The sequence below is a fragment of the Perognathus longimembris genome, chromosome 7, assembly GCF_023159225.1.
Source record: "Perognathus longimembris pacificus isolate PPM17 chromosome 7, ASM2315922v1, whole genome shotgun sequence".
Taxonomy (NCBI): Eukaryota; Metazoa; Chordata; class Mammalia; order Rodentia; family Heteromyidae; genus Perognathus; species Perognathus longimembris.
Window position 1 is genome coordinate 47,389,180 of NC_063167.1, and position 144,179 is coordinate 47,533,358.

The 144,179-nt window shown below is 40.7% G+C and overlaps 1 protein-coding gene across 1 annotated transcript; it reads right to left on the reverse strand.

Moving 5' to 3' along the window:
• Window positions 1-5,355: 5,355 nt before the first annotated feature.
• Window positions 5,356-108,610, reverse strand: Wls (Wnt ligand secretion mediator). Its single transcript, XM_048351557.1, has 12 exons — window positions 108,224-108,610; window positions 66,243-66,515; window positions 36,814-36,938; window positions 32,843-33,004; window positions 31,455-31,591; window positions 27,503-27,671; window positions 25,550-25,647; window positions 25,131-25,194; window positions 23,143-23,286; window positions 21,679-21,762; window positions 14,608-14,761; window positions 5,356-6,304 (listed from the first exon to the last, which is right to left on the reverse strand). The coding sequence occupies exons 1-12, from the start codon at window positions 108,327-108,329 to the stop codon at window positions 6,195-6,197; spliced, it is 1,626 nt and encodes a 541-aa protein (XP_048207514.1). The 5' UTR covers window positions 108,330-108,610; the 3' UTR covers window positions 5,356-6,194.
• Window positions 108,611-144,179: the final 35,569 nt, after the last annotated feature.

A 144,179-nucleotide genomic window follows, 5' to 3' on the forward strand; every position in this document is an offset into this window, starting at 1 on the left:
GGGCTTGAACTCAGGGCCTGGGTGCCGTTTCTGGGCTTTTACACTCAAGGCTAGCACTCTACTACTTTGAACCACAGCTCTGCTTCAGGTTTTCTGTTGGTTAATTGGACATAAGAGTCTCATGGGCTTTGCTACCCAGACTGGCTTCCAACCACGATCCTCAGATCTCAGCCTCCTGGATAGCTAAGATTTTAGGCATGAGCCACAGGTGCCCAGCTCAATGTATTTTCATACAACAGTATTCCCAAATGATTAGCACTGTTAACTGTGGTATAATCACACAAACATCTGATTTAATAAAACTGGACACACAGAGCCATCAGTACGAAGCACACTAGCCATGCCTTTGGCTCCATCCATCCTACCAGGTCATTTCACCTTCTCTTTCACCTTCAGGGAACAGCCACAGGCTCCTGCTTACCATCCAAACAGTGAAGACATCAGGTTTTGGCCACAGGTGCTTTCCTGAGTTCTGACGGAGGAGCTGCATGGTTTTGTGGGGCAGACCCAGGGAGGGACAGGAACAGTGGACAAATAAGTAGTCACGGCTCACTCCACCCCTGTTCCCAGTGCTCATGTTTCCATCATCTCTGACCGTGTTTTCTCTTGGCACAACTGTGTGTTCTGGGTGGCAGCACTCAATGCTTGGCTGCTTGGTAGCAGCTTCTGGAACCTTCAGCATCTCTAGCACCAGCTGAGCCTGGAATAGCTCCCGCAGTTCAACCTTTACAGTTAGCCCAGAGGTCACCTATTGCTATGACCTCCCCATTTGCTTATCATGTCTTCTCTAATGATTAAAAAAAGCTTGCTGTATTGGGTGCTGATGGCTCATACCTGTAATTCTAGCTGCTCAGGAGGCTGAGAGCTAAGGATCATGGTTGGAAGCCAGCCTGGGCAGGAAAGTCCATGAGACTCTTATCTCCAATTAACCCCCAAGAAGCTAGAAGTGTAACTGTGTGTTTGAACACAGAGAGAGGGGAGAGAGAGAGAGAGAGAGAGAGAGAGAGAGAGAGAGAGAGAGAGAGAGAGAGAGAGAGAGAGAGAGAGAAACCAGAGAAACCATAACAAACATATTGGGGAAACTATTTAGAAAAGTGACTTGAGATTCCTGAAAGACAAATTATATAAATACCAGTGAATTAACAGAAAACTTGAAAATTAGAAAATATGGAGCTATTCTTAGATGGGATTGATTTCCTTCATCATTAAAGCAAATATAGGAATGTTTCCATGACTACAAAGAAATTCCCCCAAGAAATATCAAAAAGAGCATAAAAAAGAAAATTGGAGATGTTTGGTTCCACATGTAACCAAGATAAAATTAAAGGATGATTCTCATCCTAATACAAAATATCAGAGAAACCTGTCTGATTCCCTCATGCTCCTTATGGCCAATCATTCCAAGCAGCCCAAGCTTTGGGGATCTCCCTCCCCCCATCTCTTCATGCCAGGGCAACAGTGTCTCAGAGGCTCTCCCAGGCGTATGCATTGGTGGCTTTCCTTCACTCTTCCCTTTGCAATTTCTGTTCTCCATTCTTGTTTCCTGGATCACCTCCCAACTATCTTAGATCCTCACAAGTCCTTGTCTCAGAGTCCTTGAGGGAGAACATAGGCTAGCAAAACCCCTGCCTCCTGCTTAGGAATGATTTCCTTTGTTAGGTCTTCCATAAACAAAGGAATGTTCTTCATAATATCAGTTAGGCCTAGGAGCTCCCAGCACTCTGGGCGTTGCCAGCTCACCTCCACCCCTTGTGTCTGTAGTTCACTGTCAATATCTTGGCTTCATAAACCGAAGAGCTATCTTGCTTTCCTGGAAGGGTAGCTCATCGTAAACTTGGCTCATCCAAATAGAAGGAATTGCCAGGAGTCATTTTGCATCAGAAGTAAGGGTTAGGAGTTGCAGGAGGGATCTGTAAATCTGTGGAATCCGCAAGTGAACGATCTGTTACACTACCCTGCAGACTGTGATGCTAGCAAATCTCCATCAAGGGCCCAATGCTGGCATAGGGCAACACCAAGCATATGGCCTCTTTATGACTCATAGAATCAAGGCAGATCAGGACTTTAGAAATCACCTAGTTCAAGAAAAGAGATATAAAGCAGATAGATAGAAGCCCTAGAGAAAGGGTTGAAGACAGAGCCAGGATCAGAACTCACTAAAAGAACAGGAATGATCACAAATGCCCTAATTTCCAAGGTTTTACTTTTGTGCTCAGGATTTTCTCTGTGGTAGCTGTCATTCTCCCTTTGGCCAGAAGAGGGCAGACACTTGCCACCCATGGAGGTCAAGAGCTGGCAGATATTTTACTAAGCTAGAATAACATCTCCCAGTAAGGTCATTTGTTTTTAATGAGAGTTGAAGCTCAAAACAGAATTCTTGATTTGTGCTGTGAATATATTACTGAAATGGTGGTGATTCTTGGACACTGAGGCGCTCCCTGTAGTTCTAGTTCTGCCCCTTTAATGTATGTATCACGTTAGGCAATGCACTTCACCTCCCTGGGCCTCATATCTGATACAGTCTGATCTCCACTCAGTGAAGAGGTATTTAGAGGAGAAATATGTGAATTATAAATTACATATTGCAACACACATACACCATATATACACACACATATACACACACCACTGCTGTTACATTTCTCTTTGTGTGTGATGTGTATGTGAAGGAGAAAGCTAAACACTGGACAGGACCAGGATAAGGTATGGCTTTGATGATCATGAGTGAAACAATACACATACACATATATACACACATATACATATATACATATACTCTTACATATATACATATATATTCTCCAGTAATTGAAACCATCTTGTATTCAGAAATGACTTAACTACTCTGAGAATAAAGTGTGACTTATTTTAGAAGCTGAATCGGTGATGTTCTTCACCTAAGGAATCTGTGTGAGAAAAGTAAAACTTAACAGCGGCACACAAGCTTTGCTATAATTAAGCTGAAAAAATATGCTAACCACAGAAGAGAGGGTTGATAATATTTATGTTTAAACCTCCAAGTGTATCAGTGGTCATAAACAACAAAAAATTAAGATATGAATATTTTCAAGAATCCTCAGTTGTTCATTTTCTTAAGATATTGGGCCTAATTATAGGCAGGAAGTCATATTTTCATACTAACCTATATTAGCTAGAGCAATATTACATCCTAAGTATCACGATTTGGAACAGTGAGAAACAGGGATGCAGCTAAAAGATAAGCAGTAATGAGGGAACTTTCTGGAAACCTGTTTGGAAGACAGATTGAAGAACAGCTATCATCTGGAAGAGAAGGTCCAGTGGGGACAGGATCTATGGGAAAAGGGGATTTGAACTTGTGATCTCAAGACTGGATACCAATCTTAACCTCAAGAGCTGAACTCACTGCTTTGTCACGTTAGGAAGCTTCTACTAGGTAGCTCAAAACATGCCAGGAAGAGCACTTTGCTACTATTAGAAACAGGGCTGCCATCTCCATGAGTACTCCCCATATGACCAAATCAATCATGTCTCGGAAGTGACAAGGGCAGCATGCTTGCAGAAGTCACCATGGTTCTCACAGCATGGCAGGATGAAAGGGATGGAGATAAGGGGCCAAAGGCAGCAGTTACAGGGCAGCTATCCCTCGTTGACTGCACTGAACCCTGATGGTGAACACTACTGGCCAAGGGAGGCACATCAACCTGAGCTGAGAAGAAGGTGCCAGAGCACACAGGCCTGTGCAGTGCTGAGAGCTAGCCTGGTATCAGCACATTGTGCTCACTCACTCCCTCGCTAACCTTCCCCGACTGAAGTCCCCACACTGTGCTAGGCACTTGTGGGGAAGCTGGGCATGAAATCTCTTTCAAAGTCTCCCCAATTCTCTGCCTTGAATCTTTGTTGACCAAAAGCCTCTAACTTCCCTTAGCTTCATGGTTACCTGGCAGACAGTGGCAGGGACAGTGGGTGCTACACGCGTGTTCCTCTGTAAAGATTGCACAGCAATCTTATTTACCAGCCAGCCTTGTAGAAATCCATCCAATGTGAAAGAACTGAAAAAAAAAAATGTTTCCAGTAATGATAAAATCAGGATGCTACAGAGACTGTGGCAAGGCCACCACCATGCTCACACAGGTGAGGCACCCCGCTTCTGTCCTCCCCACTGGTATTTCCCTGCCAGAAAGAACCCCAAGGGTGTCACTTCCAAGAGCTCCATGCCTGAACTCAGGTATCACAATTAAGAGCTTGATCATCTCAACTCTAAGGAACCCATACAGTGGTTACCCATGAAAACACATGTTCCATTTTTAATAGGTATTTACTTAAATGTGACGTGTGTGTGTGTGTAAGTGTGTGTGTGTGTGAGAGTGATGATTTGATGGCTTGAACTCAGTCTCTCACCTTTGCTTGGGTTTTTTCACTCAGGCTGGTAACTCTACCCCTTGAACCACATTTACACTCCTGGCTTTTTGATGGTTAATTGGAGATACATGTCTCACAGACTTTGTTGCCACTCAAACCATGGGGCCTCAGATCTCAGCCTCCTGAGTAACCAAGGATTACAGGTGTGAGTCCCTGGCACTAGACTCCAGAAAATCTTTTTAACTTAACTTCTTCATTTGAAAATACGTTGACGTGAGATACTCCAGGAAAAGTTCTCCACATGGTCCCTATTTTGAGCTAAGCTTGCTAGAGTTCACTTTATCTCCTCCTGACCCCACTGACTTTGCTCATTCAGGAATCATGGCTTCCCTTTCCTACCCAACCGGATATGGCATTGTGCTTTCTGTAAAGCCCACATTCAGAACACTTTCAGCTTCAAAGGCATCTTCCTCCTTTCCACACTGTTTACTATTGCCTGGCTATGGTCTTTGTGATCTCTGCTGGGCTTACTTAGCCTTTCCTATCTCCTGTGCTAACTTGGCCAGTCATTTCTTTGCTTAAAAAGCCAGGTGCCAGGGGCTCATGTCTGTAACCTAAGCTACTCAGGAGGCTGAGATATGAGGGTTGATGTTCAAAGCCAGCCCAGGGAGGAAAGTCTGTGAGACTCTTCTCTCTAATGCATCACCAAAAAAGCTGAAAATACAGCTATTGCTCAAGTGATAGAGCACTAGTGTTGATCATAAAAGGTTCAGAGACAGTGTCCAGGCCCTGCGCTCAAGCCCAGAAACCTGCACAAAACAAAACAAACAAAAAGAAATTAAACCTGAGGTGGTCATCACATTAAAATCCCCATTCATTTGCACACAGGGACCATCTGATGTTATTGCACTTCTTGAGTAAAACAAAGCAATTTCCCCACCAACTAACCACCCGTGGACTCCAATCTGCATGCAAGAGCATTGGTTTGGGCAGGAAATGTGCATATAACATATATGCATATACATACAGATTTATTTAAATGATTGAAGCTACACTTTTAGAGGCTGTTTGAAGCATCTTATCAAAAGAAAACACATTTTAAGCAAGAGGTTAAAAAAAGCTTTTAGGACCCAAAGGCCATTTAATACCATACATCCTACTTGGGGAGTTTAGCAAACAGTTTTCAAAACCTACATCCAATAGACTGCTTCGTACTGGATACACAGATTTGGTTTCAAAGCTGAAATGCCTCTGGGTATAATAGAACTTCTTATGAAATTCAGTTATTTTTATATTAAGCCATAAAAAACCAGGACACATTATCTATTGACAACTTAAATATTAACTCAGTAGGCTACTTGGTGATATAAATAGGGGAAAAAATAAGTGGTCATGGATGAAGTGAGGAGACTCTGACACCAGCAAAGTTTGGACTACAAAGAATATTAAAAACCTATCTCAGAATCTAAAATAGAAAAAAAAAAAGGCATATTCCACACAATATAGACCCCATCCAGCCCAAACCATCCCCTAAGAAGTACATGCCCCAATACATGAGGGTTTCTAACTGCCTGCTACAGATGTTACTATGTCACTAATTAACAATGATGACAGAAAATGTGTCATACCAGAGGTTTCATTATCATACAAACACCAACACACCAGGTGGCTGCAGGAGTCCTCTTCCACAAGCTACCATCAGAAGGCCACCTGACAAATGTCCACACCATTGGTTCAGGAAATCACAGCTAGGAGACACGAGGCACCCGCACAATGCACTCTCCGTGGTGGCAGCCTGCTCCAGTGAGAGGGGTTAGCGTGGAGAGCTAGTCCCAGCCTGGTGGCGTAGCTTCTTACTCCTGGGCTTCCTTGCGGGTCAACTTGTAGATCTCGGTGGGTCCATCCACATGGGTGATGGTTGTGGTGAGCTGCAATTCTTCCCCACTGTGAACACCCAGGTCACCTGAAAAAAAGAGTATGGACGAAGAAGATGCTTTCAACACTTAGTAGCCAACTGCCAGCCTTTTCAAAAATTGGCTCTCAGGGCCTTAATGAATGATCCATGAGTGAGCTTCCTGTTGATATTGTTTGTTGTAGTTATTAACATTTCACGAGAGCTTACTTTGTGCTTGATGCTCTTCTCATTGTTTTATATGTGATCTTTCTTAATCCTCACATGGAGCTCTTCTGAAGTATGGGCATTATGATCCTGTCAGTTTTACAGACAAGGAAACCTGGGGGTGAGCACTGGCATGGTAGTGCCAGCAACTGGGGTCATGAAGGCACATTGCCTCAAAGGTCCATAGGGCAGGCTATGCCAGCACAATCCATGTCACAGCTGATGCCCAGGGTGGGTATGCATGCATTTGTGGAGGGTAATGGGGCTATGTGGCATGCAGAGTAAGACCTGCCTTTATCTACCCAGAGACTGGACAGAACTATATCATCGGACATCTTCCGGAACATTGGGGCTTCCTTGGACAGGCAGCAGTGCACGTGTGACACCTATTTGTAGCTAGGGGTGCTGGAGAGACAAAAGCTAAACTTGTACCTGTTATTTTTTTATATTAAACTCATATGGTAATTTTCTGGAATTGAAGTTTTTCTTAATTCAAATCATGGAGTTAAGTAAATGCTTTTCTCATCTGGGATTCCACTCCATACCTTAGAAATAGCCCTGACTCTTCCCTTAGGACTCTTTTCCTGGGGCAACAATCCAGTGCCCCTCCCCTTTTCCCCTCACCCCCACCCCCTTGCTTGGCTGGTTCCTCTGTAAGGTGTGTCATGGTATTAGTGTTTCATTTAGATTCATTGGTTGGTGCAGCAAGCTTTCAGGACCTGGGTGGAGGGTACTAAATAAAGAGGAATCTGCTCAGCCTCCAGCTCATCCCCCCTCCTCTGTTTTCCAGAGCACTGGTGGAGAGGAACTCTGCTGAGAGGCCCAAACTAGAGGCTGCCTCCAGCCAAGGAGGATCAAAAATCACACAAAGAGCAAATTATCTCTGGTCAGTAACTAGCAGCCTGGCCTCAGCCACTCCAGCCCTGACCTCAGCAAGCTGGTGAAGTAGAAGCATCTCTCTTCCAAGTCAAAGAAACAGGTTCTGGATTCACATATCTGGGCAGTCCTAAAAACTTCAAAGCCTTGATCTGCAAGTCCATGTGAGTTATTAGAATTTCAAAGACAGTCCTCATCTTCGTATCAGAGTTAACCTAAGAAATCCCCATCCTCGAAGACTTCTTAGAACACTAGAATGTAGGTCATGAGGCTTGAGCTCAGGGCCTAAGCTCTGTCCCTGAGCATTTGTGTTTAGGGCTAGCATTCTACCACCTTGACCCACAGCTCCACTTCTGGTTTTTTTGTTTTTTGTTTTTTGTTTTTGGCCAGTCCTGGGCCTTGGACTCAGGGCCTGAGCACTGTCCCTGGCTTCCTTTTGCTCAAGGCTAGCACTCTGCCACTTGAGCCACAGCGCCACTTCTGGCCGTTTTCTGTATATGTGGTGCTGGGGAATCGAACCCAGGGTGCCTCATGTATAGGAGGCAAGCTCTCTTGCCACTAGGTCATATCCCCAGCCCCTGTTTTTTTTTTTTTTTTTTTTTTTTTTTTTTTTGGCCAGTCCTGGGTCTTGCACTCAGGGACTGAGCACTGTCCCTGGCTTCTTCCTGCTCAAGGCTTAGCACTCTGCCACCTAAGCCACAGCGCCCCTTCTGGCCGTTTTCCATATACGTGGTGCTGGGGAATCGAACCTAGGGCTTCATGTATGGGAGGCAAGCTCTCTTGCCACTAGGCCATATCCCCAGCCCCTCCATTTCTGGTTTTTGAGTAGTTAATTGGAGATAAGAATTTCACAGACTTTCCTGTCCTGGCTGGCTTTAAGCCTTGATCATCATATCTCAGCATCCTGAATAGGTAGGATTATAGGCATGAGCCACCAGCACTTGGCTCTATTTGGGTTTCGATGTGAAGATTATTCAAACCTCAACTATGACACCAATGAACAAATCCTAAAACATGTGTATGATCCTGAAGGTTATTTGAAGACAGTCAAAATTGCTCATATTTTTTAATATAGTTTACTACTTACCACATATCTGGTATAACCTGCTACCTCCCTCCTCTCTTTCCCTTCCTCCCTCCCTCCCTCCCTTTCTCCCAAGGAGGCAACTGACGTGCCCTCAATATGGCAGACTGACAGGAAGTCTAAGACTCAGGAAAGACAATTAACAGGCAATGAAAGGGCAGATGACCATCAGGACAAGAGCCCTGGTAGAGGTAGGAAGCAGAAAATGGCCAAATACCAAGAGCAAAGTAGAGCAGATGCTGGTGATAGCTTGTTACCTGATTCCTAACTTTGCTGGGCATTGGAGAAAGGTTGTGAAGATTTTCTTTAGAGTCTGGATCCAGGCTGGTGATAAGACCAATTATATAGTCCTAACAAACATCAAGAAAGAGCCAGGCTGGCTCAGGGCAGATCAGACATATAACCCAAGAATGACCTCAATAAATAAAGTCCTCATGACTCAACTCAAACATTTATTGAGGCAGCAAGCCACCTTTCCTGTGAAACAAGTAGCAGTAAGACCGAGAGGCTTCCAGAAATAAAGCTGATAGTATACCCAGATGGCCACTGAGCCCTGGAACCTAGGGACATGGTATTGCTTCTAGAAGAGTAAGTTCAGAGAAACAGAAAGTCACAAGTGGCAGTTAAGGCGTCTCTCATTCCCTCTGCCAGCCGTTCAGTCAGGAACTTCAATGCTCACTTTTTAAGAAAACATTCTATGAATTTTATAAGCCAAAGGAAACAAAAATCCAAGATACTATCAAGTTACCAAAGTATATTATATGCCAGAATAAAACATCACAACCAAACTCCTCTGTATAATTAATATATGCTGATAAAAAGAAAAAAAGAATTGTCTGACTTCATAAGCTGCTCCAACACTATTTTCCCCCCACCATGGATTGGTGATGTGGTGGGTTTGGACAGTGTTTCCTGAGTGCCTGGCATTGCTGTTCACCCCAGGAAGATAAGGCACGTGCTAGGCTTCTCATCAGCCTGCTGGAATCCATTCTTGCCTGGGAAGATACCCAGAATGATTGTCAGATGGTTATTTGCTATAGAAGCAGGTTTAAAAAAAAATCAAACGGGCTGGGGATATAGCCTAGTGGCAGGAGTGCCTGCCTCGGATACACGAGGCCCTAGGTTCAATTCCCCAGCACCACATATACAGAAAACGGCCAGAAGCAGCGCTGTGGCTCAGGTGGCAGAGTGCTAGCCTTGAGCGGGAAGAAGCCAGGGACAGTGCTCAGGCCCTGAGTCCAAGGCCCAGGACTGGCCAAAAAAAAAAAAAAAAAAATCAAACAGAAACAAAACAAAAAATAAAAAAAAGAGTGTGTGTGTGTGTGTGTGTGTGTGTGTGTGTGTGTGTGCATGCGCGCACGTGCACACACACGGCTGTACTGGGGTTTGATCTCAGGGCTTCTCACTCTCACATGGCTTTTATGTCCAAGGCTGGAACTCTACCACTTGAGCCACACCTCCACTTATGCTGTACTCATGCTGGCTAATTGGGGTAAAAGTCTCATAGACTATTCTTCCTGGGTTAGCTTTGAACTGCAATCCTCAGATCTCAGCTTCCTAAGTAATTAGCATTACAGGTATGAGCCTCTAGTGCCCAACTTGAAAACAAAGTAAAGCCAAAAGCAACAAGACAAACCTCAGCTTTAATCAAAAGTCAGCAATAAAGCTGAAAAAAGTAATTGAAGAAAAGATCACAAAGTCTTTGCTAGCTAAAGAAAACAGTATCTCTGTGTGTGCATCACAGATAATCCTACCAAAGAGATACACACTGAAGGTGATGGCACATGCACCGGCATCCGTGGTATCCATAGAGGATAGATTCTGCCCCTCAGAGGACACCAAACTTCGTATGCTTAAGTTCCTAATATAGAATGCTGTAGCATTTGCATAGAACTAGAGTCCTGTCTGCTTTACAGTTGGTCTAGATGACTCACAACTCCCTAATGCCATGCCCATACTATGCAAATAGCTGTTATACTGTAACCTCTGGGGAGTAAGGACAAGATGAACGGGGCTTTTCATATCCAGTACTGACCAGTACTGACTCCTTTTCTCATATATATACACATACATACATACATACATACATGCATATGTATATATATTTAATTTCTGCTGGTTGAATCTGGGGATGTGAAACTGAAGGATACAGACAGTAGACTCTGTGTGTGTATGTGTATACACAGAAAGATATACATACTTTAAGCAAATATGTATGTGCAGTATATAGGTACATGCATATTTGGATGTGTGTGTGTGTGTGTGTGTGTGTGTGTGTGTGTGTGTGTGTGTGTGTGATGATTGATGCAGCTGTATTCATACCATCACTGCAGCTTGGTAAGCCAAGCAGCAGGAAGGACCCCAGGACATCCTGTTTTCACCTGCAGTGAACAAGTGAACGCATTCCATTTGGGATATATCCTGCTGAGTCCATGGTTCAGTAAGCAGGTGAGAAAATCTTGTCCCAGAATAAGCGAATGGCTCCCTTAGAGCAAAGGCTGGTGCGGCCATTTCCTTGAGCCTCAGCTCACTCCTCAATTAATTTGGCATGGTGCTATGTACTGAGGTGCTCAGTGGCTCGTTCCCTAGAAATCACTTTCTGACCCATGCCAGGAGACAAAAGTACTCAGAAGAAATGCTCTTTGGAAAGTGACCCTCTACTGAGCCTGCTGCCCTCTGTTCCTCTCTATCCATTTTGTATCCCAAAGGGACAGACGGTTATAAATATTGGACACTTTCTTTCTTTCCAACCCACATCTACTGCACACCATCTTGCATCTTTCTCTACCTCCTAAACAAATGCATACTTTCAATGATTCTTTCTCTGTTGTATCTTTTTTGGCATCAGAATCTTATTTGTCAAGTTTCTGGAAACAGGCTTTTCCCAGCAATGCAACCATGAACCATCTCATCAAGGCAAGAAATGCTCCATACACGAGATTTATTCCATAGCAAGAAATCTGGATTCACAGGCCCAGACCTTAGAAGCACATGAGTCAAAAAAGTACTAGCCAACCTAAAAACAAAAATGACATGAGCTGGGTGCCAGTGACTCACACCTTTAATCCTGGCTTCTTTTTTTTTTTTTTTTTTTTTTTTTTTTTTTTTTTTTTGGCCAGTCCTGGGCCTTGGACTCAGGGCCTGAGTACTGTCCCTGGCTTCTTCCCGCTCAAGGCTAGCACTCTGCCACTTGAGCCACAGCGCCGCTTCTGGCCGTTTTCTGTATATGTGGTGCTGGGGAATCGAACCTAGGGCCTCATGTATCCGAGGCAGGCACTCTTGCCACTAGGCTATATCCCCAGCCCCTAATCCTTAAGAGAGTAAGATAGGAGGATCATAATTCAAACTCAGCCCAGGCAGGAAAGTCTGTGAAACACTCATCTCCAATCAACCACCAAAAAGCTGAAAGTAGAATTGATGCTTAAGTGCTAGAGTGCTGGCTTTGTGCACAAAAGCTCAGAGATAGTGCCCAGGCCCTGATTTCAAGTCCCAAGAGTGAGGGGAGGGGAGTAGGGAGAAGAGTATCTGTTAGAGAATGTAGCATTTCTAGCACCTAGACATAAAGTACCAGTGGCATATCCCTATTAGTGAAAATACAAATCAACCATGACTATTTTCAAATGCCCCTTAAGAAAGAAATCAGGAAATGAAGCTTTGAAATCATGCATCAAACAAATGGTCTGTCTGTCACCAAAAATTCTGATGAGGAAAACATCAGTTCTTAACTGTCGGGTAGAGGCTGGCTATTGTGCAGGGTCAAAAGCCTGAACAAAACTGCCTGGCACCTGACTGCAGATCTGGTCAAAGCTCATCCTGTCCTTGTCTAGTGGTGCTAAAGATGAGCACAATGGTACTGTGACAGAGGTCACCCTGTGGTCCACCACTCAGTAATAAGTGGTGCTCTCCTACCTATTCCTTCCTAGCATGAATGAAGCAAAGCACAGAATGTTACAGTTCAGAAGGACTTAGAGCAATCCCAGGCAGTTGGGAAAAACCATGCACAGGGACTCAACAGGCCTGCCAGCAAGTTCATTGTAAAAAACAACTAGAAGGAGTCATGGAGCGAAAGTGTGCAGTGTGGAGTCAGTGCTCAAAATCTATGCTGTTTATGGTAACAACACTAGCAGAACAGAGATTGCTTTAGGTAGTGCTTGCCTAGAACACAAGACCTCCCCTTAATAAACTCAAGGATAGGGCGGGCCATGTGGTTTCTGTCCATCTATCAGGCTGACCATGAACTGAAGTAAAGGCTCTTGCCCATCAGCCATCCTGCTGGCTGTTGGCGGTTCACTATCTGGTGCCTTCCTGCCCACAGCTCATGCATATAGCTTATGTATGAGTACTAGCAGTGAAAGGGAGGCTGGGGCTTCTGCCTCTTCTAGAAAAGCAATCAGTCAAATTAAGAGCTGAGCAGGAAGTAGGTGAGCCAAGTCTTTATTCTTACCCAAGACAGCGATAGACCTAAAACTGAACATGACAAGAAGTTCTTACTCCAAAGAGTGTTAGTATAGGAAGGAATGTATTGTGTTCAGTTTGCTCTTTGCATAGAAATTGTCCATATGGTATGAAGAAAGACAGTAGTGAGGCCACTCCATTGCCCTTGACCCCAGCATAGAGCCCAACTCTCCCAGATCCCTTAGTCCCTATTTCCATGTGACCATCTGGCTTCCTCGTTCCTTGTTGCAACATCACTGCCCTGCCTGTGGTAGAGGAAGAATGATGTAGAGCTCTAATTTCAAAGCATCATTAAAAAATCAGTCTTGCCCTTAGGGAGTAAACATTCAGCAGGTGAGGGAAGGCATGAGCTGCTCTTCTACCATATCTACCCAATGGATAACAGGAGTCACGTGATTCCCAAGAGGAATCCGGTTCCCTAAGCCTGCTCTGGATACCAAGAGTTCCCAAAGACATATTGCCTGGGCAAAGGGCTCCAGGGACAAGTGATTTAATAACTTGGAAATTACTGTTTCACATTCCCCTCCCTCCACCTTCTTCTAAGAGACTGTGAATACAAATTAATTTAGTAAAGGCATTAAGATGACTTACAGAAAAAAAACAACCTCATTAACATTGATCAACCTAATTCAAACTTATCTGACTATTAAACCCTCCAACATGCCATGAAAATGTCATTTACTGGGTTTTAATATGGGTGATTGGGCATAGTCTTTAAGGAGGAGGCAGCATATTTACTATGTTGAAAAAAATGGATAAAGTTTTATCAAGCCAGATATCAAGCCCAAGGCACAATATACAATCTATTCCTTCAACACATACTCAGTACATCCTGCTTTTAAGAGCCAGGTAAGTCCTTGGTACTGAGGAGCTGCCACCACATTGTTCTCTGTCCATAGACTGTGAAATGCACCTTATCTTTGGGGAAGAGCTAGGATATACCTAGGGTAAAGCAGGTGTGCATGGAGGCAATCTTAATAATTGTGAGAGGAGATGGTTGTTTACCAGGCCATGTACATGTGAACAGCACTGACCTGGTCAGCACTAACCATTTCTCTCTGCCGTGATTAGAAGAAACCCCAACAAAGCTCTTCTAATCTTTCCCTATCTCTAAAATGACCCCATTATCTAAATTCTCTAGTTCCTTGCAGCATCAACATCTCAGAGTTCTGTGATTGTAGGGTAGGAAAAGAAAGGCTTGGAACAGAAGAAGAGTTATTGGTTTGGATAATTGTCAAAACAACACTCTTCAAGGGCTGGGAATGTAGGTCAGTGGAACAGCACTTACCTATCTAGTATGGGCAAGACTCTAGCGTTTATCCCTAGCATTGCAAAACCAACACCAAACCAAACATTGAAGAAAAATGAACCAGAATCCATCTGATAGCTTAGTCACTTCTTTCTGAAACTGGAAATACATGTGACATAGTTTACAAGTACTGGTTTTGTTGAAAAAAACACAAAACTGATGAAAGAAAATTTGGGATATGTTATACAATAGAATGAAATACCCACAATTAAGTTTAGAGATTAAAAAGTGAGGGCTTTAAGAGCTATGTGGCTTATGGTGGCCTTTTATTAGTAGTTCCAGAGTTCCCTTCTCTGTCTTCCAGAATTAGGACAAAACCTGGAGGGAAGATTAGTTGGTTACCCCAGAGCTTAGTCATTTAAATCTTAAAAAGGCCCAAGCCTATTTTTGCATAGTGAACCTATGTCTAAGACTAAGATTTACCATTGGACTGGTCTTCCCCATAGTTTTTATGGGATGGAGCATACAAGAACATCAAAGCAAAGACATAGAGGTTCCACATTCCGTAGATGCCTGTGAAGAAAGCGCTGTTCACTTGCACTGTGACACCACCCCATTTCCAATGGCCTTCTGTCACCTGAAGAAAAAGAAGAGAAACACTCAAGTGAGACAGCAAAGAAATGTAACACCAGGCTAGAAAACTAATCAACATGAAAACCAGGGCTCTTCCATAAATGGAGAAGTTCCATGTAAAACACCATCTATTAATTTCAATCATATCAGTATAAATTGAGGTCAACTGAGGAAGAGGTATGCATGATATCAAGCACATAGTCTGTGACATTTTTAATCTTTATTTTTGATGTGTGTGTGTTGGTACCAGGGCTTAAACTAAGGACCTCACACTCTCATAAGGGAAGTTTATTCACAGCTGGAGCTTTACCACTTGAGCCATGGCTCCAGTCTAGCATTTTACATGTTAATTGGAAATGGAATCTCAAGAACGTTCATTTCCAGGATGGTTTTGTAGTTTGATCCTCTATATCTTAGTTTCTTGAGTAGCTAGGATTACATACATGAACCACTAGGAGCCTGGGATTACTGGTTTTTATCTTGGCTCTTCTTTAATATCACCTAGAAAATGTTTCCCCTAGAAGCAAATCTATTGTTATCCTCAAGAAAGAGATTGTGTCTGAACTTCTATCCACAATTGTAAATCCTTCTCTACCATCTTCCAAGCCAGGTATAAACTGCCCACAGGTGGAGACTAACTCTGCCAGGTTAGCATCACACTATTTTTAAAATGTCATTCTAGATAAGTCATGCACAAAGGTAATTATGAAGCTTTCTATACTCTGTAATTCTGCAAGAGATGTTTGAGGCTGTTTCGCCTGTGATAATCACTTGGTAATTGTTTTAAGGATTGTCTGAAGACATATGGATTACAGTAAGCATTGTCAACAGGGCTGTTGAGCTGAGTGACTAGTGATTTGTACCAGCTTTGAGACCCTTGACATGATTTTAACCACTTCTGCTTGCTACAAGAAATTTTACTTGGGGATAACAGAAAGTATGGGATAAATGCTTCTGTGACAGCTTAATGAGACTGAGTTATACAAACTTTCTTCTAAATTTTAAGACAGGAAGTTAGATCTAAATGTCAGATGTAAACAAGTAAGTTATCAAACCTGCTACTTAGAATAGGCATCTGCATCCTTCATACATTTCTCTCTATTCCCCTGGGCCCATTGGGAAACTGAACTTAGTAAAGTATGAAGTCCAAGGTTTTCTTTTGGAAAGACCTGCTGTGTCAGTGAGCCAGGTAACACAAGTATAGATTTACTAGTTTTAGTTTGTCCTTGGTGGCACATAATTGTTCATTTTTGTGACTCACAACCACAACCACCAACTTATTTACTTTGGAAAATAATTGATGCCATGTGAAATGGCTAAGAGTATTCATTTGGCAAAGAAGGATTTTGTAACCACTCGTGACTGTAAGCCATTCAAGATACAGCTTCTTAGGAATGTCTCCAAATACTACTCTTCTCTACTCTAAGTATAGAATATCCTAACTTTATAAAAATTATAGGGACTCGAACATCTTATGATGATCTGAATGTACACAGTGGAAGGGGACAAGGAAGCTTTAGGAGTTCTAGGAATCTATTTGTTCACTGTGATAATACAGGAACTCTTATTCATGTGGTCAGTCAAGGCTAGGGTCCATGAGCTACAAGATGAAATATGGCAGCTCTTTTACTGTTAGGGTGGCGGCGGGCCCTTAAGCTAGAAGGGTCTAGAAGAAACTGTACATCTTGTAATGTGAGTTGGAAAAACACATTTTTTTTTTGGTCATGGGGCTTGACCTCTGGGACTGGGCACTATCTCTGAGCTCTTTAGCTCAAGGCTAGTGCTCTACCACTTGAGCCACAGTGTCACATCTGGTTTTCTGGTGGCTAATTAGAGATGAGTCTCACAGACTTTCCTGCCCGGGTTGGCTTTGAACAGCTATCCCAGATCTCAACCTCCTGAGTAGCTAGGATTACAGACATGAGCCACCAGCACCTAGTTAACACATATTGTTTTTGTTGTACTTAGATTTTGAACTCAGGACCTAGACATACTAGACAGGTGCTATGTCGCTATGTGTTCGTTTTGTGTCTCATTTTAGGATAGGATCTCAGTTTCTGCTTGGACACATTCCTCAACCATGATCCTCCTGTTTTTCACTTTCTTCCACAGCTGGGATGACAGGCACATGTCACCCCACACAACTACTTGTGGAGAGGAATCTCAAAAATGTCTCTTCCTAAGGGTGGCTTTGAATTGTGATCCTCCTGATTTCAGCCTACCAAATATATTATTAACACAAAGATCATGAGTGGACTGTATGCTTGTTGTTCAATGGTGCACAACAGACATTTGTAAAACAAAATGCAGGGATGTTGCAAAGATGCATGTGTCAAACATATGGAAAATAGAAAATAAAGAGATAAATACTCTTCAGAAATATCTACTGGAGGCAGAAACTTTATGAAGATGGAGGAGGGACCTTGGAGCAATCTATGTGAGGAGGAACTTCAGCAGGTGGGGGGGGGGGGGCGCTTGCAGTGGGTGTGTGAAGAGAGGCCATGCCATCCATTCTCAGGAGTTGGTCTAGAGAAGGGAAACTAGGGCTCTGAGTGACAAGACAATTAGATTCTGAGCTACTATTTGGGCTCTGAAGATTAGATTCTGTTAGCTTTGTAGGAGGTTGGGAGGGGGGAAGGACAAATATCTTTGAGACACAATCAGTTGATGATGATAATGTTGGGCTTGGAAGGAAGGAGATCGTGTGGGCAAAACCTGTTTGTGGGGAAAGGCTATGAGAGGACAATACCATTAGTCAGTAGAAGGCAACAAACAGGTTTGTAGGAGTTACTATTATGTTGGACTTCAGGAGAAGTCCCTGGATGTGTTCCTAAGAGGTAGAGATTTTGTGTCTGTGGGAGTAGAGGATCCTACTGTGTTGTTTTGTTCTTTTTAAAGAAAAAAGGGAGAGAAGGAAGAAAAGAAGGGAAGGAGAAAATGAGGAAGGAAAGGAAGGAAAATGGGGAGAATCTGACAGAAACATTGTAGTCCATAGTAAATCACAATAATTGTGCTTAAAAGAGATGTCAATGAGACAAGTGTTAGTTCATTTAAACACTGCTCTCCATTGGAATCCTTCATTATTACTTAGAATGAGTGGTTAACCCAGATGTCACAGCAAAGATACCCATAGTTAACAGTTATTCCATGCTCATAATGTTCAGGAACTATGCTAAGCATTTTACATAAAAGATATTATGCAGCCTTGTAATAACTATGTAGAGAGAAATAGCATAACTTGCCCAAGATTGCTTAGCTAGGAAAGTCATGGCCATAAGTTTGACTATTTGACTACAGAAGAAGGTGGGTTGTTTTTTTTTGTTTGTTTGTTTGTTTTTTGGCCAGTCCTGGGCCTTGGACTCAGGGCCTGAGCACTGTCCCTGGCTTCCTTTTGCTCAAGGCTGGCACTCTGCCACTTGAGCCACAGTGCCACTTCTGGCCGTTTTCTGTATATGTGGTGCTGGGGAATTGAACCCAGGGCCTCATGTATACGAGGCAAGCTCTCTTGCCACTAGGCCATATCCCCAGCCCAGAAGAAGGTGTTTTTAACTATTAAACAATACAAGGGTAAGCATCAGAAGCCAGGGTCAGCCTCTAAAGGCAGCATATGAGTCAGCCTGGGCAGGAAAGTCCATAAGACTCTTACCTCCAAATAACCAGCAGAAACCCAGAAATGGAGCTGTGGCTCAAGTGGGAAAGTCTCAGCCTTGAGTAAAAAAGCTAATGGCAGTGCTCAGGCCCTCAGTTCAAGGCCCAGTACTGGGACAATAATAATAATGATGATGATTATATGAATAATAACCATGATAATAATTTTACAGAAGAAGCATTGAAATAAGATGCTACTACAATAAAAGGCTGTGCAGGAGCTGAACCTGACTGAGGAAATAGAAGACCATCCCCTTTTTTTATGTTTGCTCTGGAATATGCACATTGTTCAGAACACAGCTGTACAATTTTCAATCCACTGAATTTGAAATATATACAGACGTTACTTCCTACTGAGGGCAAAGAGTTGAACTGCATACATGAACTGCACAGACATTCTAGCCCCACTGGAGACTGGATCGTGTTTTCCCCTCTCTTCTGTCACTTACTCATGCCTGAGACATCCTCTGAGATCTGAACACATTCCCATTAATATGAGCCACAACTAGCAGCCTCCACAGAGCAGGCCTTGGAGATCCTACGTCTTATTAATGGCAAGGCAGAGTGGTGAAAGGCTCCCCTTTCAAAGAAACAAATCTAGTAGTCCCAACCAAAGAGAAGAGGGGAAAAAATCATCTCACCCTCTACCTAAGTCTTAGTTCTAAAACACACTGCTTTATCTGATTTAACATGGCAACAATTTACTTTTGTGTGAAACCACCCAATTATACCCCTGGAGCCAAGTGAAGGTCAAATCCCTTTACACCCAGTAGTCTTGACAACCAGCATTCCACATACCAACAAGATATTTCCAAACCCGAGACAGACATAGGCTCTCTTACCCAAAATACTTGCTCTGTAAATCACAGAACGAAGTAATCACTCACACACACACACACACACACACACACACACACACACACACACACACACACACACACACACACAGAGCTGGGGACAGGCTCTCTGGGAGTTTGCTGCATGTGGTCTGACCTGAAGGTCAGGCACCTGAAGGTCCCCTCACTGAAGGACAGTGACCTTCTCCACAGCCACTGCATTTATGTTCCCTGCTGGCCACCACCTCTAAGTGGAATGTCTCTTTCTCCTCCAGAGGAACGGGGCTGAAAGACCAGACTGCAATGTACCATCTCTTGGTTGCTATGACCGAGGCCATTAAAATAGCAGGCATTAAAAAACTGTACCTCAGCCCCCAGCTACAAAGCCTGAAGGTCACCGCAGTGCCAGCTTCCTGTGGGCCTTTCATTACTGCCCTCACAGCCTCAGTATCCTGGAGAGATCCTCTTGCATTATATTTCATGGGGCTTAAATGCAAGCTCTCCCAGCAAGCTGAGAGTATAATGGGGGTTTTAAAACATTCCTTTTACCTCGAGCTGGGATCCATTTCAAAAAGTTATCCAATGGGTTCCCTTTCAGGTGAGCTCATTGCTTTGACATTCCAAAATGACATTAGAAAATAAATCCTCTGATGACTATATTAATACAGTACCTGGGACACCAAGAGCTATGCTGGAAAACGTCTTAGATGTCTATAAATAAACCTTAAAAAAAAAACCCAGCAGGAGGAATGTGAGGAGCTAATGGAATTCAAAAGGCCTCATTGCTACCCCTTAAGAGTTGAAATCCACTCTAGTGGCCCACTATGGAAGCAGAAATAAAAGGGCAGCCACAGGCTGGAGCCGGATACTGGGGCAATGGAGTATTAATACTTTTCTCCAAAGAAAAGCCACAACCTATGTTTCTTGGAAGATGTCTTCCTCTGCTTTCAAAAGTGCACTAATTGAACACATACAAAGTTAAGTTCTAACAACATGCAGCCATGTTAGGGAACAGGACCTTGGCTTCAAGGAAATGAGCCCTGTAGAAGTGAGAAATGGGGATGGAGATGGGGAGGAGTCTTCCACACGAAAGCAGTGAAAGCATGTTACTGATACTCTTATTTGAATATGAGTGTTTGTAGAGAGGAAAGTTTGCAAGGTTTACTAAATGAACAGACTGATACAAACACAGCACTGCCAAAGATGTAGCTATGGTGAACAGAACTTATAAAGAAGTGCAAGGGTTGTTTGAGTTGGTTTGTCCCCCACCACCACCACTTGCACTTTAGCCTTCAACAGAGCTGGCAGCAACACTAGCACTCTCTGACTCTAAATTTGAGGTTGCCTCGAATGGAATTCAAGGGAACCTTGAACTGGAATAGGAAAAAAAAAATTCACAACTATCTAATTACTTTGACAACAACAACAAAAAATATGTATCAATAGAAACCATGATGTTTTCAGATCTAGTACATTCGATAACATATAAAATAACTAGCTAACTAATTAACTACACACACATATTATTGCCACCTACATGCATGTATTATTTTCATTTGGGCAAGGCATCCACCTTCTTACTGATAACAGAAACCCAGTTATTCCTGCCAAGAGTGTTAACCCCTTTGTAACATCACTTCCTATAGTCCTTACCGCAACCTTCCCTGGGGGAACCATATTACTTAGTAGGAAAGATTAGACCTTAGAACTGCAAAGTCACCCATCCACATCCCCACCCAGCCAGAAAACTACATACATGGGAAGTGCTAAAGCCATTAGATTATTTCATATTCTAGCAAATTGGGATAACAGTGCCAACCCTACTTAGAAGGTTTTTGTGAAACTCAAATGAATGATTGATAGATGCATAATACATCAGATTTAAACACTTTGCAATTTCCATAGCAAGTTATCAGTTTTAAGTCATTATCATGATAAAGACTGAGATTTCCAATCTCAAATTTTGAGTTTGAGAAATAACCAGTAGAAAGATAAGCTTTCATTGAATTACATTTCTTGTTTAAGTGGCCAAATAATTGCTACAAGATATGGATGATGGACTACAAAAGGATCTATGTTAACGCTAGATAAAGATCCAACCAAATTAATGCTTGCTTGTTAATGTTGTGCTACAGGGCTTTAAGCATTTATTCTCCTAAGTAAATGAAACATGTGCCCTTCAATCTGGCTGCAGGCTTTTCATTTATTCTTAGACTTTCACCTCTACAAGGCTTCACTAAAAGGGAACAGCCAAGTCCATGTGGCAAGGGGACTAAGAAGGTCCTGACTAGAGTAATCTAAAATAAATAAGGGTTGACCAGCTATTCAGAATGAGTGCTTCTCTGCTTCTTTTACCTAGCTCCTCTCTAAAATTTCCTGTGCATTGTAGAGAGACCTCTCTAGGGATATTCTCCTTGGACATGGCAGGATCACTTACCTGACTGACAATAAAGAAGATAACAGTCATGGCAGCACAGGCCAAGGTGATAAGCATGAGGAACTTGAACCTGAAAATTAGTCCCTATTAGGAAAAGACAAGAAGAATCATTTAGTATTCCTCCTGTTCTCTATGTGTAAATCTATGAACAGTTTATTTTAAAGAAATCTGTAACACCAAATAATGACAGTAAGATAATGTCAGGTACTAATATTTCTGCACATTCAAAGGTAAATACGCCTGAGAAAATTCTTAGGCCAAATATTGCCTATGTTCTGATCTTTCATGAAACATGGATACCAGAGCCTGGGAAATTATATTCACAACACATTATGAGGCTGTTAATTTCCCTTCCAGGGCTCAAAGTTACTAAATTCAAGTTTTCTTCAGTTGTAATAGAAGTCTGCTCCAGTGAACAAAAAAGAAATACGCATATTAATCCAGACAAAGTAGATTTGGTTGCATTTTCTCATGTGTCACTCCAGCTCTGGAGCCAGGCAAAACTCATAAAGTACTCAGGATTTTCTGAGAGCAGGATTTAAGGGAATGCGTGTTTCAGGGTGTAATGCCTATTAATCAGGGGCCCTGGTGTGTACATCCACAGCATACAAATTCACTGGGGTTCTGCAGTGTGCCCATCTCTTTCTACAGAGGAAGCAGGCTCCAGTCTCTAGCATAGCCACTTAGTCACAAGCCCAAGGGATCCTCGAAACATAAAGAGTATGTTGCCTATATTAAGAATTTGGAGGTATTAAATGTGTCTCTAAAATAAAAAAAAATCTAACTTAGCTGGCTTCTGATGGCTCATGCCTGTAATCTAAGCTATTTAGGAGGCTAGGCTGTTCAAAGCCATCCTGGGCAGGAAAGTCCATGAGACTCAGGTCTCCAAATAATCACAAAAAAGTTGGAAGTGGTGCTGTGGCTCAAGTGGTACTGCACTAACATTGAGCAAAAGGAGTTCAGGGACAGCACCCAGACCTAGAGTTCAAGCCTCAGAACTGGCAAAAAAAAAAAAAAAATCTAATCTATGAAACAGATGACCAAACAGCAACTGAGAAAAACTTCCAGATATTTTAGTAGAACGTGGGCCATTTGTTAAAGTCTGGAAAACTGGATTTTAGAGCCCATTTTAGGGTTGATTCTGGGCAAGGGAAATCTACTGAAGGCCATCCCAATCCTATCTAGTATATACCATCCAAAGTTTTTCTTGAAGAATCTGCTGAACAACTTTCCATCTCACTAAGGCAGAAAGAAACCCATCTATACAACAGAAAACTGAGATTTCAATAGCTGACAAGGTGCTTCTTGCAGTAGGACTTAGCCTCTACATCAGTCCAGTGATCCTATAGAGAAGCTCTCCATGTGTATTTGAAAGTAAAGCCTTTCAAGCTCCAGGGCTGTGTTTACACATCAGGGTGGAGATGATGAGTACCGGCTCTAGAATGGGCTCAGACAGCTGCTCACCTCATAGTGTAGCCGCCGGACTTTGCTCATGGCTGGCAGGCTGGACTGCTTCCCACTGATGTTCCGAAACACCTGAAATACCATGAAGCACAGAAACAAAAAGTAGAGGCAGAGGCAGATCCCTGCCACAATGATGAAGGCCATCTGAGCATCCAGTAAAGGAAATGGTGGATTCACCAAGGACATAGATGAGTGGGTGGCAGGTGCGACACTTTTTGGTCCCCCACGTATTTAGGAAAAACTTGGAGGCAAATACCAAGACCTAGCATTCTAAGGGCAGTGATCAGAGATGGGGGAGTTCTGATCCAACAGTCCCATGAGAAAAACTGAACTCTGCTTATTAGAAATGCACAGGCCACTGGCGGGGGGGGGGGGGGCGGTGAGGGAGGAGGTAACAAGTTGGATAAGAAATGTACTCACTGCCTTATGTATGAAACTGTAACCCCTCTGTACATCATGTTGACAATAAAGAAATGGAAAAAAAAATGCACAGGCCGGGTCTACCTGAGACCTAATGGGTCAGACTCACCTTTCAACTAGGTGACTCAGGGAGATTCAAATGCAGTATAAGTTTGAAAGGCACTAATATAGTGGGTAATTGTTGCTATACACTGATGAGGGGAAGGAAAAGCTGCTGTCAAGTCATTGGAAGAGCTCAAATAAAGATGTCCAATTCCCATATTACACAGATGGAATCAGAGCTCCAAGGGCCAGAAAACAGTGCGTAAATCTGTTTGGAAACCACTGGCCTGTCCCTGGGCTTTTCTAAGAGTAAGACTGGGATGTCCTGGAATGATGGAGAGGGGATGGATGGAGGGTAGGTCAGCAGCAGCTGCCAGGGGCGCTGGTGGGGAGCAGAAAGGTACAGGTGAATGGTGGGGCACAGGATGTGGCCATATACTTTGAGACCCACATTTACAGCCCAACCTAAGCGTGAGTGTGAGCAGGTGAGGAAGGTGGGTGACAATCTCAAGCTCCTTGCTGCTGGAGCAGCTTCATCCCAAATTGCCTATTTTAACCACTTAAGGAATGTGAACTTGGTAGGGATATTTGTATAAGCAGTATATTTAATGCAATTTCTCCTCCATGCCTATTGATAGTGCCCTGGAATGGAGGGAATGTGGTTTCTTGCTGCAGGGCTTGAAAAAACTTTTTTTTTTTTTTTTTCCGCCTAGACCTCTATCCTATTGGTGAAAGGACAGAGTGGAATGAGACATGACACTGCAACTGTGCCCCTTGTGCAACTGATATTTGGGAATGGGAGGGTAGAGTTCTGCTCTCATCTTTATGGCACTAAAAAACAGATATCAATGTCAGGGCTGAACATGAAAAGATAGTAGCCATCAAGAAAGAGCACAACCCCAGCTTTCCTCCCCATGCTAGAGGAAAGGGTTTTTCCTCTCAGAGCACTAAACATATTAGTCTGGAAATGCTAAAATATTTAAATCCAGCATCCTTAAAGGGATAAGCTAAGACTGTCACTTCTGCTTTTTGCAGATGACACGGACATAGTTCATGTGACCAACCAGAAGCTTCAGCACTTCTGTGGAACTAATTACCTTAGCTTTATCTCCACTCAGTCTTAGAAATGAAGTCTCACACAGGCATCTTCAGAAACTGGCTTTCCCATAGGGACCCACAGACGAGCCCCTACCCCACCAGCCTGAGGGAAAAGATTGTCACACTCCAGTCTGCAGTAAACAGTGTGAATAGATCATTTAGACAGGCAGTGGGTTAAGACCAGCAATTCTGAGTCCTCTGCCTTAGAGACAGCCTTTAACATCCTTCTTTGACCTCCTATTACCAGGGCTTGAAAGAAAGAGGTAATTCTTCTCATTATTTGCCTTAATTGCGCTTTTATCTTTGGTAGGAAGATCAAAGCTCTGGCTGAGCACACATGGAGAATATCATCTCAGCGTTGGAAATGACCATGGAGAGAAGGCAGCTTTGAGAAGAACTAAAACCCTGCACCCACCAAAGAAGGATACAGCCAGCTCTGTTCCAACATCTGTAGTCCAGATACTATAGAAGGGGTTTGTGAGTTGTACTCCTCTATGAAAACAAAAAAGAAAAAAGCGTGAGATGGAAAGACAGGACACAAATACAACAAAGGCAAAGAATAGGACACAACTTATTGTTGCAGCTGGAGGGGGTGGGGTCTGTATTTAGAGAAAGCCTTCCAAAGAAAAGAAGTTGGTAGAATATCATCAGCCCAAGTGCTCTCTAACTTTAAAAGGCTCAATCTGTGACCTAACCTCCATCTTTAGCTGTCAACGTGAGCATGTCCGTTGACTTCATCCCTGAAAGCTCCAATCACTATTTTCCTTCCCCAAACTCTTCCCAAATCATAGAAGAGTAGACAGGGCAATGTACATTTCAGCTCTGAGTCCCACAGGCATCTGCTCACCTCTCACACATGTCAAATATGAAGAGGCAGAAAGAGCCGATAGCAATTGGTCCGACTTGCTTCCAATACCCTGCAATGTGATTCCGCTCATGCTGATCCTGAGGAAAAGCAAATTGGAAAACGAGATAAAGCCAGGAGAAAAGCAAAGCGATTCTCTAGATAATCTAGTCATCTAGACAAGCACCTGTGGTGCATCAGCACTGAGAGCTACACTCCAGCACTAGAGAAGGAAAAGAAACCTGTGTCTCAGGCACTCAGTTCTACTGGGGATGCTGGCTCATGAACAGATGATCAATCACAAGGGCCATCCCTGGGGTCTTTGACAGAATAATGAAGAACAGGATACTGTGGGCTTCTGAGTCAGGCAGGTTGGGGGAGCCCTTGTGGTACACAAAATAAAGCTTAAGAATTAAATTGCTATGTGACTAAGAACCTGTGTTTGTAAAGGTGGCATGGTCCATACAGGAAAAAGACATTAAGGTATTTAATTATGTCCAGTGCAAGAGATCACTTCTAGGTAGAAAAATAGCCATATTTTTCTCCCAGTTGTCATTAAAGCCAAAAATTATTTCCCTTTTTCTTCCTTCCATCCTTCCTGTTTGTTTTGTTTTGTTTTAAATAGGGTTTCACTATGCAGCCCAGGCTGGCCTTAAACTGGGTTCTGCTTGAGCTACCTAGTACAGGGATGACCGGCATTTGCCTCCATGTCATGCATGGGTGATTCCTCTTGAAAGAAATGCAAATGCACTCACGGAAATAACATGGAAGAATGGGAGGAAGAAAGTGGGAAAGGCACAGGACTACCTGAGCCTAGTCTGGAATGTAAAACAGCCCATTCTACTGGGAACTCTATACATTCGCCTTGAGGATACCAGGTTCCAACTGGTATAGCTATATCTTAGCCCGTCTAAGGATGGTCCCCATTATTATTTTTACTCACAGTCCCTCGATCTATCTTGAAATAGAATTTGATATGTATATAAAGAGGTCAGTGTTCCAGGGTAAGGCGTCACTAGGTCATTTGGACAAACTGCCAGCTAGAAGGAGCCAGGCCCACATTCTCTGGTGGTGATCATGTTCCTAGAAATAGGACACACACAGCTGAAGCCAAAGGGTGAAGAATAACAATTATCATTAGAATTGTGTATGTAATCCAGGCACCAGTGTCTCATGACTGTAATCCCAGCTCCTGATGAGGCTGAGACCTGAGAATCATGGCTTGAAGCAGGCTGGACAGAAAAGTCCATGAGACTCTGATCTCCTATTAATCAAAGGAAAAGCTAGAAGTGGTGCTGTGGCTTATGGGATAGAGTGCTGGCCTGAGCAAAAGGAACCCAGACAATGCCCAGAGTTCAATGCCTAGAGTTCAAGTGCCAGGACCAGCAAAAAAGAATTGTGCATGTGTTGATTGTCTCCAAACCCACTCACATTATCTCATTTAATTTTTATAAAAATCCTATACTGAACTGGGTGCAGTGACTCATGCCTATCATCTCAGTCAGTTAGGAGGCATATACAAGAAGACCCACAAACAAGGCTAGCCTGGTCAAAAGTTAGGGAGATCTCTCAAAAACAAGCCAGGTGTGGTGGAATACATGTGCAATTTCAGTTATGTGGGAAGCATAATTAGGAAGATCACGGACTAAGGCCAGTACAGGGCAAAAGCTCAGGAACTTATATGAAAAATAAGTAACTTATCTGAAAAATAAGCTGAAGGCATGTCTCAAGTAGTGAAGTATTTAATAAGGATGAAATCTGGAGTTCCCAGGGCTTCACGTTTTATGAGGAACCCAACATTGTATCACTTGCTAGGTTCATCTAGCTAGTTACTAGATCTGTAAGCCCTAGTTTCTCCTGGCCTCAACCACAGCTGGCGGGGGTAGAGACAGGTGGGCTTGCCCACACAGAGCAGTCATGGAACAAATGTGTGTCATCTCCCCAGGGAGCCCTCACCATCATGTGCTCGCCACAGAAGATGATCCAGAAGGAGAGAAGCATTGCGTAGAAGATGCCCTGGCGAATGTCCCCGAACAACAGCATCCAGGTCCAGTCAAACCCAATGGAAAACCATTCCACTGGGATATTGATAAAGGTCATCGAGATCCCAAGGGCAAAGATGACTCTAAGATGGAAAGAGGCCAAGAAAGCCAAGGTGAGGCAGGGTTCCCAAAATCTGAAACACCTATGGAGGACTGAGAGCTACTTATTGAGACGAAGCCATTTCGTGGGGAGTTGCCACCTGAGGTGACACCATGACTGAAAGGAGGTGACATCAACTTTTCTAATGGAACCTAAGCCCCTGGAAGAGCCTTTGTGTTATTCTGATACCGACTCTAGTGATACCAAACTTTTATTGGCATCCTAGTCTCTTCAAGATTAATTAAAAATTCTCCTCGTGAGACATGGAAGTTTTTTTTTGTTTGTTTGTTTGTTTTAAATGACCTCAGCCCTCTAGTTCTCTGATCTCTACCATTTCAGCCTACTGTGTTTTGGCTACCTCCCCTCCTCCACCACTGGTTTCTTTTTTTGTTTAATTGTTGCTGGTTTTTTAATTTATTTTTTTTATTGTCAAAGTGAAGTACAGAGGGGGTTACAGTTTCATATGTAAGGCAGTAAATACATTTCTTATCCAACTTGTTACCTCTTCCTTCATTTTTCCCCAGCCTCCCCCTCTTTTCCCTCCCCCACTCCCCAGCATCCATGAGTTGTACAGATGTTTATACCAAATGGTTTTTATAAGTGTTGCTTTTGGAATGGTTTGTCTTTTTATCCTTTGTCTCTCAATTTTGGTATTCCCTTTCCCTTCCCTACTTCTAATGCATGTATATACAGTATCCAGGGTACTAAGATCAGATACTGTGATAGCAGGGGTAAAACCACAGGAAGGAAGTATGAAAGAAAAGAAAAAAGGAAAAAAAAAAAGGGTACTGTTTCACATGGCTTGTTGAAAATAATTACAACAATGATAGACCACTTGTTTCCATAATGTAGAGTTCATTTCACTTAACATCATCTTATGTGTTCATATGGGCATATCTATTGGGCTATTGTGATCTTCTGCTATGACTAACCTAAACATGTACTAATTATTCCTTATGAGGGAAACCACAGCGTCCATGTTTCTTTGGGTCTGGCTCACTTCGCTTAGTATGATTTTTTTCCATGTCCTTCCATTTTCTTATGAATGGGGCTATGTCATTCTTTCTGATAGAGGCATAGAATTCCATTGTGTATAATGGGCTAATGACCTAAAAAGAGACTTCTCCGAAGAGGAAATGGGAATGGCTGAGAGACAAATGAAGAAGTGTTCAACATCACTGGCCATAAAAGAAATGCAAATCAAAACAACACTGAGATTTCACCTCACCCCAGTAAGAGTGTCCATTATCAGGAAAACTAATAATAACAAATGCTGTAGGGGATGTGGCCAAAAGGGAACCCTACTACATTGTTGGTGGGAATGTAAACTTGTTCAACCACCCTGGAAAGTGATATGGAAGTTCCTCAGAAGGCTAAACATAGAGCTCCCCTACAACCCAGCAGCTCCAGTTTTTGGGCATCTACCCAAAAGATTACAAGCAAGACCACATTAAAGCCACCAGTACAACTATGTTCATCACAGCACAATTTGTCATTGCTAAAATATGGAACCAACCCAGATGCCCCTCAGTAGACAAGTAGATCGGGAAAATGTGGTACATATACACCACCAGTTTCTTAACCAGATAGGATTGAAAATATTTGTCCTCTCTTACCTCCTCGGAGTATCATTCACCTAATCATTAAAAATACTCATTATTACTAGGAATTATGAAAGCATGTTTGTTTCAATAATAAATGGTTCCAAACACTTTCATGACCCTAAAAGCTTTCAATTTGCTTTTCTGCTGTACAGACTATGAGCTACCCCTCTCTATTAAAATATCAATATTATGCCATTGAATTGTTCACACACCTTAGCACCCCACAAGATGCTTATGTTCATTTAGCTAAAATCACTTTTCAGACAGGATTAGATACTTAAATGAACAGGACTAGTTGTTTGTTTGTTTTTAACTCCTAAAGATGCATCTAGTGGGAGAGCCAAATAAGAGGAAGTGGAAACCCAGGAGGATAAGGAACATGAAAGACACACACAAAAAAATCACATATTCAAAATATTTAACCAAGAATAACTATGTGAACTTGGCTGCCCTTTATTTTGTTTTTACTTTAGCTAGTAATACTAAATTTAAAATATTCCTCTGATGCAGCGGCTTACAAATAAATGATGATGCAAAATGATAGTTAATACACTTTAGTATTTAAAAATACTTTAGTTAGCAGATGGGATTTTGTTGAATCTACACTTAGATTATTTGAGTTTAGAGTGCCTTATAGTTATCATATAGAAGTCAATTCTTCTTTGTTACACATGGAATTATAAAGTCACTTGGACTTAGACTACTTTGGTCTAGGCAGTACAAAGAGGTCTCGAGTAGAGGGGCATGCTACTTGTTTGCTGTCTCAGTCTAGGGCTGTAAATTTTCTTTTTGCATTAAACTTAGAAGCTATTATTTAAAACACTGTTGTCGAATCTGGACTTGGTTGACTTCCAACTTTTATACTAATTAAAGTCAGTTTACTTACACCGAAATGATTCATTGTTCAATTGAAATACTTGTTGTTGTTATTTCTTAATAAAGTACAAATGTCGTTTTGGAAAAGTTAATGAACTAAAAGAGAAACATATCTTCAGAGCATATTTTGGTCACAGACTCCATTTGGGGCTTTTCAAACTCCATTTTCTCCCATTTGTAGTGAGGAGAGGGAGTGGTAGGAGACTGTAATTTGAGAATTTGACTAAGATAAAACATTCAAATATTAAAGTAGTAAGCAAGCTCTGAAAAAGAAAAACCTTCTACTTTGTGCTCATGACCACTGAGCCTCCGAAATATTGATTAACCTCCTACATTCCAGTCTAGTCCAGATGTTGGGGATCTAGTAGTAAAAAATTAAGTAAAGATCCTGTTGCTTGCATTCAGGTAGGGATGAAGGATTGTAAAGAATGAGTAAATGGGGCTGGGAATATGGCCTAGTGGCAAGAGTGCTTGCCTCGTATACATGAGGCCCTGGGTTCAATTCCCCAGCACCACATATACAGAAAACGGCCAGAAGTGGCGCTATGGCTCAAGTGGTAGAGTGCTAGCCTTGAGCAAAAAGAAGCCAGGGACAGTGCTCAGGCCCTGAGTCCAAGCTCCAGGACTGGCCAAAAAAAAAAAAACAATGAGTAAATGAAAGAAAATAAAGCTAGTTCAGTTCAGAGAGTAGAAAGTGATGAAGGTTAGATTTCATACAAGGTAAGCAAGATCAAGCCTTTATGACAAGACACATCATAACAAGGCTTTAAGAAAATGAGGACTTCAGACACTAGGATAAGATGTATTGGTTCTTGTTGTAAAGAGGAACAGAAAAATGGTATGGTGCATTGGAAAAAAAAAATGAGAGGAGAGTTTTGTCTAACAATTAAGAGCTGGTAGGACAGGTTCATACATGAGTAGAAATATGCCAGCAGAAAGAAGTCACAATGAAAGAAAAAGATGTAACTGTAGAAGCTTCTTTGACAGGTGAAAAGGCTGGGTTCAGCTGGGGGCAGCATAGTTCATTCACAGAACAGAAAGAGGCACTGGATTCTAAATGTGGAATGAACAGCAAGACCGAAGTGTGAGAGAGGACAAACCTCTAGGATTTTCAGAATAATTTGGATGTGGAATCTGGATGGGAAAAAGGAGTCTAAGGTGACTCCTAGTGAAATCCATAGCCCAATATACACACTGGCTGCTTGAACCAAACTACAACAAGAACAGGCCTGAGTGGTATATCCTGGAAAGCCAGCATTTCTTGACTGCTCAGAAACAGCTCTTACTTTTCCAAAAGCACAGGGGGTCGGGACATCATGGTGATCCTCCTCCAGTACCACACCATGATGATGAAGATGCTGGGGGTGAGGAAGGTCTTCATGGCAAACCAAACTTTGGTGAAGCCTCCATTTTGGTGGATTCCCTAGAGAGAGACCAATCACAGTTTCAAAGGTAAATAGATCTTTGCATTATTATTAATATTATTGAACTATCAAATGCATTTTGGGGACAAAGGATTAGGAAACCTGTCTGTTGAACTTTCAAGATAAAAAAAAAGTGTTTTTATTCACAGAATGCACTGCCCTGACTCCTCTGCAAGAGTTGTCTTATAGAAATATACACTAAAATGCACAAATGTGGGTCCATTTTCTAGTCAGAGAATTATTAAGAATATGATCAAAAGCTTTTTCTATGGGTTTTGAAATAATGAAGATATTCCATGTATCTAGTAAGTGTGTGTGTATACACATATGAACATATATACACACACACATATATATACATGTACACATACATATACAGGAGGGGTTTGTGAATGTGTGTATGCCTGCTTGTGCATATATATTGACGCACCCTTTAAGGAAATGCAAGAAAACTTCAAGTGTTTCTTTTTGTAGATGGTAGGCTATTACAGACAATTCCTATGCTTTTCTGTGCCTTTACCTAGACTTTCTAATTTTCTATAGTAAATGTGTATTTCTTGTATGACTATTTTTAGATATTTTAAGATGTCCTCCTAACTCCATGTTCTACTTTTACCCCAGTTAAGCAAGTCAATTAGAAAGGACTTAAAACAACATTGTTCCTTTTAATATTTCTGCTTTGAAAAGTTTAATGTGGATTTTTTTTCACCTTTACCTTGGTGGTGTTTATTAAACAATCACAATCATATTATGATCATATTATCATTATAATGAACTTAAGATATGGGCATAGCCATGCGCTGGTGGCTCACACCTATAATCCTATCTACTCAGGAGGCTGAGCATTTTGGTTCAAAGCCAGCCTGGGCAGGAAAGTCTGTGAGACTCTTATCTCCAATTAACCACCAGAAAACCAGAAGTGGCACTGTGGCTCAAGTGGTAGAGTACTACCCTTGAGCTGAAGAGCTCAAAAGAGAGCTCACAGGCCCAGAGTTCAAACCCCATGACCAACCAAAAAAATAATAATAAAAAGATATGGGCACAATAATTGTGTGATTTTCCCTTTTAATAACCTCTCACACAAATGAATTCAGCTACCATGGGTGTGCTGTTATTCCTATTTCTCAGAGGAGACAACTGAGGTAGATGTAGCATATAGATGCTAAAGAGATGGAGTTCTTTTCCAATACACATGTCTAGGAAACAGTGTTTCAGAGCCTCCACCTAGTGGATATATTTCATTCACTTACCACCAACCGGATATCTTTTATCTCTCCGATCCCAACATTGATTTTCTTCTTCTCATTAACAGGCAGCCGGATGTTTAGAAGGTAATACTTATGAGCTACGGACCCAATTTCCATGAACGGAAGGACGTCACATTCATAGTAGCGGCCCTCATGCTCTGGGGTCTGGAAGAAAAGCAGAGGGCCTGTTCTGGTCATAACTTCCAAAAGCCTGCTTGAATTCTCTCACATCGGCCTCATATCACCAATGTTAAAAAGCTAATGTTTAAAGGTCCCCATTAGATTGGCAGGCCATTACAAGAATATTGGTTGCACAGTGTCCACTCAGCTACTTCACTGATATTTGAGGTAGAACTCTTGGGTTAGAAGCAGCAGTCAATTCTAACCCTGAACACCTTTCTCCACTCACTACAGCTCCACAGCAAGGGCTCTGGTCTACCAGGCTTCAGGGAGCTTTACACATACAGTGTCACTGGTGAATCCCAAGGCTCTGTGGGGCAGCCAATTTCTTTAATGTTCTGGAAGTTGCCCTTAATGAATGCCACTATACTGTTAGATATTGGGTAATTTTTCTTTTTAATTTTCTTTTCGTAGTCATGAGGTTTGAACTCAGGGGCTAGGTGCTATTCCCAAGCTCTTCTGCTCAAGGCTAACCCTTTGCCACTTTGAGCTACAGCTCCATTTCCTCCTCCTCCTCCTCCTCCTCCTCCTCCTCCTCCTCCTCCTCCTCCTCCTCCTCCTCCTCCTCCTCCTCCTCCTCCTCCTCTTCCCTCCCTCCCTCCCCCCTCCTCCTCCCTTCCCCTCTTCTTTGTCTGAGACTGGGACTGGAACTGGGTACCTTGATGCTTTTGTGCTCATTGGCTAATGCTCTACCAACCGAGCCATGTCTCCAACCCCATGGGTAATTATTTTCACGGTGAGGCACAAGAAGCTGAAAATATCATCTCTTTATTGATTAGACAGGAAAGGAAGCAACCCAAAGAGCCCCTGAGATATGGGAATGACAGAAAGGGAAGAAAGGTAATAATGAAATTAAGTGTACTACAGATGACTGCCAAACTTCCTAATAGCCCGAGAGATGAGGTGACAAAAAGGTACTAAAATGTTAATGAAAGTGGGCTAAACTGACCAATAACCAAGAGAGACTGCCCAGTGCATGATGTAGGTATTGAAGAACATGGGCATAACTTGCTGTGAAAACTGAATATGACTACCTTTCTAGACCTCTTGGCTATGTGTCTACTGAGGGCCTGAGTATGCATGAACTTAGCATAGGGAGGTCTGTCGTCAATGTTGGCTTTATATGCCAGCTGACATATTTGACTGACACAGCCAGACTGAGTGATAGCAGAAACCAAATGTGTTGTTCATAAATCTGAATTAATTCATAGAATCTTAATAATTCATCATAAATTTCAGAGCAAGAGGTCCAGTGGAGAAGTCAAAAGAACTATGAGAAGGAGGCTACAATTACCATGTGAAAGGCTTCTTTCTATGAGGATTACTTCCTGTATAGTCAGAGCTTGAAAGTGTAATCAAATGCCTTTGTGCAGCGACAGAAGCCATTCTTGGCTAGATGGAGGAAGAATAGGCAAACACCTGGCTTATGTGTTTCAGAATTCATTTTCCATTCCCTGTCCATGCAGACATCACTAATCAGTGATGATCATTTATCCTCTCAAATGTGAGGGCTCTTGCCAGATACTACTAGTTGACTAGTGTTGGCAGATGAGATTTAAAAACTAAAACTTCTGTGGAGAGAATTCTGTTCATGTCTGGTACAGATTGGTTGATTCTTCTTATACAGATGATTTCTTTTCTCCCACTCTTCTCCTTTCTCTCCTGTACTTACAAATCAGGGCTAGAATTAAGGTTCTATAGGAACTATGAAAAGATGTTAAAGGCTCAGATTCAGCTTAGATTAAAGTGATCTATTGGGGGCTGGGAATATGGCCTAGTGGCAAGAGTGCTTGCCTCATATACATGAGGCCCTGGGTTCGATTCCTCAGCACCACATATACAGAAAATGGCCAGAAGTGGCGCTGTGGCTCAAGTGGCAGAGTGCTAGCCTTGAGCAAAAAAGAAGCCAGGGACAGTGCTCAGGCCCTGAGTTCACGGCCTAGAAGTGGCCAAAAAAAAAAAAAAAAAAAAAAAAAAGTGATCTATTGGGCCTAATTAGCCTCTGTTGTAACACCAGGAAGACTTTTTCTTTTTTAAATGTATTTCCAGTCACGGTCTGATTTTTGCTTACAGAATCAAGAACCTGAAGGTAAAACAAAAGATATTTAGTCTGATGCCATTTGAAGTATATACTATCCAAGATGTCTAGTGCCGCAGAATGGGAACTTGAACCTAGCCTTCTAAGTCCAGCCACTTCACACTGATGTTTCTGGTTCTTCATGTGAAAAGAAGCAATGGCTGCCCCAGATGTGCCCCAAAGTAGGCAATGGCTGTCATGAAGACATGCTGAATGATAAACCATGAGAACCCCTTTCTTGTTCTATTTATTTCATTGGGGGGGCATCCCAGGTTACTTCCCCTCATTGGCCTTGCTTTCCTACAGGTAAAGCATGATGGTTAAATAAGATGATTTCTGGGGCTCACAGATTCTCCACTGTGGGTCTCTGGGTGTCTTACATTTCCTGGTTTCTATAGGGAACATTAACATCCAGGAGATAGATGTAGCTAAGGTTACTATTTAGAGAAACACACTGACTTCTATGACATTAAGCTGCCTGTATCAAGATAAAAGTCATTGCATCTTGTTTAAGGCTTTTCTTTCTGCACCAAAGTTCTGCCTCTGTCAATATTTAGGGCATTTAAGAAGAAAGAACTCCCCCCACCACTTCTCTCTCTTCTTCCTTCCCCCACCTCCTCAGTGCTCCCCTAGCTCTGGCACGAGACTGGCTAATTAGGACAAATTACAGCAGGTGGTAACTTGACTCCCCCCCATCCACCAGAGACTAAAAAGCTTTAAAGCAATTTCTCATTTAATCTTCAGACTCAAGACTAAATTTCACTGCAATCAAAAAGCATAGATTTGATGATTCATTTCCTTCACACCTTTCAAGGTTTAATATCTTTCTTGAAAGGATCAACATATCCTAAAGATAATTAAGCAACTTTAAGCAACTGTCATTAAGAAACAGTTGCAGGCAAGCACCTCCCTTCTCCTTCCCTTTCTCCTGCTCCCTCAGGGTAGAAGGAAGGTGAGAAATTGCTTTGCCTTTTCTGAGGATGAAATTCCATATCCAAAGCCCTCATCTGGAAAGATATAATCAACTTGCAACAGAGCTAGGGAGGTTTTAATTATTTCTCTCACTGCATACAAAGACCCGAAAATGTCAGATATTCCTTTCTCCCACTTCATTTTTAGTCGGTCGGTCGGTCTGCCTGTCTATCTATCTATCTATCTATCTATCTATCTATCTATCTATCTATCTATCTATCTATCTACTGATCTATCGATCTATCTATCTGTGTGTATCTGCCAGGACTGGGGCTTGAACTCAAAACCTCAGGATCTTGCTTATAGGTGTGAATCACCCATGCTTAGCTCTGTTTTTGTTTGTGGTATTTATTCACCATGGTTGTCAGTCTTCATACCTGAACATTAGCTGTGGCAGTACACAATGCCTAGGAAGCTGAGAAGCAGATCCAATAATGGATGAAAGGATTCTTACCCCAGGAAATAACTCAGAGTAGTTTCATGAAAGTACTTAAGAAACAACTATAGCATTTCAAACAGACATTCCTTCCATTTTTCTGTCCTTAGCAAAGACATATGTGTTGCTCTTCTCTTTACAAAGACAAAGGATAATGAGCAACCCTTGTGGGTCATGCATGCTAAGAAATAAAGGACATGTCTGCAACCTGTGACCAAATCTTTCCACATATGGGGCCGGGGGGGGGGGGCAGGGGTGTGGGGGGCATCAAATGCAAACTCCATCAACTTCTATATTGAGGTATCCTACCTTGGGGGATGTGAAAGTACATTTGAGCTTCCGGGGTACTCTCTCATGGGCCATTTCAGTCCATTCAGCAAATATATCATCGCGGTAAGCCAGAGAAACATCCATAGAAACTTCTGCGTTTTCTCCTGCCAGGAGAGAGTGCATGATTCAGAAATGGCTTCTGGATAGATACTGTGGAAACACTTTTAAAACTCTTACCAGCTTTGCTGTGGAAACTAAAAAGACAAAACAGATTTATTGGTTCCTATAACGCCCCAAACTTGAAGGTGAAAAGTCAGAATTAAAGTCTCACTCAGATGTTGGGTCACCTTCATAACTACTGTGCCAGAACCAAGAACCTCCGCCTAAGTTCCTCCAGGGACAGATGTCTCTCTCCTATGAAGCAGCTCAAATGGTCAGGTATTCTGAATCATGGTCAGAAATTAGCCTTCTGTAACTGTGCTACTGGTCCAGATTCTGCTCCGAGGATCTACATGGAATCGGAGCTCTACACAGAGTGTCACAGGTACTTGAACACCATAATTCATTGGCTTGTGTTCTTTCTCCTCTCTGCTAAAAATGACCGAGTTTTCCAAGTACCCTGCTTTGGTTTACATATGACTTGAGTGTGTCCTCCCAGTGGTTCATGTGGAGAAGTATGGTCCCCACACAGTGCTGAGATGGTGGATCCTTTAAGAGGTGGGCCTAAGAGGAGGTGATTAGGTCATTGGGGCTCTACCAATGAATGGGTAATTCTGGTCATGAGCTTTCAGCCTCTCAAACTGCAACTTAAATAAACTTTTGTTTTATCTATTACAGCAACAGAAAGTAGACCAAAACATGCCTCTTGAACCCAATTTTAAGTCCTTTTGGTACTCTCCTCTGGGCTCATCTGGCCTGAAAATTTCCTTTCTTAAAACTGTGTCTAAATGACCTCAAGTATTGAATCTACTATGTTTCTAAGTCTCACAACATCTACTTTTTGGATAGGTGCTGATGCCTCATAATTTATATAATCTATAGATTATCTGTCTATAATCCTAGCTACTCAGAAGACTCAGATCTGAAGAACGCAGTTTAGAGCCAGCCCTTGTAGAAAAATTTGTGAGATCTTCCAATAAACTAGCAACATACCCAACTAGAAGTGAGGCTCAGGGGCTGGGGATATGGCCTAGTGGCAAGAGTGCTTGCCTCGTATACATGAGGCCCTGGGTTCAATTCCCCAGCACCACATATACAGAAAACGGCCAGATGTGGCGCTGTGGCTCAAGTGGCAGAGTGCTAGCCTTGAGCAAAAAAGAAGCCAGGGACAGTGCTCAGACCCTGAGTCCAAGCCCCAGGACTGGCAAAAAAAAAAAAAAGAAGTGAGGCTCAAGTGGTACAGCACAAGACACACACACACACACACACACACACACACACACACACACTTTTTCATTGTTATATTTTAAACAAAGTAATGTAAAAGGCAAATGGCTTCTCCAAAAAGATTTGTGCACAGATAGGACTATAGTAATAAGTGCACGATTTTACAGATAAATGTTCACATATACTTCTATGTTTATCAAGATCATGAATAGATTCAATTCACCATTCCTCATTAAGGAGATTAGATTAATAAAAATTCTATCTACATTACAAATTTTTGCCTGTTTTATGCTATGCTGGCCAAGTTTAAGAACAGATGGATCCTAATGAGGGGAATAAGGGCACAAACTACCTTTCCAAAGAGAATGGAATGGAATGGAATGACTTGGGTTCTGAAACTTATTCAATTATAGTCTCAGAGTATTCAGCCCTGAGTAAGTATATAGTTTATTTATGGACAAATTAAAACCGACCTCAGGGTTGTGATAAGTGCGAAATAAGGAAGGTCAGATTAGAAGCACTACATGCTGTGTGGTGTACAATAGGTGTTTACTTAACAAATGTTTGTTACCTTGAACACATGTAAGTCACAGGAGAAAAGACAAGAACATCTGGCAAGTGAGCATCCACAAAATGTGCTTTTGGTAGGTGAATACCACCATTGTTGACCTGTTTCTTTTCTCTCCTCCCTGATAAAAGTGAACCAAGTTTCTCAACCATCTTGCTTTGATTTGGGTGTGATCTGAGTGTGTGCATTAGTCTTGTGTGGCTTGGAGCCAACTTTTTTCAACACTTTTTCTTATAGATGAGCAATGGATGGCATAGCGCTTCGTGACAGCCACAGTGTAAACCCCCCATAGATGGAATGTTCTGGAAAAGTAAATCCATGCGTGCAACAGAGGCCCAAATCACTCAGGATCTGGAAGCACCTGGGTTTCTGGTAGGGGAGTGGAGCTGACAAAAGAGCAACTGGGTAGGGGCCTGCATACATAATGGACCCTGGGCCTCCAGCATCTTCCTAGCTCCACATAGCCTGAGCAGACACTTGACTTGAGGACACCAACAATGCACAGACCCAGGGCTGAACATGGGGAAGGACAAAAAAAAGTGAGATCCCCAATGTGGCATAAGCAATAGTCAGTGTTTGGATGTCTCCTTGACCAGGAACCAGGCTGGATTCAACTCTTAATCGCCGAAAAAAAAGAAAAGGTGGGAGAAGTCCTGGCAGGATTGAAGCTGCTCCTTTGAATTTGCAATTCAATGTGAAAATTCACCTCAGGACTATGATAGCCTCAGTGGCAAATCAAAAGAATGGGTCAGAATTTCCATCTGTGAAGATTACTGGACACCAGGGTAGCCCTTTTCATTTGTCACCCAGGGTTAGAAAGTGAGACTTTCAATGGTGTTGGAAAGGAAATTGGGAGAACCATGGGAACCATGGCCCTTTTAAAGGGCCCCTCTCTGTTAGGCATTCTTCATCTGTTTCCTCCCTTACAAGATCAGAAGGCCCTACAAAGGTCTTCTAGCTCCCCACTCCCCACTTATAGTCTATATTCCAGGAACCAGGGGGCCCAAATACTCTACCCAGACAGCTCTAACCCTACCTCAAATGGCCCTCAAAAGGAAACAAACAACCACATGTGCACCCTTGGGTGGTCAGGAATGGACAAAAAGCCGAAGTTCATAGAAGACTTGAACAAAGTGATAGAGCTTGAGCTTAGAGGTTGAGTTGTCTGTGTGCAAGTGACAAGGCTCCTCTCTGTATGGAATGGAATGGAATTGGGGTGGGAAGAAGTGGTCCAGGGGCTCCACACTTCCTATGCAACCATATTTTGACACAGAATTTTAAGCAATCCAAGAACCCTAAGTTCAAATCCAGCCTTCCAGTTAATTATGAATGCAAATTTGGCATAATGAAATAATTGAACATATTTGGTGTAGCAGTTTATTGGTCTGATTTATCCCATTTCTTTCTCTTTCCTTCCCTCCCTCCTTCCCTCCCTTCCTCCGTCCCACCCTCCTCCTCCTCCACCTTCCCTTCCCTTCCCTTCCCTTCCCCCTTCCCTTCCCTTCCCTTCCCTTCCCCCTTCCCTTCCATTCTCCCTTCCCTTCCCTTCCCTTCCCTTCCCTTCCCTTCCCTTCCCTTCCCTTCCCTTCCCTTCCCTTCCCTTCCCTTCCCTTCCCTTCTCTTCCTCTCTCCCTGTGCTAGTTGTGGAGCTTGAAATCAGAGCCTGAGTACTGTCCCTTTAACTTTTGCCAGTCAAGGCTGGCACTCTACCACACCTTTACTTCTTGACTTACCACTTTTAAGTATTTAGACATATACCGTCATGAATATTCATGTCCTGGGTCTCACAATGCCTGGTTGGAGCCTGTTCCCCCAGGAGGGAGAAGGCCAGATAGTCTCTGCTCCTGGCTTGCTACTACTTCCTAACCTGCTGAAAAACCTCATAGGAAAAAAATAAAACATTCAAACACTATTTTAATGTGCATTTTTCCCATCCTATGCTCTCGTGGATTCTGATATTCTCTTTAAATTATCTTATTTAGTTTTCTAAACAACTGTATGAAGTAGACATGGATATGTCCTTGAGATTAATAAATAAACCAGGATTCTCAAGCATTGAATACCTAGGATAAAATCATCTTGTGGCATGGAAGCATGAGTGAGATGACTACTCTGAAACTACTGGAGAAAACTGTCATCTTTTGGCTTCATGGCAAGAGTAGGTACAAGAATTAATTTGCTGCACTGTAGTAGTTTTCTACGCTTTGTATGTATCCTATTACATCATATATACATGATTAGTTATACACAAGACTGTTAAGAGGACAATTATCTTTTTGTATCTTCTTTTTATAAAAATCCAGTGAACTTTCACAAAAGAAGCCTCTCACACTACTCACAAAATATAGATATCTTTGTCTTCAATAAGAACAGCATTTTCCAGTGAGACCACAGGACAATATCCTTAGGGGAGGAGCACAAAGGTGCAATGCCTATGTGCCTCTGATTGTGTAAATTAATATTTATTGAGAGGGAAACAAGGTTTTCTCTTTGTTGTCTTTGTCTTCTTTTCTTTTTTGTCTTGTTTGTTCATTTTATCTGTCTTTGGGAGGGTAAGGAAGGGCACAGAAATGATGGGACAAAGAGTGAAAAATGCAGCAGTGGTACTTACTAGATATTATGTTGAAAATGAACTACACAACTTGTGAGTGGGGATGGGAGGGAAAAACTGGGAGAGAGCAATGGAAGGGATGACATTGTCCAAAAAGAAATGTATTCCTTACCAGACTTATATAATTGCAACCCCTTTGAACATTATCTTTATAATAACAGCAATTTTTTTAAAAAAATTAAAAGAACAGTGTTTTTCATTGTCAGGTGCCATATGTGTTTGTGTTCTCTTCTTCAGTCCTCACATCCTCCTTTGAGGATGAACTTGTATAAATTGCCCAAGAGTTGCCCAATTCCACATGGCAGCAGTGGAACTTACATTTCCATCTGGATCCCCCCAAAACCATATGACCCTCAATTATCTTGTTGATTGGAAACAGAAAAATTCAAATGAACTCAAGGGGCTGGGGATATGGACTAGTGGCAAGAGTGCTTGCCTCATATACATTGAAACCCTGGGTTCAATTCCTCAGCACCACATATATAGAAAAGGCCAGAAGTGGCGCTGTGGCTCAAGTGGCAGAGGGCTAGCCTTGAGCAAAAGGAAGCCAGGGACAGTGCTCAGGCCCTGAGTTCAAGCCCCAGGACTGGCAAAAAAAAAATAATAATAAAATAAAATAAGTAAACAGCTGGGAAAAAAAAGATGTACCACCAAATTTTTTTTTTAAAAACCTCAAATAGCTGAATCAAGTATACTTTGTGAAAGAGTCACTCAACTTCAAGCAAACTCCCTTCATAGCCTTCTACAGGGGAGAGATACACTGTGTTCCTGGGAGCTGAAAGGATGGCTCAAAATCATGTGTGGAACCTTCTGACATGAGCTTCCAGGGGAGGAGCAGCTGCTACCTGCACAGCCCCTTTCCAGGAAGGGCAAGAAGTGTAGGATGATCTAATGAGCACCATACTGGAGGCCTGAGAATACAGGATTCATGCTGTGCTCTGCCCCCTAAGTGCATGTATGTTCATAGGCAGGTTGGGTTCTAGCCAGGGCACGGACTAAAACATAGGAGAGCAGATGCTTTTAGTTTCAGCCAAAAGCAGCCTAGAGGTAGAGCAGATGAGTTTGACCGGATCTTTTTCATTTTAAAAGAGAAGCTAGAAATCCCCATGTTTATAAACTATCTCCCAATTTTAAAATATCAGTAATTAATTCACTAAAGGCAAAAGAAATGAAAATATCCATGCAAGGTAGTTAGTGAAACATCAAGTAACTTCCAAGTCACTCAGAGGAGGGGACAACAATTTCTTCACATTTGTCACTGCATCATCAACTTCATCTTCTCCCGTCATCCCCAGGTCAAGTTCCCTCTAAAGCTGTCTCTGAGTGTTTATTGGATTTATAACTTTTTCCACCCAATCTTGCTCATCATTGATTTACTTTATGTGTAGCCTGGCAGACATGATATCACTCCTGTATTTGAGGAACAGAAGCCAGAATTGAGAAAATCCAGCCCCAAAACATATACCTCTGGCTGCTCAAGCAGCCTAACCTGTGGATGCTTTCTCAGAGCACTTGTGTTTTTCATGCAGGAAGGAAAAGAAGAAAAATAAATAGAAATTGGGAAGAACAGCCTATCCTGGTCACCCTCCTACCTCTCTCATTGAACCAGAAGGATGCTAGGACTTACTTCCTGAAATTTTGTGATCATTACATTAGTTACTGCATGAAAAATGCTTATGATAGGGTGGAAAACTTCAAAGATTAGCAATGGCTGTTGTCATCATCTTACTAGGGCACTGAAATTTTCATCTCTATTTTTCATTCAAAGTCATTGCCAGGTGTCAGGAATGGCCAGCTTCTCACTCTCAGCCCCTAATCCAAGCCTAGGGCACAAAACTCAGTGAAGGAAATGCACTGACTGAGGAGAGGAAGCCAGCAAAACTGTGCAGCTGGCTGCTCAGATCATTTTCTCTTCGTCTGCTGACGGACTCGGAAATACAGTTCAGCTTTAATGACTATGTTGCATGTAATAAAACACCAGTTTCATGCTCTCATGATACCTCATGGGTAATCTTCCCCTTGCCCTCCCTTCCGACATAATGAAGGCCAAGAATCCAATGGAAACTCTCAGGGAGAACAGCAGGAAGGGTAGAGCTACATCTGGCACCTGGAGAATCTTTCCGATAAAATAGGCATACTGGTTCTCTCAGTTCCAGAGAATCAGGCTACTGTAAGCTATCAGCATAAGGCATTCACAGATTTCAAATCCATGGGTTTTCCCTCCCCACATTTATTCCAGACCAGCTGCTTTGGTATGGAAGCCAGAGAACCCGTGGTCTGGGAGAAAGTTCACACTTCTCAGATGACTTTAAAGATATAATTTGTCTAGTGGTAAAGTCATCCAGGATACAGGGAAGGAGGTATGAAAAGGCACTATGGCTTCTGCACAATTACAATTTCCATCCTATTATGGTGACAGGGCTCTAACAGGAGAAAACCTGAACTGCAAGATGTGTAGGAGCAGACCCACCCTGCAGGGTCATTCCAAGAGGAAAAACGCCCGGGTCTTTCTGAGTCAGGAAGTGCATATGCCTTTATATACTTTATATACTTGCTCTGTTGTCCTGCCCTGTCTGAGCAAATGGAAAGTTAGAGAGGACAGCAAGATTATCATGTAACTGGAAAGGAGCTAGAGTGTCCCCAAGAAATCTAGGGCGGCTGCTTAAAGTAAGCAAGGCCCGTGGGGTGCAGTAAGAAAAGATACCTGGCAGCTTCACAGAGGAAGTCACCAGAAGGCCCTCTGTGTGTTTGAAACCCTCTCTGTGTTAAATAGGCATGCCAGGACAGTACCAAGGGCAAGAACACAAATTTGGGGGCAAAGAGAGCCTTATTTGCATCTTATGTTTTCCTGTTGAATAGCCTTGAATAAGTCTCGCTTTCCTCCTTTGCAAGATGGAAATAATGGAACCCATTTCCTACAGCTCTTGACCATTTGGCTTACAGCTGGCCCTGAAAAAACACAAGTTCCCCTTTTATTCATCCAGTCCTAGGATGCGTAGGTTATATTGTTGGAAGGAAAAGAGTGATTCCTGTTAGGGGAGAGAAAGGATAATTCCATGGTATCAAAAAGTTTTAGATTTTAAAGAAACCTTAATTTTCCTGGGACTTTGCCCTGAGGGGGTGGGGGAGATGTTTCAAAGCACTTGTGTATTCCTACATTACACAGAGGCTGACAGTCACAGAAGTCTGTTTGGGTAACCTCAGAAGGAGGCCACGCAGACCTAGACTGATCCCAGCCTCCTGGCAGACGTATAATCTGAGGTTATTTATGCCAGCATTCCTTCCTCAATCAAAAACTCTCTGACCTCGCTTGTATGTTCTTGATGTTTTCAATTAAGGGCATAACAAAACCAACCCTGTTTTATCCATGGTTAAGCCTTGCAAAAATGGACTCCGCTAATTATAAATTTGGCTTTGGCTGTTTTCATAAGATGCCCTGCAGGCTTGGGGGTGAGTGGTTATACATAAGAGTGAGTACAAGTATTTCACAAACAAGGATAGCAGTTTAATTCCCACTACCTCTCATCTTTGCCCAGCCTCTCAAGTGTTTACATTGTGGATAAATATTCTGCATATAAGATGTACATCTAAGCATCACTAGAATGGTCCCTTGCTATATTCTGGTGCATTATCTCCTAGCTGAAGTCAGATGTGCGTCAAGGGAACATGCTAAGACAAGGGAAATATTGCTCACCTCTGATCCTTTACAAAAATAAATCTCAGATAGAAAGCTTCTACTTATTTCTGCTGTAGGCAAGGCCATTACCACATAAAACCTGTACAATGGTGTGATGGGAATATCATATGTATTGTAAATAGATAGATCTGAAGTACACTGAATAGAGAAAAACTCCATCCTTAGTATTAGGTTGTAGGTCAGTGCTTTTCCCTTCAATATACTTGCCTGAAAGATTTTACCTACTTCTGGGATGCAAGTCTCTCTCTCCAAGTCAAGATTTTCCTCCTGAGGTTGAAATATTACATGCTCGCTTCCCACTGATGGCTCATTTCCCATGGTGTGCAGAGCCAAATCACCCAGCATGGTCAAGAATGTCTACTGGATTTCAGACTTATCCCCTCTACTCTGTAATACTGTTCAGGCTTCTACTACCTCTGGCTTCAATGACTGAAAGAAATATTTGCCCATTTCACCCTGAAGTCAGTTTGTTTACATTGTCCTCTGTCTAAAGAGGAAGCTCCTTAAATGTCATGGCAGGCGATGCCATTTGAATACAGACCTCTGCACACACACCCTTGTCTCAGCAGCAGGCCAGAACAGACAGCCTGAGATCATAGTCCACCTTGGTATTTCTACTCATTCCAGATCAACACCTATTCATCTTCTAGCATCCCATCCAATTCAGTCCTGCTTTCCTGTTCTTGTTCTGAAACACAGTGTACTGCCCCTGCTCAAGTTCCCATAGTGCCCTCTTAGTCCAGCACTGTACACTTACCCTAGGGCAATGCATCTACATGCCTGCTTATCTGTGGCTCTCTCCATTTACACTGGACCTGGATGTCTACATCTAACTCAATCCTGGTGGAAGCAATGGCACCATCTTTCCACAAGTAATATTCATTAAATATTTACCAAATTGAAGGAAGTCGGGCACTGGTGGCTCACACCTGTAATCCTAGCTACTCAGGAGCCTGAGATCTGAGGGTTGCAGTGTGAAGCCTGCCCAGGCAAGAAAGTCTATGAGACTCTTATCTCTAGTTAACAATCAAAAAGCCATAAGTGGAGGTGTAACTTAAATGGTACAGTGCCAGTCTTGAGCAAAAGAGCGAACAGACTAGACCCCTAAGTTCAAGCCCCAGTGCCAGCAAAAATAAAATTAACAACAACTTTAAAAAATGATGGACATCATTTTTCTTCAAATCTTCTTTTTAAAAAATATTTTATTGTTATTATAAAGGTGATGCACAGAGGGGGTCACAATTTCATAAATCAGGTAAAGAGTACATTTCTTTTGGGACAATGTCACCCCTTCCCTCACACTCTCCCAGTTTCTCCCTGTTCTCCTCACCCAGAAGTTGTTTTTTTGTTTTTTTGTTTGTTTTGTTTTACCAGTCCTGGGCCTTGGACTCAGGGCCTGAGCACTGTCCCTGGCTTCTTTTTGTTCAAGGCTAGCACTCTGCCACTTGAGCCACAGCACAACTTCTGGCCATTTTCTGTATATGTGGTGCTGGGGAATTGAACCCAGGGCTTCATGTATATGAGGCAAGCACTCTTATTACCACTAGGCCATATCCCCAGCCCCTCATCCATAAGTTGTATAGTTGATTTTCATTGTAGTGTGAGTACCATTGCTGCATTTTTCAAACACTTACACTCCCAAATTTCCTGTCACTTCATCACCTTTACACCAATCGTGGTTTGTTCTATTTTGATGACATTTGTGCCTTCTTTTTCCTTTTTCTTTTTCTCTTTTTTTTATTATGTGATACTAAGGAATTGAACCCAGGGCCTCATGCATGCTAGGCAAGCCCTCTGCCACTAAGCCACATTCCCAGCCTGTGCCTTCTTTTTTCTACTACCTGCTGTCGTAGTCTTACACTTACACACACATGTTCACACACATTCATGTACACACAGAGAAATAACACCACATGCACGCACGCACGCACTCTCATGAAAACAATGATCCTCAAACTGGACCGTGAGTGACCCACAGTCCTACCAAGCCTGGATGAAAGGGGAACTTTTGAGAGAAGTGATCCAGAGGGAGGTGCTACCTCGGCTCCTCCTATTCTTCCTCTTCTTTCTGCATTATAATGTGAGGATGCACTGATAGAGAGAGCCAGTGCGGTTGGGGGAGGAGACAAGGCATGTTCTTGAGGCTACATATCAATGAATTCTCAGACCTGAAGTTGTTCTAGGGTTTAAGGTTTAAGCAAAACAATAAACGGGTCTGTATTATGTCTTTCCAGCTGATAGGGATAAGATGGACTTTCATGTAAGAGATTCCACTGTGTAAGAAAAACTGTGCAGCAGTTTATATAATCCCAGGGTAATGTACTTTGGTAACCTATTCTAGCCTACCTTTCTAGGGCTGGAAAGGAATCCCATTAGGAACCAAGAAGTCATAACAATCAGCACTGCCACCAAGGTGAATCGTTAGTTCTTAGAAACTAACAAGAGGTGGACATCCAGCCTAATTCTTCCCCTGCTGAATATTTTTATACACCTCCTGGTTTCCAATGGGGATGAAACCACATTGTATAAGATGTAGGTATTACCTGCAAATTTTCTCAGTCAAGTGGGAAAGGCAAGCATATACACATATGAGGACAAGTCTCTGTGTGAATAGTGTGTTAGAAGCACATATAAACAAACCATTGGCAGGAAGAAGTTGAGAATTCTGGGTAGGAGGGCCAAGGAATGCATCACAGAAAACATGATCTGGATCACCTCATTCTGAACAGATGATGTGTTATCTGTGAACCATAAAGTAAGGAAGATTTCACTAGGCAGTGAAATAGGAAGAGGAAATATGGACCGAAGAAAATGTGTGTATAAGCAGTCATTACAAGCATAAAATGGCATAGAGAAAGCAGTTCAGCAGAACACAAGAGGGACTAGAGAGGACGGAAACCTGAGGAGTGGGAAGGATCTTATGGCCAAGGGACAGAGCTGGAACCAAACATGCACTTGCCTGTTTAGAAGCATGTTTCATCAAGATTCTGGCATCTGTGTAAAAGGCAGAGCTGGATTGTGTGTGTGTGTGTGTGTGTGTGTGTGTGTGTGTGTGTGTGTGTGTGTGTATGTGTGTGTGTGTGTGTGTTGTGTCTCATGAGAGAGCCATGAGGAGAAAATTGAGGCCTCTTGTGCTCCTGGGCTCACATGATTTAATGCCATAGAAACTATCACCAGAAGGATATTTTCTAATGAATTTGTTTTCCTAGATATTTGAACTCAACCATGAATCAATCATTAATTCCTAACCAAGCAAGAGAAATGGGAACCAGCAAGTGTTAAAACACTGGTGCTTTCCATTTGACCATAATCAACATAAATGCAGAGAGAAAGCAAACCTGACAGCTAAGGGAGAGAAAGACACAGTGGGTGTCTTTGCTTGCTCCTCAGGATACCTTCCCTCCACAGAGCATTTAGCATAGCTGATCTGATGCCTGTGAAAAATCTACCTGCCTCCCTCTCCTGCCCTGCCCCCCTCTCTCTGAATGCAATTAGAGAAGAGAGCTTCATTCACACTGAATCTAAAAATAGCCTGATGGCAGAGTTCACAGAGTGACAGCTGCATTCTGAACTGTAACCAGGAAAGGAAAGGGATGGCTAATTTAACTTAACAACTTCCCAAACAAACAGGGCAGGATGAGCCCAAGAGAAGGAGAAAACATAAAACTCTGCTCTTCAAAAGGGAAAGGGAGGAATGAGATCACTCTGTGGCAAGTTATTAGTCCTCTTGAATTTGGATGAGACCTAATTCAACTAAATATTTACCCCAATCTGCCTAGCGTCCTTCAGGGAAGTGGTCCAGCAAATTCAGTTACTATCGGAATACAGGCAAGACCAGACAGAAGGGCCAGGGTTCCCCTCTTTTTTCTTCTATCACCTGGACACTCAACACTCAGAAGAGCCACTCCATTTTTCTAGGCAAGATAAATAAATGAAAATTGGGATTTTTTTTGTTTCCCCTTCACCATATCTAAATTGCCCTCGGACTAGCCTGGGGTATTAAAAACATCCAGGAAATAAACATGTGGGTCATTAAGAAGGAGAAACTAAAGTGCCTAAAAAAGAGTAAATGTTTTCTGGTTTCCTCCTCAAGTCTACCAGTTTGCCTTGTACAGAGAGAGATTATGGTTGGACTTCAAAAGAAACAAGAGAATGCTTGGGGATGGAAAACAGATTCTCTCTGCAGCTCTCCACAGATCTGTGCTGGCAGTCAGGATGCAGGCAGCCAGCTAAATGTCAGTCACAGCACCCCAGCATTCTCTCACCACACTGCCTCCATTGCCCTGGTGACTCAGTTGTTTCACAGCTGTGTCATTGCTGAAGTCCATCCAGTAAATTATTACACTTAGGATGTGGGGTTCTAAAGCAGGGATGGTCCTCCCCTTGATCAATGAGCCACAGCACTCTCTTAAGTTGAGATAGGGGTGGGGGGAGGTGGCGCGTGGGATGCGACCATATTCTGCTGCTACCCAGACTTCCAAGACATGGACAAGATTGGTAACTTTACAGAGAGGGTGGAGGAGGCCTATATCCCTGCATGAAGGACAAGACTCAACAGAAAACCCTGCCCTTGGCTGAGCCCCTGAAGATGTTCACTGCCTCCCTCTCAAGAAGCCACTCACTGCAAGAGGGAGGAGAGGGAATGAGTGGTTAGAGGGACTCCCTTCTGCTTGGTGTTTCCCTGGACACCAACACCAGTGCCTATGCCTCTGTTAGAGGCATCTCTGAGCATCTTTCTCCACTCCTGCCCCTCAACAGTGTTTGGGGCAGCGTGTCTCCTGTGTCCTACCCCAGCCCAGGCCTTTTCCTGTCTCATTCACCCCCTGTTCACAATCTTCTGTGTTCATGTTACTTCTTAAGTAAGTGGACACTGATGACTTGCTCACTTTCTCCACTATCCCATATCCTCAGTCTCTTGCTCAGTGTTGAGAGAAGGAGGTAGGGACTCAGCTGAATAGTCCGAACTCCAGTATGCTAAGAGGTAGTGGGAGAAAGGAAAAGGCATTTCCAGTGGACTGATCCAATTTCTATTTCTAGTCTAGGATAATTCTCCTTTTAGAAGCCCCAGTAAGTCAGTCAGGGTGGTATACATTTGTTAATACAGTAGCAGGAGCCTGAAGCTGAAGAATCAAGAAGTTTGTGAGGCCAGCCTGGGCTATATAGTAGGAGCTTAAAAAACAAATAACATTTTACAATTTTTTAAATTTTCTTTAAGTAGCTTTGTACAAAGGAATTGCCATTTAGCAAAGCAGCTTATGAATACAATGTATCTTAATCAATTGGTTAAAACAACAAAGAAATGCTCCGTGAACTTTCCCTTCTGAGTTCTCACCAACAGCAATCAGGCACGATTTCTTTAAAATGTGTATCCTTATGAAGGCAGAATGGTATTTGAAAAAGCAATAACATTTTGGCTAGGAAAAGCTCACAGTTCTGAGTTCCTACTTTGTGCAGACATTTTCACCCACACAGATAGAATCATTGGAAATCTCTAAATGATGGAACTGAGGCCTAGGGTCGTGCTGGTAGTGTGGAAGAAGGAAGAAACCCACATTTGCCAGGATGCACAGTGCCAGGCTTTTCCTCATCATGTCCCTGAGTCATGTGCTGAGAGAGTGAGAGAACCTCTTTCTTGAAGTAGGAATTCCACTGTTTCCACTTACTTGAATAAATCCTTTTTACATAGTGTATTTTCTCATTTAATACATAAGATCATTAAGATTCCTTCTTGATCCAATAGTTCCTGATCTAAATATTCTTTGACCTAATATTTCCTAATGTAGAAATGCAAAACACCACCAGGTGTTTAACTACACCGCCCCCCCCCCCCTACATTTAAGGCTCTGGGACAAAATCAAAGAATGAGAAAACCATTCTTGCCCTCAGGTCATTTGAAGATGGCACTGACAAGGTTTAAAAACCTGAGTGTGACCAGTGTAAAAGTTTCATGGTTAACAAATGCAAAATGACCAGAGCACCAGATGCATGGCAATACTTGAGAAATGCAGTCAGAACTATAAAAAGAGAAAAATGAATCTCCACAGTTACCTCAATCTCTAGAATATATTTGTTCTGCTGGCAAAAGAGGAGAGTTGCAATGGAAAGTCCATGCAGGCAAAGCCACCTACTAGAAGGGATCCTGTCTGTTTCACAGAAGAGCTTTGTTTCTGACAAGTTTCCTAAAGGAAAAAGTGGGCTAGAACAAGCTTTTTATTTCCAACCCACCTTTTTTCTTCATTCCCATGAATGAAGAGGGGATACAAATGAGAACAGGCAGTCAGAGAGAAAAATAATATGGCTGGTAGTTCCTGACCTTTTGGATTCCTGCCAACAGAGAAGCCCGAGAGGCAACATTTAATTGTGGAAAAACCAGCCTGGCTCTCCTCTTATCTTTTTCCTCTGTGACTTAAACCCACAATTACTGGCAACCTCTGCATTCCACAGCACTCAGCTGGTGGTGGCAATGATGGCTGTGTCTGCAGCTAAAAAGTAAAAGGGAGTGGGATTGTACCTGCCTCTGGAGCCAGCCCAGCGCGAACACAGCCCCAGCTTTATAACTTCTCCCATTAAAAAGTTCACAGATGCCTTCCCATCAGGAAGACCACCAAGTGAGAAGTCCAGACGGCAAAAGAAGAAATAGGATTTCCAGCTGCTGTATCATTCAAAGGAGTCTCAAATTCTGAATTCCACATTTCAACAGTAGATATGTGATTCTCCCTCCCCCTCCCCCAATTCTTTTTCTTAAGAACCATCAAGGCAAATTATTGCCAAGCTCTTCTGCCTCAGTTTATCTTTACTCTTTAATATGGATACTTGTTTTTGGTAGCCTAACAAATGAGCTCACTGTATCTTGCAGATTTTAGTATTTTATTTTGCAGCATTTCCTGATGGGAATATTTGAGCCTTAGATCTGACTTTTTCACTTGCAAATCAGATGACACTGGATATGTCACTTCCCATAATTCAATTTGCAGACCTTTAGAATTAGTTTTCTGGTGATGGTATCCACAGAACAGAGCAGAGATTTAGCCTTGAACATCAAATGTTGAGCACACAAGAATTTTGCAAGAATTCCTAAGCCAGGTGCCAGTGGCTCATGTCTAAAATCCTAGTCAGGAGGCTGAGATCTGAGGATTGAAATTTGACACCACTCTGGGCAGAATAGTGCTTGAAATTTTTATTTCTAATTTACTACCAAAAAGCTGTAAGTGAAGCTGTGGCCCAACTGGTAGAGCTACAGTCTTGAGCAGAAAAAGTTAAAGGACAGTGCCCAAGCACCGAGTTCAAGACCCAGTACCAAAAATAATGTTTTTGTTCCCTCAATTTGAATATCTCTGCTTCAGTTTTAATCTTCATCCATTGTTCCCATTTGGACATCATGTTCCATCTTTCATAACACTCTTCCAATTTAAGAAATTTTCTCTCATACATCCCTTCTCTCACTTGAATTTTTACTCCATTTCAAAACATCTTCATTTACATGTTAATGTTTACAGTCAAAAGTAATTAAGTCATGGCCTGTAGGCACATTCTCCGAGGGGTGCTGAAAATTTCCCATATCTTCCATTTCCATATTCTCCAATGGTTTAATTGATAATGGATGCAATTTGGTAATCACACAGCATACCTATATTAGGAATTTGGACCTTCTGCCTTGATATTTATAAACTTCTGGCTTCTGGGAATACATTTGTAGTCTAAACCTGAAATATAAATATTAGATGTGTGAATAAGGCCTGTGCATATTTTTCTTCCAAAGTTAAAGTGTTTGATCGGAAATTAGTAATGATTGTCTTGAAGTAAGTTCTGTGGTTGGCATCTGTCTGTCCTGGCTTTGTGCATGTGGTCCTGCTGCTGTGTGGGTGTCTATGCTTCCTCCAGAACTCACATTGTTCCTCTTAAGTCCCCAAATCATCACTACTCTTTGTTGGGCATTTGCTATGAGATAGGCACTTACTAGGTAAAAGCTTCACATGTATTTTTCTAGTGTAATTACTTTTATGTTATAGGTGAAGACAATGAACTACAAGGAAGTTTTAAAAAAACAAACCTTATTAAAACTAGTCACATCATTGTTGTAAGTAGCAGGCCAGAGAGTCAGACCGTATCCGTTGGCCTGGAAATATTAACCTAGTGGGGCAGTTGACTCTTGAAGTTCTTTCCGTTCCCAGAACAAAACCAGGCTATCCTTGGACTGATACTTTCCATGACAACACAACTTTGAACATCTCCTTGAAAACTCCAACACTCAACTAAGTTACCCCTACAGTGAATTTATCATTTCTTTTTTTGTGTTCATATAATACTTTGGGCACTTAAGCTACTAAACTCACACTGGTGGTTTTTTTGTTCCTTTCTCCCTGAACTAGACTGTGCACTCCTCAGTATTTTGAGTATATCTCAGTATTTACTATTCCTATCCAGTATTTACTATCCAGTATTTACTATTGCTAAGTGGGGGTAGATGGAGAAGAACACACAATCCTTACATTCAAAGAATTCAGTCTCAACTCGGCACTGGTAGCTCATGCCTGTAATCTTAGCTACTCAGGAGGCTGAGATCTAAGATCATAGTTCAAAGCCAGTCCAGGCAGAAAGGCCATGAGACTGTGATCTCCAATTAACCACCAGAAAATGGGAAATGGAGCTGTGGCTCAAAATGGTAGAGGATACTCTTGAGCAAAAAGAGCTATGGGACAGCACCCAGGCCTTGAGTTCAAGCCAAATGAATGACCTCTCCCCTACCCCCCAAAAAAACACATTCAGTCTCATGGGATAGAGAGAACTAAACAAAAATGGATAGTGACCTTTCTTAACATTGTACTAGGAAGAATAAAGGCTTATCATTTTCTTTTTAGGCTTATCATTTTTTTCTTACACCAGAAGTAAAATGCCAGTCCATAGAAGTGCAATAAGTAACTACTAGATGAATGAATGAATGAAGTGAATTTGGAAAGGGGGTCAGAGGCTGGACTGTCAAATTAAAGGGCTACTATCCTATTATAAACCTCTTTGAGATTATTTATACACTGACTCACCTAAAAGCAGCTTCCTGTGTTGGTGTCTATGATACATTTTTTTAATGTCAGACTAAAAATACACTTCCAGTACACCAGCCCTGTCTGCCTACCCATGGACTAGAAATGAACACAAGGTAACATGTGACAAAATAAAAATACAAAAAAAGTCTCTTTTCAACACTAAGTTCATCCAACAAAAAAGCATCTGTTCCTACTGAACAGTGTATTCTAAACTGGCTCCCATCTGAGGATCTCTAAAGTCACCTATTTATAAAACCAAAGGATATTCATGAGGTTTTTTTTTTTTAAATAAAGTCAAAGAATCCTGAGCAAGTCCTGGACTCTTGTCATCAGTTAGAGCAGATAGGACCTTATAGTTAGGACCTACTACCATTTCCCATTCTAACAAGAAGTCAATCCATCAATCCAGACACTATCAGTGGACCACTATTGTGGGGCAGTGGGGGAAGATGGGGTACTAGAGTTCTAATACCATGTACACTTATAACACTGACTTTCTTTGCTTCTCTATGCATTGGGCAAATGATAGTTTCCCAGGAGGCTTTCAGGATTTTTCCATTTCAGTGCTAGAAATTCTGGGTAATTTTTGAGGCTAGAAGTATGGAATCCCAATTTCCAGTTTCTTTCTCTTGTCATTCATTCTTTCTTTCTTTTTCTTTTCTCTTCTCCTTTCTTTCTCTCTTTTTTCCTCCCTCTCTCCCTTCTTCCCTTCTTCCATTTTTGCCAGTCCTGAGACTTGAACTCAGGGCCTGGGTGCTATCCCTGAGCATTTTTGCTCAAGGCTAGAGCTATAATACTGAGCTACTCTTCCACCTGGCTATTCAATTGGAGATAAGAAGACATCCTCCAGTGACTCTGGCAACAAAGTATTTTGCAAAGAAAAGACTAAAAGTCTGTGCCTGTAGGCATTGTTGAGCACAGAGCAGCACAATGCATGCATTGTGAATTATGTGTGTGGTGCATGGGAGTGAGGAGGGGTGGTGAGTGCAGCCAGGAAATTGTGACATAGCAAAAATGCCTGGGCCTTTCTGCCATATCCCCAGTCTGAGACGATAGTGGTGGCAGCAGACATCCACCTCTATGCACAGACTGCTTGGTGCAGAGGAAGAGTGTAAGAGATGCAAACACAGACTGAGGATGAACGTAGTTGCGCACATGTGTCCTTGCATGCAGACGTCATCATGCATCATGCATGAGTCATGCTTGCATCATCCAGGCATCTCCAATCCTACTGAAAACTCCAAGGGATTTTGGAACAGCATTCCTCCCATGACTGTGTTTCTGAATCCTCTGAGCTCACCAGCCAAAGTGAATGGAACATGTGCTGTGGTAAGATTGCATTGAAATATATAAGAAGATGGATTTCCACTGTCTCAAATTCCTTTCAGTCTAGGAAACATTTGCTGTGCATGGCTTAGGTGTGCTGCATGCAGCATGGCCAATATTCATGGAAAGGTGCTTTGGATCTGTGATGTCCCTGAACCCTCCAGTCCCAGATGACTGGCAGAGCAGGCTACATCAAGGCCATTATGAACCTCAGTAGCTCCCTAATGGGAATACAAAGTGTCAGCAAACATGGTCAGAATAGTAGACCTAATTCTGCATGGAGTGAAGACCTGAAGACATTGGATATGGCAGATAGTTGTGCTTTTTTGTACCACTTCCCAGTCGGAAGCTTCTATCCAGCAAGAGCAGGTCTCACCTCCCCCCAACCAAATTGGTCAGAAACTCACCTCCCCCCATTAGGCCTAGACCACAAGGCTCAGGCATGCACCCTATTTTTTCATGTTTTTCTCTGACCAATGGGATACACGAATTGGGGTCATACCTACATTGTACCTGCTGCCTCATAGCACTGTTATTCCCTCTGTTGGCTTACACCACTACCAGAAGTTGAAGGGGGTAGAGGTATTGAGTGGCAAATAAGAAAATAAAGGTGACTTTGGAGATATAGTTGAAAGTAGACATAGTTGTTTTTTTCCCAGAACAGAAGTGATTTTAAAGGGCCTAGGAATGTGGTCCCCCCAACTTCCGTCATCCCAGTGTCGTGATGTCTGAGCAAACAAGAGGAAAATATTAGCTGCAGGAAAGGAACTACTGCAAGTATACCAGCAGATGATTTGTCCTGATGGACCTGCAGAAGCCAAGAAAACTTCAGAGAGAGGTAACCTCAAGACAAACACTATTGAGGACTGTGAGTCCATTGAGGGTGCAGCCAAAGATCAGACAGACCCTGAGCCTCCCCAGCCTTTGGGCCCAGTCAGAGCTGTGAGGGTCAAAGTGTCACAGGTCCCAATAACACAGAAGACCTAGAAAGGTGCTACGAGGACCTGGGAAGGTACTACAAACACCTGGTGCTTGCCCTGGATGCCAGCCGAATACAAAACCAGCAGCTCTGCAATGAGATAGAACAACTGAAGCAGGGAAAGAAAGACTTGCAGGATCAATAGGGGACAGATAATGAGAAGATGGCTTGTGTCCAGGAAGCACTGAAAACAGAGCTAGAGCTCCATAAGCTGTCAATACAGATGTTGGTTTCAGAGAAATTTGATTTACAATCTGTTCTGGCCCACATGCAGCAGGTAGCCAATGAAATAGAACTGAAGCATGAAGGTTTTACCAGCTGCTTGCTGGTTTCACAACAGTGTGCCGCAGAGCTAGAGATGACACTGCAGTCTCTACCATGCAGAACGAGACCAAAAAGAACAACCTAGAACTCATGAAAGCCCTGAATAATGTGAAGCTGCAGCTCCGGGAAAAGGCCAGAAGCTATGACGAGTTGGAGGAAGAGAACACCAAGCTACAGGAGAGGCTGGAAGTGCTCCTGACACAGAAGGCCGACATAAAGGTCAAAATTCACAGGTTTCAACAAGCACTAGTGGAGTAGGCAGAGATGGAAAGACAACTAGACAACAGGAAGGAGTTGGTGACAACATTAAAGTTGGCGAGAGACAAGTCTGTGGAGGACCTGAGGGTGGAAAGCTCCAGGTAGCAGGAGAAGGTCCAGCAGCTCTTGAAGCAGATGAGCCAACTGAGAGAGGAGAGAGAGCAAGGATGGAACTGAGAAGGCAGCTGGTAGTGCTGCCACCCCTGCAGCTTGCTGCAGGACTATTTCAGGCGGAGCAGCAAATGCAGACCCAGGCCCTCCAGTTGCAGAAGGAGCTCAAGAACCTAGAGGAGCAACTTCACATCCAGGTAGAGGAAAAACCGAGCCTCAGTCTCCAGAACCTGGAGCAGCAGCAGTGGCTGTGGATAGTGGAGAAGGATGAGGGAGGGGATCAGCATGGAGAGGATCGGCACAAGATCCTTAAGACAATGGAAAAGGAACATGAGACCATGAGATGCACACTGATGCAAAATTGAGAGCTGAAAGATCAGCTGGCCTAGCTGCAGGATGCCTTCCACAGGCTGAGCAGTGAGGAGGATCTCGCCAGCATCCTGCACTCAGAGCAGCAGGTGAAGAAGAATGGAAAGAATTAAAGAACCAAGCAGCTCGGAATCTGCAGGAGCTGCATGATCAGTACCTGGCCAAGCTGCAGGAGTTCAGAGCCACCACCTATGAACAGCATATGGGCTCTAATCAGCAGCTGACCTCAGAGAAGGCTGACGTGGAGGTAGATCTACCTAGCTGCCCTAGCAGCTGAAGCAGAAGCAGGTACAGAGCAAGTTGGGGGACCGTACTATGCCTCAAAAGTTACAGGACACACACTGAAATGAATGGAAGCAACAAGACAGGAGAATGAGCATCTGCAGGCCCAGAAGAGCTTCCTAGATCTCTCTAGGGAAGGTAAAGGCCTGAGAAAAGAAGAAAAGGGCAAGGAGGCAACTCCATCTGATGTGAATATCCCAGAGAATGTAGACAACCCACAAACCATGTGGGATTTTTTTTTTTTTTACCTTGGAGCATTATCAGTGGCAGAATCCAAGAAAGTGAAACTCTGATAGCAGCTACAGGAGCAGCAGGCCCCCTGAGTGTGCCAGGCTAACCTGGCAGCCCAGTGTCGAAGAAAGCTGGAGCACCAGGCCCTCCTCCCACAGGAGCTGGAACTACAGCATGGCTCTGGATAGGAAGGACACACAGGTGTCCAAGAAAAAGCTGAAAATCTGCTTCATGCACAACCTGCTTGACAAGGTGGGCTGCCAGAATCAAGGGGGTGACCTCCAACATCAATGTAGCTAACTATCAGAACACATCAGTGCCATTGAAGAGTCCCTATTTTTCTACAAAGAACAGAAGGGAGTCCTGAATGAGCTATATCAGGAGAAAGATGAGTGTGTCAGCTGGTTCTCCCATGAGAAGAGGGACAAGAAAAAGGACTGGCAGGAGCTGCTGTTACACCTTGCAGGTGAAGGCACTGAGTAACAGGACAAGATGCTGGCAGCCACCCAGACACCTGCTGCTGAGGCCCCCTCAGAACTGCCAGGCCCCACAAAAATGGAACTTAAAGAGGAGCTGCAAGGTTTTGAACTAGTGCAACTTGAAGATAATGAATAAACTGTCCAAGGAGAGGCTGTGGTACCTTGCCCCCTGGACAGTCCCACCATAGAGCAGATTGTGCTGCCACTGCCTGATATCCAGCACCACCAAGAGCTTGCAGGCTTGGCACCAAGCCCTCCTTCCCTTTCTTCTCCAGACTAAAGCAAATGATGAGTTTGAGATAATTACTATCTAAAGATCCTCATCCAGAGAAGTGGACTCCTATCCTCTTGCATTACTTTGGGACATGGCAGCTGGGTTACATTCTTTCAGGCCTTATTATCATGGGGGATGGGAAGAGGTCATTGCAGGCCAGATAGGGTAGAGGCTGCTAGGAGGTGGCCCAAATTCTAGGGACATCTAATAGTCCATTGGTTTCCAAGGAAGGGGCCATAACAACCTGGTGGTTATTACAATGAGCAAATTCTTTACAAAGAAAGATGAGACATGATGGCATAGCTTTTTCTGAGCATATTGTATTTATTAGTGATGTTATTTTATAAATTCCATATTAGTATCCTCATATTTTCTGATATATTCCTATGCTGATTTATAAAGTCATTTCTTAATTCTTTAGACTTTTTTAAGGGAAAAATTATATTATTTTCTCAAATGAGTTATTTCATTATTTAACATAGGTTGGTGCATTTATGCATTTTTAATATTCTTCACTAGCAACACTGATTTTTTTTGTTTATATTTTAATATACTATGATGGTAGTACACTGAGGTGGCAAAATAGTACAAACTGTGAAAAAGAAGAAACAGTTATTAAACCTGACAGTTTGGAAAGAAAACAATATTAATAAAACAAATGGATGTGTCCTGTAGTGGAAAAACATTCCACAAAGAAGTGCAGAAATGTAATGCAGAATAACAATAATGCATAACAATAATGCATATAGAACATCTATAATGAGAAATGTCAACCATCTCAATTTTTCACTTATGAATTGTTCAAGTGATAAATGTGGCATATTGTTCATTGAATTAAATAACATTTTTTAAAAACCCTAAACAATGCAAGCTATCATTGTGGTCATGTGATCCTCACCCTTAATGAGAGGTTGCTCATTACTTGCAGAAACCACATATTCATTGTTCAACAACTTGTACTACTTTCCATGTGACAGCAACTTTATCAAGCCTATGTTTTCTTTTGAAATCATAATATGAATAACAGGCAAAGTACCAAGTGTGATTATGTACAACCATAGCACTCACACTCAAGGGAGTGAGGTAGGAAGATTACAAGTTCAAGGCCAACCCAAAGATTACTGAACAACTCATGGGGATAGAGGGAAAGAGGGAGGGGAGAGGGGTGGAATGAGAGAGGAGGTAACAAATTGTATAAGAAATGTACCCACTGCCTTACGTATGAAACTTAACCCCTCTGCACATCACTTTGACAATAAATAATTATTCAGAAAAAATAAAGATTAGGTGATAGGCTGATTCTGCTTATAGTGCCAAAGCTACAGGTTTTTGTTTTTGTTTTTGTTTGTTTTACTGGTCTTGAGGCTTGAACTCTGGACCGGAGCACTGTCCCTGAGCCAATTTGTGCTCAAGGCTAGTGCTCTACTACTTGAGCCACAGAGCTACTTCCAGATCTTTTGAGTAGTTTATTGGAAATAAGAATCTCACGGAGACTTTTCTGCCTGGTCTGGCTTTGAATGGCGGTCCTTGATCCTCGATCCTCTGATCTCTGACTCCTGAGTAGCTAGGATTACAGGCGTGCGCCATTGGCCCCCAGCCTAGAATTTCTTCTTAAAAAATTACTAGTACCCCTCCTACTACCACCATTCCTACTAACGTACCAAAGCAAAGGAGACTGGAACCATTTCTAGCCTCAGTGTGCAGGCAGGGAGTAGATGTTAGAGAAATGCAAGTAAATTCTCCCTTGTTCTTTAAGGATTTTCCTACCCCTGTGTAACTTTTGCTTAGAAAAGCATAACCCAGAAAACAGTTTTACTTCATTTTTCCCCTGGTTAACCAAATTAATGATGCTATTTCTTCATGAAAGAACCTTTCATTAGCCATGTTACAAAAATGATTTAGAAGGCCCAAAGTTAGAAGACAGAAACACAATCTCCAAGCTTCATTGGACCATTATTATTCAACCTGTTGTTGTCAGCTGCTCTATTGTTCACATTATTCAACAGTGTCACTCCGCTTGTTTCAGTAACCAGGATATAGTACTTACGGATGAAAGAGTCTCCTTTATATTCTAAACTCAGAGCAGGAAATGAAACACGTGAGTGATCTGCAGCTGTGGTGCTAAAAACAGAACCAGCCTACCACCTAATCTAGGTTCTAGACTATACTTTGTCTCCTGAACTACAGAATGGGAGATTTTCAGACATTGAAAATACACCATTTTATAAAGACCAGTGTAACCTCTGCCCATCATCTGCACACCAGATAATAGAAGACACTCTGACCTATAGAGTCTCTATTCCCAGCTATCTGCCCTGTTGATGCTCCTTTAGGAGGAACAACTAACTCCAGGCCCAGCCAGCTGTGCCTTGCTGAGCAGATATCACTGAGTTAAAGGCTCCTTTCTGGGAAAAGTTGTATAAAACATGCATCTGCAAAACTGACAAAAGCCATAAATTCTCTTGTTCTCAAAATTATATATAAGAAAAGTTGATTAAAATTTTGTGTAGGGCTGGGGATATAGCCTAGCGGCAAGAGTGCCTGCCTCGGATACACGAGGCCCTAGGTTCGATTCCCCAGCACCACGTATACAGAAAACGGCCAGAAGCGGCGCTGTGGCTCAAGTGGCAGAGTGCTAGCCTTGAGCGGGAAGAAGCCAGGGACAGTGCTCAGGCCCTGAGTCCAAGGCCCAGGACTGGCAAAAAAAAAAAATTGTGTAGATGATTATCTACTTAGCTCTTGAACCCTGCTCACAAAGTCCACAGGTAAAGATTTTTAAGCCAATAGACCTATAATATTCCTGCCTGTCCTCAAAGTCTACAAGTATATGGTTGATATTAAATAGGTATTTTTGCATATCACTCAATCATAAGATTAGAGATCAAGCTAAAACAATCTAGTTCCTGATAGAAAATTGACAAGGAAGCTAGTGGGTGATGAGAAGCAAGTGAAAGACTGGATATACAAAACTATAAGAATTACAAGTTGAGTATTACCCAAAAGTCTTGAGATCAAAAGTGTTTGGGAGGTTATTTTTTTCATATGTGTGAATATTTGCATATATTCAGTGAGAGGCTTTTGAGATGGGAGCCAAGTCTAAACGTTCACTTATTTTCATATTTATTTACTTAATTTTTGTGTGTGTTGGTCCTGAGGCTTGTATTCAGGACTAGGGAATTGTTCTGAGCTGCTTTTGCTCAAGGTTAATACTTTATCATTTGAGCCACAGCTCTACTTCCAGCTTTTGGGGGATAGTTAACTGGAGATAAGAGTCTCACAAACCTTTCTGCCCATCCTGATTTCAAACCACGACCCTCAGACTTCAGCATTCTGAGTAGCTAGGATTATAGGCTTAAGCCACCAGGACCAACTTCATATACACAGCATAAAGGTAATTTTACACAATGAGTTAGTACCCCAAAATTTTGACTGTGTTCTGTCACATGAGGCATCTTGTTGATAAAAATGTTTTTGGATTTTTGAGTATTTAGGATTTCAGATTTTTAGAGAGATGCTTGATCTGTACAAAATCTTTGAAGATTTTGAATGGGCTCTACACTGTTTAGGACTTAATTTCTTCATTCATAAATACATAATAGTAAACTATTGAGCCAGATAAGAGTTGACAATGGTGCTATCACACAACAGGGTGCTTTCTGGCCATACTGTCTAATAATGTGCTAACCAAAAATCACACTCAACTAAAACAAAGCCCAATGTTTGTGAGTCCTTGCCAAAATAAACATGCTCACAATAGTTAGTTGCAAAGGAAAACATGTAAAAATGTGTCTGAAGACCCCTCAATGAAAAAATAATCCATGAATGAAAGTGAACGGAACCTTAATTCCCTAATCTTCTCTATTGTAGGTTAAACACCAAAATGCATGGTTTTCTCCCATAGTTTTAGTTTCTTTCCATCCCAAAGCAGTAAGGTGGATTCACATATGTGAACTGTAACTGCTAGTCCTGCTTTGGAGGGGGAATTACAATTAATTCTATACTCAAGAAGACTGGACATGTAAGCTCATAGTTCTGACAATCTCCCTACCTTTTACCCATTACTGCCAACACAATCCACTGAAGTCTCTGAGATCTCTCTCCTGCATTTTGAACCTTTTCCAGCTTATTTGGGGTTAGAGTAGGAGAACAACTTGAACGTTTTTACTCCTGCTTACATTATCTCTATATATGGGAAAAAATTTTAAGCATTACCCTAAAAATTTTGGTGATACCAATATTTGGATAGTTAAATCTACTATTGAAGTGGAAATGTTTCTTATAAATGGAGACCATTACAAGGTTCCAAGTCAAAGGGGATCTCTTTGCCAGGGAGCAAAAGTGAAGGTTGGGAGAGTTCCTTACTCATTGTAATCCAGTATGTAATCCAGTCATGGGGAATACAAACCTAACAATGGCCTGTCCCTCCGAGAAGTTACAGTTTTTATGGCCTATGAAATTCTCTGCTTCATTGAGATGCCCTTATGGATCCCTCCCAGAAGCATCAGAAAACAGAATTAAGAACCACTAAACTAGGGGGGGCGGGGTGGTACATGTCTGTAGTCTCAGCTACTCAGAAGGCAGAGGCAGGGTAATCCTAAATTTAAGACAAGTTTAAGATTTTATTTCAGAAACAAAATTGAAATAATAAGGCTTTGGATATGGCTTAGTAGTAAAACACTTGCCTAGCAAGCTCAAGTCCTGGCACTAGGTACAGATTCCTAGTAGTGCAAAAACAATAGCAACAGAGAACTCTCTCTCTCTCTCTCTCTCTCTCTCTCTCTCTCTCTCTCTCTCTCTCTCTCTCTCTCTCTCTGCCAGTCCTGGGGCTTGGATTCAGGGCTTAAGCACTGTCCCCTGGCTTCTTTTTGCTCAAGGCTAGTACTCTATCTCTTGAGCCACAGCACCACTTCCAGCTTTTTCTGTTTATGTGGTGCTGAGGAATCGAACCCAGGGCTTTGTGCATGCTACACAAGCATTCTACTGCTAAGCCACATTCCCAACCCAGAACCACTTCTCCCTCTCTCTCTCTTTTTTTTTTACTTTCAGGTTTTTCTTTAAATGAGCAGCTTTGTGCTTTTTTTTAAAAAAATAATAATTATTTATTGTCAAAGTGATGTACAGAGGGGTTACAGTTACATATGTTAGGACATGGGTACATTTATTGTACTATTTGTTACCTCCTCCCTCATTCCCCCACCTCCTCCCCCTTTCCCTCTCCCCCCATGAGCTGTTCTGTTGGTTTATACCAAATGGTTTTGCAAGTATTGCTTTTGGAGTCGTTTGTCTTTTTATCCTTTGTCTCTCGATTTTGATATTCCCTTTCACTTCCCTAGTTCTAATACCAGTATATACATTATCCAGGGTACTCAGATAAGATACAGTGATAGTGCAGGGAAAACCACAGGAAGGGGATACAAGAGGATCATCAACAAAAGAAGGTACGGTTTCACATGGCATGTTGAAAGTCTTATTGGTGGCTTCTTTGACTTTTTTCTTTGGACAAATTCACCCTTGATCATTCTTGATAACATATGAGTTTATTAGCAAGTCAACAGATTATTCTTTTCACTTGATGGGTAGTGGACATTCCATTAAAGATGCACAATCACTTCATTAAAAAGTTAGGCAACTTTCTCACAGAAGTAACTCACAGTATGTAACTTGAAAACTTGGTGATGACACTAATGCAACTACTTTTTGTTTTCATTAGAAATGCTTTCAGTTTGAGGAAAGAAAAATCACTCACCACTTACAAAAATAATTCTACCTCACCAACTTCTCCATTTAATCATTCAACAATAATAAAGTAGGGAACTATGACTTAACACTAGATTGTAATACACAGCCCACGGCTCTGGGCAAACAGAATGCTTTCATTGCAGAGTGCTCCTCACCCAATGGAGCCGCTAAGCTTTCTAGGGTGATAGCTGACCAGGCCAATAGCTTGACTGCAACCTCAATTTATGCCACATTCAAATTATGTTATAAGCTCAGATTGCTGATCCACAGAAATATAGCAATAATTCTTAACTAATTATGTGTGGCTATGTGCAAGTGCTCATGTGTGTATGTGTGTGTGCACATGCACCAGTGTCGGGGCTTGAATTTGTAATCCCAGCTAGTTAGGAGGCTGAGATCTAAGGATTGTGGTTTGAAGCCAGCCCAGGTAGGAAAGTCTGTGAAACTTTTATCTTCAATTAACTGTCAAAAATGCTGGAATTGGAGCTGTAGCTCAAGTGGTAAAACTATAGATAGCCTTGAGTAAAAGAAGCTCAAGGCCAGTGCCCAGATTCTGAGTTCAAGCCCCAGGACCAGCAAATAAATAAATAAATAAACAAAACACAAAGTGCTTCAGTATACGGGTAGACCCAAGAAGAGCCGTCTTCAATACTCCTTTCTCTTTTCCCACATCTCTGATCCTGTTTCAGTAAAACAAATGTTCTTCTTGTCAAGTGTTGGTGGCTCTTTCTGTAATCCTAGCTATTCAAGAGGCTGAGATCTGAGTAGTACTGCTTAAAGGGAGCCCAGGCAGGAAAGTCTGTGAGGCTCTTATCTCCAATTAACCACTAGAAAACTGGAAGTGGTGCTGTGCTCAAAGTGGTTGAGCATTAGGCTTGAGCTGAAGAGCTCCAGGACAGATCCCAGGCCCAGAGTTTGAGCCCCACAACCAACAGAAAAAAAAATAAGTTCTTCCTTTTCAACCTAAGATTCTCTCTTCTATCCTCAAATGGTTTTCATGGCCCTGCCTCCTAGAAATTCACTTAATAATACTCTTCTCCAAAAATGCTTTTATGTCCCATGTGTTTAGAGTTTTGAACTGCAACCTATAAGTTAGGGTCTAATGGAATGTATGCTCACAGTCTGGCATTCATATTTTGATAGGGATTCTTTTTTTAAGACCACAGCTTTATTGGAAGCCTGAAGGGAGGGAAAAAAAGAAAATTTTAAAACAAAAGGCCCTAGATGCTTGTGGCTTACAGCAGTAATCCTAGCTACTCAGGAAGCTGAGATCCAAGGACTGCAGTTCAAGGCCAGCTTGGGAAGGCTTTCATTTCAGGTTAACCAAGAACAACAACAAAAGCACCAAGAGTAGAAGTTTAGTTTAAGTGGTAAGAATGTGAGCCTTGAGAAAAAAGCTACACTAGAGCAAAAGTTCCTGATTTCAAGTCTTGGAACATGCACAAAGTGCTCATACCACCCTTAATAAGTCTTCCAGTCACTTTGTAGGGTGAGCCCCATGCTGGCATTAGAGAGGCAAGAAATCTTGGTGGTTAGAGAAACTTTCTGAATTAAGACTCCAGCTCTTCTACTTTGATCTTCTGATCTTGACCAATGTTACCAGGGCCCAAGTGACCTATCTGTATACTAATGCAATAATCTTAAGATCCTACTTCAACGATGCTGGAAAGATAGAAGGGTTGAGATATGAAAAATACTCAGAAATTGCCTTAAAATAGCAAGTACTCAATAATTACCTATTATCATCATTATCACATTTACTGTTGTGAGAGAAATCCCTGTCAGTAACTTACTGATTTGGTTGTTCAGCTTGAAGGCGATGTCCAACTGCAGGATAAACAGCATAAACTGGAACCAAGGACTCATCTCCATGGCGGGGAGGGGAATGTGGACAGAAAACACAATGTCATTGGCTTCGATTTCCCTTGGAATTGCTTCCTCGATGTCTCGGATCTTGTCACACTGATTGGGTCCCCAAGGCATTAGCCATTTCATCTTGTGATGGTTTTTCCGGACATCCACACATTTCACGGACATGTAGGACACTGCAGTTGTGGGCCCTGGAGCTGAAAAGAGAATAGGTTTCTGTTTTAGCAAAAGAAACCATTGAAACAATCATTTCTAGTCAGTGTTCTTTCTGCCACTGTCTCCTCTCCAGTTTGTGTTCTGCCTGCTAGAGCTTCTGTGTACCTTATGGAGGGATCAAAAAAGTGTTATCAAGTCTTCCCATTGGGTTTTTACCACTTTTTAAAAAGATACATCTGTATACAATGTAGCCCTTTACCTCCTCTTTCCAAACCTTCCTGACAAAAGACTATTGTGCTCCAGATCCCACCTGGGATTTTGGCACATCTTGGCATTAGGAATCAGGATCTTAAGCTGGGCGAAACAACTGTCAGTAAATCCTGATTAACTCAGTTACATCTATATCAGTTTCAGGTCCCTCACTTGAGAAACAAGATGGCTTCTTCCTAGCTCTAAGATTCTACAGCAAAGCTTTGGATGGAGGAGAAGCAGTCTATTGACCTCAGGATTCTACTTAGCTTGAAACTTGTCAGAAGGCTGAAAGGTACTTTTATCAGAATGGATGCAAACACTGACACCTGAATGGTAGTATGTACTAAAACAGCAAGACAGCAGATCAAATTGAAAAGGCACACTAGTGGGCTGGGAATATGGCCTAGTGGCAACAGTGCTTGCCTCATATACATGAAGCCTTGGGTTCCATTCCCCAGCACCACATATATAGAAAATGGCCAGAAGTGGCGCTGTGGCTCAAGTGGCAGAGTGCTAGCCTTGAGCAAAAGAGAAGCCAGGGACAGTGCTCAGGCCCTGAGTCCAAGGCCCAGGAATGGCAGAAAAAAAAAAAAAAGAAACAAGAAAAAAAAAAGAAAATATATACTAGTAAAAACACTATTTTATGACTGTGAAGTGGTTACAAGATTATAACAGAAAATTGTCAATAGTTTACAACGTGTGCCCAAAATTCCACTAAAGAGAAGTTAACTATTATTAGAAAAATACATTTACACATATTAAATTGTATAACCTTAATGGAAGTAGAAATATATTAGCCTGTTTTTTTTTTTCCAAAATAGTCATATTGTACCTAATTTTGGAGCATTATCTTTTATAGATTTTTTTTTTTCCCCAGAGCTGAGGACCGAACTTGGGGCCTTCTGCTCACCAGGCAGGCACTCTTCCCCTGAGCTAAATCCCCAGCCCCTGGAGCACTATTATCTTTTGATTTACTCATGGAGAAGATGGCTGGCCAACATGTGGTCAATAACCTCCTGCCCCGCAGCCAAACTGTCTGAGGTCAAGTCCCAACTCTTATTTCTAGTTCAGCCACCACTAATCTACATAGGAAAGTTTTGAGCAAAGTAATAAACCTATCTGTGTATTTGACTTGTTATGGTGGTTTTGTTTTGTTCTATTTGAATAGGGTCTCATTTTTGTGATCCAGACTGGCCTTAAATTCTGATCTTCCTGCCTCAGCTTCCCAATTGCTTGTACCACAAGCATGAAGTATCATTATCATTCTTAAGTCACGATATTTTACATAGACAGGGTATCACTATGTTGCCCAGGCTAGCCTTCAACTTGTAGGTTCAAGCAATCTTGCTTCAGTCTCCTGAGTAACTGGGACTACAGGTTTGTCACACCACACCAAACATCTCTAAAACAGCAACAACCATAATAGCACCTACTTCCCTGCATCACTGTGTACTTTAAACAAGAACAATGTTTAAGCCCATAAAAAAAGCAAAAAGTAAATATTTGTTGTTACAAATATTTTCCATTTAACCAAAAAGTTTCACTTAGTGATTGCAAAATAGTTGACCATGTATTATACCAAAGTTTACTTGTAAAAGCTATTATAAATAAAAAGTAATCCTGGGGCTAGAGATCTGGCTCAGTGGCAGAGCATTTTCTTACCATGTACAAGACAGTAAATTTTATAAAAAGAATTGCAGTGTCTTTGTTAATGTCCTTTTACTTTTCATTTGCAATCTAAATTTGCTCATGGCTTACTTTAATAAAGACATCCAGATTTTATATAGAATCCTTCTTTTTCTTTCCTTCATCTTTTGTGTTTAGAAAGCTTGCCCTTCTTTATTTCTAAATTCAATAAGCATTTACTTATATCAACTTCTAGTTACTTTTTACATTTAGAGTTTTGAACATATTTAAAGAGTTGATCATATAGGAATGCAACATTCAGCTTTTTTGGCTTTAGATAGACAGTGAGGTATTCTCTCTTCCACATATTAGACTATTAGTTCATGCCAGTCCAGTATTGTCTGTTTGTTATTTGTTTGGATGTGTGTATGTGTATGTCCTGGGGTTTGAACTCAGAGCCTGGGTGCTGTTATTGAGACTTTTTGCTCAAATGTAGAGCTCTACCACTTGGTCCACAGCTCCACTTCTGGCTTTTCAGTGGTTAATTGTAGAGAAGAGTCTCATGGACTTTCCTGCTCCAGCTGGGTTCAAACTATGATCCTCAGATCTCAGATGCATGAGTAGCTAGGATTACAGGTGTGAGTCGCCAGCTCAAAGATCCCAGGCATGTATCAAGCATGTACTACCACACTTGATACAATATTGTTTTGAATCCTGTCAATTGTCAGTTACTAATATCAGATAAAGTAGCTCCTTTCACCAATCCATTTGAACTTTACATCTTTTTGCTAGTTTTTAATTGTAATTACCTTAAATCTATAAATTAGTATCAGCATCATTTCCCCACACTTAGTTTTTCCCAAACATCCTTTGATTATTCACTATCTATAGTTTATTTTCAAATTTATTTAAAAACTTTCCGTTTTCATCAAGTGGGTCCTACTGGTACAATAACATAATAAGATATGTCCATAATACTTTTCTCTGAAAATTAATCGTGAAAAGAAAAAAATAATGGTTTATGCATGCAGTTTAAATATGCTTAATTATGTACATCTTACAGTAGCCATACTATATTTATGGTCCTTTTCTTAGCAAACGTTCCCTCTTATTTAATAAAAATCAGAAAACAATTTGCTGGACATGGCGGTGCATACCTGCACCCTAGCACACAGGAAGTTGAGCCCACACGACTCCTAGTTTTGAGGCTACAATGGGACATGTAGCAAAACTCTATCTCAAAAATAATTTATAAATTTTGTTTAAAGATTAAAAAGAGAGAGAAAGAATAGAGCAGAGGAGGGAGGGGAGAGGAAAAGATGGGAGGAAAGAAGGGGAAATCATGCAGGAGTACCTAAAGCAAAAGAAAAGTCACCTACGAGATTATGTTTGCAGAAATGTAGGCTACTAACAATGAAAATATACATCAAATTACACTATTAAATTACAGTTTGGTCTTCTGTGTGCTATGCTGATGGTTGTGACAGAGTCACCACTAACACTTGCTAGGGAAATGTTTTCTTAAAACTCTAAATTCTACCACAAAGACTTTATATACCTAATCCATGTAAACTCAGCCTTCTGGCTTATTATTAGAAATATGAGTCAACCAAACTTTGGCTCTTGACTCAGCCACAGAGCCCCCTGACACTGAAAAGACCAAATGGCACATTTAACTGGACTCTTTTAATGTGGTTGGAGAAACCAACAATGAAATAAAAGTCATGAATTCTATTTTGGGAGAGTGTACTAAAACCAACTATTGCAGAAAATACTACATTTTAAAATGTCTATTCTTCCAAAATTTCTTCCTTTTTCTTCTTTTCTTTTTTATAACTAGTTTTTCTCATTCCTCCTCAGACCAAAATGAAAAATAGCCGTCCCAGTTCCTCAGCTAAATTCACAAACCACATTCCACACTCAGCAAACAGAGAGGCCGAACACTTGTGGGGCACAGAGGCTGCATTTTTAATGGGCTCCAAGGAACGTTTGCCTGTATAACAGCCTGCATTATTTTCATTCTCTCATTAGTCTAGTGTTTCACCCATAAAGAAAAATGAAATCCCAGAAATACTAATATTTTCATAGTGCTCACGACAAGGAACTTGGAGAAGCCTCAAGTGCATCTTAAGATAGGCTATGAGAAGGAAAACTCACTTTATTTACTTGAATATTTTAGTCTTGTAATCTCAAAAACTTGGAAATTTTTAAACCTTGTAAATTCATTCAACATTTTCAACTGTTCTAGAAGTGCCCAAAACAGACCCTGAAAATGCATATATTATTTGAGAAAGTAAGCAGGCATCAAGATATTCACACAGGGACAGTGAATGTTTCCCCAATAACATCTTTACAACTTAGGACCACTTCCCACTGAAGCGCAAAGTGAATTCCCATGTGTTTCTTGAAACTGAAAACATAGCAAGTGAACTATAGGCCAAACATATCTAGTAAGGTGGCTGCCTGTCATTCAAGGGGTTTTCATTAGCTGCAGCCAAAATTGTGGCTACATGAATCATAAAACAGTATCTAGAATCAAAAGGACTTTGATCTTTAATATTTTTTAAGCAAGTGATTTTATATGAAGAGAATGGAGCTAAATAAGGCAGTTAAAATTATCTGTATATAGCCTTTGAACAACACACAATTTACTAACAGATACTGGTTATGATGGCTTTACTTGGTTACTCGTGTGGTTGTGGGGATTAATGGCATTTGTATACTTAAGAGAGGGCTAGATGGATTCAAGTCAACAAAGTGAGTCATGTTTGCTCAGGTGAAAGCCAAAAATAACCAGTGCTCAGGATGGTAACTACAATATCACCCAGCGGCCTCAGCTCACATTTAAATGGCTCTTCCACCCATCCCTAACTCACAATTTAATTGGAACTATGTTAGACCAGAGCTACTTTTACCCCAGTACAATTTAGTAAAACAGAATAATGTGGCCCCAAATGGTTATGACCAGTACTGTGAATCGGTTTATTAATGTTACTAGTATATTCTGAAACACACTGGTTATTCTCAGCTCAATTCTCATGACTCCATCAAACTCAGATTAGCTTTTCTTTCCTGATATAACACAATATGTTTGGCCTCCATACGTCTCCACTCCTGTATGCAATTTGCAAAATGGAACACCAAACAACATTTAACTTTAAAGGAATATGAAATTGGCAAGGTCTCTAACAAATTCAAAATTGTGGGGATAACAGTGGATATCTTTGTATTGTTGGTCATGAGACTTGAACTCAGAGCCTAGGTGCTGTCCCGGAGCTTTTCTACTCAAGTCTAACACTGTACCACTTAGAGCCACAGTGCCACTTCTGGTTTTCTGCTGGTTAATTGGATATAAGAATCTCATGCTCTTTCATGCCTGGGCTGGCTTTGAGCTGTGATCCTCAGATCTCAGCCTCCTGGGTGGCTAGGATTACAGGCATGAACCACTGGAACCTGGCTTCAGTGGTCTCCTAATTAAACCTTATAATAACTGGCTATGTCTTAAGTTTCTTCTCTGTAGTAAGCAATTTTGGGTGCTGCAGTGAGACTAAAAGACAATTAGTAATCATGTAAAATATACAGAGAAGAGAGACAATTACAGGGAAAATTATTTATAATTGTGGTCAATACTATATTTAACCTGACATTACCTGAGAAAGGGGAATAGTTTTTTGGGACATAGGGAAGAATAATACACTACAAAGAGAGAAACATTCCAGCTATCATCACAGTGTTACTCTGAATAAAAATGCAAGAGAACAGTGACTAAACCTGTCCTTCTTTTGGAAGACTGTTCATCAACCCCAGTCAGCTTCCTGTTATCTCATCTCAAATGGCTATTTAGTTGACAAATTACTATGCAGCCAACCACTACCATTTTTCATGCTCAAGTTGAGTCAACATTAAATCATTAGCCCTACTCCCTCTAGAACTTAGAAATTTTAAAGTTGGGAAGAGAGCTACAAGACTTGGTTGCCTCCCTAGAAAAATTAAACTAAACCTAAAACAACATATTGACATGATACAGGGTCTCCATTTAAGCCAACCCAGACTATTTATTTCTCTGCTTTATTACAAATAACAAGATTCTTTTAGAGGTTACCTAGAAGTATTACTCTCCTGTTGCCACTGTGCTAACTAAAGATAGAGACAAATGATAGTCCCAGTCTAGTGTGGGAGGGTGAGGAGTCTGAGAGAATCATGTTCGGATTGAGAATTGCTCTGACAAGGTTTGCACTGAAGGCTTTGGTGGTGAAAGGAGTGGAGGACAGGTGCTAGTCTTGAATGAGACTAAGTGTCAGACAAAGGAGATGGGGATGGAGGAGGGAAGACTGGAGAAGAGCATGTGCCTCAGCACAGGAATCACAGCTTTGAAAAGCATCCAGGTCTGAATACAGAAAACTAAAGAGAGACTATTTAACAAAATGGCAAAAGGCACTAGCACTCACATTTGTCCATTTCAATGCCTGGCTTCCTCTAGCTAGTAGGCATCCTTGTAACTAGAGAGTCTTACTTTCTACTTCCTTAATAGTTATTGCTCAGTTCTACAGAGTGATAAACAGGAGGAATAATAAACAAAGACCTACACATATCCAATAATTCTTATTTGGAAGGATATTGTTTTTCAAGATCCCCCTTTCCCCTTCTTTATGTTTCTCTTACACTGTCTCTTTAACTCTCTGTCTCTCTCTCTCTGTTTCTCTTTTATTCTTTCTCTTTCTCTCATCTACAGCTACCTGCAAAACTAGACAGGAGCTCTTTGGAGAGAAGGGGGTGCTCTTGAGAGGGGGGTCTGGGTGGAAATGGAGACACTCCACCCCTTGTTCCTGCAACAGGGCCAGAAACAGTCTTTGAAGTCTCCATCATCAGGTAATAATAGCCTTCCCCTAAATTACAGCAGGAATGTCTGCCTCCTAACAAAGATGATATTTAAAGATTAATCTGCTTTGGGCTACAAGGAGAAGGAATGTGGAGGACAAGTTTGTAAAGGTAATTCATGTTTACAAGCTTTAATAAGCAGAACATTGGAATCTAGAAACAAAAAAAAAAAAACCCAGCCTTTTTCAACTTGGTCAAAGATTTCAGAAATATTTTCAAAAACTTTATTTTTGCAGTTGCATTTAGCTAACAAAAAACCCCAGCAAAACAAAAAAGTGCATAGCTTTTAAAAACATGCAAGTACTAATAGATACTTTTTTATTTAAGAGGGAAGTAGATTTAGCTCTTGAATCTTGTCTCAGTTAGAAATCTACTGTCACTATCTATATGTTAAAAATATGAATATTCCCCAAAGAAACATGGACTCTATGGTTTCACTCACTGGGAATAATTAGTCCACATCTAGGATAGCCCGAGCAGAAGATCACAATAGCTCAATAGCTATGCCCATATGAACAAATAAGATGATGCTAAGTAAAATGAACTTCAAGTTATGGAAACAAGTGGTATATCATTATTGTTGTTATTTTCAACATGCCATGTGAAACCATGCCCCCCCGCTTTTTTGTGTATTTCTTTCCCATGGTTTTACCCCTGATACCACTGTAATTGATTTTATTATCCTGGATATTGTATATACATGTATTGGAACTAGGGAAAGGAAAGGGAATTCCAAAATGGAGAGACAAAAGATAAAAGACAAACCAATGCAACAGAAATACTTACAAAACTATATGGTATAAACCAACTGTACAACTCATGGGGGGGAGAGGGAATGGGGAGGAGGAAAAATGAGGGGGGAGGCAACAAGTTGGATAAGAAATGTACTCACTGCCTTACTTATGAAACTGAAACTGTAACCCGTCTGTACTTCACTCTGACAATATATGAACATTCTGTTTATTTATCTATTCTTCATAATTATATTTGACTTTTTCCCTACATTGTTCCACAAAAAGAGCCAGTTGGGGCTCGGGGCTGCCTAGAAGTATTATTAGCTCTTATGAAGAAATTATTAGTTGGGGCTGATTCTAAAAGACTAGAAATAATGGTATTACTAAGACTAACTAAACCTATGCCTGCCTCTTCAAAGTATAAGACCAAAACAATAGCTGGATAAGCCAAATCCCAAGAACTACTTTCTCCTGAAGCTAAGTAGCTCAATAACTACTTTACGTTGAAATGTAGAGACACCCTGCATAGAGAGTATTTATAAAAACTTCATTTTTAAAAAACTATCTGCTCAGAGTTACTTCTAAGCTTTGCTTATCTGAATATCTATGACTCCCTGAAGAAAGAGCAAAGGGCAGAATCAAAGGAAACTAACTGGAAACATATTATTTAACCAACTACAATTTTTACTCTAACATCTACAACAACAAGTATGTGTTGTTGTAGGTCATGGGGCTTGAACTTGAGGCCTGAGCTCTGTTCCTGAGCTTTTCACTCAAGGCTACCACTGTGTCACTTTGAGCCACAGCACCACTCCCAGTTTTCTGGTGGTGAACTGGAATCTCACAAACATTCCTTCCTGCCCAGGCTGGGTTTGAACCTTGATCCTCAGATCTCAGCCTCCTGAGTAGCTAGGATTACAGGGATGAGCCACCAGTGCATGTGTTCTGTTGAGATCTGCTAGACATTCTGTGTGCCCATCTCTAGCTCAAAAGCCTTAGTTCTAGTTAAGAGGAAACCCATGGAGTAGAGTGCACAAGGTCACATTAAGGTTACATTATCTGGTTGAGTTGAGAGGTCTTAGACAACCTTTCCTTGAGCTGACCCTGTGCACTGTTTACCCAAGATCAATTCCTGAAAAGATTTCTAACTACCCTCTATGGCAGATAGACATCTAACTTTCCAATTTCTCATTAGAATGACAGCTCTAAAATTAAAGCTAAAGAAAGTTCCAATACTTATGTTAAACTGACTTAGCAATTAGGAATTAACTGTTTTCCTTCAAGGAAATTACTAGGAAGTTATCATGGTCAGTCACGTACTCACCCCTTCCATTTAACTTAGAGTATAAAATTCTCCTATTCTTTTACCATACCAATTAGATCTTACCATAAAATTAAACAAAAAAGATTATTTCACCATTCAATCATAGTTACTACTGAGTTTGAAGTATGTCTGCAAGGAATGGAGTTATCAGATCCATGTCCTTGAGCATAAAATGGGGTACAGCAAGATGCAACCCATTCCTGCCAGACATTTGCAGTAATTAGTTATGTTCACATCTGTTCTAGGAAAGCTACATTTTTAAATAAAGCCTAACATTTCTCTACATTCAACTCCTGTCATCAAGATGCAGAAACCCACCCGCACCCAATATGGCCGAATTAAATGCAAAGTAATTCATACTGTACATACACAAGTCAAACACCAGCGGTTCTCTGTCACATAAATGGCATAGACGTTTTGACAGCAAAGTTTCTGGAATTACAGCTAACACTTGTGTAATTCATTCTGACTCCAAAAAAAATATGGAAAAAGATGATATGTTTACAGCTTCAGTGGATGAAGGTTTTAAAATAGTCGGCCTGCAACCTCAGTTGTTGGGGAGCCAAAGATCTAACAGCTTTGAAGAATAGAAGAATTACTCTATATTGGTCAGGAATCTATGTGGCAATCAGTGCCACTTGGCTTCCATTACTTGTCTGGCTTGGATCCCATGGAACTAAGGAGTATTACAACCTGGGTCCGGCAAGGAAGTTGCGGGGTGGGGGGATGACACACCAAGAGTGCTGTGGGTTACTGAGCCAAACTCTTACATAGTATTTGAAATGCTGTGGTAAACATGAAATAATTTTGAGGCTAAAAATGGATGCCAGGGGCTGGGAATGTGGCCTAGTGGCAAGAATGCTTGCCTCATATACATGAAGCCCTAGGTTCGATTCCCCAGCACCACATATATAGAAAACAGCCAGAAGTGATGCTGTGGCTCAAGTGGCAGAGTGCTAGCCTTGATCAAAAAGAAGCCAGGGACGGGGCTGTGAATATGGCCTAGTGGCAAGAGTGCTGGCCTCATATACATGAAGCCTTGGGTTCCATTCCCCAGCACCACATATATAGAAAACGGCCAGAAGTGGCGCTGTGGCTCAAGTGGCAGCGTTGAGCAAAAGAAGCTAGGCACAGTGCTCAGGCCCTGAGTTCAAGGCCCAGGACTAGCAAAAAAAAAAAAATCCAGGGACAGTGCTCAGGCCCTGAGTTCAAGGCCCAGGACTGGCAAAAAAATAATTTTTTTAATTAAAAAAACGGATGCCAGTTCTATTTTTTTACCTTTGGGGAAAAAAAATTGCAAATCAAAGACCCTACCAGATATATTAATTAGAGGTATTCATTAGAATACCAATTCTGTGGTCCAAATTTGGATTAAAAACCTAAGCATCATCTTTGGTGTGCAACACAAAGAAAAACTGAAGCAAAAAGACTGACAGAAGGACATGCTATTACTAATTCTGACCTCTATCCCCGAATAAATGTCTGCAATTATTGTTTCCCCTTCACTCTTGAAATACTCAAAACAGCAAAAATTAAACACACAGGAAATGAACACAAAAGTCCTCCAGAAAAAGACCAAATGGCTCATCTGCTGACGCTATTGCTCATTGCTAGGCAAACCAGTCATCTGGCCTAAAATTTTTGACCTTGTGCCAGTGCTTCAAAAATCAGCTACTCTTCAGCCAAAAGACTGCGTGGAACAAAGCCAAGACTACCTATGGAAAGGGAATTAGAGTGTCTCATAATTCACTGGCGTGGGCCATGATCTCATAAAGCTAGCATGAGAGGGACACTAGCCTTGAAGTGAGAATCTCTTGAGAGCCTTTGTAAAGGCCCTCTAGCAGCACTGTGGTATGGGGTTGAGAAGAAGGAGGAAGACTAGCTTGACTTCTTCAAGATCATCATGAGCACATTTTTCTACTGAAATTTTAGGGATAGGGACACTCCAAATTAAACTTCTCAGAGAAGCAGTCAGCTGCTTTCTTCTGAAGTTCAAATTTCCAACATCTGTTATTTATAATTTATTGACATTAACAGACATCTATTATTTCTAAATTATAAATAAAAATATTACCAATGTGAATGAAAGTACCAGGCACATTATCATGCATTGATCATGTAATCCTCCTAGTAAATATTGCCAAGTGCATTCTGATTAGAGTCGTACATTCCATCACTGAATAGTAGAGCTAACATTGGAACCCAGGTGCTCCTCTCAATACATCATGTGGCCTTTCAATTATCCATTTTTTAAAAATTAGCTCTCATTATTTATTAGCTCTTTCATCTTCCCCCAGAGGGACACAAGAAGACTGCAGTCATTGCAGCTTGCCAGAGCACAAACTAGCACTGGCTAACACCATACTTAGCAACCCACCATGCACCATGTAGCTTATCTGGGAGATGTACAGTAGGGGTAGAGTCGGATGCCAGGGGCTCATGCCTAAAATGTTAGCTATTTAGGAGGCTGAGACCTGGAGGACCACAGCTAGAAGTATGCTTAGATAGAAAAGTCCACAAGACTCTATCTTCATCTAGGAATAAAAATGCTGGACTGGAAATGTAGCCCACATAGAAGAGTGCTAAATGTGAGCAGGCAAGCTAAGTGAGAGTGTGACGCCTTGAGTTTAAGTCCCAACAGACACACACACACACACACACACACACACACACACACACACACACACACGCCTGTGAAGGCATAGCAGAATAACAGGCTCATCTGTATCTAGCAGATACTCATCTGTGTGTTATTGTGGTCCAAGCATTGTAGTTTCACATTCTAGGTAGTCAGGCAGTTTTTGAGATCTTTGTTAGCCTAAAGAATATCTGACTCAGGAACCCAGAGCTGCCATGGAAAAAAGTCTCTTACACCGTGTCTAGGCAGAATAAGGGACAGTTTGACTTTAGATCAATATAAGGAAGAACTTACTGATAATTTAGGTGGGTACAAATAATGGTACAATTTGACTCAGGAAAGGGCCAGTTTGCCAACCATGGAAACATTTCAGGAAGTAACTGTAGAGATTAGAGCCCAAATCAAATGTTTCCCGAAGTCACACCAAAGTGATAAAGTCTGTCTGCAATGTACTCCACGGTATTCCGTATTCTAGGGAGTGGAGAATTTAAGGCCCAGTAAAGAACTGCACAGTTTACTGATTTGCTTTCCTCCCTTTCTGGCCTGCTTCAGATAAACAGATAAAAGCCATCAATGATGCAAAAAGTACAAAGCATTCTGAAGAGTCAAAAAATTACTGTTGTAAAACCTAAAGCAGGGTTCTCAAGGGATGGGTAGAGAGGGGAACAATTTTCCCCCCAGGGCACCTCTGGTGGTATCTAGAAACATTTTCAGTGGATGTTCCTGGATAGCTTCTAAGGCACAAAACACTCCCCTGTCCCACTACAGTGATTTGTCCAGCCCCAAATGTTAAAAAATGTTGAGGAGCCTTGACACGGTGAGAAAGAAAAATTGCCTAATTCCATATAAATCATTGAAAATTTTTTTTAAATTAAACAACAAAAAAGTCATTTTATATTGGACTGTGTAAGCAGAGGTCACACAGGCAAACTGAGCTCATGAGGAATTTTACAAATCATCCCTTCCCTAAGTAATCAAATAAAATACTGGCCCTTATAATTTGTGAATTCCCTAGAATTGTGGGAAGAGGCAAGATTTAAGAGTCATCTGCAGTTTTAACATTCACAATCTTAGGAATTGTAGTTTTCTTAAGGAAAGAACAAAACTAAGAGAAATAACTACTCACATGTTAAGGGCTTTTACATTTTATTATTTCTAGGTTTTAACTCAAAAGCCTTCTTCCTTCAATTTGCTCAATGCCTGTAACTAGCTAGCCACTGAGACATTCTCTGATTCCCTACAGTAATAATCACTCACTCTTCTGGAGCCAATATCACCTAGTCTGTTTTTACGAGATTATTTTATTCTACTTGCAAACATAACTTCCAAACCTAGTGAAATTCTAACTTCATTTTATTTTTGCCAGTCCTGGGGCTTGAGCCCAGGGCCTGGGCACTATCCCCAAGCTTTTGCTCAAGGCTAGCACTCTACCACTTGAGCCATAGCACCACTTCTGGCTTTTTCTGTTTATGTGGTACTGAGGAATCAAATCCAAGGCTTCATGCATGCTAGGCTAGCACTCTACCACTAATTCACATTCCCAGCCACAAGTTCTAACTTCTTCAAGGGAGAAGTCACATCTTTCCTTAGTAAGCATGTCCTACAAGCTTGAACTATTTCTATTATAGTCTTTATGACACAATAAACATACTAAGTTATGTTTAATTTATCTAATAAACTTGTATCTTTTCAAAGATACCATGATGGGTTGAGCCATGGCCTGCCTATATCAATGTACATTTAGGACTGATTCTCTCTCTCTCACACAGGCAGTTTGAGAGAAGCCATTGCTGCCTCTCATGTTCCAACATCCCAGGAATACACATGGGCCCCAATTGACACACATTTTTTGAAACCCTATGCCAATCCATGTATAAATGCTGAAATTTGAGTTTGAAAATAACCTTTTTCTCAACAACCACCCCCCGTACACATCAAAAGAATGAAAGAGGCATCAGAAAAATACAGATATATAATATGTATATTATGTAAAACATAATAAATAATAATAATAATAATAATAATAATGGTCATTTTTAGAAAACTGCTCCCAAAAGATTTGTAGCCAAAATTTATATTATTGGAGCATGCTAAGATGACTCCTCGTTAGCATAGTTTCTGGAAAATGAAGTTGTCAAAGGCAAGATGCACAGCTATTTACTTTATTTCAACAGTGCCTCAAGGGCTAGAAGGCCTGCATAGTTGGAAAGCAAACTGATGAGACAAAAATTAGATAAAATGTCCACATCTCAGTCTCAATTATATAATAAATGACGAAATTGAGTTAAAGTGTTATGACAAAACTTGCATTTTTAAGAACACATATATCATTTCTTTAGTATTCTACAGAAAAGAGTGAACATCTTCCTGTAAAAGCACCACGATTGGGCTCCAACAAAAGCTAGGGCAACACCTTAGCTACCTTTGTGGGCTACACTAGCTGCAAATTAGTTTTTCTCTCTGTCCCAATGAATTACACAGGAAAGTTCTCAAAGAATTAATTAATCAAAGCCACACCACAGCTATACGTGGAAGAACTATGGGGTGTGTAGGAAGGGTCTGGGGAGTCTTACGATAACCTAGAGCTTCAGAATGGGAACAGCCACATTCTTCCCTATGACTGCCAAGCCATCCCCATCTAAGCACCTCCTCCATTTCCCCTCACTGTCTTTATTTCACATCTGTTAGAGGAACAAATCTTAATGATCTTGTCCCTGTTCTGGCTTGTCGGTTTGGTATCTGAATATGTTCTGAGTGTTTTCTGTCTTCCAACAACTAGTGAGACCAAAGAAATGTTCCAAAGAGCAAGGGTAAGCTAAAGCCAACAAAAGCTTTGTATTGATTTATTTTCTGCAGTGAAATCATTCCTATATTATTTACTATGAGAAAGTGGGCCTAATCCAATCACAAAGAAAACCTTTACAGAGAAATAACAGCAACAAAAAACTCCAGTCCAGCTTCCAGCCAATAGCCCTCACACTCACAGATTAATACAACACAAAGACATTCCAATACAATGAAATAATTTGGATCATGTCCAACTTCTACTTTTTCGGATGACAGAAATACGCTTAGTATAGCTAAGCCTGTTATTCAGAAGAAACGAAAGTCATGGCATTCACTGTCCTAAACCAAGTCACCAAAAAAAATTGCTAGTGCAACATCAATTTGTACATTTGTTAGGATTTTCATTTGCACTGCTGGCCTTATGATGTGAATTATATTTGTAATTTATTTCAAAGCTTACCCAGTCTACTACCACCTATTAAAAAAAGTTACAGTACATAAGGGAATTACTTTCCTGGGATTTGTTCTTGTTATTGAAGACATCTATAGAAAGAATAAGAAAAACTAAAAGCAAGAACTATAGAGACAGAAACACTTGGATTCAAATCCCAACTCTTGTAATTTACTAACAATTCAGTTAAGCAACTTATGTAGTCAGATTCCCTTTTGCAAAATTGTGCTAAAACATCCAATTCATACATTTATTATGATGCTTTGAAGGTCTATTATAGTATCATTGTCTATTAGTGTAGGCAGGTAGAGTGTAGTCATCTAATAGGAAATGAAGACATAATCCCAGTTCTTTGTTCTATCTTCTTCCCCTGAAAGGATCTCTTATAAATATCTAACAAACTAGAAAATGTGGATCTTGGGTCTTAAAAACAGCAGTTCTACCAGGCACCAGTGGCTCATGCCTGTAATCCTAGTTACTCATGAGGCTGAGATTTTAGGATTGCAGTTTGAAGCCAGCCAGGGCAGGAAAATGAAACTCCATGAGATTTTTAGCTCTAATTTACCACCAAAAACCTCAAAGTAGAGCTATTGCTCAAGTGTTAAAGTGCTCAGAGACAGCACCAAGGCCTTGAGTTCAAGCCCCAGGACCTGCACGCGCACACACACACACACACACACACACACACACACACACACACACACACACCAGACTTCTGCAGAGCACCTACTTATGGCTCACTCCTGTAATCCTAGCTATTAATAAGGCTGAGATCTGATTGTCAAGGTTCAAAGCCAGTCCTGGTAGACAAATCAGAGAGACTCATTGCCAATTCACCAGCAAAGAGCAAGAAGTGGAGGTATAGTGCATGTGCAGAGTACCTGCTAAGAGTAAAAGTCAAGCAAGAGTGTGAGGCCCAAGTTCACTTACTGGCACAAAACAAAACAAAAGAGATTTGCCATACTTTTCAGTAAACAACACCAAAAGTCAAGATAGTTTTGTAAAAAAAATTAACTTAAAGATCCAAGAGGATTTTCTAAGAAATACACCAGGATATATCAGGAAGCTGGTAATTTGGGAAAACACTGAATTACTCTTGGTTTCCTCCTCAATAAAATGAGATTCTAATATGTATTTCACAGACCTATTCATAATTATAAAGTAATTAGAAGAGAATATAGATTTTTTTTTATTTTTACTAACTTGGGTTAGCTACTAATACGCGTCTTACCTATTCTGTTACAGTCCTTCACCTATCCTCAGAGAGAATTCAACTATTGCTAGATGGATTCTTTGGACTATTTTTCTTTTTCAAGCACTGGGAACATGACCAAGGACCTCATGAATGGTAGGCAAGCATTCTATCATGGAGTCTCACCCTCCACTCAAGATGGATTCATGAGTTTTTATTATATACAGTCAAAAGAAAGGGCAGGTAAAAAACATGGGCTCAAGCTGTGAGTTTTATCAGAGGATGTATTGGAGATATTTTTTTGGAAGAAACACAGCTTGAAACACCAAAATATATGGAAACAAAAAAGAACAGCTTTTAAGAGTACTGCTATGACATGTCCCTTTCACTGTTTTTTGACAAAGCAAATAAAGAACAGGCATTTGCCCACTTAATATTCACCTTTGGTTAATTGCCATTGTTTTAGGATCTCTACTCAAAGCCCAGACCAAGTAGGTCATGTCTTCAAAAGAAAGAAGAAGAAAATAAGATAAAAGGTGGAAAAATGAAATGTAAACTTCATATGGGATTTCTTTCCACGTGGCATGGGGAACAATAAAAGAGACATGTGAGATTGGGGCTATGGCTACAGTTAGAGCTTATTGAACATGTTGTCTAGAGTCTAAGCTCATCACAATCAGAGGGCTATTCCAGCTAGGTCCCTCTTCATTCTCTTGGTTGCCCTTCTCAAATTCCTCTACCCACTTTTTGACACTGTTGAGATTTGGGTCTGGGTTACTATTGTGTAGGTTGCAGTATCGGAATGCCTGGCTTCTAAACACTAGTAGCCAGTAGCATCTTCTTCTATTCCCTGGCACGTTCTGAAAATAAAGAGTGTCTCCATTGCCAAAAATCAATTGAGGACTAAAAGAAATCACTCCTGCTTTTCCCCAACCATTAAGTCTTAAAAGAGAAATTCACACTTCCATTCAGCCATTCTGTAACATTCTTTCTTTTGTGGAGCAACTCAAGGATTCCAAGTTCTCAACAATTTATCCCCTTAATTCACCTACATGCTGGTTATCAGGTTATCTTCTACAACTCAACTTATAAATGATAGCAACAGATATCACTTGATGTTTTTGTTTTCCTTCTTTTTTGGTTGGGGGGCATTGACACTGGGGTATTTTCTCATTGAACTACATCTCAATCCCTTTTTGCTTTACTTATTTTCGGACAGGGACCATGAATTTGTCCAGCCCAGCCTTAACCATAAACTCATATTTAGATTGTTCACGTAAGGTGAGATGATTCTGCCCAGCTTGGTGATTTCTTATGTGCTATATAATTTACTAGGATTGATTTTCATTCTCATACAAAAGTAACCAGTAGTTAATATTTTATCTATTTAGAGATGTGTGAAATGAGGCTTGAAAAATGGACACAATTTATCCAAAGTCACAACCAGTAAGTGACTGACCTAAATTCATCTGGGTTTACATCTTTTCTTTTTCTTAGCCATACCATTTCTCCTAATCAGAAAAATGAATGCAGAAGTGCACAAGCAATTCGTTGAAGTTCCATGAGTTAAAGTGGTAAGTTTCACATACAAACTGTTCTCAGCATAAGCTGGGTATCTTTGTTCTAAGGAAATCAACACACTGTTTTTTTAACTATGGATTCTAATGAAAACAGGAAAATGGTTTTCTCTAAGTAGAAACAACAATCAGTAGCTAGTTGCCATGGTAGCAGAGGTAAACTTAACCTTGACTGGAAATGCAATCACTACAAAGAGATAGTATGATTAGGAATCTAAATCCACCCCCACCCCAAAAAGGGGTGGGGGTGGGGAGTGGACATAACACTCAGAAAGAGAAAGGAAGTGGTAGTTATCTAAAAGGCAATTATTTCAAAAGGCAAATTCAGATTTTAGGAGTGGAAATCAGACTGACAATGACATCAGTTTTCCACTGAATAACTGAATGATAAGAAAGCATATTTAGTCATCCCAGTTTTTCTACAGGGCTGAACAATGAAAGAAGTGGTTTAGACAATGACATAGTTCTGGGGCAGAAAGCTCTGGCAGAGAAGTGGTGTCTGTTGGGAGACTCCAATGTAGGTGAGACGGGATTCAATAAATTACCAGGTCCTCTCCAAAGCAAAAAAATCTCTGATGCTGCAACAAATTAATAAAATGTGGATTCCCTGTTGAAAACAAGTGAATGGAAGGTGGTGGTGGTAGGCAGGGCCTTTACTGGGCATCAAGTACCAGCATATCGCATTGCTATAACAAGAAAGGTAAATTCCAGTCTTACTTAGAAAGAAAATGTCACTAGGTAAGAACAGGCCTAAAAGGGAAAGAAACTTGTAGAAGATGTTTTCCCCTCTGTTCTGAATATACACCAAGGGATAGAGCAGTAAGTGTTTAAAAAGAGAGACGGGGGCAGGGGGATGGCGGCACTGGACATATGGCTTAGCTGTAGAGTGCTCACCTTGCATACATGAAGCTGTGGGGGTTCTATTCCTCAGTAGCACATAAACAAAAGGCCGGAGGTGGAGCTGTGGCTCAAATGGTAGAGTGCTAGCCTTGAGTAAAAAGGGAAGCCAGGGACAGTGCTCAGGCCCTGATTCCAAGCCCCAGGACTGGCAAAAAAATAAATAAATAAAGAGACAGAAAAAAATAAGGAGAAGAAGGAGAAGGAGAAGGGCAGAGGGGGAGGAGAAAAGAAAGAAGAATCAAGCAGCTCTGTCTGCTGTCATTCAATGGGGGGGGGGGGGGGCGCGCAGGTGTGTGCCAGTACTGGGGCTTGAGCTCAGGGCCCAGGCGCTGTCCCTGAGCTTTTGAAGTCAAGGCTAGCCTCTACCATTTGAGCCACAGTTCACTTCTGGCTTTTTGGTGCTTAGAGATAAGAGTCTCGTGGACTTTACTACCTAGACTGGCTTCAAACCATGATCCTCAGATCCCAGGACCTGAGTAGCTATGATTACCAGTCTTAAGACACTCTAATATCCTTTCTTATTTTTACAGCTATCTCTAGGTATTTTGGCTTTCACTTCATGTTTTAAAGAAAACAACCAGCCAGACACCGGTGGCTCATGCTTGTAATCCTAGCAACTCAGGAGGATAAGATCTGAGGATCATGAGGCAAAGCCAGCTCAAGGAGAAAAATATGGGTTTCTTATCTCCAATAAACTACTCAGGAAAAACCAGAAGTGGCACTGTGGCTCCAGTGGTAGAGAGCTAGCCTTGAGCACAAAGAGCCCCAGGGACAGTGCCCAGACCCCGAGTTCAAGCCCCAGTACTGGCAAAAACAAAAAATAAAAACACCCAGCTAATAGATAGCTGGGTTAACAGTTGCCTTTTGTTTCATTATTCTTTAATCAGCTTATCTTAATAACTGATTATAAAAGTTCCCACCATTAGATTCAGTGAATGCGTAGGACAAGACAAAACTCAAAATTTATTCTTAAAAACCAACTACAAACAAGCTACTTGTGGCTCAAGCCTATAATCCTACTCAGGAGGCTGAGACCTAAGGATTGTCATTTGAAGCTAGCCAGGGAAGGAAAGGTCTGAGAGACTCTTATCTCTACTTAACCACAAAAAGTCAGAGTAGAGCTGTGGCTCAAATAGTAGAATGATAACCTTGAGCCAAAAAGCTCAGGGATAGTGCCCGGAGTTCAAGCCCCAGTACCAGCACAGAAAAAAAGAAAAGAAAAGAAAACCATGAATAACAAAACACATGCACACACAAAACAGGAAACCAACCACATTGTAAATTTGCAGGCCTGAAACAGAAATTTAAATTGTTACATCTTACAAGGCACAAAAACACCTTTGGAAAAGAGAGTTGTTGGAAGAGTTACAAACCTTTCTTAAAAACAACAACAAAAACATATACTGATCTATGTTGCCATATTAAATATGAATAATACTTAAGAGAATTCTATCTCTGCATCTCCAGAGCATTCAAAGCATTTACAGTCTCATTAATTTATACAACACCCATTAAGTGGGCACCAAAGGTCATTATCTTCCTTTGATTTCTAAGAAAGTAACTACAGAAAGATGAAGCAGGTTGCCCAAGGTTACCAAGTGAATTGAATGGTCTGAATTTTCATTCAGCACTTGTTTGAGGAAATTAGTGCAAAGTGATTGAAATCTGGTAAATTCACCAGAATTCCCCAGTCTCATGGATCACTTTCATATTTCTCCCTACCCATGAAATTTTCATCTAAGTTTAAGTTGACCACGAGGTAGATCTTGGACAAGGAAGGGTAGGTTACTTAGCAGGCCAGCACCATCACTATTAACCAACTTTACAAGTTGATTCTGCCTGGCTGCTTCTGGGAAATTTTTAACCCCTCGATTAGCTATTACACAGTTGGTTTAACTCAGACGAGACAGTGGACGAAACAGCAGTGGGTTTAAAAAAAAAAGTACCTCCCACATTCTGATTACAAAGGAGGCATGATTAACGAAGTTCCCTTTGTGTCTACGCTTCATTCTGAGAGAGACAGAAAGAGATTTCCTAGCCCCTTTTTTGACTGCTGAGTCTTTTCCTACTTGTCTCATCACCCACGCAATCTGTTCACAGCCCAAACAGACAATCCAGCCAGTCTGTGGAGAGTTCCTAAAACATTTATGTTGTGAAAGCAGACAGAACGAACAGGACCTCATCTGACAAAGGATGATGGGGACATTCGGCAGAAAAGTTCACAAAGAGAAATACAGACAGAGGCTCTAAGCTGAATGGATTTGCCCACAATGGCTAACACAATGCCAGTCCTTACAGGGACTTGTCAACTTTCTGGTCAATTTACAGCCCCCTCCAGGTTTTGCTTCCCAAACTTCAGTGCTTGTAGAACAAAGAATTTTATTTTTTAAAGAAAATACAATGAATATGATAAGGAAGTCTAAGACATTGCTTTGCTTTAAGGATCCTCGTGTTTCTCTAGTAAAAATATAAAGAGAAGCAAATTAAACAGTCTAGTTTCACCCAGCACAGGGAGTTGAGATTAAACACTTAGCATATTGCCTGGTTCCTACCAAGTGTTCAAACAATAGAACTGAATCCTTGCATCCTATGTGGCTGTCTTATTAACATTTTTGTGTGCATCCTACTTAATACACTCATCTAAAATGGTTCCACCTTTATCTGCCTTTGGTGCATTACAAAACATATGCGAGTACTTCTGCAAACCTACAGATATATGGCTGGTTAAAGGCAGTAAAAGCAAGCTCAGGTCTCATAGTTAACATATAGATTCCTTGACTGAAATCTCTCAATGATTTGGTGTTTCTTTTCCACAGCACAACAGATAAGAAGACTTGGTCTTTGATAAAGTGATAAATAGACTTATTTTAAATGTATTTCTGTGGCAGGATCTTACTGTACAGCTTGGACTCGTTCTATAGTCTGGTATAGCTCCCAACGTCCTGCCTACTTCCACCTTCCAAGTGCTGGGAATGTAGGCACACATTACCATGCCTATTAAGATATATCTGCATTATCCTCCAAATTGTTTCTGATCTATAGGTAATTAGAAGACTCCAAGCATTTGCTCTATTGCCTTTAGCAAAAGAAGAAAAAGAAGAAGAAGAAGAAGAAGAAGAAGAAGAAGAAGAAGAAGAAGAAGAAGAAGAAGAAGAAGAAGAAGAAGAAGAAGAAAAGAGAAGAAAAGAAATGGAGGTGTAGGACCAACATATTTGCTTGAGGAAATATATGCCTGTGTTTCTATCTGCCAAGGAAAACCATTACCAGGTCCACCAGCAAAGAGTAAATGCATGGAACATGAGGAATTGGATGAGGCAAATGGAAGCAGAGGCAGATTTCTTCATACTTTGCCCATGGCTTTATTCCATTGAGTTCATTATTAAATGAACGACTTGAATGAAATGATTCATGCCTTTAGATCACACATATCATTGTGCTTCAAATACCCTAAACTTTAAAGTTTTGTGTTAAACCCCTCATTGGAATAAGAAATAGATCTTTTAATTTGATGTAAAATGTAGTTGGAATGCATGGACTATACCAACTATCTCAGCCCTTAATAAGAAATGATTTCATCTTGTCTTCCTAATCAAATTTAGGTTGATTGAAAGCACAACCCATGTGTACTGGCCTTCTACATTCCACAGCAACCCAGTTCAGGAACTGTAGTAACATGAGCTGGCTCATTGCCTGTTCTGCCTCATAGGCTTCTGACTGTCCTACAGATATCCCTTAAGAGTCATGATAACATCTGATGAAATTTCCCAATCCTCCTCAGAAATAGTGTTCAGTTAGGGCAGTCATTAAAGCTTCTCTTCTTTCTTCCTCAGCTCATTTCTGCTGCTGAGACATGTTGCCAGCCATTTCCCACAGACATCCATCCTAGCAGGATTACATGTTGGAATGAGCATTGCTCCAAAGTAGCCAAGCTCCAGGAAGTGTTAGTAATGTTCTTCACTGGTCACCTGCTGCTCAACAGAGGTCCCTGAACATGGTGTGCCTGCACATACACATTTAGGTAGAAAAATCTTACACATTTTATTTTTAATTTTGGATAAATACTTGTTATGTCACAAGATGCAAAGAAAGGTATACATGAAGACTTGGCTAGTGGGTTCCATGATAATTTTCAATCATTAAATAGTTTAATTCAAAGAAATCAAATTCCTAATAAAATAACTAACAGTGTGAAAAAGAACTTTACAATCAATTTCTCCCTTTTTAATAATATCCCCCCAAACTGCAAATATTATAAAATTCCAACCAGCTGGACCTGGTAGCTCATGCCTATAATCCTAGCTACTCAGGAGGCTGAGATCTGAGGATCTTGGTTCAAAGCCAGCCCAGGCAGGAAAGTCTATAAGACTCTTATCTTCAATTAACCACCAGAAAACCAGAAGTGCTCAAGTGCTCAAAGTGGTAGAGCCTTGAGCTGAAGAGCTCAGGGATGTTGCCCAATCCCAGAGTTAAAAAAATAAATTCCAACCAAAGGAGATTGAGTAATTTAATTATGATGTCCTTACTATGCAATAACATACTAACACCAAAAATGGCTTTTCAGTGTCCATTTATTATCATAGCTTCAATAACAGAAAGGCATTCCCCCAAAGAACTAATACAGTGGATGACTGACTATGTGATGGCATCACTCATGAGTTAAACCTAGCAAATCAGTTCCACCCTTATCCCTTAGGTGTTCTCCAGCTCCTCCTTTAAGTTTTACTAAGTTTGCTCTGGCCCTGGATTCTGCCTGGGGAAAAAATAAAACATTTGGACACTCTCAGCAGGCTACCATGTATTGAACAAATATATGAAGATATAGTCAATAATTGTTCAAGGAAGCAGCTGAATGGAGGAATGTAAAATAAAAATGAATCACAGTGGCATTTACTTTTCTGAGAAGATGGATCAAAAAGTAATGGTTATACTAGGTGCCAATGACACATGTCTATAATCCCAGTTACTCAGGATGCCAAAATCTGAGGATTGTGTTTCAAAGCCAGGCAGGCAGGAAAGTCTCTGAAACGCTTATCTCCAAATTATCAGCAAAAAGCAAGAAGGCAAGTTGTGGCTCAAGTGGTAGAGCACTAGCTTTAAGCAAAAATCTAAGGAACAGCAACCAGGCCCCTATTCAAACTCCACTCTCACTCCCCTACCCCCACCCCCAAAAAGTAATGTTGGCTTTAAACTCAAGGGCAGAATTCTGCCCTTTTTTAACCACTACAAACTGGGTGTGGTAGCTAGCATAAACCTATAATCCCAACACTCAGGAGGTAAAAACAAGAGGATAAAGAGTTCCAGGCCAGCCTTGGGCTACCTATTCCAAGTTCAGCCTGGATTACATAGTGTACATAGTGAGATCTGTCTCAGAAACAAACAAATAAACACACCCAGCAACACCAAAAGCTTTGTTCCTGCTCTTCAACCTGTCACCAGGTATCAAGTGATGTGCCAGATCTCCAAGTTGTTCCTGTCACAAACTTACTGACTCCTCTTAGAGAGGTATTCTCCATCTCAGTTTCCATAACTTGACAATGTGAGCATCATCTCTCGTAGACAGAGCCTGTCTCTGAATGTTACTGGGAAGATCAAGTAAGCTACTATCTACTACCATACTTTGAAGAAGGATAAAAGCACTACACAAACATGAGGAATCAGGACTATCAAATGCATTAACTAGACGTAACATACACTTCAGAAAGCATAAGCGAGCTTATGGCAATCTATTAGCTCCGCCAAGACCTCTCGTGCTTTTCCTGCAGTCGTTTCTGAGAAACAGATGTTTACTTCAAACGTTTCCTTTCAACAGAAGAGCAAGTTAAGAGTGATTATAAAATCATGGCATTTCTAGATTTTGAAGCTTAGAGGATGAAATAATGGAGGAAAATGACAAAGATGGTTGAAAAAAGAAGACAGATATGCCTGGTATAAACTGGAACCCTAAAATGGAGGAAGGCCACACTAGAAACAAAATACAGTGTTGTTGACCTTTCATACTGTCTCATTCAAGCCTGAATAGTTAAAAATCCTAGAAGATGTAAGTTTCTGAGAGTGTTGGGTACCAGTGTCTCAAGCTCGTAATCCTAGTTACTCAAGAGGCTGAGATCTGAGATCATGGTTTCAAGCTAGCCTAGGCAGAAACGTCCAGGAAACTCTTACCTGCAATTAACCAGCAAAAACCTGAAAGTGCAGGTGTGACTCAAGTGGCCAAGTGCTAGCCTTCAGTATAAAATTGAAACAGAAGTGTAAGGGCCTTGAGTTCAAACCCAATACTAGCATCCTGTCCCCCCACCCCAATCTTAAAATGAGAATTCCTTAGGATTAGCACACAATAGTTCTGTTTTGTGCTCCGAATACTTTCCCAAATGAAATTTCTACAATAAATAAATAAACCCAAACACACAAAAAAGTTGTTTCTTTGAAGGGCTGTGTGTCATGTGTGTATACCATGGATTTATAAAGAGTTTCATCTATAGTTAACTCATTCTCAAGAATGTTAAATTTTTAAATAAAACATGGATGGGTCAATAATAACAAGTACATACACTAGAGTTCTTAAATGCCCTTCTTTTTAAATCCATGCCCCAATTACATCCCTCCCTCGAGGATATTTACAATCCTCTATGACACATGCTCTGTACCTTCTTGGTTCAAGGAAAACACACCTACAGCATTTCAAATTAACTACTGACCCTTACTTTCACACTATAAACAAACTCTTTTCAAAATCTCAATTGCATTGTGTCCACATTGATTAAAGCTTGAAGCCTGGTGACCTCATGTGGTGTTAACTTCTCCCATGCACCAACAGCATTCCGCCTTTCTACTCAATTACCCCCTTTGGTGCCAGGGAATCCCTACCCAATGAACACACACAATGCACTTCTGCTTCATTACACTAACCAACAGCAGGATAGAAATAAGCAGAAGAGGAATAAACAAGCTAATTTATCATGAGGACAGAGCAAGCTTTCACCAGTCTCCCCATGGAAAACGTCAATGGTTAACGGGAATTTCAATAGTCTGGGGGTGATGTTTATGATCTTACAGATTACAGACAAAGCCACAACAGAACCTCACTGATTCAAGAACTTTACCGATTAGCAGGTGTGAACAACATGTACGCGCACGCGTGCGTGCACACACATGCACACACACACATGCACACACCCCTGCCTTAAAACTCTAAAGTCCTAAATAACATCGACTGAATAAATTATTTGGGAAAGCACAATTCTGGGCTTTAGATAATGTAGAATGACACCCTGGTAATTTGCCCCAAGTGTTCAACCTAACTGTGGGGCCTCTCTTATTCATCTTTGACAAGGTGGTCAGGAGGGACTCAGCCTCTTTGTGAGAAAGATCTGGTTACCCCCTTCATTAGGCATGGCAAGGGCACAGCGGTTGATTAAATTAACAACTTTGGAGGGCTTCAGTCCCAGTTCCCAGACATTAGCACCATCATCCAGAACAAATTAAAAGTCTCACAGCAATTAAGCAGATTTTGAAAATGAATTTCCCATGGTTCAATGGTTCAACAGCAATCTTGAGTTAAGCAGTAGAGAAGAGCTTAGAAGGAAGAGAGGAATTGACTGCTTAGTTTCCAAAGTAAACACACAGCTGGCAGAAGCCACATCAACTGCACACTTCTGAGATTCTGATAAGCAAGGCTTTTGCATTTCATTTATATGAAATTTCAAATATTCAGTCACAGAAAAGTGAAGGAGTAAAATTTTAACAGAAATGGAATGCTGTCTTTTCCCTATTTTCTTTGTTTTGAATTTTTAACATCATTGTATTCTTGTTTAAAATACTTTGTTTTGTTTTGTGCTGGTCCTGGAGCTTGAACTCAGGGCCTAACCACTGTCCTTGGGCTTTTTTGTTTGAGGGTTTTGGGAGGGGTTCTTTTGTTTTTGCTCAAAGCTAGATCTCTACCACTTGAGCCACACCTCCACTTTTGGCTTTCCGGTGGTTAAACAGAGATAAGAGTCTCATACTGTCCTACTTGGCTACCCTAGAACTTCGATCCTTACATATCAGCTTCTTGAATAGCTTGGATTACAGGTATATGTCAGCAGCACACAGCTTTTGTTTTGCTTTTGAGACTGGGACTTCTATGCAGCCCAGATTGGCCTTGAACAGACGATTCCCCCTGTTTCAAGGACTGCTGGGATTCTAGACATGCACCACTACACTGGCTTCAAATTTCAGACAGAGATATCAAAAATGCATATTTCTAGTTAGTGAATCCTAAAGCCAAACAAGCAATCTTCTTCTGTCTGACTTTGGCACTGGGATAATCCGTATCTTTGCCTTTGGGCAGCCAGGCTTAGAGAAGGAACTTTGAACACCAACCTCCAAATGACCCTAGGCAATCTACCTCCACGAACTCATTCCTGGCTGAAAAGAGATTAATAATTTTTCAAGTCCCTATTAAAGCTGGGCACCACTGGCTTACATCTGTAATCCTAGCTACTCAAAAGGCTGAGACAAAAAATAAAAGTCCCTCTCATTTTCTAAGAGTTTACATATTGCCAGATACTGTACTAAGGTCTTTTTATGCATTATCTCATCTAACTCTCACCATTTTATCATGAGATAAGCAGTATGACTCCTACTTTACTTTCTAGGGAGATGAGTATACTCAGGCTTTTAGATTAAAATACTCACTCAAGCCTGTACAACCACCAAGTAGAATAGTCAGGATATGAATCTGGTCTTTTTGTCCCAAAGCTCTTGCAGATCTGCTCTTTTTCTAATACTTCTAAGCATCCTCTTGTCCCCTTACTCTGTTCCTCCTCCTAGCTGGAAAGTGTGACTGAGGAGTACAGCTTTTGTGCAGCTTTCTCCTTCACTTTTGCCCAAACACATGCTTCTTAAGACTGTGACAGCCTCACAACTTTTTCTGATTCTACTAGCAAGGTTCTTCTTCATCTGTAGGCACCAATTCAACACAGTAGATGTGTTTCTGTCCCATTTAGGAACCTGGAGAAACATGTGGATGAATTCATTCCAAACCAAAATATATGCAAGCTGAACACAATGAAATACAGAGGTGGATATTTGCATGAATGATGTCTTCTTGACCAGGGTATTTATAAAAGCTGGCATCATAAGTACATTATTGGTCTCTAAGAACTGTAAATAAGTCTTCAAAGTTCTTAGAAGGGAAAGAAACAGAAAGATGAGTTTACCATGTTTGTAGCGAAACTATGGGATCTTCTGAAATAAATCTCTTCAAAATAACTCTCATGGGGCAGGAAAAACAAAAACAATACACCATGAAATTTCCACAATCATTTAACATCTCCATATGAATATTCAAAAATTGGAAATAATGCTCACCAATATGTATTTTCTGCCTCCCCCTAGACTTTATCAAGCATTATAGAGAAGCCATCTGCATTTATGGCCATCTAAAGCTTAAAACATGCAGACCACACTGTAACCATCAGCACAGTGTTATGCCAAGTCGCGAGAAGACCACCAAGAAAGCCACCAAGACTCAGACATTCCAAAATGCAAAAGCAAGGCAAGGCTTTATTCAGGCGAGCTGCAACTAGGGCCTCGTCCTTCCCACCGACACAGCGGAGGTTAGGAGGAAGCCCCAAGCTGCGAATGCACAGGGCTTATAAAGGCAAAAAACAAAGTTACAGCCATTAGGTGTTCAAGTAAGATAAAAAACAAAGTTACAGCAACCAGGTGTTCAAGCAAGCAAGATTAGGACACGGGTACAAATCTGATTGGCTCAGGGCTCGAGGCACTCTGGGGGCAGTTAGAGTTAAGCATTTCCAGGCAGTTAGAGTTCTTGACCAGCTGGGACCTAATAAGCTTGTCCTGGGTTTGCTCACAGGGCTTGCTTATCTCAGGTTCATGTGGTAAAGTGGGGCCTGACTTCAAAATGGCTTAGTCTGGCTCTTCACACAAGCAGGAAGCAAAAGGAGTGAGATCCTCTACTGTCAGAAAGTTGGGTTCGAATGGCATTCTGTCACCAATCCTTTTCTGAGCCTCAGTTTTCAAAATATAGAAGAGAGCCTTTTCCTAATTCCAAAAGAGGACAAGTTTAAATAAAACATATGTGCTACAAAGATAACACCCCTGTTTATTTTCAAGTCAAAACTAAGAACCTTCTCTGCATTAAAACGATGAAAGCATAGTCTAGAAATGTAACATTGCAAAATTTAGGGCAGACCTTAATGGTGAATCATTTTAGCTATGTCCATACTAGCTTCAAAATGCCAGGCAGCTGTCTATAAAAGATATTTCTTCCACAACTTAACAAACTCTGCCCTCACACTGCATGGCGCTGAGGAAACTACTACAGATAAAGGTGAACACATTTTAGAACACCCTTGTTGCCATGTAGCTTATAGTTTTATAGAGGTTCTGTCTTAATAGTTTTGCTTAAAATTTCTGGTAACACAATACTGTAATTCTAGCTTGTATTTCAATAGTTAACATATTATAAACAGATTATCCTTCTTTTCTTCACAGTTTGATATTCAAGGGCCTTTGTCGTGTATTTCATATTTAGAAGGAAAAAAAGGTCCCCGTGGAAGATGACTCCAATTTTATAAGGGAAACAGAAGAACAACTGGGATTCACTCAGTCTGAGCATGCAGAGATGGAATGTGTCTCTTCCACATAATGAGCAGTAATCTATTTAAAAGTCTTGTTACCTGGGCTTAACTATGCTATGAAGATTCATGCACACTGGCCCAGAGTTTTAAAAGCCAAATTTTAAGATTCCAATTAAATGTGGAAACTACTACCAACTCAACCAAAAAGTAAATTAAGGGCTGGGGATATAGCCTAGTGGCAAGAGTGCCTGCCTCGGATACACGAGGCCCTAGGTTCAATTCCCCAGCACCACATATACAGAAAACGGCCAGAAGCGGCGCTGTGGCTCAAGTGGCAGAGTGCTAGCCTTGAGCGGGAAGAAGCCAGGGACAGTGCTCAGGCCCTGAGTCCAAGGCCCAGGACTGGCCAAAAAAAAAAAAAAAAAAGTAAATTAATCACTATAACTTGCCAAATGTGTGAATTATTTGTTTCTTGGACTACTGATAAGCATAAACTATACTATTAAGCAGAATTTTTTTTTTCTGGCCAGTCTTGGGGCTTGAACTCAGTACTGTCCCTGGCTTCCTTTTACTCAAGGCTAACACTCTACCATTTGAGCCACAGCACCACTTCCAGCTTTTTGTTTATGTGGTGCTCAGGAATCGAACCCAGGGCTTCATGCATGCTAGGCAAGCACTCTACCACTAAGCCACATTCCCAGCTACTCAAGAATTTTTGGTTTCTAATTTTATCTAAGAGACAGAAGAGATCAAGAGATAGAAATTAGCTGCTGTGAGTCTGAGAAGACAAGGCTGTCTCCAAAGAAACATACTTTCAAGTAATGTAGTTTACTAATAACAGCTTCTACTTAGGGAGCATCTGGGATCAGATGCAATACAATGGTGTCTAAGCTAGATTCTCCAACTTAAATCCCTGTGAAAGATTTTTTAGCAGGATGGGTGGTCCTGGGGCTTTAACTTTGAGCCTAGGCACTGTCCCTGGGCCTTTTGTTCAAGGCTAGTGCTCTATGACTTGAGCCACAGCTCAACTCCTGGCTTTTCAGTGGTTAACTGGAGATAAAGAGTCTCAAAGACTTTCCAGTCCCAGCTGGCCAGGAACCTTAATACTTAGATCTCAGCCTCCTGAGTAGGTAGGATTACAGGTGTGAGCTGTCCATGCAAAGCTAAAACAGAAGTTTTAAAATAAAAAACCCAAGGCTCACAGTGTATAAATGGCTGTCTGACAACAAATAAATCAGATCGCCACTGTTGATAGAACTATGTTCCTGTAGTTAGAAATCTGACCACTTTGAATAGAAGGATTAGTTTTTCAATGAATAAAAATCATCAGAAAACTTTCAGCACCCCACTGTTCTGTGCAGTGACTATGTCTCAGGAATCCTATAAGTCCAAGTCATCAACAAGTACCTTTCAAAATTCTTATTAACAGTTCTGCTTAATGGGAAGAGCTAATGATTTCTCTGGACAGAGCTGGGATGGGTATCACACCCAAGTACTAGCCCAAAATGATTACTGAATCATGGACATATTAACCCTGGCTTTTTTTTTTTTTAATCATACACATCCTTCTCCTAAGCTACATGGACATTCAACAAGTGGATGGAGTGGAGAGAAAAGGTAGTGGAGGAATTCTTTGGATATAAAACATAAACCAAGTTTAATTAAAAGACACCCTTATGCCCTTTTACGTATTTTTTTTTTAAAAACTCGACATTATTGTGTGTGTGTGTGTGTGTGTGTGTTTCTTCCCTTTGTGAAACTGCATGTTCTCATAGAGCGAAACTCTTGTTCTGTTTGGGCATGTCCAGGGAAGACAGCCATGGATTCAACACTGACAGTGCTTGGGATGGATGGGTAAATTCTGCAAAACCAGAGGGAGGAGTAAATACAAAGATGCCTAACGTCCTACAGGTACTTGTTGCAGCCACGACCTGCCCCCTCCATGATTGGCAGCAAGGCTTCTCATGCAGATTGTTCAAAGCCTCAGCAAAAATCTTATCTACAACTTCCTTAGCTCAGGCATGCAGGAGCAAATGCAGGAGCCTGTTTCTCACAAGCCAGAACTAGCTTGAGACAAAAGAGTAAAGAAAGGAATGTGGGGATGTGTCTTTTCCACATTGGAGACATTCCACTCTGGAGTGAGTTATAGCCTAAATAAGAGCAGATAAAATATATAAGAACCAGAGTAAAAGGAACTGCAACTCAAAAATGCCTGATCTTCCTTGGGAGCTAGCTGGATTTAATTAAATGTGATTGTGATCACCTGAAGGCAAGCATGCTAAACAGAGGCTTAAAAGTCAAGATCCATTTCAGATAAATTAGATGGTACAGAAAAATGCAATGCATTTTGATTGCTTGGTTTCAACAAAAAGAAAGACAAAGGAGGAAGAATTTATAGCATAATACTTGTACCTCAAAATCACAGAAATATGCTTGTCGGTCACAAAATCTAGGGCACTCAACATTTTTGGCAGTATGAATTTTCTTTAGTGAAGAAATGGCATGGACAAAAGCTGGCAGACTGTGGCTTTTTCTGTTTTGTTTTGTTTTTGTGCCTGTCATGGGGCTTGAACTCACGATCTAGGTGCTGCCTGTCCCTGATCTGTTTTGCTCATGGGTAGTCCTCTACCAATTGAGCCACATATCCACTTTTGGCTTTTTGCTGGTTACATGGAGATAAGTGCCTAATGCATGGACTTTCTTGCCTGGGCTGGCTTGGAATTCCGATCTTCAGATCTTAGCCTCCTCAGCTAGAGTTACAGGTGTGAGTGATAGGCACTCAGCATCTGTGGCTTATTCTGTATACAAATCAGACTCTTCAAAATATGAGGCCACATGATTGTCCTCTAAGATTATTTAACTTCACAAACGAAGCCTGACACAAACATCCTCAGGAAGCATAAAAGTTAGTCATAAATATTTATAGTGAGGCTGGGATGTAGCTCAGTGGCAAAGCGCTTGCCTAGCAAGTGCAACGTCCTGGGTTTGGTCCTCAGTACCAAAAAAGAAAAGACCAAAAAAAAAAAAAAATATATATATATATATATATAAGCCTCAGATTAATAAAGTCTTATAAAACACAAGGCTTGGGTTGAATAAATAAGGAACATAGCATATGTTGGTTTCTTGTTGTAGTTTTTTCTTTAAAGAATTATAAATTTACATTTCTCCAAGCAGAAGGAAGGGAATGTACCACACCCTCAGCAAGCAAAGAAGGAATTCAGGGTTTGTTTGGTTGCTTGTTTTAAGCCCTGTGTTTTCTAAAAATGAGAAATACGTTGTCTGTAATTTTGCTGTACCATAAGCTAAGGATGATTAGGTATACAAAGTCAAGCTGGAGATGAAGCTATTTTATTTTTTCAAGTACAGTAACAGAAAAGTTCATAAAAATGTAAGAAGTACAAGTTAGGAACTGACTGTACTTTGACTCTGTGGGAAGCTCAGACAAAAAGCAGATGATCTTCATGCTGCAATTCAGAAGATGAACCTTTGCAGCACTGACTGGCATTGGGAGCTCAGTCCAAGCCTTGGCTCTGCTTCTAATTATGAAAAATGATTCCTTTCCAAATGAGGTAGAACAAAATGGCCTCTGATGCCCTTTTGTCTTTCTAATTTAGACAAAATTCCATAGCTTCCATTCGGATGTGTACATCAAAGTCTACACGGAGTGCATCCACAGCTGCCCTCATGGAAAGTAACGAAACATGCAACTTTAAAGGGGAACCAACTATTGGTCAGACTGTGATGAATTGATACCTCCAAAGTGGAGGCGAGTAAGGCACGAGTAACATGTTTATATGCTAGAGAAGCCAGAATCCTGTGCATTCTTACTCTGGATAGTTTTTTTTTTTAATCGATTTTTCACCCCTTTGTCCTCATGTGACCAAACTCTCATGGCCACAGCTGTAAGTTGCCAGTCATTTGCCAGTGGACAATTTGTCCCAAATGAGAACAGCACAAGACATTAGCATAAGAAAGCAGGGCAACCTCCCAGAATTTCCAACCCACATGCATTGGGTCATTCCCATTTCTGCCTCCATAGATTCCTGGCTTAACCATGTAGTAATGGGGAAGAGATGGATGTGCAGAAAAGAAGATACAGAGACTTCATCTCTTATTTAATCTGTATAGACTCAGTCTCATTGCCCTTATCTTTCTTTTTAATTAAGTTTTATTGACAAGGTGTTGTGCAAATGGGGTACAGTTACATAATAAGGCACTGAACACATTCCTTGTGATATCTTATACCCTCATTTTTCTTTCTCTTCCCTAGATCAGGTAGGCATATATATAATATCTAGTGTACCAAAATCATATACAGTAACCACATTGCCCTCATCTTTCTGTTTCTCATAGAAGTCCAAGAAAAATGGGAGGAAAGTAGTATTAGGTTATTTAGAACCTGGTTTAAGATTCAGTCAAGAATCAGGAGTTTGAATCTTGGCCCTCTTCCTGGAGGTAGTGGTGACCCAAAGAAGGAAAAAATGGTTAAACAATGTCATGACCTAAAAGCAGAGAAGGACTGAGAAAGAGATGTAGAAAGAATGGGTATGGATGGGGTTAAGAATTTAGTGTTTGCTGGATATGGGTGAATCATACCTGTAATTCTAGCTTCTCAGGAGGCTGAGATCTGAGGATCATGGTTTGAAGATAACCTGGGCAGAAAAGTCCTCATGAAACTTTTATCTTCAATTAACCACTCAAAAACCTGAATTGGCTCAATGGATCAAAACGGTAGAGCATTATCCTTGAGCAAAAGAGCTCAGAGACTGTGCCCAGGCCCTAAGTTCAAGCCCCATAACTGACAAAAAAAAAAAAAAAAAGAATGTAGTGTCAGAGAAAAGTTCTTTGGAATTTACATCTTTGGTAGTCTTTGATCCACAAGACACTACAAACAGGTACCAAAATCCTCAAGATAGTAGATTCAGGAATATCTAATCTGCTCCATGAGGTAGGTGGGAGGGATATGTCCCATGGTTGATGGAGGAAACCAGAAGTTTTTGTGATATGGGCTACTGAATCTACACCTGTGAGTCCAAGCTAAGTTACTCTTCACAACATGAAACTGTTTTGGGACTGAAAGCTCTCTCTTTGGGAGAGGTTAGCCAGGATTAAAGTAGTAGTGAACTGCAACACAGCAAGCTTTCCTGAGCTTGGCCTTATTAATGTAGGGTTTGAAAACAAAAGTAAGCCAATTGTTTTCAGAAAAACTACCTCTTCTAAATAATTACCATACTGCTTTGTTAAAAACAAATGGTGGGCTGGGTGCTGATGATTCGCTCCTATATGTCTTCCTATCCATAGAGGAGGCCAAGGTCTGAGGATCATGGTTTGAACCCACAACCAGACCAGGCAGGAAAGTCTATGAGACTCATCTCCAATTAACCACCAAAACCCAGACCTGGAGCTGTGATTCAAGTGGGAGAGCATTAACTTTTAGCAAAAAGGCCAGGCCCTGAGTTCAAGCCCCAGTACTGGCTCAAAAAAAAACACAAAAAACCCACAGTAGTAATTTGGACCTTTCTTTCTGCATTCTTGGAAATGTGTATCCACGGATAAAGCCTCTGAGTTAACCCAGGCAATTAACCAGGAAGTTAAGAGGGCTCCATAATTTGTGTGGGCCAGTGCCAAAAAAAAAAAAAAAGCAACAAAAAACACCCCTGTGTCAGGAAACATTATAATAGAGGAGGAAAAGGAAAGAGGGACCAGAAAATGGTACATGGAGGCCCAAGATTGAAATAAGCATAGGAGATGGAAACAGCTCAGATTGTGAGGACTATGTGACATCTCTCACTCAGTGAGATTAGTCTCATATGTATTGAAAGGACTTCATTTTCTTTGTGCACTGACATCTTCCACATCCACATTTCCCTGACTTTTCTCCTCCATCCAGGACCTATTTTGTATACTAAATCCAAGAATTCTGTGGGTAAATCATTTTGCAAGTTTCCCATAACAACTTAAGTTACCCATTGCTGTGTGTAATACTTTCCTTTGGAAAGAGTTGGCATGTAATTTTCACAGGCCAGCCCTCCCTAGCAAGGCCTGCAAGCACTTACCAACATTAACAATGGCTGGTGTAAGGGCTGATTGTGTATTAGGGGTTGGGATTGTTTGTTTAGGAAGTAACTAGGTCAATGATCAGTAATGGGGAAGGGGTAGAAGCAGAAAAGGGGAGACTGAGCTCTCTCATCTCCTATTTAATCTGTGTAGAATCAGTTTCATTGCACTCACCCCTTTGTTCCCCATAGAAATTAAAGGTACAATGGAAGGAAAGCAGCATTAGGCATTAAGAGCATAGCTTAAGATTCAATCAAGAATCAAGGAGTTGAGTGTTATCCCTCTTATTCAGTATCTCTGTCACCTCAGAAAAGTTTAATTCTTAAAGGAGCTTGAAATTCATCTGGAAAATGAAAAATGTAAATAAGATGAATTCTCTAAGTCGTTATGAGCATTAACTAACAACACATGTGAAACACTTTCCATTGTAGGAAAAGGAAAAAAAAAACCACAATAATCATACTATGCCAAACATCTTGTTTCTGACTTGATATTCACTTGATTACTTCTTTTACTTCTCTAAAAGATTTAATTAGGAATAGAATGTGATGGTTGTTGCGTGAAGGGTCTAGAAAGTGTATTAAAAGGTTAAAGATCATGGTGATTTATAAATTCCAGAAAAGATATCCAGAAGATATTTATGTAATTTATCAATTTTTCAAGTTTAGTCCTCCTCACTGGACACAGATACTTCATTTGGGAACTGCCTGTGTCAGCCAATTTAGGAGACAATCACAAAATCTCAGAGAAGACATGAAGTATGTCATTTCACATCCTGACGCTTTGTTATTATCTCTTAGGAATGTCTACCAAAATTAAGAGCTGCAAACATTTCAATAGACAACATTTCTCCCCAATAAACAGAATGTTCCTATTCATGGTGTCAGCCTGCTTGTTCTTGGTGCCATTGGTTTGAAATTCCTTCATTGTTGTACATGGATGTGGACATAGGCAAAAACTGTCTTTAGAGGAAGGGAATTTTCAACTGTCAACAATGGCTCTTCCCTACACTGTTGCAGCATTACTAGCAATCTACACTCTAGAAAAATCTTCTCTGGCCTCAGTTGATGGCCTCTCTTCTCATCCTTTGAAAAAGTCCAGACTTATTATGTAACATAAATATGTAAAACCACTAGCCAAGGAAAACAAAATAAAAGTAATCTTCCTTAAAGTAGCTGAATCTCAAAGACTTTCTGCTTAGCTGCTCAGACAACTGGATGATTCACACAATTAAGGGGACTGGTTAGAACTTGTAGGAAACTGGTCGACTGGCATCTGTAAAGTTCTCAAAAGGTGTCTGTCCTCCCTTAGCCTTGGCAAGGTTTTGCTTTGGAGTCTACAGCTCAACTCTCTTTATTATCATATTGGGTATTTTCCTTTTTATATGTGCCTGACAATTGAAAATGAGCAACGAGTTGCATTGTTAGGATTCTAATTATGTCTTTCTGTATTTAAACCATTTCTATTCACATCTGAAAGTCAGGATTTGGAGATCACCTAATGGTTGATGATTCTGGTTTTGATGCCAGGTAAACCAGAATTTAATCCCACCTTGCACACTGACTGAAAAATACCAATTTGATGAGGTTTTTGTGGATTAAACTACACAAGATCTGGCATAGAGTACACATTCAATATATTTTCAGCATTGTTATTTTATTCATGTATTTATTCCCAGATGAAATATTAGCACAATGATTTGATGGTTAGAAGGGCTTCTAATTTCTTATGTAATCAAAATCCCAATAAGTAAGTGACAATCGTCCTTGTTCTAGATAGCCTCATCGTAGGAAATCTTCTGGTAAACTGGATTAAGTGGGGCTCTTTTCTACCTGCTGCTCCCTTAATTTACTTGGGCTCTAAGTCATCTCTTTCCTAACTTCCAGATATCCTAAGCACACAGTTACACTCTAATAAATACCTTGCACATTAGGCAAAAGGACTTTCACACAATCTCAACAAATCCTTAATCTCCATAGAAACATCTTTATGTGGAAGATAAGGTAGGATTCTTCCCTAAATCTATGTGGAAAAAGGAAGAAGAAAGAAAGAAAGAAAGAAAGAAAGAAAGAAAGAAAGAAAGAAAGAAAGAAAGAAAGAAAGATTAAATGATTGTAAGATGTCAGCTAGAGAGGGAAGGCTTTAAGTCTACTGCTAGGTAGACTTTAAGAGCTCACAAATCTATACATGGTATTATTACCTCCAAGAAATATTTCCCACTTTTATTAGGCAAAAGTAAAGGTGCAGAAATAGGCTAAATTAGTGGTACTGAAAGAAACCAAGAAGTTTTGTTTTTTAAGTGTCAAATAGTATCATTTCAATTCCTAGAAAATATGATCTTCTTGAAAGATCTGTAAGCCTTTAGGGTACTCCTGCAATCCACATTCTCCACAACCTGCAGCTATCCATATTAGATAGCTCTAGTCATTAACAAAGGGAAAAACATGTCCACAGTTTAATCATATATGGAATTTTTTGCAAATTTTACAAAATATAGCTGAGTCTTACCAGATACTCAAATACTGCAGGATCACAACCATTACATCATTAATGTGTACTAAAAAAATAATAAGTGAAAATCAAGTTTAATACATTGAGAAGCAAATGCTTTGCATTAGCTGTAATTTTATTGGCTTTCTTAAAATTCTGCAACTTCTAAATAAATACTAGCAGCAGAGACAAAAGCTTACACAAATGAGCCTTAGTGAAGACCATGAGTAGTTTCTCCTTAATAATAGCACAATAGTATGTACTATATCCTTGAAAGAAGCAGATAAAGCCACAGACCATTTAAGAAGATCAATGTATGCATACATGTCTAATATGCATTATATCCTCAGCATTCATTAAGTTATTTTTGAGAGAAACAGTGATCTTAAAGAAAGAATCATTGGTGATTTCTTAACATTTATTTGAAGTTTAAGTTTGGAATATCCTCGTTTATTGGCTTGCTTTGAAGAACACAATAATTTTCCTTTCAACCAGTTACGGTTTTCACACTCTTTTAACAGTTTTTAAAACAGGTGGGCAGAGTGACCTGTTTGTTTCAACGATTTTATCCCCCAGACGTGACTAATTTGAAGCTGAGAAAATTGCACATAATGGACCAGGGATTCAAGTTCATGATTTTTAGTGGGCTGTACTCTTGTTCAAGGGCACATGGTCTCTTTCCCCTCCCCCTCCCACCACCCCTGTAGCTGCCTTCCCATGAGCTAAATTCACTAAACATGAAAGCAAAGGAAATTGTTTCTAAAAGGTCTGTAGAGTTTTTCTTTTCAGGAGAATAAAGGTTAAGGTTCATCTTTAAACATACTTTATTCCCTTCAGAGCTTCTTAATTTTTTAAATGAATGTTAAACACTAAAGAAGGTATCTACTTAATAATCTTCCTGAATACTTTTTTTTTTAAGATCAGATGCCTAATTTTATTGGGGCTTAAAGTTTTCACAAAAGCAAAATATAAACCACTAAATTTATTGTTCGTAGTTCTTTCATATAAAATACTGCTTTCAGAGCTTTTAGCAAAATCCCCTTAAAGGTTGCTAAATGTTAGGCACTGGCACAGGAAAAAAATAAACATGCAAATCAAGCAATGAACAAACAAGCTTCATAGGAGTAAGGGAGTTATTTGAGCTGGTAAATCAAAATTTAACCTCTCATTTGCTTTGATGGCTGATTAAATTCCCCCCATCAATTCTAGAAGGCAACAGCTAAACATCAGTCTACATCATATACTACTCTATGAGTTCTAAAGAATTATACAACTAGAACTGAGGGTACCTTTAACTACCTGTGAGGATACAAGCCTATTGATTAATTCCCTTGCTTGATCACTTTGGATCCCAGAGTTCATCAGTTGTGGGAGTCATCTTTTCAATGGGTGCTCATGTGAGGTACTTAGGGGCTTGCCATTTAGATTCAGATTCTAATTTGTCAAGTTCCATTTCCTCAGGGAGAAACAATGATCAAAAAGAAAGATATTGGGCCAGTTCACAATGTAACAGAGAATCTGTGCCCAGGACACCCAAAGCAGTAGCGTTCTGGCTCACTAGGGAGAAGCATGCGGATGTGGCTTCTGAACTTTTACCTTGACAGCCTACAAACTGTTCTTTCAATTGCTTACTCTCCATGTCCATTTGGCTGAAGGGCTGTTCTTTGCTCAGTGTCTTCTACTTTCCAGTTTAGGGTGAACATTATTATCCCTTACCTTTTGTTACTATTTATTTCCATGGGTCTTAGAGCATGGCCAAGTAACCTACACTTGTATAAGGAAAAAAAGCCTTCAAGTGGAAGAAGTAAGGCTAAGACATTGTGTGGTCAGATTCAATTTGAACAAAACTGGAGGAGGGGTGCATACTGTACAAGGAAGGAAGGAAGCTAACAGGACTGATAAACCAAATTCACCCAAGAAGTATTATCTAGGAATAGTATTCTTTTTCAAGGAAAGTTGGAATTAAAGCAAGTTACTGATTGAGAAATCCAATTTGTGTGGACCTGCCACTACACTGACTTTTTACAAGTGGTCCATTGGGATCATAAACCACATTCTTCCATGTTAAGAAGACACTTACTCCAGACAATCCCTGCTTTGAACAAACCACTGTTTGACCCTAAGACTCATGTTCAGCTAGCTACTTCTTTACCCTTCTCCGAAATAGTTAAGAGATTCCAGAACTCACCTAGTCCCAGAAATGTCCTAGGAAAATTATGCCACAGATAGACGTCTCCAGATGAGCTTTAGAAAGAAGAGGAAAACACCAACACACACCAGGAAACTGTGTAATGGTTCACTGCTAAAACCTCAAAGAGGATGAAGGTCAGACAGGGATAATAGGCCAATTTAATTCTGAAAGCACAAGGTGCAAGAAATTTTAATTATGGTCTGCCACTGAAATCACACCAAGATCCAATGGCATCTAACTGCAACTGCTCATCAAGGATACAAGAGGTGTAATTGTAACCGCTGCATAATCACTGTGAGGGCACAGGCAGGCTGCTTTCTCCCAGCAGAGAAGGTATTAACAGCCGCCTGGAAAAATTCAATACAGGGAAACATGGAGATTGTACAAAGTGAAACAGGAGCTCAGAACACAAAAGCCAAATGGAGCTCTGTGTGTGTGAGCCGGTGGGAAGCTGTTGGGCCCACCATTGAGGGTAGGAGCTTCGATACTTCTGATCCCTTTCTGTTTTGTAGACACACACACACACACACACACACACACACACACACACGCTCTCTCACACTCACACACACACAATCTCCAGAAATTCCTTTTTCTCAAGGAAGCTTAACCCACTCTCCTTTGTTTAAAACAATTAGCTCCGAGGTTACAGTACCAGACTCTTAATTCGTTCCTTAGTCAAACCCAGCTCTGGAGACAAAACGCCACACACAGGACTCAGGTGCCCAAGCCAGTGCTCTGGTTTTGGCTCTGTAGCGGCTTTACCCGCGCCCCGCTCCCCGCACCCAGGGTGGTTCTCCCCATCCGATGTTGCGCACTCGGGCTCCCGCCCAGGGAGGCGCAGAGGAGAAATCCCCTCGATGGACGGCTCTGCGTGCACTAGGCAAAGTTTAACAAAGCCTCAAAGTAAGGCAGCAGCGCGGCCCGTCTGCTCCAACGGTCGAGTTAGCGCTGAAGTTCGTGCTGGGATGTCCCGATCTTGAAATGAGAGAGGCCGCGAGTTTAGTCAGAGGCGAGAGGACTCGTGGAGACGGGGAGGCAGTGAGAGGAAGGGAATTTTTCCGAGTGGACAGTGCAGGAGAAGGTCTGCTCCACCCGGAAGCCCGGTCGGCTCCCCGAGGTCTGGGGACGAGCGCTCCACGGGAGGTCTCGCCGGGCGGGCGCCGTCGCCGCGGGGGGTAGGGGCGACTTGAGAGCTGTCACCTGTGGCCGGAGCCAGGGGACGCCCACCGAGACGCCAAGGGAGGACCATAGGCTCCTGGCTCACCGGCTCCCACGACGCCAAGAAGTGGGGGGAGGGGAGATTCCCGAGGGGGCAGAAGGCCAAAAGCAACACCTTTCGGATACGCTTTTCGCCGGCACCTCTCCAACTTCCCGCGGGGCCGGTCAAGGACTTTCTCCCAATCCACTCCACCTTGTCCCACCTTCCATGCCCATAAGTCCGATCTGTCCATCGCGAAAAGCGGGTGGAAAGGGGGGCTGCGGTGAAGAAACTGAGGGAGCTAAGGTTGAGACCCCCCCCCAAATATAAGCCTTCACCCCCTCCAGCCAAGACAACCAAAGGCTTTACACACAAGCAACGATCGCTGCCGTGTACTACAGCTCCGGCTTTGCGCTGGGCGCAGTTCCCCGACTCTTCTGTTGTTCCTAATAAAGTCCATTACGTTGCCTTCCTGGAGCTGATTGGAAGGAAAAGGAGAGGAAAAGGGGGGAACGCGGGAAAAAGCGGGGGGTGGTGGGGGAGAGCAATCAACTTTGTAACCCAGCGCTTCCTTGCGCGGTCAGTCGCCATGCTTAAGATTCCCACCCCCGCCACCCCCCTCCAGCCTTTCAAGTGGATACTGAAACTAGGCCAAAACTTTTCCCCCTCCTTTTCTCCTAGCCACTAGACTGGATTGTGCCCACGGAGCCCCATGGAGCTCTGCTTTCTTAAGCACAATAGCCCGACTAATTAGATCATAGAAGCAAGGCAGTGATACTGTAACAAGTAGCCCAAGAGGCAAAGAGGGAATGGGGCCCGAAATGAGAGAAAGGGGGTGGGGGGGAAAGTTTGCCGCTCTCGCACTTACCAATCAAGCCTCCCACCAGAAAGGCGATGACCTGGAACACCAGCAGAATCCCACCAACAATGCACAGCTTCTTGGTACTCATGTTTTCTATAATTGCCCCAGCCATTTTTGCACACACACACCCCTTTTTTTTCCTCTTTTCGCCTTGAAATAAATGTTTTAGGGTTTGTTTAGGGTTTTTTTTTTTTTGTCTCTTCTTCCTGTCTAATACTGTCTTCTCTCTCGCCTCCTTTCTGGGCACGGCAAAAACTTCAGGGGTGCAGGAGCGCAGCGAAGATGGGACCGCGATCCAAGGCGCCCGCACTGATTCCCCGGGCGCAGCCGGCTCGGGTTCCCCCAATGCCCGGAGCTGTGACTGCGGCCGCTCCGCCGCCTGTGGACGCTTAAAGGAACAGGGAAGCGGATCACATGACGCCACCTCCCTCCCTTTCTTCCTCCCTCCCTCTCACGCTTCCTCCCTCCCTCCCTACCTCCCTCTCTTCCTCTAACCCTTGCCCGCCAGTTCGGTGATCCCAGCTCCAGCCTGCGCGGGCGATCGGCTCCCGCGTCTAGCCTACGGCTTGTCCCGCCAAGAACTGGTACAGTTCGAGGGATATTGTTGTTGTGAAAAAGGGTTCCCCTATACTACCAGCCTCTCACACGTCTTTTTTTCGGGTTCCTGAAGTCTGAGATTTAAGTCAGCCGTGGACCCCTTGGCAGACCTCTAACTTCGGCGATGACTTTAGGAAACGGTCTCCATCCCCCACCCCCAACTGCTAGAACTCTCCGAAAGAGGGAGAGATTTGTTTTGTTTTGTTTTGAGGAATGTAATGGATGCTAAGTAAAAAAGATGCGAGATAAAATCTCAGCTCAGCTTCCTTCTCTCTAGTTGCAGCCTTGGTAATTGGGCTCTTTCCAGCTAAATCCCCCCAACGCGCCCCTCTACGAACATTGCGCTCCAGCCAAATCGGACCTCTGTTCATTACTCCACCCCGTGGGCTTCCCGAGCCTGGAGCCTGGCTTTTGCCTTAAAGAAAACGTGTTCTATTCTAACACAGTTTCAAAGTTAATTCAAAAAAACCAACTCAAAAATAACCCTGTAAAATGTTTATAGCATATGCATGTGCTATTTCTGAGAACTGACCTCCTAAAAATCCCGCGTTTTCTTTTTTCCTGTTACAAAGACTTGGCATATGCATTCGTTTCCATCACTGAACTGCAAATTCCTGGGGAAGTAGGACCACATTTTATACATCTTTGTACACCCCACCCCCAACCCCACCATGGTGCCTAACAAAATTCTAGCTCTGCTTAGGTCCTGGATAAACTTCTGAGGAATGAATAAGGGACTGTGAAAGCAAGCCCACAATTTGCATTTCAAAAGCCTAAAGATCTTAGTTGGTTTAGACCGGTCACATATAAGTTGCAATGTTTGTTGACTTTTTTTTCCCCTGGGGCTTGAACTGAAGGCCTGGGCACTGTCCCTGAGCTACTTTTTGCTCATGGCTAGCACTTTACCACTTGAGCCACAGCACCACTTCTGGCCTTTTCTGTTTATGAGATACTGAGGAATCAAACCCAGGGCTTCTTCATGCATGCTAGGCAAGCACTCTACCTCTACGCCACATTCCCAGCCCTTTGTAAAAATATATTTGTATTTATGTGTAACTTCAATAAAAGAAACAAACGGGAGGAGGTAGAGGATGGTCTTCAGAGATCTTTTGTCCTGCCAAGCCTAAATTCCTGGACCTGGTTGTTCCATGTTTCTTAAAGTGTCTAATTGGCCAATAGAACTTCCATTTCCCAACAGTGCCTTGGTTTGGTAAGCATCTCTCCTCCCCAACAACCCTCAGTTTATAACACTGCTCACTTGCTCATTTCTTGATGCTCCCCTCCATCCATTTCCTCATCCTGCAGAGGAACAGTTCCAATTACTCCCTCCTCTACTGTGCTCCGGAGCCTTTTATCACCCTTATAGAAGATGCCATGCCAGATACACTTCCACAACATCATCCTTTCTACTTCCCAACTAGACTAGACATTTTAGAAAGTGCCAAATAATATGTGCATGAAACCTCGTCTCTTTGGCTTCTTGTTACTTCTGGGCTATAGCTAGTAAGTTCTAGTTAGTTCTGGGCTATAGCTGCTATTTATCCAATCATTCAACCCTTTATATCCAACAATCACTTATGGAGCCCTTAATATGTTCTTAGATTACTTTCCTAAGCAATTGAGGATGACAAAATGCTAAAAGCCCTCTCACATAGAAGTCCCAGACCAGTTGTTATAATTGAATAACGATTAATTTCTAAGTGGTCATTTATTACTGATACTTTGGTCAATATTAGGAACTTAAGAAGGAATAACCAGGCCCAGTTGTCAACAGTAGTAGTTAGAAGCACTTAATCACTCACCAAACAGAGAACACCCAGGATTGCCATTTGCCTTTCTTCCTTCCCTTTTCAGTCATATACAGACTCCTCCCCACCCTCACCCCCCACCCCCAGCCAGTTTAATGGGTAGAAATAAATGAGTTTTTCTTACCTTTGAGGCAGGTTAATTCCACATTCTGTGTTCTTATCTCAGCAAGCTACTAATTTCCACACATTTGAATAAAAGCGATGGCTTTGAATTAGAACTCTTCTTCTTCCTCCTCCTCTTCCTCCTCCTCCTCCTCCTCCTCCTCCTCCTCCTCCTCCTCCTCCTCCTCCTCCTCTTCTCCAATAGATTTTTTATTTTTATTTATTTATTTATTTATTTGCCAGTCCTGGGCCTTGGATTGAGCACAGTCCCTGGCTTCTTTTTGCTCAAGGCTATAGCACTCTGCCACTTGAGCCACAGCTCCCCTCTGGCCATTTTCTATATATGTGGTGCTGGGGAATTGAACCCAGGGCTTCATGTATACGAGGCAAGCACTCTTGCCACTAGGCCATATTCCCAGCCCTCCAATAGATTTTTTAAAGTAAGTTTGAAGTCTAGGGACCAGACTCAGTTCTGGAGCTAGTGTTTTAGCAAGCATGATGCCCTGCTTTGATTCCCAGCATGAGAGAAGGATGAGTAAGCTTGATAGGATTCACTTTCAAATTTTACTCTCCACTTCATACCCATTTTCACTACTTAAGGAGAGACAATGTCTTTTGAACTTCAACAACAATTGAATCCATGACAAATAGCTTAATTGAATTTATCTTTGAAAAATCATTTTATTCACATAGATCACTTAGATAAAACAATACACTGTATGAGAGTCTGGCTTCCAGATCCAGAAATGAGAGACTTGGGATAAAGTGCTGGTTCTCCACTAAGATGACCTTTTTCTTTAAAGGGAACATATTCCTATCAGACAGTGATAACTCTAATTGCTAATCAGTGCTCTAACTTGCCTGTAATTACCAATATTGCTAAAGGGAGTGGAGTGAAGACATCTGTCTTTATGTTGGGGCTAAGAAAACAAGTACAATCCTTCGACATGCTGAGTACTTCAAACCAAAAGACTAGAAGCAGCCTCAGAGGCAAGTTCTCTCAGCACTTCTGCCTTCCTTTTGACCCTTCTTCAAAGCCAACCATTAAGTCTAAAAATATCTATTGGACTTGCCTTCTCCTATTACAGTTGGGTAAAAAATAAATGAACACCGCCATTCCAGAGGGGCCTTGCTCAGTTGAGGGTCGGAAATGTTACAACCTTGGTATATTCTAAACAGCTCATGGCCATTTTGTCTAATCTTATATCTGTGTAGCTATCCTTGCTTCCTCAAACCTAAGCATAAAGTCAAATAGCTTCTCCATATTGTTGATCTTCAAGCTAAAGTTTCTGATGTCACATATAACTTTGAATAAATAAATTTGGTATGCTTTTCTCTTGTTGATTTGCCTTTTGCTTTGAGGGTGTTGGCCATGACCCATAATAATGACAAGAATGGACATCACCATGTACATTCTATAAAGGATGCTTTATCACATTGCAATTTCTATTACATCTGTGTAAATATTAATTGTGACTACTGGATCTTCTCAAAGAGGCAACACAATAAATAGAAAAGAATGTTTGAGTCAACTGGACCTGGGGTGGAGCCCAGAATCCCTGTGCCTTACTTCGTGTTATCTTGCTCTATTACACAGTCATCCACATTATGGCTCAGTTTCTCAGCTATGTGAGGAAAGTAACAATAGCATCTATGCCACGGTATTCTTGTAAAATATGAATGTTGAAGACATTATTAAGTGGCATTAGGAACTAGTGAAATTGATCTCAGCAGAGATCTTTCTCAGCTCTAAAATGCTGTCATAGTTTGAATATTTTAAGCACATTTTTTTGAAAAGTCTGGAGGTTCACTCACTTAACAAGGGTGCTAATAAAGACACTATCTGATAATGAGTTCTAAACAATACTTAGTAAATTTTGACATAGAAATAGTCTGTTCTGCAAATGGCTCTTATTTACCAATGAAATGGCTGTTTTGAGTCATTGGATAGATTATTCCAGAGAGTAGACTAAATTGAAGAGTAAAAGCCTATTCTGCCAATAGAAACTGATTCATTCATGTCAGTAGATTTTAAAATCTAATACCTTGGGCCATAGACCTGGCTCAAGTAAGAGAGGCCTTGTGTTCAAGTCTCAGTACTACAAATAAATAAGTAAATAAATAAATATCTTGATTTACTAAGGGTTTGACATATGCTTATTTGTTGAACAAATGATGGGTAAATAAATATCTGAATAGTAAAAGGTAGTTACAATTCCTTCTCCACACCCAGTGCCTATATACAATTTACTATTTTCTTATGTGGCATTTGTATGCAGAGATTCATATTTTTCACACAAATCTGTATTTGTGGAACCTTGTCACCCCCACTTGCATGCAAATTCCTTATACACTAGGACAGAACCATTGGCTCCCTCTTAGCTCAGCACTGTAACTTACAGAGGAGGGCTAGGGTTCTGGAACTGAGAAAAACCTCTGTTAAGAGCAACACATTCTTATCATCATCACCATCATCATCATCCCGTTGTCATTGTCATCGTTGTTACTGTCATCGTCATCATCACCACAGTAAATGAAATATAGAATTCTAAAAGAACAGAATATAGCTCCTTAAACACCTACTTTACTTCCCAGAGGGAGCTAGCAAGAGCAATAATCTAACTCTGAGGCTTCTCATTCTTATAAATGGCTTTTATCCATAAATGGCATTCTTGCAGTTCTGTGATTGTTGGTATTTTCTCTTCGTGCCTGTGAATATGAGCCCATAGCACTATAAGCTCATACTCTATTATTCAGTGTCACTTTTCACTACATGTACATGTGATGTTTTATTCCACTCCCCACCCCTTCCTTGGTTCCATTGTCTTATTTCTTTTAGAAACACACTTTTCTAACACCTTCTATCACATACTAATAAATTAGAGGTATTCAAATCCTGGGCTGGGAAGACCAATACTTCTATCTGATCTTTGGATAAATTATTTAATAAAGACACCCTGCCTCTTCTTTTTTCGATGGCATTCTCACCTGTACATCTCTATTTCACTTTTTATTTTACATTTAAAATATGTCTCAAACATTAAGCTTTTTCAATCCCAAATCTATGGCTTCTGGGTTATGTAAATAAACTGGGGGCAAAAAAAATAACTTACCTGTGGAACCTTACTTTTCTCATTTTTAAAGAAAAGAAGAATGGGAAATATCCAATTCATAGGCTACTGTGAATACTAATGTAAATAAAACTGAGCACTGTGCAGAGTGCCCAGGACCTGAATGGGCACTTAACAAATATTATTAAGGGAGGAGGTTTCTGTTCCCAGAGAGCAAAACAAAACAAATCATAAACCCTAATTACAGCCTCTCTTATGAAATTGCCTCTTTGAACTCAGGCAACCTGGAAGGGCAGGTAAGAAATTTTATAGGTTTCCAGAAGCCTCTAGTGGGAGGCAGCTTGAAGTAGCCGCCAGCTCCCTGTTGTTGCCCAGGCTTGAAAGAGGCTGCAGGGGAGACCTGGGATTCCTCCACTGTTTAAATCTTTGAGATGATGTATGCTGGGTTCCTGGAGCACAGAGGGAAAGGGGACTTTTTCTCTTCCATACCATAAATAAACAAGAGCCAGAGTTGACTGCCCCCTGCCCAGGTCCTTGTGACTCTTGTCTCCACTCTTCTCCCATCTCCCCTCTTTGTCAGGCTTACAAGCTCCTCTCTGGCAAGATAACAAGGTCTACTTCTTCCCATATGAACTGGCAGTAGGAGAAGACATGTTCTGTGATTAGTTCACAACACCCTGTACCCTATCTCACTCATTCTGGTCAGAATTTACACATTTATTTATTTGTGTGTGTGTGTGTGTGCCTGTCCTGGAGCTTGAACTCAAGTCCTGGGTGCTGTTCCTAAGCTTTTGTGCTCAAGGCTAGTGCTCTACCACTTAAACAACATCTCTATTTCTGGGTTTTTGGTGTTTAATTGGAGATGTAAGCATCCCTCTCACAGACTTTTCAGGAAAAGTCACTTGAGACTTAACCTCATCCTGAGCCTAGATAAAATGAGAATGGACTGACTCAAGTCAAAATGTAATCCTTATTCCATGAGAACTAGTACCATTGTAAGTTACTCCAAATCATCAGGTAGCCTCATGTAAAGGACCATGTCCTATAAGTACAGGTTAGAATGCCTCGGTGTAAGCTACGAGAGCAAAGATGGAATGAAAGACAAGGGCCTCTCATATTTCTACTTTACAGGATGGCTTGGATGGTAGGAGTGAGAGGGCAGGTATTTTCCCAATCCTCTCTTCTACTGAAGAGAATAGCTTCTGTTAATGATGCCATTACAATAATAGCAGCAGCAGCAGCAGCAAAGCAGCAGCAGGAAGGAGAACCTATGTTGATTGTGTCTGTGTTCCTATCACTCTAGATGCTTTACATATGTTATTATGGACAGTCATTGTAGGTCGGTACTACTTTTAGCATTCCATAAAGGGGAGGGAAATTTTGCTCAAAGAAGTTAAGAATATATCCTTGGTCCTTTTGCTAGTCAAGTAAAGAGTTAAGATTTTCAAGTAGATGCAACATAGCATTCATTCACCCAATTATTAACTACAGTATTCATTATATAGGAACCAATCTAGATGCTGAGAAACAGCAGTGAACCTAATAAAAGTGTTGTGCTCACGAGGCCTATATTAGAAAGCCTATGGTACAGCCTCAGTTAATATTTTATGTCAACTATATCCTTCAGTGCACTGAAAGAAAAAAGCCAGCAGGGCTGTAGAAGTGAGTAGAATTCAACTCCTTGGCATTCCTGGTGAGCACTCTAGCTTTCCCATGAGCTCCGTGAGTTATTCATTCAGAAGTCACTTTTCCTGCTGGTTCTGAGACAGACATTGTTGTAGTGTTTGTTGGCTTCTCCTTTGTTCATACATTCAACTCTAGTCAGTATCTGACTTTCACTCAAAGCAAACTCTCTCCCATTAAGCCGTGCATCACTTATTTTTCTTCTTTGGTAGTATTAGCTGCAAAGTTGAAGATCAATTTTCAAGTCAAATGACTTATGAGAGTAATGGTTATTTAACCATGACAAAAACACATGTTGACAAATATACTCAGGATCTAAACTAAAGTTTGGCTTAGGTAATCTGAGAAATTTTTTTATAGTACTTCACTTGACTATTTATTTTGTTGTCATTATATTGTATCCTCATTTTCTTATATTTGATGAATTTAATGATTAAAGAACAAACTTTAAAAGTATGAAGAAGCAGATCTGCTGCAAATCTAAACATAAGTTTAAAAGTAATTGCCTTACTTGCCATCAAGAAGTAGTTTAAGGAATTCCTGGACTATACTATCAATATTATATTTTAAAAATCTGAATCATCACAATCATTTTAAATTCAAATAATGGTGACAGTTTTTGAAATTTACATAGAAAAATTTATGGAGAATTCCAGTGTTGCCTACTAGAACCATAGACATTTTTGTATCCTCATTTTTTTTTAAAAAGCTCTTGGCCCAAGGTGGTATATAAATATTATCCATCTTTGTTTGTATGTTTAGTGTTTTTGTTTTGGCTTTTTAATTTTTTTCTTGAGATCAGATCTTGTTATGCAGCCTGGGCTGGCCTTAAACTCTTGAGGCTACAGCTTCAGCATTCTGAGTGCTGGGATTACAAGCATGTACTGTCTGTAAATCCAGCTGAATTATTCATTTTATGTATCAATTTATGGGGCAAAAATCTCACTATTTCTAATATATTCTTTAGGTGATATATGAAGCCGAAATGACTTGACGGTGCTTTCTTTATTTGGCTCTTAAGTATTATGTGATTACCAGACACACAGTGGCTGGCAAATGCTATTCTACAGAGGACATATATATTTTTGCTTGCACAAATCTTATAAATTCAAGTATGTAAGAGAGTTGTGGTGACCCAATGAGTCTATTTTCCTGGAGAGTAAGTGCTAAACAGGATTTGTATAAGAAACAAGCTGGGTGCAGGTGGCTCAAACCTGTTTGTTATCCTACCTACTTAAGAGGCTCAGATCTGAAGACCATGATTTGAAGCCAGCCCAAGCAGGAAAGTCTATGAGAATCTTATCTCCAAATAATCACCAAAATGCCAGAAGTGGAGCACTCAGAGACAGTGCCCAGACCCTGAGTGCAAGCCAGTGGATGGGCACCAGAAAAAAAAAAAAAGTCAAGAACAAACCTCAGATGGATGAAAGGGAAAATACAAAGGTAGTTCTCTTTCATTTGATGCACAAAAAGTACTCTTTGCTTGGTTCAGTTTGTACTTCCCAGACAGCATGATGCAATGCTTTCTAGTACTGCAGAGAGAGAGAGAGAGAGAGAGAGAGAGAGAGAGAGAGAGAGAGAGAGAGAGAAATAGAAAAAGGCAGAGAGAGGAAGACAGAAAGACAGAGAGAGGAGAAAGAGCAAGAGAAATTCATTTTCTCTTCTAAGAGATTCATTCCAAAATTCCATGGGATTTTAGATTCTGCAGTTCACTTACCACAGAATTCTAGGCTCATTTTCACCAAAGAAAATATTTAGATTACAGCATGAACTCTGAAGCAAGGCTACTTGCTGAGTCCTGTCTTTACCACATTCTGTGTGCCTAGGCTAGTTCCTTGCCTTGTGCTCAATTCCTTAATCTGTAAAGTGAGATTAATAATATCCTACCCTAAAGAGGATTGTTATGAAAATTAAATCAGTTCATTTATACAAAATAGTCACAAATGGTACCCATGGAAACATAGCAATGAAACCTTCCCTGGTATAACTAATATAAGCTTAAAAATGCCTGAAATATGAGTTTGACTTATTGGCTTCAAGAAGGTTCAGTCCATTTGAAGCCTCTTGATAAACCCCACAAAGATCACATGTTATTGGACACATATCCATGAGTTTTCAATAAATTTTAATTTATAGGGCATCATCTATGTGCCAGGTGGTGTTACATAATTATACCAGTATGAGAAGCCAGACTTTGTGATCAAACAAGATCTGCAATGCTGATTCGCCCATGAACCTGCTCTGAGACCTTAGGTTAGTAACTAACCTCTGAGAACCTTAGGTAAGTCGCCTATAAAATGGAGATGATAATATCTTCACAAAAGCTGTGGTTGGGATGAATACATTCACTGGACAAATAGCTTAGCAATGGGCCAGGCATCTGATAACCACTCAGTAATGACGTGCTAGAGGAGGTGGTAGGAGAAGAGAAGTGGGATAACCTTGAAAGTGGATAGCCTGTATTTAGTTATAAACTAAGGTCCACTGGTCTCAACTCCTGTCCTCCTGTCCTGCCCTGATGAGAGGCTTTTCTCCCTAGACTCTGCTCCCCTCAACATTCAATTCCAGTTATCTTCACCAACAATTCTCAAAAAATAAGATACTAAGGCTCCTGGACTGTTCAATGAAACTCTATCTTTCAATTATGACATGTATGTTGGGATACTGTTTGATTTTCCTACCTATAAATGGATACAATAGCTTCCTCATATAACTAACTTTCTATACCTATTAGGTCTCCTCAAACATGCTATCCCACTTGTCATACACACAACGGAATCACACTTTTTTGTTAAGGTCAAGGGACTATGTTTTACTCAGAAGTTGGTTTATTTTGTGCTAAAAGAATCATAGGCCCTACGGTGGTTCTCTGAGGTCTTTGCTACTAAGCAGCTTTCTCTTCTTCTTCTCTCTCTCTCTCTCTCTCTCTCTCTCTCTCTCTCTCTCTCTCTGTGGATGTTCTGATATACTGGTGTGTTGGTAGGAGGGAGGAATGGGGGAGGAAAACATCACATGAAAACATTTCCAAGCCTCCAAGATGATAGACATCCTTCTAATCTTTAAGAAGAAATGAGTCACCTTTTAGGCAAAGCATGAACATTTACTTAAGTCCATATTAAGAGTTGGCTAGTCTAGTGTAAAAATTAAGTGCATCTGCTATTGAACTACTCGACACAGATTTGAATTTCTAATTTTGTTATCTTCCAAATGAGTAGCCTTAAACCAGTAGTTACTAAGCTTGTCTATCTCTTGGTTTCTGCTTATGTAAAGTGAGGACAGTCATAGTAATTGTCACCCTACCTCCAGGATGACAATCATGATTAAACGAGTTAGTGTAAAAAATACTTACTAGCTAGAATATTTAGCACATGATACACTCAGTAAAAGTTCTTTCTAATCATTCATTCCCTTCCAGCACCTTCTATTGAGTGGCTTTGTTAATGCTCTTGTTTCATGCCTTCCTTCAGTCTCAAAGCTTCCCTATCCTAAACAAGATCTTCCATCAACTCTGCATTTTCCTTAATCCTTCACCCTCACTGGCTTCTTTAGAACCAAATATCTGGGAAGAACAGTTTCATTTGTTACCTTTATATCCTCATTTCCCCCCTTGACCATCTTCATATGATCCAGATTCTAGATCTGACATTTCACTAACTTGATCACTAGCAACTGTTTTAGTGATTACCTGCTCCAAAACTCAACACTCATCCCTTTGGAAAAAATCCCTCTCTATCTCCCTAGCTTTGGTAACTCTCTCTCTCTCTCTCTCTCTCTCTCTCTCTCTCTCTCTCTCTCTCTCTCATCTTCCTACTTCTCTAAAAGCTTCTCCATATCTTAAACTGGTTCTAAACTCTCTGTCCACTCCCTAATGTTAGCATTTCTGAGTGTTCTCTTATATTCCCTTTTTTATAGAGTCTGTAGATAAACCAATATCTTCAGCCTTACCTTCATCTCTTGGAGGTGCCATGAGTCCACTCTGCTTCCCAGTGTTCTATGCTACATGTGCTTCAAAATCATGTCTTCCTGACACTCAAACCAGTCACCAGGCTACATCATTCAAAGCCATCCTTCGTTCATGACCCACACATTCAATCAGTTACCTCTACAAGATTCTACTATCTTATTCCTTCTCCATCCTCATCTCTCTGCAAAAATCATCTCTGAACCTTCACTGGCTCTCCAACTAAAACTATCAGGTTTCCATTCTTAAATATCTTAAAAATGACAATCTAGTCTCCACATGGTCTCCCAAGTATTCCCATTAGAAAGCTAGATCTGTTTTCCTCACTTTCTTAAAATACAATCTGGCAATGTCTTTCCATTGCCTATGAATAAAGGCTACCTCTTAAAACCTATCTTTAGTGAAATCTCACAAAGTACTGTAAGATCTAACTACTTTGTACCCAGACTTTTTGTTCCCAGATGCATCAAAGGCCCTTCTTTGTCGGTAATTCACAGTCTACCTCAAATCTTTCTTCTTGTAATATAATCATTGAGATAGACTAGTTGATCCCCATAGAGGTGCCATCAAGCAATGACCCCTAAGGCATCTCTCCAGTTGTATAACCTATGCAAAGTATATCCAGCATCCAAAATGAAAATTGAGAAGTTATCCTAAACCTCCTTATTAACATAATTAGCTGATATTGAGCATATTATATGCCAGACATCATAAATAATATATTAACAATAACAGTGACTGTGCATGCTATGTGACAGGACTTACTTGAAGTGAGATAGATAGAATACATAAATATAGGAGGCTGGGAATCGGCTTAGTAGTAGAGTGCTCACCTAGCATGCATGAAGCCCTAGGTTCGATTTCTCAGTACCACATACACAGAAAAAACCGGAAGTGGCACTGTGACCCAAGTGGTAGAGTGCTAGCCTTGAGCAAAAGAAGCTCAAGGACAGGGCCCAGGCTTGAGTTCAAGCCCCAGGACTGACAAAAAAAAAAAAAAAAAGAATATATAAATATAATATTTAGAACTAAAATGGTATAGTACTATGAATCTCAAGCACTTATGGTTAAAGATAAAATTCCGGACTATAGTCTTGTAGCATTTGCAATATTTATCCTTACCACAGGTATAGAAATACATACTATTATTATTGTATTTTATAGACTATTTTGTTTTATATACAGGGGGTATTTGGCCCAGACATAATTACCAATTTAAGATCACACAGCTGATAAATATTGAAGGTAAATGTTGAACACAATCAGTGAAATAACAAAATGTAGGCACTCAACTTCTTTTTTGTTTTGCTGTTCCTGGAACTCTGGACCACAGCACCACTTCTGGCTTTGTTGGTGTTTAATTGGAGATCCTGCTGGAGCTGGCTCTGAATCTGGATCCTCAGATCTCAGCTTCATGAGTAGCTAGGATTACAGGTGTGAACCATCAGGGGTTGGAAAACACTCAACATTTTACAATTATATGGATTTTATTCTAAGATCAGGAATGATAACATCACTTCAGGTTTTCCATGTTCCAAGTATTGCTCTAAATATATGTATTACTTCATGTAGTTTTTACAGCACTTTCTGTGAGCAAGCAATATTTTCCTTCCGATTGCCCTTCTAAATTTTATATAAAGAAAGCCAAATGAAAATTCAGATTGATAGCTGTTACTAGTTTTAATATAAAATTTTCTCTACTGACTCATTTTTTTTTAATTTATTTTTTTTTTTTGCCAGTCCTGGGGCTTGGACTCAGGGCCTGAGCACTGTCCCTGGCTTCTTCTTGCTCAAGGCTAGCACTCTGCCACTTGAGCCACAGCGCCACTTCTGGCTTTTTTCTGTATATATGGTGCTGGGGAATCGAACCCAGGGCCTCATGTATACGAGGCAAGCACTCTTGCCACTAGGCCATATCCCCAGCCCCTCTACTGACTCATGTTTTGAATTTTGAGGGTGTCTAAAACACTTTAGGAAATAGTACTTAGCTTGAGGAAAAAGGTCACTCAGGATGTGTCTTTGAAGGTTATATTTGATCACTAATCTCTTCTCTTTGCCTCTTAAACTGCCATGGGATGAACAGTCTCTACCATGATGATATTCCTATTACCAAGATATTCTGCCTCATCTTGGGCCCAGAATCATGGAGCTGAGTGATTATGAACTGAATCGTCTGAAACTATAAGCCGAAACAAACCATTCCTCCTTTAAAGTTGTTCCATCTGGTCTTTGGTCACTACATGGATAAAACTAACACAATAACAACCCAGAGACACTGGAAAGTCAAAATTCATTTCAAACAATAATGCATTGAGCAATGGATATAGATTACTCTGAGTAATTACAGATCATGGGTGAAACCCTAGGTTCCATCCCCAACACCTCAAAAATGTACACATTTATCCTCCTAGGAGTTGTAATTCAAAATTTGGAATTTTAGATTTCTCTGACAGTGTAGCACGTTTTAGGCACCTTCTCACTGTGAAAGTTAGGGTCTTTACTCAAACACTTAATACAGTATTGTCTTTGTTTTTGTTGCTATGAAAAGATACATTAGATCAGAAAAAAAATAAAAACAGAAGTTAATTTGATTCAAGGTATTGGTTGAGGAGAATTCCACTTGCATGATAGTGGCAACTACTTTTCATGTGGTAAACGTCTTCTCACTGTATCACAACATGGTGAGGTGGGACAATCAAGTTAACTCAGGTCTGTCGTCTCATGACCTTGTCTAGTCCTAATCCCAAAGTCAGACATATTGTTAACATGTGAAATCGAGGATTAAGTTTCTGACCCATAAACTTCTGGGAATACTTTCAAACAAGAAACATGTATTTTGTGCAAGAAATTAGATACATTGCACAGTTTGGCATTTACTTCCTGTGTCATCTTAGCAAATAATCATTTAAATTACTTTGGTCTCATTTTCCTTCATAGGGAAATATATGCACATATGTATGTATGTATATCATATGCATATATGTATGTATATCATATATATACATACATATATGAAACATATCAGTACCTGGGACAAGATAGCATGAAGTAAAGGGCAGCTGCAGTCAGCAGTAGCAGCAACAGTTTTCTTGTATTACACATGTGATTGTGCTGGCATTAGAAAGTACAAATGAAGCAAGGCTTACTTTGTATTCTGTAAGAGGAAGAAATTCAAACAAGTCTTTAGATTGTGAATGTCTTTACGTTTTAGAAGATGAGTATGTTTTGTTTTTGTTAAACAATAAGGAAAAATACCATAGAGCAAGATTAAGATCAGAGAATAGTAACTCTGGAAGGCCATTCATCTGGCAGAATTGGTATGTGTCATTATGACCCCAGCACACTGCTTTGAAGACCTATAGCCAAGTGAGAGAGAAACATAAGAAAGTGGAGACATGATGTTCTCATAAGATTATAGATCTTTGAAGACTATCTTCCAAATCATGTTTATGGGAATAATAACACCTTCTGTATTTGCATAGTACCATTTCTGTACAATTTTAAGATGCTATCTCAATAATATTCACTACTTGGGAGGTCTGGCCAATTATAATTACCACTGTTTTCCAGAATGAGAAGGAGAAATACAAAGAGGGTAAGACAGACATCCAAGTTTGTTCCAAGAGTTACTAGTAGATTTAGAAATGAGACCCTAATTTAGTCTTACTAAAGTGCTCAAAACAATAAGATCATACTAATTCTACATCTTCTTCCCCATTTTTCTCCTTGTCTTTGGAAACATAAAACAAAAGTTATCTTTGAAGAATCTAGGATAGACTTAAAAAATCACCAAAAATAGTGCATGCCACGAACGAAATCTATAAATATTAAGACATTGATTTGTGTACTAGAAGGAAATGGAATTTACTTAAAATGTTTCTTTTTTTTTTTTTTTTTTTTTTTTTGGTCAGTCCTGGGGCTTGGACTCAGGGCCTGAGCACTGTCCCTGGCTTCTTTTTGCTCAAGGCTAGCACTCTGCCACTTGAGCCACAGCGCCACTTCTGGCCATTTTCTGTATATGTGGTGCTGGGGAATCGAACCCAGGGCCTCATGTATATGAGGCAGGCACTCTTGCCACTAGGCCATATCCCCAGCCCTACTTAAAATGTTTTGTTATTGTTATGGAAAATGCAACATAAACCACAGTATACTGATAAATTTTGACATGTGAATACTGCATTAATTTGTTAAGGCTGTCGTTACAAACTAGAATAGACTTGGGTGGCTTGAACAACAAATTTATTTTCTAAAAGTTGTGTGGCTAGAAGTCCATGATCTAGGGACTGGAAGTTCTGGCATCCAGGATGACTCTGAAGGCTTTTGCCTTGCTGCCTCTCTACAGTCTTTCCTCCATGTGGGCATCTGTCTTCTCTTCCTCTTCATATGACATCATTGTCCTGTTGGATTAGAACCCCATCTTAAAGACCTAAATAAGTTAACTGTCACTTCTTTCATGAAGTAAATCACATTATGAGGTACTAGGGATGGGCATGTCTACATATGAATTGAATTCTGCAATTGAGTAGCAAATATGTATTCATGATATAGAACCACTCAGATCAACACAGAGGATATTTCCACCATCTCAATAGACTTGCTTTTGTTCTCTCTCAGATGGCTAATCTTCCTTAATCCTAAAATCCTCAAAATCACATTTATCAACACTTAATACATTGTTCCTAATTTTGAGTTTTATACTGTATATTTATATCCTTTGATGACTAGTATTCATTCCTCACTAACATAATGTCTGTGGGATTCATCTCTGTGAGAAATTGTTACAATTTATACCATATCTAAGATCTTCAAGCACTTGGATATTACAAGTAAAGCCATTGTAAGCATTCTTTTGTCATTTGGTAGACATAATCATTCCATTCTATTATCAATATATGTCCAAGTATGTATGCCGAAGTGAGCTATAGATATGTGTGTATGTAATGTTAAAATTACTATAGGACAGTGTTTCAAAGTAGACTATACCAATATATATTCATATTAGCAACAAAGTTCCAACTGTTTCTCATCTTTTCTATCATTTAGCAGTATTAGGCTTATAAAATTGAACCATTCTGATGAAAAAATGCATGAATATATCATTAGAATTTCTAATTTGGCCCTGGGAATGTGGCTTAGTTGTAAAGTGCTCACCTAGCATGCATGAAGCCCAGGTTTGATTCCTCAATATCACAAACAGAAAAAGCTGGAAGTGGCGCTGTGGTTCAAGTGGTAGAGTGCTAGCCGTGACAGCACTGTTTCCCTTTTATACACAAACTCTGAGCTTACTTTCAATCTCCTTAAATACTGACTCTCAGATAACCAACAGAATACAAACAGTAGAGTCTTTATTTACTTGACCTTAAAAATTAGAATAACTTTAAGTCAATATTTGTTTTTTTATTATTATGATTAGGTGGTTCTATAAATTCTAAAAGATATCTGGAAAAGCCTTTCATTTATAGAGAAGTAAATACACACTCGTTCACACACACACACATTTTCATAATGGATTTTTGATAGTGTGGAAGAGCTATGGATTTCTTCCTATTTACAAAAATGCTTAAAACAGTTGGGCAGGGTGGTGAAAGCCTGTAATGCTAACATCATCTAGAAGGCAGAGGCAGGAAGATCTTGAGTTCAAGGCCAGCCTGGATTACATAGTAAAACTCTGTCTTTTTTAAAAAAATGTTTATCACATTTTCCAGAGAAAGAACAAGAAGTATAGCTCTTCTGTACTTAAATCCCAGTTTTGTAGTCCCTTAGATGTCAAGGTTTGAGATTATCTAGGTTCCATTTTCTACTGTTGTAATCTGGAATAACAATGGTGCCTAACTCACAAAGTGGTTATGAGGGCTAAATAGCTAATACTCATATGTAGTTTAATAATGTGCCTTTCATACAAAGAACTATGTTACAATTATATTTATACATTTCAAACTCAAAGAAATAGTTCTCAATATTTAAAATCTATAACATTAATTAAACTTATCACATTGTAGAATTACGTCATCAAATCAATTGCAATTCAGTTTCACTTGTATACTCTGAGAGAATAGAGATGCATTTTAGTATGTTTGTCATGACTTGGGAAAAAACTTCCAATAGCTACGAGTCTCATAATGATTTCAAAAGATCTATGAGCACAGAAAAGTACTATCAGTTTTTAGCCACTGTGGTAAAGCACACTCCCTGTATCACTGCATATTTTGTCTAGAAATTTCAAATCCATATAGCTCTAACAAGCTGGGCTACCATGAAGTTATTTTTATTTTTCTAATTTAGTGTACTGTACTAAGATCCTTTACTAAAAAGATGTTACTTTATGTCATACATTTGAATACTATACAGTTACAATGCACATACCTCATTTCCCTGGGAAAGAAATATAGTTCCTAGCCTGGTGCTGGTGGCTCATGCTTGTTTACCTGCTCTGGAAGCTGAGATCTGAGGATCTCATTCTGAAGACATTCCAGGCAGCAAAGTCCATGAGGCTCTTATCTCCAATTAACCTACAAAAAACCAGAAGCAGAGCTGTGGCTCAAGTGGCAGAGAGCCAGCCCGTAGAATAAAAGCTAATGAACAGTGTCCAGGCTCTGAGTTCAAGCCCCAAACCCCAGGAATGTTGTACACACACACACACACACACACACACACACACACACACAGAGTTACACACTATTACAAAGTCCTATTTCTGGTTGGAAGGCTCTCCTCCTAGAGAAGATTTAGTGACACTGGATTCTTTTATTTTGTGACTCTATGACCTTCAACTTCCCATGTTACCATGCTTGAGCAGGTCTACAACTTATATATTATCACTTTAGTTCACATTCTACTTGCTAAAACATCACCATATGATCACATTTTATTGCAAACAACTGGAAAATGTTTCAGGAAGAATACAGATGGATTTGGTGAATGGCTGTTCAGTCTTTGCAGTAGAAAGCCTTACCATATGTTTAGTAGCTGGGTTATACTTCTGTCTATAGTGCATATAGGTTAACTGTATTTGATTCTTCTAGTATCCTAACTACTGGTTTTGCTGTTCCTGGAAGGGGATATAGTGAAGAGAACTCACCAGGTCTAGATATTAGGAACTTGAATAGGTAATAGTTTATATAGCTTGTGAAAAATACTGGAAGATACTTTATTCCTACAGGCTTCTAGAATTGGTTTCTGTATTGTGTCAGGAAAGAGATAAGCTTAGACTAGGACTATTTTGACATTTGTAAGGGAAAAGAGAAACAAAAGTGCTAATTTCCCATTGATTCTACTTTTGCTTGTTTTCTTAGAGTATTTAAAGGCCACAACAGGGGGCTGGGGATGTGGCCTAGTGGCACAAGGCAAGAGTGCTTGCCTTGTATACATGAAACCCTGGGTTCAATTCCCCAGCACCAGAAGTGGTGCTCTGGCTCAAGTGGCAGAGTGCTAGCCTTGAGCAAAAAGAAGCCAGGGACAGTGCTCAGGTCCTGAGTACAAGGCCCAGGACTTGCCAAAAAAAGAAAATAAATAGGGCTGGGGATATGGCCTAGTGGCAAGAGTGCTTGCCTCGTATACATGAGGCCCTGGGTTCAATTCCCCAGCACCACATATACAGAAAACGGTCAGAAGTGGCGCTGTGGCTCAAGTGGCAGAGTGCAAACCTTGAGCAAAAAGAAGCCAGGGACAGTGCTCAGGCCCTGAGTCCAAGCCCCAGGACTGGCCAAAAAAATTTTTTTAAATAAATAAATAAATAAATAAAGGCCATAACAGTGTTGGCAGCATATGGTGCCACAGGAAAAGGATGAAAACTTAGGTTGAGCTCTTCTATACAATGCTACTACTCTTGCCTACTCTAGCTCCTTCCTTGCTTCCTGCTTCTTACTTTGGCTATAGAAGTCTATCGATGAAAACTTCTATCTCAAGGCATGCTTTTTAGTTTTCTGAAATAAGGAATTCATCCCATGTGATTCCTTTCAATTTATTTAAGGATTATTTCACTTTATAATAAAATAAGCCAAGGCCTATATTCAACGATTCTCTACCAGATGTGCAATATTCATGAAGTCATATGCAGAAAGGTTTCCATCCAGTGCTATGTTGTATAAACACAAAGGTACACATTTTCCTACCTATCATTATCACCCCCTTTCTTTCTTCTGATCAGCTACCACAGGGGTAATCAAATGAGCTAAAAAGCTTTATGGTCATAAAAAAGATAACACAGTTCTGATCAATTATATGTTTCCTTCATTTAAAGCAAAAGCATAATTGAAAACATACAATGCACCAAGTTCATTTTACTGGAGAAAAACTTGCAGAAGGTATATGTGAATGTTATGATCATATATAATATAGCAAGAATGGCATGCTTGCAACCAAGAATAAATGATAGTCAACTAGGTTTTTCATACATACATACACACACGTGTATATATACATATATGTATATGTGTGCACATACACACACACACACACACACACACACACACACATATATATATATTCTACCTCTAGCCCAACTTCTAACTTGTCTATGAATTAGGACTGGGGTAGACATTTGAGAATAAACTAGTTTGGTATCATGAAAGAAGTATATAACGTTTGCTATGGTACTATGTGTTCTCCTTCTCTATGAGATTATGGCTGCTCTACTAGAGAGAAAGCATAGTTGCCAGACCTACTGAAGCTAGCTGTGGCTCTCTTACTAAATCTTAACTGTTACATATGAACAGAAGATGTACATATTTTTTCTGTGTTATTAACTTAAAGGAGACCTCTGGATTTATTCTTCCTTTCCTTCCTACACACAGGATTGTGAACACATCAACCCTTCACTAAAATGTGCATTTTATCAAGCTTCACTGGTGATTTGAATGCATGTGCCCATTTCAGAAGTGCTGCTTTTTCCAGCTGGGAATGTGACTTAGTGGTAGAGTGCTTGCCTAACATGCATGAAGCCCTGGGTTTGATTCCTCAGTACCACATAAACAGAAAAGGCTGGAAGTGATGCTGTGGCTCAAGAGGTAGAGTGCTAGCCTTGAGCAAAAGAAATTCAGAGACAATGCCCAGGCCCTGAGTTCAAGTGTGAGGACTGGCAGAAAAGAAAGTGCTGCTTTTTGATAGGGTCTAATAGAGGAAAAGGGTAAGGGTAAGAGAAATATAAAATTCTATCCTGAAATTTTAGTATAGAATTCTTAGTTGTTCATGGACAATAGAATTTTTAGATTTATTATTGGCCTAAAGGGCCATTGTATGGGTTGTATTTTTTTTAATTCCTTGTAAAAAGCAAACTTACTTATAAAACTTCTCCTGAAGTCTTATAGAGAAAGAGGTGGAAACGATGTTAGTTCCCTTCTGAGCCTGTTGGAAAGCTCCCTCCACCCTTTAAAAGATGTCTAAATTTAACTCAATATATGTTGATTTATCTGGGACTGGGAGAGTGGGGGCTCATGCCTCATACTCCTGAGTATCACTCTGCATATTCCAATAATCATTTTTGGTCTCCTGGAGGATGCTAAGTTAAGAACCTCAATATAAATATTAAATGAACTGAATACACAATGTCTCCAGAGATGGTTTCATCATTTCTCCCCCCAAAGCCTAAATTCTAACTAGCATCATTAATCAAGGAGACCACATTTATTATGAAGTACATTAGAGCATGTTCTTTCTCCTCTTAATATATAGATTCACATCCATTATTAAATTAACAGCCATTTTCTCTTTACTTCTTTCTCTACATCTCTGGTTTTAGTAAATATGTCCTCTAGACTTGTAATTCCCCTACTCAATCCAACCAATATTTGCCTAAATTCTCCAGAGGAATTGCATGCAAGGCATTATGCTAGATGCTAGAAAAATATAAATGAATATGAAAAAAACCACCCCAAAACAGACCTGGCCTCATATTTACTTTACTGCCTGATCGGGCAGAATATCAGTGAACTAATAATTACACAGCTAAGTAATGTTGAGAAATGTAACATACTTAACATTTGCAGTAAAGTTTATTGACTGAATAAATGGAGAAAAATGAATTGGCCATTAAATGCTATCCCTACAAATCTCCAGAGACAGAGCAAATGCTCCCTTATTCTCCCTGTTCTGCTTTCTTCACTGCTTTGGGTTCATATTGATCTATATGCCTGTGAAAAATAGGTTAGATAACTAACCAGCTGCAAAGAAAGGCACAGGCTGTGGAGGTAGCTCAACAGTATCAGCAGTAGAGAAATATTTCTGTATTCCAAACAACCAAGAGTTTTAAATATTACTTTCATATAGCATTCATACTTGGTAGCTGTTTTTTCTTTTTTCCTTTTTTTTTTCCTGAGGTTTGAACTCAGTCCCTGAGTTTTTGTGCTCAAGTCTAGCACTCTACCACAAATTCATTTGTCCCTTTCAGTGATTAATTGGGAATAAGAGTCTCACGGGCTTTTCTGCCCTCACTGGCTTTGAACGTTGGTCCTCAGATCTCAGCATCCTGAGTAGCTAGGATGATAGGCATGAGTCTATAAAAGGCATTCATCAAAGGACAGTACCTTTTACACAATGTCATTCACCTTTGAAAATCCATGGACCTACTCAGTGCCAGTGGCTCACATCTGCAATCCAAGATACTCTGGAAGCTGAGACTAGGAAGACTGTGGCTAGAAGCTAGCCCAGATACAAAAGTCCATGAGATTCCATTTCTAATTAATCAGCAAAATGCCATACTGGAAGTATGGCTCAAGTGGTAGTGTACCAACCATGAGGAAGAAATTCAAGCAATAATCTTAGTTCCTCAGGAAACAAAGATCTGAGGATTGAGGTACCAGGCCCATGAGGGCAGACAAATCCTTGAGATGTTCATCTTCAATTAACTGGCAAAAAGCTAGAGCCAGATATATAGGGTGTTTGAGCATCAGCCATGATCGAAAAATCAGGGCAAGAGTGTATGGGGTCCTGAGTTCAAGCTCAGGTGCCAGGGAAAAAAAAGGAGGATCATTGCTCAGAATAAAAGATAAAAGATAGTGCTGTTGATATAATTAATCTGCTATTAGAATAATTCTGAAGCTGAGGTTCTGCCCCAGAATAAACACACCATTCAAATCTCTTTTGCTGTATAAGAAACGAACCTAATCTTAATGGTTTAAAAGAATAGCATTCAGCTGGGCACAGGTGGCTCACACCTGCAATCCTAGTCAGGAGGCTGAGATCTGAGGATCGAGGTTCAAAGCCAGCCCTGGCAGGAAAGTCCATCAGATTCTTATCTCCAATTAACCATCAGAAAACCGGAGGTGGTACTGTGGCTCAAGTGGTGGAGCACTAGCCTTGAGCTAAAGAGCTCAGGGACAGCACCCAGGCCTAGAGTTCAAGCTCCACACCTGACAAGTAAACAAACAAACAAATAAATAAATAAAGCAGGCATATTTTTGCCCATGGTTCTCTAACTTGGGCATGCCTTCGTGGTCATAAATCATTCTACTCTGCATTGTGTTGATTGAGGCCATTTACTTGGGCTACAGTGATTAAGACTCACAGGTCTAGCATGTCAACAAGGTGGGAAGGGGAAGAGGAAATAGGGAAAAACATAGAGAATGAAACAGATATTCCTACTTTCCAAAAATGACACTTAGAACTGGGAACTGGTGGCTGATGCCTGTAATCCTAGCTACTCAGGAAGCTGAGATCTGAGGATCATGGTTCTAAGCCAGCAGGGAAGTCTGCTTGACTCTCATCTCTTAAAACTTGGAAGTGGCACTGTGGCTCAAGTGGTAGAGTGGTAGCCTTGAGCAAAAAGAGGCTCAAGGACAGTGCCTGGGAGCTGATTCAAGCACCACAACTGATGGAAAAAAAAATAGGGAAGAAAGTAACGAAGGAAGGGATGGAGAGAGGGAGGATGGAGGGAGGGAGGAAGGAAGGAAGGAAGAAGATATTTGTCAAATTAGAAAAAAACTTGGCCTTGAGTAAGAATCAGTGTGAATCTTGCAACATTTCTCTTTCCCTTGAATTCCTCTGACAAATCACAGTAGTTCTTTTTTTGTGTACAGTTTAATGTTTCGTAGTATAGGAGTTCTTCATGCCTTCTACCACCATATCTCTTCTTTTAGGCAGTCTGAGAAGATAGACTCCCAGTTTTATGCACAGACTTACATTTCATTCTTAGCCTTCACATATGATCACAAATCCTATAGGCTTAAGTCCAATAGCTATTCATGTTAGGTCACAGTTTTGCCATTTAGGGAATATCTTCTATCCTGTCATAATTATATTTACTCGTGTGTGTGTGTGTGTGTGTGTGTGTGTGTGTGTGTATTCCTCAGGGTCTAGCACTTACTAGGTAAGTACTCTACCACTTAAGCCCTGCCCTGTCACTGTCTATATCACTGTATTGTTACTATTCTTCACTCATTACAGAATTAGTGCAATTTTCTATAACTATTCAAATGGTATCACAAGCAGAAATGGCTGCCCACAGTGATGCCATTTAAACAAAACCCATCTGGGATAGCGGCACTACCATTTCAGATTTCAAATCCTTGCTTATTGGATGATGCATGGAAGTCTGGAATTTGCTGGAACTTAGGAATGTCAATGTGTGAGATCTATGATTTCACATACTGGAAATATATGACTAGGAAAAAGGTAAAACTATTGTGAGAATAGCTCTTTGTCCTTATTTGTGTGTTTGTTTGCTGCAGTTCTGAGGATCAAGCCCAGGGCCTTGGGCATGCAAGGCAAGTACTCAACCAGTGAGCTACCACCCCAGCCCTTTGCTATCCAAAGGTTATTACAATTTAGCTTTGCAAGTTGGGAGACATTACACAATTGCAAGTAACAATACAGGACAAAAGCAAAACAAACATCAGCATCAAACTGGTGGATAGGCAAGAAATAGAATGTTATAATGCAAGTAATATACCAACCATTCTTTGTTTGTGATGATTGAAATGATTGTTTTTGACTTTATATTGGTGCCAAAGCAATATATATTCAAGAGAACCCATATTCTGAATTTGGGTCTTTTCCCAGGTTAGGGCTATGAAGTACAACACTGTCTGGCAATGCTGGGCAGCCACAGGTTCTGGTCAGTCACGTGATCAGAAGGGTAAACAATGCAATGATATTCTATAATGGGATGTGTTGCTAGGCTACCCTGTTTTGTTGGTTATGTATACTAGATACATTTTCAACTTATAACATTTTCAACTGATGATGAGCTTATTAGGATATAACCCCGGTGCTTGAAAAGATCTGTTTGAATCTGATTAGAATGTTGAATGAAACATGAGCACTGTTAAGATACTTTCTTATGGATGCATTCTTAGGAAGAAACAAAAGATTGTTTAACAAGTTCAAATTACATCAACAGTTAAACTGATTAACAAATCAAATTGCCATGATTTCAATTGAATTGAACTTTCTTTAAGTCTTTCCAGCTTTTTCATAAAGCTTTCAAAATGCCATAAGGAACATACTTGGATTTAGAAATACCTGATTTTGAACACCAAGTAAAACATTTCCTAGTGATAATATGATCAGGTCAGTTTCCCTGTTTCAAAGTAGAAAAGATGACTTGTACCTCAAGGGGAGCCCTATGGACATAAACCAGATGCCTTAGGGAAAGGAACTTAAAAGTGCCTGGCCCAGAGTATGCTCTAAGTTAATAAGTGAAAGATGAATGCGACATGATGGTTAGATCCAATCTATCTAAGACTGGAAACAATACAAGATGAACAGTTATCCCAGTCTGGTTCTTGCATGTTCAGATGTTCAAGAACGAGCTTGAAATAGTTTTCTATTTTTTTTTTTTTTTGCCAGTCCCGGGGCTTGAACCCAGGGCCTGAGCACTCCCTGGCTTCTTTTTGCTCTAGGCTAGTACTCTGCCAACTTGAGCCACAGCACCACTTCTGCCCTTTTCTCTATATGTGGTGCTGAGGAATCGAACCTAGGGCTTCGTGTATATGAGGCAAGCCCTCTTGCCACTAAGCCGTATTTCTAGCCCTTGAAATAGTTTTCTAAATGAGGCCTGGGAATTCTTTGTGGATTTCAATTACCCATCCTATTGCTGGAACTCATTAGCACACATAATTGAAAACTGACTCTGTATAGTAACGACACAGAAGTATTCAGCTTAGGGCAGTTACTTTGGTATTACTCGTTTTTCATTTTACCCTAACACTCCTGAAGCTACCCTTCAGGATACAATCTCAGAAGCTGGGGAGAAAGAACCAAATTCTACCTTTAGCACATTTCCTGAGATCTCAGACTATGTGGAGAAATTCTGTTTCATACTTTTGTAATGTGGGGATAGATGGAAAAGGGCTATCTAAAAGGTGTCACTAATCCTTAATAATGTTTTCTTTCTTCCTCCTTTCCTTTCTTTTTTCCCCCCCTCCCCCTACCCACCACAGGTCATGGAGCTTAAACTCAGGGCCAGGGCACTGTCCCTGGGCTCTTTTGCTCAATTCTAGATTTCTACCACTTTGAGCCACAGCTCCATTTCCAGCTTTTGGAGTGTTAATTGGAGACAAGAGTCTCAGAGACTTTTCTGCCCTGGCTGGCTTTGAGGTTCTCAGATCTCAGCCTCCTGAGTAGCTAAGACTACAGACATGAGCCATGGATGCCTGGCTCTCTCTCTCTCTCTCTCTCTCTCTCTCTCTCTCTCTCTCTCTCTCTCTCTCTCTCTCTCTCTCTGCTAATGCTCCACCACTTGAGCCACAGCTCTACTTCCAGATTTTTAATAGTTAATTGGAAAAATAAAATCTCAACAAATTTTCCTGCCCAGGCTAACTTTGAACCTCAACTCTCAGATCTCAGCCTCTTGAGTAGCTAGGATTAGAGTTGTGAACCACCAGTGCCTCACCATTTTCATTTTCTTTATTTCCAATGCTTAATATTTCCAAATGCTTAAAGTTGTGGTGAGAGTTGTAAGACTCAGCCTCTCCTGTCAAAAATAAAGAGTAGAATGAATGCTGCCTTTGTAAAAGAACGCTAGTACCATTTAATAAAAATACTCTAAGTGATCAAATCCAGATAGCATGCTTCAAAATATGGAATAGACAGAATCCAGTACACTTTAGAAAAAGAAGATAGAAGCTAGGTGCTGATGGCTCACTTCTGTCATCCTAGTCATTCAGGAGGCTGAGGGCTGAGGATTGCAGTTCAAACCTAGCTGGTGCAGGAAAGTCCAAGAGAGTCAAATTGACACCAATTAAACACCAAAAAGAAGCTGAAGTGGAGTTGTGGCTCAAGTGGTAGAGAACTAGAGAGCTAGCTTTGGGCAAAAAAGCTCAGGGACAGTGGCAGTGCCCTGAGTTTAAGCCACAGGACTGGCATCCCCCTTCAAAAAAGAGAGTAGAAAAAAAAACCAAAACACTATACATATTCCCATAGCATGAAGAATTCATTCATTCCTATCTGCTCTAATTTGTTTTTATGTATTAAGATTTTAACTATGCATTATATCTATATCTATTCATTTGATCTTGCTATATCCCCTAATCTGCCATTGTGAAGCAAACATGTATAGTAGTGACTACTGACTACCAAACTGGCATCCTTAGGGTTCCAGGAACACTAGGCATTGATCCAAGAGACCAGGTTCTTATGTAAATGATGGACTACCAGGAGCCTCAGGTAGGATACTCTATGCAATCAGTCTCATTCAACTTAGCCAGGAGACATTTTGTTTAGGTAATGGAGTTTGCAAGATAATAGAGGCTGTGGGGGAATGCTCTGTTCCCTTCTGGGGGGTCGTCCTTAGATCTGGGAATTTGACTGAGAGGATGTTTGGCTCCTGCAGAGGTCTAGTACACTGAGTTGAGAAGTGAGTGTCCTACCCAGTCCTAATTGTATCTGTACTGTGAATGAATTTCTTTCTTGTCTGTGTCTATGCCTTTGTATCTGTCTGTCTTTGTATGTTTCTCAGTCACTCTCTCTCTCCATTTCTATCTCTCATTTCTTTTTTCTTTATTTTAAAAATTAAATAGAACTGGGAGGATGGTGTTAGTGGTAGAGTATTTGCCTTGCAAGGACAAGGCTCTGAAAACCCCAGTATTGCAGGAGAAAAAAAAGCAAAATTAAAAAATAAATAATTGGTTTGGTATAATCCACTAAACAATACTGATTGTTACTGATACTGCCAACAATATTAGCTTTCATGTTCTCAGTACGTCTGGAGGTGCAGATCTAGTGTGGGATTCCTTCTCCAACACTGAGAATCAAGTGGTGTATCTCCATGGAGGAAAGATCCCCACTCATTCTCCATTTATTAAATATTTATCTAGTCTTTTCTATGTTCTAGAAGTGTGGCTCAGAAAGTTTATAATTTCGCACAATAAACGAGAGGAAAGTGTATGGCTGAAACTGATGACAGGAAGCCAGAAAGAAAATGCTGCTGCGTGGAACTGAGATTTCTGCAGAGGCAAAGAATAATAGTATTTATAAGTAAATTTGTTTCTGTTTCCAAGCAAACTTGAAATGGGAATTAAATGGGATGGAGTGGGGATAGGAAAGGCTACATATATTTGTGGAAGAAATCCTTTCCACCAGATATTTCTTTTATTTATTTATTTGTTGGTTGGTTGGTTGGTTGGTTGGTCATGGGACTTGAACTTGGGGCCTGGGTACTGTCCCCAAGCTTTTAAGCTCAAGACCATCTTTGCACCACTTAGCACCACTTTTGGTTTTCTGGTGGTTAATTGGAGATAAGAGTCTTACAGACTTTCCTGCCTGGGTTGTGTTTGAACTATGATCCACAGATCTCAGCCTCCTGAGTAGCTAGGATTACAGGCATGAGCCAGCATTACCTGGTACTTCTTTGATTTTCTAGTGCCCTTTCCTTAGTCTTCTTCCCAGCAGCTACTTCTAATCTCTGAAATACAACAGTACAGTACTTGTTAATTCCTTGTCCATGGCCTGTAAACAAATTGTAATCACAATCCTTGTAAGCAAATGGTGTTTTATTGATCTTTTCTACCCCTGGTAGCTGGAATGTTAAAAAAAAAACAAAACTCTTCTAATGTGAATAAAATAAACAGAAATAAAGGAGCTAATGGATGGATTTCTCTTAAGTAATTATCTTACACAGATGAACAGATCCACAGAGAACAAAACCTTACAAATTCATGTACGTATTCCCAGACAAACACACAAATGAAGACAGTGTGCTGCTCATTGGCGCCCTTCCTCCTCTAGTCTAGCCATTTTGTGTGGCCAGCTCTTCCCCACTCCCTCCCCAATCCCAACACTGCCAGTTCAGTCCAGACCCAACCTCCCTCTGTTCTTTAGGTCATAAGTCTCTCACAATATAGCTAGAAGACCAGGCAGCTTCCAGAATCACATTTTTGTTGTTATTTGTGTGTGTGTGTGTGTGTGTGTGTGTGTGTGTGCGCGCGCGCGCGCACACGCACATATGTTTAACTATAGATAAGAGTTTCCTGGACTTTCTGGCCCAGGCTAGCTTTGAACCCCAATTCAGCCCCCTGAGTAATGAGCCAATGGGCAAATGTCCTCAAGTTTTGACTGCTCTGCATGAGCCTATCTGCATGGCTATGGGATGAACTTTGTCCTTCCTATACTGTCTATCCATAGAGGGATTAGTGTGGGGGATGGACTGGGATTTTTAACCTGCATAGAAGAGAGGATGGTGGCTACCGCGAGATTCAGCTGGAATCCTGTGAAGACCACTAAGCCCTAACAAAATTCGGACCTCATCAGTTGTGAAGGCAGCTGAGGATCTCCTTCTTAGTGCCTTTGATGTCCCAACCCACTAGATGTTTAAATGTGAAAGAACATCTAATCAGCATGAAAATGAGAGTTTGCCCAGAGGTGCTGAGAAAAGGACTTGCCCCAAGCTAATAGCTGAGAGGTGACTAACTATTCATAGGTTAGGAACTTCTTGGCCATATGTATTCATGCACAGAATGTTTATCTGGTGGCTCTTATGCACAAAAATATACTGCTTTTTAGTAAACTGAAAATCCAGACCTGAGGTTGAAGGGTAGGACTAGCCTTTGCCTTTAAAGCATGTATAGCAGAATATCCTCATATTACACAACGGATTATAATCATATAACAGAAATGAATACATCATTATATTTGGAAGAAATTCTCTCAAAGAGCTATATGCAAGCTTTCTGAAAGAGAAAGCTGGCCAGCTCTGTGATACATTTTCCTTCAGTCAGAAGTATTCTCTCCTTCTGACTTCCAGGGCTCATCCATCTGTGATACCCCATCATCTGTCCTTCAGTAACAATATTACTTGAGTTTTTGAATATGATAAAATATGAGTATGAAATGTATGCGACATTACAAATATTCATACACGTATCATAAAGGCCATGGTGGGGTACAGGGGGATGTCTTCGTTTCTCTTCTGAGATCCTGACCTTATTGTAACAAACCCAGAAAGAGGATCAGGCTCTGCCATTAAATTTTGAAGGAGTAAAATTAAGGTTCTTAATGTGTATAGCCTTATCAAATGCAAGTAGGTGAACAGGTGTCAGACGGAATCTCTGGATTCTTATCTTCAGAAGCTGTGGCCTTGGCCTGAAAATCTCAGGCTTCAAAGTGGAATGATGCATTTTCTGGGAAGGAAAACAGGTTGAAATTTTTACTCTTGGAAAATGAGGGCAGAAACACATCAAAAGGGGACCCCTGGAGTGAGAGGCATTAAAGATGAGTTCTTTCTGGAGAGCTGAGAGCTTGGGATTTTAACACATTCTTCAACAGACATCCAGTGAGCTCTGAGTAGAGAAGTTATTATTTTGTTTTTACATTTTTCAGTATCTCTAATTATTTAGAGAAGAGAAAGAAGATATAATGATTATATGAAACCATTGTTTTAGACTTAATAAATTCCAAGTAATCCCACCCAATAAAGGTTTTTGTCATTGTTTCTTTAAAATTAATAATAATAATCACCAAACAAATCTGTTATTTTCACGCTTTGTGAGTGTTTTTTTCTCACCTATTTCATTTGAAAACAATATCAACAGTACATTCACTGATGATTTGAAAACAGGTTTTGCAGATTATTATTATTTCTTGAAAGCTTTAGCAAGGATTTGTTTTAGTTTGACTGGATTAAGGCAGATATGTGTGGAGAAGAGAGATAAGTATTTCCTGTTCTCCAGGCAGGAAAAACAATTACACACTCAAAATGTCATCTGTAGCATTTACAAATACTGATGCTCAGGACATGTAGCAACTCTTAATCCTTGGTGGGTTTTGGGTGGGTAAGTGATTAGAAGGGAATTTAACTAAGTGCCTCCTCCCCACTCCAAACTGAGGCTAATGCTTTACTTCTTGAGCCACAGCTCCTCTTCTGGCTTTTTGCTGGTTAATTGGACAACCATGGACAATCCTGCCCAGGATGCCTTTGAACCATGATCCTCAGATCTCAGCCTCATAGCTAGGATTACAGGCCCGAGCCTTGCTTAACTGCCTTTTGACTTGCTTCTTGGTTTTAATGTCTGGTCCTTTTGATATTTGTTTAAAAATAATATACTTTCCCTGTCTCCTCATCTATCTATCCTGCCTCAAGCCTGGACCACGTTATAAAGGGAACCAACCTGGAAAAGGAGCAACTATTTACCTGTCTGGATTTGTAAGGGACTGAAATAGAATGAACCCCATCTCCAAAAATAAAAAAGGAGGAACAGACATTAATGGGATTTCTGATTTCCTTTGCTAGTTGAAAAGAAAACCAGGAATTCATGGTCTAACAATTCCAGGTTTGCTATTCCACTAATCCAGCCACCTTTTCACCATCGAACTCAAAATCCTCATGCCTGATGCAGCATTAGTCATGATCATCTCTTCTTTCATTCACTCCCAACTCTTCTCCCTCCTCCTTGTTCCATGTTTTGTAAGATCAAACTAGATGGTACATTTGGAGGTAAAATATTCTGATTTCCTACAATGTGTTATTTTTCCCCTCCCATTACAATTAACTTTTTCAAACTCTTCTTATTTCTTTTAACACATCCTGAGATAATATCTTATCTTCCAGTCCTTGTTATATCTGCAGGGAGAACTGGAACACACATCATGTGACACCAAAACCTTGAAGGTAAAAAGCCTCCACTTAGGTAGAAATAGAACAAACATAACAGCCAATAGGAGTCATTTCCCCAAATATTTCTCTTTCCTATCCCCTCTCAAATTAATTTTTTCCCTAGGGAAAAAATTGAAACATGAACTATAGTCAAATCTTTCCTGTAAAGTGATGAAAATGAAGATGTTTTATAGAATAATTTTTTAATGTGGACATGATACAAGATGATTAAAGGGGTGCATGATTAAGATGATTAAGAGAATGGCATGGGGGCAGTAGAGCAGTGCAGGCCCCCACAAGTGCAGGACTTCCCAGTTATTCAGGAGTCCATGATTTGGAATATATTAATTCTATGACCACAGGGATGAGTGACTCTCAGCTATTATGTCTTCAAACTGGTCCGCAATAAACTTGATAAAACCTCACTTTTTTTGAGATGTGGATCTTCTAGGGGCCTGAGAATTGAACTTGGCTCCATGTATATAGGACTTCAATCACATGCTCTTTGTTAGGCAACTTGGAGCTGCTCTGGTCACCTAGCCAAGGGGAACCCTGGCCACTGTGCCTGAGGCTTCTCCAAGGTAACTTGCATAACAATCTAGAGCCTAGATAAGGGACAGCAGGAGGTCAGAGACCTAAGCATCCCTTGGAAAACTCTCCAAGACCCCTTGGAGTCACTCACACAAGCAGAAGTCTTCCCACATTACCCAAGAGGTACTGGTTGCAGGCAAAGCACACCTAGTCCCCAAGAGTAAAGAAAAATAGAATGAGAACTTTAAGTGAGATAAAAATGAACAGTACATCCAGGAATTGCCATTGCTAATTTCTGGGGCATATTTATGGAAATTTGAAGAGCATATTGTCTTTAGGAGATACCTATTGAGGAGTTCAGTGTCCTGAACATCTTTAAACGTGGCACTTGGCAGTTTTTGCAAACAGCGGAGACAGCTGTCTCTCATCCTTTCCTTCTGTAAAGGCCATAAAACCTAGGAAGGTCACTCTCTAACCTCCCTCTCTTCTCCCCTGGAGATTCCCTTCTATGGTACTTTATTTTCTATGGGAGGAAGTCGTACAGGATGCCAAACAGGCTTTGCTCCATTCTTCCAAGTTTATTACCCTGAGATCTTTTGTTGAGGACCCTTTGTCCTCAACTCATATGTCTGTACAACTGTCCATAAAAATGCAGTTTCCCTTTTCTCTGAGTCTCTATTGTTGAAATTTACATGCTTTTATTTTGTCAGCCTGTCTTTTATTAGCCATGAACCCTGGGATGGGTCCAAACCAAAAAAAAATATTACTACTTTTTCTCCCTTACTCTCTCTTACAGGACAGTAGAACATATATACTTGGCTAGAGAAGCATGGGCTGGGGTTCATTTCTCTCCCTCCCTCCCTCCCTCCCTCCCTCCCTCCCTCCCTCCCTCCCTCCCTCCCTCCCTCCCTTCCTCCCTTCCTTCCTTTGCCAGTTCCAGGGCTTGAATTCAGGGCCTGAGCACCATCCGGGAGCTTTTGCTCAAAGCTAGCACTAACACTTGAGCCACAGCTCCACTTCTGGCTTTCTCTGTTTATGTGGTGCTGAGGAATTGCACCCAGGGCTTCATGAGTGCTAGGCAAGCCCTCTATCACTAAGCCACATTCCCAGCCCTATATTCTTTTTACTGGACATTCTTACATATGGTTGGTGAAGTTTTGTCAACATCCTACTCTGTTCAGTAGGATGACATGAAAAATATGCTGCCATTTGTGTTAACACCCCTGCACAACCCCACACCTTATGTTTGTATGAGTCATTTCTACACACAGGAATAGAGAACATTAAACTCAGGAGGAAAACTTATCTTTGCAAATTTTTTGTTGCTTTGTAAATTGTGTAATCACTATAGATACACATTGCTTATTAAAACATACAATAAAATAATTTAAAGGATCTTTTATTTTGAAGTGGAGAATAAAGGACATATCCACCCAAGTCTTACAAAGTGTGCTGTCTGTAGGACTAGGAAAGATTTTCTAAGGAAAGTGGCATTGTGGAACAATCTCCAGAAGCTGAATAGGATTCAGTGAATAGACCCTGGGGGCCTGAAGGATGCATTTCCATGGGGAGAGAGAATGTTGAGTGCAAAGGTCAGAGGTCAGCAAAGGGACCCTTGGAGAACTCAGGAGACCTATTTCACTATAGAGTGTGATTTGCTCAGGGAGGAGGGTGGAGGTGGGTAATATTGGCAGAAGTCTGAAGGCCTTAGTTTCTAGGTTGAAGCATATAAAATGTGCATGGTAGAAAAATAATAATGGATTTAACTAGAGATAAGATCATCTCTCTTCCATACAATGTAACATTTGGTAGAAAAAGTAAATGTTAGAAAATAAAAGTTCTTATTAGAGTAGCCAATTCTACCAATATTATATAGTTGTAACAATGATGTTATATTCTTAAAAAAAAGAAACCTCAAACCCTTTTTCCTCCAATTTTTCAACACTAAGTAGAAATGTAAGAGTTAGAAGGTTAAGTTACTAAATTTTCATTATTGACTTTTAAATATAATAGAAATTATAGAGTTTTAACCTCAGCTCTTCAAATAAGAAAACTCCACTCCATCACAAAATAAAAAGGGAGGGAAAACAATGACGAAAAAAGTGACACTTTGGATTATAAGTCCAAAAATATGACACTTTGGATTATAAATCAGGATTTGAGTGATTATACTATAAATGAAAGCAGACTTCCAGCTCTGAGATTATGAATATCTGAATTGAAGAACTTTCTTTTTAAATCTTTAATCATATTAATTTAAAATTTTCTTGTGCATAAATGCTTTTCATAGGTTATTATGAGAAAATGAACTGTGGGTATCACATGCTTATTCTGGAGGAATCGAAAATGTATTTAAATTAAAATGAGAAGCTTAAATTGGATAGATGTGAATGAAATGATTCATAGGATGTATCCATAGAAACCACTTAAAATAAAAAGAAATGTTAATTCTCTTTGTAAATTGAGCTCCCAGAATCAAAATGAGCTTGGGACATTTAGTGTAGGTGGGAATACTCTTTGGCCTTATCAACATGAAACATACTAATTGACAATTATAATTTTTTGGCCATGGTCTCAGTTGATAGTCACAGCCAATTTATGTCCTCATAGTTGATGGAATTCAGCTAGTAAAATTATTAAGGTATATTAGCCCAACTTGTTGATTTAATCGGGTTTATGATTAGAAATTCACCGCCACAGTGCCCTCAACTTTAAGCAGATTCTTGACAACACAAGCTATCAAATTTTAGCTACTAGTTGATTGTAATTACGAGGCAACTTGGTCCGACCATTAAAATGATATAAAAGAAAAAATTTCCTTTCTAACTTGCCCTCAAAAGTTTCCATTTGGATTTTTTTTTCCAGGCCCATGTACAAGCAGGCATGTTTTACATTGCTGTGGTTACAACAGTTTGAAATTCAGTGTTCCCATTCTGTTTATACATAAGGTAAACATTTTCTAGTTGGTACATTTCCTTTTATTTTCTTAGTATCATTTTCTTAAAATGATCACAGATGATGTCTCTGTGCTGATGATCTTTTCAGAAAAATTTATTGTTACTGATTGTAAATATTACCTAGGGTACTTTTTTATTCTTCTGCTTTTTTCTACTGCCCCCTTATAAGTAACTCTAATGAACTGCTTTTAACTTCACCCACTTCATATTTCAGCAAATGTGTTTGAAATCTGTTGTTTGAAATGGTGTTTAGACATGCTCAGATATTTTGGCCTCAAGACATGCTTATTCTGGAAGACTTACTGAGGATCAAAAGAGCTTTGTTTTATGAGGATTAGGTCTATTCATATTTTCCATTAAAAAAACCAAGTCAGGTACCAGTGGCTCATGCCTCTAATTCTAGCTACTCAGGAGTCTGAGATCTGAGGATTACTGTTCAAAGTTAGCCCCAGAAGAAGATTAACCACCAAAAAGCCAGAAGTGGAGGTATGACTCAAGTGATAGCATGCTAGTTGGAGCATAGAAGTCCAGGGACAGAATGCAGACCCAGAGTTCAAGCCCCAGGACCCAAGAAAAAAATTAAACTGAGCAATGAAAATATTTATTTTAAGGTAATAAACTCAAATGTTAGTACATATTGTATATTAACATAAATAACTTAATTTGATTTCTAAAAACCCATACTGTCCCAAATAAAAATTTAGTTAAAAAATGAGCATTGGCTAACATTTTGCTAATTTCTGTCTCTTGACACTGTCTCTCTTTCTCTCTATGTCTCTTTTTCTCTCTGTCTCTTAAAAGACAAGGTCTCACTATGAAGCCTAGGCTGGCCTCAAACTCACCATCCTTCTACTTCCATCTTAAGTACTTGGATTACAGACATACATCCTGATGTCCAGCTTGGTATTTTACTTGTCTCTTTAATATTTGCCACAATTGAAGACTGCTGGATTCTCCTTATATCTATTGCATTCGATCTCTTGCCACAGTTCACTTTCATGAGAATGTCATAGTATGCTTGTAAAAATAGTTTTGAATTTTGTAAACCTACTAGTTATTGTATACCATAGTAAATATATAAAATTACCACCAAACTGAAGGACAATGTAATGTTGCTAGTATTCGTGGAAGATTCCATCTCTCCAGAGACAGTCTTAATTTTTTCCCTCATTCAAAGAAATTGCTAGCAGTGTTAGCTTATTTTCAAGTGATTTCTATTTTTATTTCCC

Excerpts from the sequence above, each read along its gene's own strand:
- Wls (XM_048351557.1), bottom strand. The coding sequence starts at position 108,329 with ATGGCTGGGGCAATTATAGAAAACATGAGTACCAAGAAGCTGTGCATT. Across the intron at positions 21,763-23,142 it reads TCCGGCGGCTACACTATGAG|GGACTAATTTTCAGGTTCAA; the intron begins GTGAGCAGCTGT and ends TTTTCCTAATAG. Across the intron at positions 14,762-21,678 it reads TCTTCTTTATTGTCAGTCAG|GTGACAGAAGGCCATTGGAA; the intron begins GTAAGTGATCCT and ends CTTTTTCTTCAG.